The sequence below is a fragment of the Ruditapes philippinarum genome, unplaced genomic scaffold, assembly GCF_026571515.1.
Source record: "Ruditapes philippinarum isolate M1 unplaced genomic scaffold, ASM2657151v2 ctg547_1_1_1_1, whole genome shotgun sequence".
Taxonomy (NCBI): Eukaryota; Metazoa; Mollusca; class Bivalvia; order Venerida; family Veneridae; genus Ruditapes; species Ruditapes philippinarum.
In genome coordinates, this window is record NW_026855428.1 from 387,606 (window position 1) to 531,784 (window position 144,179).

The 144,179-nt window shown below is 33.7% G+C and overlaps 2 protein-coding genes across 4 annotated transcripts in view; both read left to right on the top strand.

Moving 5' to 3' along the window:
* The first annotated feature begins 2,813 nt into the window (after positions 1-2,813).
* On the top strand, positions 2,814-83,496 carry LOC132743309 (GA-binding protein subunit beta-1-like). Of its 3 annotated transcripts, none has more exons than XM_060731848.1 (11): positions 2,814-2,967; positions 8,759-8,884; positions 25,711-25,908; positions 28,049-28,222; positions 31,518-31,707; positions 43,493-43,579; positions 48,635-48,754; positions 60,919-61,016; positions 62,681-62,774; positions 67,855-67,991; positions 83,062-83,496. In XM_060731848.1, exons 2-11 carry the CDS (start codon positions 8,777-8,779, stop codon positions 83,248-83,250), a joined length of 1,395 nt encoding a protein of 464 aa, XP_060587831.1. In that variant the 5' UTR covers positions 2,814-2,967; positions 8,759-8,776; the 3' UTR covers positions 83,251-83,496. The 3 variants fall into 3 exon arrangements, with proteins under 3 accessions (XP_060587831.1, XP_060587833.1, XP_060587832.1); XM_060731850.1 differs by having other exon boundaries at positions 2,946-3,063; XM_060731849.1 differs by lacking the exon at positions 2,814-2,967 and adding an exon at positions 4,546-5,304.
* Positions 83,497-90,150: 6,654 nt separating this feature from the next.
* LOC132743298 (DNA-binding protein RFX6-like) overlaps positions 90,151-144,179 on the top strand; it is a gene marked incomplete at its 3' end in the record, with an annotated part of 61,054 nt that continues 7,025 nt past the window's right edge. The window contains 4 exon segments of the mRNA XM_060731837.1: positions 90,151-91,503; positions 112,345-112,435; positions 141,740-141,863; positions 142,031-142,092. Of these exon segments, the coding sequence (XP_060587820.1) occupies positions 91,230-91,503; positions 112,345-112,435; positions 141,740-141,863; positions 142,031-142,092 (551 nt within the window).

Here is a 144,179-nt window from a genome sequence, read left to right on the forward strand (position 1 = left end):
CCCGTGTCCTATGGACACATTTCTAGTTTTCATATATGTAAAAATTGTTTGAAAACCTTTTTTATCGTTGTAATAGATGTCCCATTCGTGTTTAAATTGATAGAGTGTTTACAGGGGCGTATCACGTTGGGGGGGGGGGGGGGGGGGAGGAGGGCAGGATCTGACCCCCAAGCGTCTGTGTTCTTACATGGTTCAAGTCTTATCTCTGATGATCAGCAGCTGGTGGATGTGGCTGGTACTTAATTATTCTACAACTGCTACGAGTACCTATGGTGTTCCCCTGATGTTCATTTTAGGTCCTATTTTATGTATTATACAGTTGAGTTCACACTTAAGGTTACACAAAGTGCACTAGATGTGCACTACTAGTGCACTTCAAAGTGCACTAGTAGCGCACTTCACCTATTATATGTATCAAGCAGTTAGTTACCTTTTATTTCAATGAATAGCAAATTGACTTTTACAAAAAGATAGATAAATATAGATATCTGTATAATAGTTTTTCATAATAAATTTGAATTTGTGAATATTGGATTTTGTAAAATATGGCTTAAAATATTAGAACAATAATTTTTCAAAGTCATTAATTTTACTAATTTTGTACTTTAAAACTTAATTGCTGGAATAAGTAAATATAAACAATTATAACTTTAATTGATATTTAATATGATTCTATTTTATTATAATCTGGTAATGAAATATGAAACATTGAAATGCTAATTAAACAAAATTCAGTCAATTTTTTTTTTTCGGGAAAGGGGTTTTTTGGGGGGGAAGAGGGGCATATTATACCAATTAGTTATTTTTGATCTTAATTTATGGTTGTTTTAGTTAAAGGTAATGATTTTAAGCATTAATAGCCTTTAATATATTGTAACGACGTTGGTAGAACGTCATAATGAGCATGATAATATGCAAATACTTAAGTTGTTGAATTAACAGAAGGGAATAGTTCCCGTATATAAGGACACAAACCACTCTCGGTGGTGAGCTAGCTTTTCTGAGCTAGCTTTTCACCGACAGGGTTTGTGTGCCTTAAAACGTTACAATATTAAAGAATTAATTTGTTTAGAATTGGCCTAAATTTTGCCAATTTTATCTCATTTATAATCTTTCTTACCTTCTCAAACTGAGAATTACCTAAGATTAATATAAATGATATATAGTATTCTTAAAATAAATATTTATATATAATGGTGGTATGTATGAAATGTGGATTAAGTATTGATATGTGTGGATGAAGTATTGATATGTACCTGTGGGACACCTGTGGGACACTAGTATACTTTAACTGACATGGATATTAACAAAAAGATTAGAAAATCTTTCAATTCCATTTTTGAGAAGACACCAATATTTTTTCTTTTTTTCATGCATTGTAACATAATTATGCTACATGATTATTTTTATAAGTTTTTTGTACTACTTGTAATGAAATTATTTGCACCAACATCCAGAGAATACAGAATTCCCTACATTGCCTACTTATATTTATCATCTGCCTTTTGTTATTTACCCTGAGGGGCTCTCTTATCAGCAGGGTACTATTATTAAAACACCAATACACAGCATGACTTTTGACACTTTAATCTTTGCTAAATGATGAAAGAAAGAAATTTTTGAAACCCTATAATTACAGACGTGCAAATACATTCAAACTAGAACAACTAATTAATACAGAAAACGAGAGCGAATATTTGAAATTATGTAAATTTGTTAAAACAATAATTTTAAGATAATTAAATTAGTATTCACCTCTTATGTGATTACTTACATTCCAAGAATTACTTACATTCCAAGACTATGACACGAATATTTCACAGATTAATCTTTTATTACCCATAGTAAAGTGTTTGTTTATTATAATATTTGTCTAAATAGTTAGTATGTCACTTTTTTCATTTAGCTTTTAAGTATGAGTCTAGAAATGTCATTGTAAAGGTTTAAAATATCATGTCGTACATAATTGTTCATCACTTGTCAGTTGTTTATATTATTATTTCTTTTTCCTTTTTCTTTTTTTGTAACTATTCTCATCGTTTGTCGATAAATAAAAAGAAAGGTAATATATAAAACGAAATTATACCCTTAGAGAGTGTACGTCTAAGTTACGTACGTGACTCTCCACGGTTTTTTGTGATAACATATTTACTAAGAAATTTAACAATTTGTGGTTTTGATACATTGTCAATTGAACGTACTGCAGTTCAGCAAATGATATGAACAAATACTCTTTTTACGAATTATTTTACCACTCAAATTATATATACATTGTACATATGTTTAAAGAGCCTCTACTAACATTGTATTTATTACTAACCACATTTATTCATGTTAACATGAAATGTGTGTAATAAAGGAAATTTTACTTGACTTGACTTGACCAAAAAAGGTAAGTAACGACACGGATTTATATTACTAATAGTAATATAAATCCGTGGTAACGAGTTGACGGGTTTGCTTATAAAATTAAGTCACTTTGTTGTGAACTTTAGTAAATGTTTTATGTTTAACTTTTCTGCCTTTTGTACAAAATTTACGGACGACAAAATAATAAATTAAGAGTAATCTGCGTACTCCTGTTCTAGTATGTAATATTTCTTGTATTTGTTTATTTACTGGTCTCTAGTATTTGCCGGTCAAATAGACCGGTAGAGACCGGACCGAAAATGATATATCCCTAAAATGAACTGCAGCACATTTCCCCCTGATTTTTGTTTGTTTGAATTCCGTAAGAAAAATGCATCATATTAGAGCTTTTCTGGGTTTACATACCGCTCAGCGCAAGTGTCAGAACGCTCCCCACCCACTTTTACTAATACTATTGAATTTGAAATTTAGGGGAATATAATTTAGCGATGCTTAACCTACATCGATGATCCGGGTCCTTAAAAATACTTCCGGTTATGAATTTACTTGAGAAATTGCCTACGTTTTGTCAGTTTTAATAAGGTCACGAAACCTTTGGTGAGTACAGAAAACAAAAACTGGTTAATCAGGATTGATTAAGTTCAAGGAAATAGTATGCTGCTTTGAATTTCCCGGTCCAACATCCGTTTTCCGGTAAACATGTTAACTTCCGCTTCCTTTCAAATGTAAACAAAAATTTAAACAAGTTTGCTTCTTTAAAAAGAAGCATGCGAGAGGTCTTTTTGCTAGATGCTTTTTGCTGCTGCGGAAGATTTGTTTAATTCGAAAATATTTGGGGATATTTTTGCATAAAAGAGATAACGAATGCTGATAAATTACAATTATCTAACAAAATAGAATTAATTATATAGCTCTATATTGAATATAGAATCTAGTATCATAATCAGATAATGAAAGTTCATTTTTTTAATGTTTCGAATGATTATATGCCGGAGAAATGGACTTTTTTCTTGGCACAATATGGATACTTTTTCTAAAAGGAAACAATTTATGTTATGCCATCAAACTAAATTTAAAATAAATGATATACACATGTATATAAACTGTATATAAAGCTGCATGCCTCCAACCACAATATTTGAGCAAAATCTTGAGTAAAATTTGTGCCATTTGCGCAAAAAAATCTCCGTTACGTTATTTAGTCATACCGGTTCAAAACTTTAAGGAGCAGCAAGCTTTCGGGACACAGTTCACTCGGTCATATAAAAGTGAATAGTGATATTGTACCTGTAAAATTTACTGTTACTATTTATCGGAACATGAAATAGTAAAACGCTATTCAGAAAACAATACAGTAATCGATTTATACTATTTAAAAGATTAAAAAGGAAATGAAACATCCACCTAGCGCTAAGTAACATAAATGTTATTTTCGTTTTTTCTTTGTACCGATTTGTTTACTTCGATGTAAATTTTTCGTTTAAGTTAAGTCGTATTTTGAAACGGAGCATGCGGAAAACAAATGGCAAAAATGGATGCCGCCAGCAATCAATCGGAACATTGTGGAGAGGTCTGATGACCTCTCCAATAAACTACATGTAGACTAGTGTACTGGTTGAATTTTGCTTATTTTTAGACTGTTTTCCACACAGATTTTATCGTCTGTAGTTTAAGATATGACTTAAAATTGTTCAGATGATTGACAATGAAATGATAACTTTGTGAAATTATATTCTAAATCAGGGTTTTACATTTCTTTGAAATTTTAGTAGTCCAGTGGATGCACAGCCTAGAAAAGTAGGGGTCCAGGCCTAATTTTTAGGGGTCCAAAATTATATTCACTGAAAAAGACTATGAAGACCACTCAATTTTGCTCAAAATCATTTATTTACCCTGTAAGAAATATGCATGTATATTTTACTGTTTTCATAAATAGTATATGATTTCAATATCTGTTCAGAAATGAACAAATGCAAGCATTTTCATTTTCTGCTCCCTGTATTAGATTTTAAATGGAATTTTGCGAGCTTCGGGAAGAAAGAGATAAAATCATATCGGATCAGAAACAAAAATATCTATTGTCTAGGATTATTTTTGTGCTTACACTTGAACGCAAGTGGATAACTTATATGCGTACATGTCAAAATTTATGCGTAAAACCCTGCTAAATTATAAGTTATAATCATTTAGCAAACATATTTCTACAAAGATTAACAAAGCAAACAGTATTCTAGGTCTTATTAACAGGTCCTTGAGTTTTAAGATGAATGCACCTTTGTGAAACTGTATACAGCTTTGATTCGTCCTCATGTTGAATTTGCAAATGTTGTGTGGAATCCATATTTAATAAAAGACATATCAAGTCTAGAAAAACTTCACCAAAGAGCAATAAAACTAGTTTCATCATGAAAAGATCTGACATATATTGACCATCTTAAAAAGCTTAAACTGCCGAGTCTAATACATCGCAGATTTAGAGGGGAGATGATTCAGACTTTCAAAATTGTTAAAGGCTTAGAATGCTGTATTTTTGAATTTTTTTTTTAGTTGTTCGGCATCAACAAGGGGACATAATTTAAAACTAGAAATGCAACTTGTTGCTTACATCAGTTTTCACGATATGTAATTAAAACATGGAATAATTTGCCAAAAAATATAGTAGACTCATAAAGTGTTCATGAATTTAAAATTAAGCTAGACCAACACTGGACCGGAAAGGCTCTATATAAAGTTTAAAATGTTATTGAAACATTATGCTGTTAAAATTATACAGCAGTGTGAACAGAAATATGTACAGTATAAGTGTATATGATTAAACATAACAGTGAGGAGACCAATATGAAGTAGTAGTGAAAGTTTGTCAAAAGAAGTGGGGCTTAAAAAAGGTTTGGCCCTTCCATCAGAGCCCAGAATCATCCTACAGGTATCCTACAGGTAAAGGTGTTTTGCGTGTTGATTGGTCACTACCCCCGGGCCCCCCTCGACCACTCTACAACCCTCCTACCTCTCAAAACCATGTAAACTGCAGTATATTTCATTTTAAACATGTTTTAATATTTGGTATATGCTTTTTATTCAATTGCCTTCATTTCCCACAAAAAATAAAAAAATGATACATATATATTTAGTAAAGGTATGCAACTCGCCGCTCATTTTTCAGCACTCATCTTAATATGAACTCCATAACTCCAACATTTTTTCACCAATTTTCAATATCTTGGTACCAAATGGTAGGGAATTGATTACTCTTAAAGGAAATAAGCTGTCATTACAATCATTTCAAGTTACATGTATATGAAGATATATATGTAATCTCAGAGTTACCGCAAGTGACCTGACCGCTGGCTTTTTGTCAAAATTACCCGACTAAACGACAATTTATTCGAAATGAATGAATATTGTTTTGTATTGCGCATATAAATATGATAAAATTATATTATTATCTGTAATAACTGTTGGAGTTATGGATGAGTGCTGAAAAATGAGCAGGGAGTTGCATCACCTTTGCTAAATATAATATGTATCAATTTGTGTTCAGCCCATTACTTTGTTATTTGAAGTTGGATTTTACAACTTTTTCACAGAAATGATCACCATATTGAGACGACGTAACGCGTGCAACATTTGGGTTGCTACCTTAAAGGTCAAGGTCACAGCATGACCTTGCAGCTAAATCGTGTCCAGCCCATAATTTCGTTATTTGAAGTCTGAATTTACAACTATTTCGTAGAAATGATCACCATATTGAGACAATGTGTCGTGTACAACATTTGGGTTGTTTTTACACTTTGAACTAACACTACAAGAGGTATACCTTCCTGTGTCCAAAACCTATTCGGGGAGCATCACCCGGTTCAACCGGCTCTTGTTTATTCAGAAATCCTCTTTTAGCCGCCGAAATTTACTTGTCCACGGACAAGTAAACTGCAGAATTTTACTTGCCCGGTACTTCAATTATTCGACTCTGGCAACTCGGACAATTGATTTTGCTGGCCCTGACTCTGGTTAAAGATTAAGTTTATCTCGATTGCTAGAAAGCAAGTTGTCTCAATGTTCTTTTGGAACAAAACTATCAAAATAAGAAACGTTTTAAAGCGCCATTTTGATTCTTTCATTTAGTTTATGTATCTTGAAATGTAAGTATGATGGTAGATTTTCTGTAATTTCCTTGACAGCGAGTTTTTTTCCTTTCTTGTTATGGTCCGGTAAAAGGACCCTTCCCAGATATTTATACCCCCACCACAAAATGTGGTGGGGGGGGGGCTATAATGGATTCTCTTTGTCGCATCCGTCCGTCCGTCTCCATTTTCGTGTCCGCTCTATAAATCCTATACCAATTGAAGGATTTTCTTCAAACTTGGCTCAAATGTTCACTTCAACAAGGGGATGTGCAGAACCAATGTTTACCATGTGTCAGCTCAAGGTCAAGGTCACAATTGAAGGTCAAATCTCAAACAATCAAATATTAGACAGTATGTGGTGTCCGGTCTGTAAGTCCTACACTAATTGAAAGATTTTCTTCAAACTTGGCTCAAATGTCCACCTCAACAAGGGGATGTGCAGAACCCATGTTGCCCATGTGTCAGCTCAAGGTCAAGGTCACAATTGAAGGTCAAAAATCAAACAGTCAAATATTAGACAGTATGTCGTGTCCGCTCTATAAATCCTATGCCAATGGAAGAATTTTCTTCAAACTTTACTCAAATGTTCACCTCAACAAGGTTATGTGCAGAATCCATGTTACTTTTGTGCCGGCTAAAGGTCAAGGTCACACTTGAAGGTCAAAAATTGACTTAAAAAATGTTCTTAAATTTTAACATGTACTTGAATATTTCTGAAACTAGCACAGATATTTGCTTGAAACTTAAAAGATATATCAAAGGTGTCACTAATAAGATAATATTATGCAGGTCAAGTTTCATAACTCTGTATTGCATTTTAACAAAGTTATGCCCCTTTTTAAGTCTTTAAATTTACATATAATCAATATTAGACAATATGTTGTGTCTGCTCTATAAATTCTATACTAATGGAAGGATTTTCTTCAAACTTTACTCAAATGTTCACCCCAACTGGGCAATGTGCAGAACTCATCTTACCCTTGTGCCGGCTTAAGGTCAAGGCCACACTTGAAGGTCAAAAATTGACTTAGAAAATGTTTAGTACATTGGGAAAATGAAAAGTTATTTGTAACTGTTTCGAACATGATTTAACAGTATATATTTATACTATTACCATCACCAGAGATAATTTCTTTTTATGTATATGTATTTGTGCGACTAAAGTTATTCCCTTAACCACCTTTCCATGTCGTCTTCTGTAAAGGACAATGGTGGGGGTATGAATTGCATTCAGCGATAGTTCTAGTTTTTTTACCGAATTCCAAACCTAAAAATCATATGCTTGTGATACATATTTGTGAGTAATGAATTTGGAATCCTTGATTAAAATTTAGAATGCGCCAATAGAATATATCAATGGGCATAATTAAAATATTAAATAATTACAAAAATACAGACACTGCTGGAGGTAAGTGCCTTTCAAACAACATGAAATGACGAAAACTTGATATTTTAATAAGATTACAATTAAAAAAACATAGGGGCATCTGTGGCCAAGTGGTTAATGTCAAACCACTTCCTTCTTACTACTGTAGATTTGAATCGAACCTAAGTAACTTTTTTCATGTGAGGAAGCTCAGAATTCAGATTATAAACTAATGGAATGTTGGTGGTTCTTTCAGGTGCACACTCATGCCTGAAATAATGCATGGAGGGGCACCTGAGGTGTTACTTCACCAGTAAAGCTGGAAAGGCGCCTTTATAATGACCTGAACTGTGTTGGTGCGTATTTAAGCCCCCTAACAGTTTTACAAAATAGGAATCTGAGGTATTCTTGAAATAGAATCCAAATAAATGTTATCATATTTTGAAAAAAAATCAAAGGTTCTTGGCAGTATACTTCCATGTCTGTGATCTACATGTATATCCTGTTTATGTCTGAGTCTGACTTTGTAATTATGATAATAATGTTTCAATGATATGCATTTAGTTTTTGAAATGTTAATTATAAGTTTCTGTATATGCCAAGCTTATCCTTCTGCTATGAAATGTTATATGTTAACCAACTATAAACTTTATGTTGCTTTCAACATAAGAGACTTTAAAGGTCAAAAATTCATATAGTTATGCAACTTCTTCTGAATACAAGACTGCTATAATTATTTATGTGCCAACTTAAATAGAGTAAGTATGAAGCTTTGAAACCCATACCGGGATTAAAACAAATTTTTGAAATTAAAAAAATATACACAGAAGTTAGAGAAAGACTTTGTGAAGATTAACCAATGTAAGTGTTAGGATGATATAAACTATATGTTTGTTTGTAGGTATATAACAGATGAATCATGTCCTTGGTAGATTTAGGCAAGCGTCTATTGGATGCAGCTAAACGTGGTGAAACAGATGAAGTTCGAACATTGATGTCAAATGGTGCACCTTTCACTACAGATTGGGTAATTTCTTCACAGTAACTGATATATCAATATAGATTATAACAACAAGACATATTTTATCATAGTTTGTAGACTTTACATGTAAGAGTTAAATCGTATACCAATACATAAACAGTCAGTGCATGCCTACTAAACAGTGCTCTTTCACATTTTGGTGATCTGTTTAAATGGGAGCCATCAACACTTCCTTTGTAGAGCCATCGACCAAAACAAAGCTGAACAAGATAAACACAGTTTCTAAAAATATCCAATTTAAAAGAACATGCTTGTTTTTCAAATATCGAAGAATGCTTTGCCACAAACAATATTTTTCTCATCATTTTGGATGCAATATTGATATGAAATACCCCAAAATGACGTTGCTAGAACTTTTACCAATTATCAACTTGTGTGTTTTCTTTGGCAAGGAGACACATCTTGAGTGATTCCTCTACCATTAAGTTAATGTTGACTCACATAATATTGGATGTAACATTGTGTGTACCTCACCTTTGGCTCAGCACTAAAAATATTTCAAAGGGATTGGTTAAAAATAAAATATTTACTTTTGTTTAAATATGATCCAGCCATCGACATGGTGCTGAAGCCATCGGCAATGTGAAAGAGCTCTCGCAAAATTGTGACATTGGCACATGACACCGGCGAACACTGATAAAAGAATGCACACACAAGGACCAAGTTTCAAAATCTTGATCAAAGACACCATTGTTTAAAAATTTAACATTCTACACTTAAGAAAACATTAAAAAAGAACATTAACTTTTTTATATTGTTTGTATGCTATAATGTATATTACGGAAAACATATGTCAGGTGCATAACCTTATCAGTCAGTGAAGCTTGTCCAAAAGATATGATCATTTATGTTGGCAGCAAAACATTTTTCTCCATGATGGTCTCATTTGGATCCATGCATCAAAATAGTATTAGTATTATCACAAAAAACTGACTAGCATACATATTTAGTATCAATCAGTGAATAACTGAATTCAAAATTTATAGGTCACCTTTTGGTTGATAATAACATTTAATGACATAAATGGTGACATGTCCGAGGTCCGTGCCTGAAAAGAGCGGATGGACCCTCATTAAGCCTCTTTAGTCAGTCCATGGATATAATTCGGAATAATTCCACAATATTGAAGTTAATTATATGTTTGTATTGGCTATATCACATTTGCGAGGGCTCTTTCAAATTGTCAATGGCGCCAGCACCGTGTCGATGACTTGATCACATTTAACAAATATAAATATTTTATCTTTAACCAAGCTCTTTGAAATATTTTTTTGTGTTGAGCCAAAGGGTAGGTTGGGATCATGTTTCATGCACGATAAATTGGGCAGACATTTATTTTACGGTAAAGAAATCACTAAAATTGTGTCTCAACGTAACAGAAAACACACAAGTTAATATTTGGTAAAAGTTCTAGCAACATTATTTCGGGGTATTTTGAATCGAAATTACATGCAAACTAATGACGAAAATGTTCTACGTGGCATAGCATTCTTTGATTTTGAAAAACTAGCATATTTTAAAAAAACAGATATTTTTACAAACTGTGTTTACCTGTTTCTGCTTTGTTTTGGTTGATGGCTCTACAACAGAAGTGTCGAGGGCTCTCATTTAAATAGATCCCCAAATTGTTAAAGAGCCACTGTTTACAAATGACTTCTTCTCAGAAACCACAGGGCCAAATTTGATGAAATTTTTCTGTACTAAAATTGTTCAAATGATTCTGCTCAATTGAACATCTTGGTCAGGAGGGCTAAAAGTATTTTGTTTGTTAAAATGAAATCTTTAAAAATCTTCTCTGAAAGTGCATGGCCTAGAGCTTAGATATGTGTGTAGTATCATCTCATGAAACTCATGAAAGATTGTTCAAATTATAGCCCTTGGGTCAAAATTGGCCTAACCCCAGGGGTTCATTGATTTTCCGTATATCATATGTATATAGTAAAAACATAAGAAATCTTATTCTCTGAAAATGCAAGGCCTAGACCACTCTTAAAACTATAATTGTTTGCTATTGCTGGCCGACCCGTCGAAAATGCCCCAACTCTAAACTTAAAAAAAATAGTTTTTTTTATTTCTGCTAAATCAGTCAGGGCACTCGACCAAAAAAAGATCCCCTAGAAAACAAAAATAAAATCAGAGTTAATACAAAAACTTTAAGCATGTAAATGTGATATGATAAAGATTGATCATTCATGAGGGCATTCCATGCACGAAATTAGGGACCTGGGTGTTACTATTTAGGACAAATAGATCAAAACCAACACAAATTTACTATTTAAAATATTTATATAAATATATAGCGACCAACCAGGCAGGGGATTTTCCTTTCATCACACAGTTACCTCATGTGCATGGCAATTAATTAATTATAAAGTATATCAAATTGAGGCGTGGAAACTTTATTAAAAATAATGTGGGTTTAATTAATGAATATTTGTTAAGCATTTATATGGATACTAGTTTACCACGTGATAATTTTAATGTGCTTTGGGGTACATGTTTGTTTTTGTTTATGACTGCTGACACAGATTAATTAAGGCTATAAGTAGCCCCTTGATAAATTATTTCTGATAGCAGCGGGGATTTTGTCATAAAATTGACAGACAAAAACATATATGGAAGCTGTGGTCCTTTCATGTGCATTATTGTTTTGATAGTAGACACAGCATAATTGTCAACCACATCAAAATGATGTGTCACATCCAAGAATTACTTCCCTACCTCAAAGGTCAAAGTCACACCACCATTTTGAATTTTCATGTTATCACAGAGTTAATAGGTACATACAATCGTCTCCGGGCTGTAACTTTGTCATGCATCCAAGTATTTTAGAATAACTTGGCATAAATGTCTACCACATCAAGAGGATTTGTCTCCTTCAAGAATCGCGTCCCTACCTCAAAGGTCAAGGTCACACTACCATTTTGAAGTTCACTTTATCACAATTTGAGTTTATACATGTAGGTATACACATTTGTGTCCCGACTGTAACTTTGTAATGCATCAAAGGATTTTAAAATAATTACAAAAAAATGTATAGGCATAAATGTCAACCACATCAGGACGACATGCCTCGTCCAAGACCCATGTCCCTACCTTCAAGGTCTAGGTTACACTTTTAGTTTGCAGGTACTCATTCTCTCGAGAAGAGTTTGAAGATACACATTCATGTCCGGACTGTAACTTTGTCACGCATGGAAAATAACTTGGCACAAATGTCTACCACATCATGGCGATGTGTCCTGGCTAAGGTTCATGATAGTATGTCTGTCCAAGCGTCCCCACTTACACAACAATCATGTCCAGACTGTAACTTTGTCATGAAATTTGAGGGATTTTGAAATGATTTGGCACAAATGTCTATCAGTTCATGACAACGTTGTGTCATGTCCAAGATTCACGTTCCTTCTTCAAAGGTCACACTTATATTTTGAAGGTTCAGGCTACCACAATATTATTAGAGATTATAAGTACACACATTAGTGTCCGGACTATAACTTTGTCATACATTGAAAAGTTTTAAAATAACTTGGCACAAATGTCTACCACATCAAGATGACGTGTTGTGTGTTAGACCCATGTTCCTACCTCCAAGGTCAAGTAAGGGTGTAACGGTTTACCGCCAACTTAAGATAAAAATATCCGACAACTAGTACACTTAAAAGTCAATAAGGGGCCGCATAATTTACATAGGCCCAGATGTGAAAGGTCAAGCGCAACTAGTTTTGTTTATCACATCGTGTGACACTTTACTTTCTATTTAGTCCTTACACTGTTATTAAGTTTCTACTAAGAATATATACATATGTTTCTCCATCTTTACATCAAAACATATACATGACAATACGTATTGCAATATATTGCAATACGCTTTGGCAAAATGGCAATACATTGCAATATGGTTTTTGCCGTATTGTTACACCCCTAAGGTCAAGGTCACTCTAAAAGTTTATAGGTATTTATGCTCATAAGAAGTGTTTGAAGCTGCATATTAGTTTCCAAACTGTCACATTGTCATGCATTTAAGGATTTCAAAATAACTTGGCATAAATGTCTACCACATCAATATGATGTTTTATATCAAAAACCCTTATCCTATAAATAGCACTTCATTTAGAGGTGTCATCGATAAGGATTTTTGTATCAATATATCGGTAATGAATTATCGGCGATACTGTACAGCGATATATCGATTGCCAGGCTAAATTTTAGCTTTCAAGTCTTTTTTAATGTTTCCTTAGAGGACACTGACAAAGCAGTTATATTTAGACAAATGCAAAAAAGATAAACTATGAAAACAGAACAATTTGTTTCTTTTTTATCATATAGCTATAAATGAAAACTAATGACTAGTAACTATAAAGTTTAAAGCCTTTTCCATTTTACTTTAGTTGTTGTTGTTGCTATAACGTAGTTACCGACCATGCTAAATCCCGTCCTTGCCGTTCCAATTAAGCCGTTTTTAATTGGTAAAATATAGTATTTAGAACCTGAATAAGTATTAAAGTTTAACATTTTGTAATCAAAATTTTTACAAAGAAACACTGACAAATTTTTCTTGGCATTTTCCCTTTAAAAATCTGAACTGAGGGGTCTTGACATCCACTTAGCAGACGTGCGAGATTACAACGAAATTCGGCAGCATTCCTTAGAGACACTGGGAGGTAACTTTGGCATTGATTTCCGTTTTCGTTTTAGAAAAAAAATGTTTCTGGCTTCCATAACTTTATATGTCGCTTTTATTTTGACGTTTTGCGACAGTAAACAGGTCTATCACTTCTATAAAACCTGTTGACTGAAGTCTGTTTAGCTAGAAATATATGTGCATTCGATATCCGATATTTAAAAAATGGAATCGATATCGAATCGGATAACAAAGATCGTTGATACACCGATATCCATTAAATCGATGACACCCCTAACTTCATTTCACGAAAACAAAATTAAGCAATTAGTTACTTTCATTCTCTTTTCTTTTCATAATACATGCATGCTTAAGAAACCTTTTCGGGGGCATTTGTCACTTGTGTGACAGCTCTTGTTTTTAGCTCACCTGTCACAAAGTGTTATGGTGAGCTTTTGTGATTGTTTTTTCGTCCGGTGTCCATCCGTCTGGCGTCCATCCGTAAACTTTTACTTTAAACGTCAAATTGTCCTAAATCGCTAAGCCAATTTCATCCAAACTTCACAGGAACTTTGGCAGTCAACTTTAAAAAGTGTTCAAAGAATTTAATTCCATACAGAACTCTGGTTGCCATGGCAACCGAAAGAAAAAAACTTAAAAAAATCAAAAGAGCTTAGAGCTTAAATATTTGGCATGAACCATCATCTAGTGAGTGTCTACCAACTTTGTTCAAATAAGACCCCTGGTGTCAAAATTGGCCCCGCCCGGGGGGTTATTGATTTTCCTTATTTGTATTTGATTTTCCTTATCTGTAAGTAAAAACTTAAAGAAAAGCAAACAGCTAGAGCTTAGAAATTAAGCATGAAACATCTTGTAGTGGGTGTCTACCAAGTTCAAATAAAAGCCCTGAGGTCAAAATTGGCTTCGCCCCAGGGGTCATTGTTTTTCCCTTGATGTATAAAGTAAATACCGTACTTAAAAAATCTTCTTTTAAAAAACCTTAAAAGCTAGAGCTAAGATATTTAGCACGAAATATCTTCTAATGAGTGTCTACTAAGTATGTTCAAAAAAGGGCCCTGGGGTTAAAATCGGCCCGCCCCAGGCTCATTGATTTTCCTTATATGTGTACAGTAAAAACTTATAAAGTCTTCTTTAAAAAACAAACCAAAGAGCTAAAGTTAAGATACTAAGTGTCTACCCGGCTTGAGGTAATGATACTGGTAATGGTAATGCAGTAGGAATGCATTACTTTTCTTGTAATGATACTTCATGCCAATTTGCATTACTTGTAATGGTTATGGAATGCAAAATTCAGGTAATGAAGGTGCATTACTATGCATTACTTTGCATTACTTCACCAAACCTACTACATCATATATGGTATGATAGATGATCCAAAGAAGACAATTAATCAGTCAAATGAAATATAAAATCATCAAAATTCAATGTCCCCTCTCACTTATATGTCTGCACTGTTTTATTACATTAGTATTAATTGAAGCATTTATTGTACTTGCAGGCATGTACATTGTCCAGTGTAGAATGGGGATTAAATGATGATATTTATACACCATTATAACAAAACATAACATAATCTTTATTTGGCATAAAATAGCATGAGCATACATATAGCCAATATAGTTTCAATTACATATAAAAAGGGATAAACGTGTTACAAACATTGTACAATATTTAACAATTTTCAGAAGAATGGTACAAAACAACAATTTAATACTGAACAGTAAATTAATCTCTTAAAAGTTACATATTTTCAGTTTATTAAATTCTAAATACTGAGTAACTCTCTTTTTGAAATGCAAAGTATAGATATTTTGATAAATTAATAATTTCTTTGGGATTTCTACTTGTCATCAGTAACTCGAATTTTTTAATAGTAGGCCACCTACAAAAATATGGTTTTAGATATTTTTTCCTTAAGTTATAATAATTTGGACATATAAGGAGAAAATGAAACTCATTTTCAATTACATTCATGGTACATTTTTTAGCTCACCTGTCACAAAGTGACAGGGTAAGCTTTTGTGATTGCTTTTCGTCCGGCGTCCATCCGTCCATCCCTCGTCCGTAAACTTTTACTTGAAATGACATCTTCTCATAAACCACTAAGCCAATTTCATCCAAACTTCACAGGAATGTTCCTTTGGTGGTCACCTTTGAAAATTGTTCAAAGAATTTAATTCCATGCAGGTAACTCTGGTTGCCAGGCAACCAAAAGAAAAAACTTTAAATATCTTCTTCTAAAAAATCCAAAGAGCTAGAGCTTAGATATTTGGCATGAAACATCTTCTAGTGAGTGTCTACCAAGTTTGTTCAAATAAAAGGCCTGGGGTCAGAATTGGCCCCGCCCCAGGGGGTCATTGATTTTCCCTATATGCATAAAGTAAAAACTTTAAAAATCTTCTTTTAAAGAACCCAAAGAGCTAGAGCTAAGATATTTAGCATGAAACATGTTCTAATGGATGTCTACCAAGTTTGTTCAAATAAGAGCCCTGGGGTCAAAATTGGCCCCGCCCCGGGGGTCATTGATTTTCCTTATATGTGTATAGCAAAAACTTAAAAAATCTTCTTTGAAAAAAAACCAAATAGCTAGAGTTTAGATACTAAGCATGAAACATCTTCTAGTGAGTGTCTACCAAGTTTGTTCAAATAAAAGCCCTGGGGTCAAAATTGGCCCCGCCCCGGGGGTCATTTATTTTCCTTATATGTGTATAGCAAAAACTTAAAAAATCTTCTTTGAAAAAACTCAAATAGCTAGAGTTTAGATATTAAGCATGAAGCATCTTCTAGTGAGTGTCTACAAAGTTTGTTCAAATAAAAGCCCTGGGGTCAAAATTGGCCCCGCCCCGGGGGACATTGATTTTCCTTATATGTGTATAGCAAAAACTTAAAAATCTTCTTTGAAAAAACCCGAATAGCTAGAGTTTAGATATTAAGCATGAAACATTTTCTAGTAAGTGTCTACAAAGATTGTTCAAATAAAAGCCCTTGGGTCAAAACTGGCCCTGCCCCAGGTGTGTCATTGTTTTTAACTATATGTGTAAAGAAAAAACTTGACCAGCTAGACCTTAGATGTTTAGCATGAAACATCTTCTAATGGGTGCTTACCAAGTTTGTTCAAATAAAAGCCCTGGGATTTAAACTGGCCCCGCTCCGGGGGCCTATGTACAGGTGAGCGACTTCAGGGCCATCATGGCCCTCTTGTTGCATTTTCTTTCTTCCCTAGGCCTGTTTCAATGGCAAGATCATGTGCTGACAGTCTTAATTTTGTTAAAGCTATTCTGAATTTATTTGTATTTATAAGTCTTGATTAAATTCATGTATGAAAATACAATAGGAAGATTATAAATCTACTTGAATTATTTATTTTTCTATACCAGTCTTGTTTATATATGTCCAAAATTCTGTTTTTTATAGAAATGAAATTATTTTTATTAGCAGTATGAGTTAACCATAAGTTAGACATCCCTATCTCCTGAAGAATATTTTTGATATGGTAGGCCCAATTTTTCCCTCTATATGAATTTACGTTGTCAGCATCAATTTTTAGTATGTTGTACATTTGCTTAAGTAAACAATTTTCTTCGAGATTTATAATCTTTAGCCAATATTTAACAAGTATAATTTTTCTTTGAATTCTTATTGGATGTCGGCCAAGCTCTCCGTAGAGACACTGTGTTCCCATTTACGCACATACATGTATGTGTGTATTTTACGCATAAGTGTCAAAATTCATGTACAGAAATTTAGGCAAGAGGGTAAAAATACGCACAGAAAGTCGGAGGTTGGCCACTGTTGATTCTGACAATTGGAATGCAACAAATTCATAAATAAACAGATGTAAACCAAATTTGTCATGAAGGAAGAGCAAAAAGCATTAAGACAACTTAGCCAAGATGAAACTATTTATATAATGAAAGCAGACACAGGTTCTGATATTGTTATCATGAATAGAGACGATTATATTTCCGAGCTAACAGACAACTTGAAAACAACATTTACTATAAAAAAACTTGATGAAAACCCACAGGAAAGATTTTATTAAGAAATTTGTTATACTCTTGGAAATTTAGACTATACAAGAGAATCTACATTCTACATCAAAACGGCTAGCTGTAAAAGTGAAAGTAGGACTGAAGCACGAATAGTTTGATTTTATAACTAGTACATAAGCGTAATTTCTACAAAGCTTTATTGAAATTTAAGGAAAAAAATACTAATGTAACGATTTCATTCTGTATTCTGTTGCATACACATAAGGGAAGCAACTCTGTAAAAGTAACTGTTACAGTTGAAATCTACTGTGAAACTACAAGAGGTATCAACAAGAAACTAAGTCGGTAAATAGATCTCATTGAGTTGAAGTGTAGTGCAATTAACAGTAACCCTGCCTTGCCCAATTTTGGAATTATTGCACTTTGAATTTTGTCTGGGACATAACTTTGAAACTACAAGAGGTGTATTTTTTTGTGTCCAATACCTATTAGAGGAGCATCACAGCTCTTGGTTTAATATGTTTGCCCTTATTGTGGTAAATTGACTAATATCTGTTTTAAAAAACATGGTATCAGAATTATATTTTAAATTCATTTGGATTAAAACAATAAATGTCATTTCAATGCTGTTAAATACAAAACATAACAAGACTAAACAGTGTTTCTAAGTTGCTTCATATCCATGTAGACAATAATTGCAAGCACTTGGCTATTCCCATTAAAAAATATACTGCAAAATAAAGAAAAAGTATGTTTTATGTTTAAAAACAATGGCAACAGTAGGGATCGATCGGGACCTTATTTATTAGGCAATCACTTAACCAACTGTGCTACTGCAGATGTGACGACAACCTATGCATTATAATAAGCTAGTGTTACATTTTCAAAACATTAGTTATATTCTCCATATTAATTCTCGTAATATTTAGATGAGTGCTGTAATGTATTCATAACTGACAGGTCAATAAAATTAGACCATATATAACATTTACTTAATTATGTATAACAACGTGATTATCGTCAGTTTCTCAAATCTGTGTGAATGTAGTTTTTGATTTTTAAATGACATTACATTTAATATCTATGAAAGAAATAACCATTTAATTTTAATGCTTTATGATTATTCAAACTGCTATAACTGGAGCTCATAAAAATTGATATTCAGTCATATAAATATGAATCAATAAATGTCCAAACAAAATTTATTAAGTTTTTTTTATGCCACCGCAGCATCTGCGATGCGGTGGCATATAGCGATTCACCTGTGTGTGTGTGCGTGTGTTTGTTTGTGTGTGTGTGTGTTATATAGATTATATAGTGAACTTAAAAAATCTTCTTGTGAAAAACCACTAGTCCAATTTCAACCAAACTTGGCAGGATTGATCCTTGGGTGAAGGGGTTCCAAAGTTGTTCAAAGAATTTCATTCCATGCAGAAATCTGGTTGCCATGGCAACCAAAAGGAATTATAAGAATAAATTTAAAAAATCTTCTTGTAAAGACCCAAAACGCCTAGAGCTTAGATATTTTGCATAAGGCATTGTCTGGTAGACCTCTACCAAGATTGTTCAAATTATAGCCCTGGGGTCAAAATCGGCCCTGCCCCGGGGGTCATTGATTTTCACTATATGTACATATAGTAAAAACTTAAAATACCTTCTTGTAAAGACCGAAAAGGCCTAGAGCTTAGATTTTTTGCATAAGGCATTGTCTGGTAGACTTCTACCAAGATTGTTCAAATTATAGCCCTTGGGTCAAAATCGGCCCCGCCCCGGGGGTCATTGCTTTTCACTATATGTACATATAGTAAAAACTTAAAATACCTTCTTGCAAAGACCCAAAAGGCCTAGAGCTTAGATATTTTGCATAAGGCATTGTCTGGTAGACCTCTACCCAGATTATTCAAATTATAGCCCTTGGGTCAAAATCGGCCCCGCCGGGGGGTCATTAGTTTTCCTTATATGTATCTTCAATATATACTTATAGTAAAAAAATCTTATTGTCTTTATTAGAGCTTTAATATTTTTTAAATGATATCATCTGTAGGAACTCTACCAAAGTTGTGCAAATTTTGCGCCTAGTGTCAAAATTAGCCCCGCCCAGGGGGCCATAGGTTTTCCTTATATGTATATAGTAAAAACTTAAAAAATCATCTTCTTTAAATTTACAAAGACTAGAGTTAAGATATTTTGCATGAAACATTATGTAGTGAACCTCTAGCAAGATTGTACAAATTATAGCCCTGGGGTCAAAATTGGCCCCACCCCCAGGGGTCATTGATTTTTACTATGTACATATAGTAAAAAATTAAAAAATCTTCTTGTCTGAAGGAACATGGCTTAGAGTTTTGATATTTGGTATATAATATCATCTATGGGTCCTCTACTAAAGTTGTTTTAATTATGCCCCTAGTGTTAAAATTGCCCTGCCCCAGAGGAGATAGTTTTCCTTATATGTATAAAGTAAAAACTTGAAAAATCTTCTTCTCTGAATTGAAAAATCTTCTTCTCTGAATTGACAAAGGCTAGAGGTTAAATATATGGCATGAGACTTTGCGAAGTGAACCTTTACCGAGATTGTTCAAATTATAGCCCTGAGGTCAAAATTGGTTCCGCCCAGGGGGTCATTGATTTTCATAATGTACATATAGTAAAAAAATAAAAAAAATATATTTTTATCTGAAGGTACAAGGCATAGAGCTTTGATGTTTGCTATATAATATCATCTTAAGGTCCTCTTCCAAAGTTGTTCAAATTATTCCCCTGGTGTCAAAATTGGCCCTGCCAGGGGGCAGTGATTCTCATTATGTACACATAGTAAAAACAGAAAATAAAACAAATGTTTTCTGAATGGGAGAAAGCTACAGCTTAGATATTTGACTTGGAATGTTGTTCGGTGGACCTGTATCAAGATTGTTTTGAATGAAACCCTTGGGTCCAAAATTTTGCCTTGCCCAAGGGGACAGTGACCTACTTTCTTGTCCTTTGATGTACAGCAATGGAATTTTGACCATGTGCACAGTTTTAGTTGTAAAATTGAATTTTGATATCAGGTGACCTAGATTTTGATGATGTGACCTACTTTCTTGTCCTTTGATGTACAGCTATGAAATTTGAACCATGTGCACAGATTAAGACGTAAAGTGAACTTTGATTTCAGCTGACCTAGATTTTGACAAAGTGTCTTACTGTGTTGTTCTTTGATGTAGGCTGTGTGAAATATGACCTTCACCACCAAATTCACTAGACTCGAGTGCATTGATATATTCCTACTCTGATCTTTTATTGAGTTAACAACAGATTTAACCACTAATCTGATAATAAGAATAAGATAGGTCAGGGATCTATGCATTATGACAATCTTCAAAATTGTATAGAAACAAAAAAATTTGTTCCAACACTACTATTTAGTGTTGTATTAATGCGGTGGCATAGCATTTTTCTCAAATGCAATCTTGTTTTTTCACAAGTTTATTCAGAAGGGCTTATTTGTGCAAACTTATTATACCCCCACAAACGAAGTTTAGGGGGGGTATATAGGAGTCAGCTTGTCGGTTGGTCGGTCGGTCGGTCGGTCCAAATCATGGTTTCCGGACGATAACTAGAGTTTGGAATGAGGTATTGTAATCAAACTTGGTATATAGCAACCTTATGTGGAAACTCCGGTTGGTATTGCATTTGGACCCCCTGGGGTCAAGGTCAAGGTCACCGTTACTAAAAATAGAAAAATGGTTTCCGGACAATAACTTGAGTTAGGAATGAGATATTGTAATCAAACTTGGTGTATAGCAAGCTTATATGAAGACCTGGGTTGGTATTGTATTTGGACCCCCTGGGGTCAAGGTCAAGGTCACCGTTACTAAAAATAGAAAAATGGTTTCCGGACAATAACTAGAGTTAGGAATGAGATATTGTTATGAAACTTGGTGTATAGCAAGCTTATATAAAGACCTGGGTTGGTATTGCATTTGGGCCCCCTGGGGTCAAGGTCAAGTTCACCGTTATTAAAAATAGAAAAATGGTTTCCGGACAATAACTTGAGTTAGGAATGAGATATTGCAATCAAACTTGGTGTATAGCAAGCTTATATGAAGACCTGGGTTGGTATTGTTTTTGGACCCCCTGGGGTCAAGGTCAAGGTCACCGTTACTAAAAATAGAAAAATGGTTTCCTGACAATAACTAGAGTTAGGAATGAGATATTGTTATCAAACTTGGTGTATAGCAAGCTTATATGAAGACCTGGGTTGGTATTGCATTTGGACCCCCTGGGGTCAAGGTCAAGGTCACCATTTCTAAAAATAGAAAAATGGTTTCCGGACAATAACTAGAGTTAGGAATGAGATATTGTAATCAAACTTTGTGAAAAGCAAGCTTATTTGGAGACCCCAGTTGGGATTACAATTAATTGAAATATTTCTTTGTACACAGTTGATAGTTTGTGTTGAAATTTTTCTTCAGACTACTTATTTTTCAAAAAGTTGCTGGTGGGGGTATTAATCACCTTCAGTGATAGGTCTAGTTTTCACTCCAATAGGTGAATATTGATTGGTCTCAAATAACATATTGGGTTTATAGTATGTAATAGGTTCTAGCATACATGCCATAATTTTTAGGCTAATTTCCGGGATACTTTTCATTTTAAGGTGGGGCACTGATCAGGAATCGTATTGGCTTAAGTTTGTGTATGAGCTAGAACCACCTGTCATTCAAAATATACCTTTCTGAGATGTTTTACAAGGTTACTTTTACACGAATGTCGTTAAAAACAAAGTCACTTTTAAATTGTTGCAAGGCACATTATAAATGTTTTGAACATTTAATTTTAGTTAATTTAAACCTCTTTTCATCATTTAATATTCTATTTATCTTAACTTCACAGGGGAGTAATCCTTTCATATTTACGTGAATAAATATGCACTTACAGGTTTTAGCAAAGTACTTATTATTCATGATTATGCCTGTCAAGAATGTGCTGAAGCGACATACAAACACGCTTGTATCATAGTTTGGGGACCTTTCTGTTGAAAATGTGTCAGAGTTAAATCATGTACATATACATGCACAGTGTGATAACTGGACTGCAGGTATCAGTTACCCGCACTCCAGAGCATGCTCATTGATTGGTTCATTTTTGCTGGGGTTTACATATTGTGACGGCAGAGAGAGAGAAAGCGACAGAAATATCACATTCAGATGCTCGTTCATTGGTTACTATTTTCTGGGGTTTCATTTTGTGACAACAGGGAACTTGTTTTTATATTTGACTATAATGATACAAAAAAGAAAGAACATCAAAACACTCGGCAATCTGATTTATACTCGGGGGCTACGTGTTTCGATGCTCTTTCTATTACTTATGCCAATGGAAAAAAAAATATGGTGTATGGACATAATCCCCTTCAGACAAAATCCCCTCCGCATACCCGGACAAGGTGGACATAATCTCCTTTATGTTTTTGCAAGGCTGGACAAAATCCCCTTGTTTCATAGGTTTCTAATGTATTATTATGCTCCATAAAAATTGATGAATAATGAACTTTTGTTTTTTAGCTCACCTGAGCTAGCTCAGGGTGAGCTTTTAGGATCATTGAATGTCCATCGTCCGTCGTCTGTCCACACTTGTTCGTTAACACTCTAGCAGTCACATTTTTGCCTCAATCATCATCAACCTTTGTCAGGATGCTTATCTAGTTGGTAGCTCGGGGACCTTGGGGACGTTATGGCATGTATGGTTCTAGGCTGTTGCACAAGATAATAGTAGCAAAAGGAGATATGAAATTTTTAAAACCTTCTCTTGCTTGAGCTAAGATATTTGGCATCCACTACAAAAAGTTGTATACATGTATGTATACATGTATACATATATATATATCGGCGTCAAAATTGGCTTCACCTTATTAGTAACATAGTTTTACATGGACTTGTGTAAGTTTAATTAAACACATTTAAATTTTCTTGAATAAAGTACAATGGCCAGAACTTTGATGTTTTGCATTAAGCATCAGCTTGAAACTGTTTTGTCATGGCTCTGTGGTCAGAATGGCCCCCTATGGGAGCACATGTCAGAATCAGGCCCCCTATGGGAGCACATGTGTTACATTGACTTGCAAAGGAGACATACATGTGGTTCTCTGCAGAAGTTATGCAAATCATGCCTGCTCTGTGAACAGTTCTTGATTTACATAGACTGAACTTGTAAACACATTATTTTCTACTCTAAAACTTCATGTCTTAGAGCTTTGTGGTATATCTTGGTATTATAACATTAAATATTATTATCCCCCGCCGATAGATCTGGGGATATTGTTTTGACGTTGTCCATCCGTCCTCAATCTGTCCGTCCGCACTCAAAGGACAGTAATTATGTGGCTAGAGGGACAATAGGTAACTGTTCTTTCTCTTTGATGTCATTCATTCCGTAATGCTTTTATGTGGCTATTTTCTTTTGTGTGGCTATAAAGAACAATAGAGAGAACAATAGACTAGCCACATAATACTCTCCAGTGTTAGAACGTCCGTCCATCCGTCCGTCCGAATTTCGTTTCCGGACTAGTTCTCTGCAACTACTGGCTGGAATTCAACGAAACTTTATGGGAATCATCAATATCAAGAGGAGATGCGCATAGCAACAGCTTGTTCTGGTCAGACCCTTTAACTCAGAGTTAAAATTTGGCCCTTGATTAGTTATGCAGTATGCATATAGAGTAAAAATCGTATTCGCGCTACTTCTCTGCTACTACTGGCTGGAATTCAATGAAACTTTATGGGAACCTTCAATACCAAGAGGAGATGCGCATATCGTCGCCTTGTTCCGGTCAGACACTTTAACTCAGAGTTATGGCCCTTGATTAGTTATGCAGTATGCATATAGAGTTAAAAATCGTTTCCACGTTACTTCTCTGCAACTACTGGCTGGAATTCAACAAAACTTTATGGGAACCTTCAATACCAAGAGGAGATGCGCATATTGTCAGCTTGTTCCAGTCAGACAATTTAACTCAGAGTTATGGCCCTTGATTAGTTATGCAGTATGCATATAGAACATAATATTCGTTTCCGCACTACTAATCTCTGCAACTACTGGCTGGAATTCAATGAAATTTTATGGAACCTTAAATACCAAGAGGAGATGGGTATATCATCGCCTTGTTCGGGTCAGACACTTTAACTTAGAGTTATGGCCCTTAATTTTTTATGCAGTATGCAACCAGAGCAATAATTGTTTCTGTGCTACTTCTCTGTAACTACTGGCTGGAATTCAACGAAACTTTATGGGAACCTTCAATACCAAGAGGAGATGTGCATATAGTCGCCTTGTTCCGGTCAGACACTTTAATGCAGAGTTTTGGCCCTTGATTAGTTATGCAGTATGCATATAGAACAATATTCGTTTCCGCGCAACTTCTCTGCAACTACTGGCTTGAATTCAATGAAACTTTATGGGAACATTCAATACCAAGAGGAGATGCTCATATCGTAGCCTTGTTCCGGTCAGACACTTTAACTCAGAGTTATGGCCCCTGATTAGTTATGCAGTATGCATATAGAACAATATTCGTTTCTGCGCTACTTCTCTGCAACTACTGGCTGGAATTCAACAAAAGTTTATGGGAATCATCAATATCAAGAGGAGATGCACATATAGTTGGCTTGTTCTGGTCAATTGTTGAAGTTGTTCAGACCAGACCCTTCATTACAGAGTTGTGGTCCTTGATTAGTTATGTAGTATGCATATAGAGCATTGATATTGCTATTTCTTGCAACTGCTGTATTGATTTCAACAAAACTTTATGGCAACCATAGATACACAAAGGCAATTTACATCTCATTGGCATGTCCAGATATTACTATTATTATGGCTCTGTAATGCCCTGAATATTTAATAAGTACAAAGAATATAACTGTTTATGCCATGATAAATATATATATAAAGCCTTATGTCTTCAGTTGTTGTGTTAGTAATAACTAGTGCCTGGCTGGGGATATAAATTCAATGAATTTGCTTGTTATTTTAGATATATCATTACACTGTAGAATTATCATTATTATAGATAGAATGTGAAATTTACTTTAAAAAGTTGACCTGCTTTTGCATTGAAGATTAATGACCTTTTCTAGCAATGGATCTCAGATGAGTGGTCAAGGGCAATCATGGCATATTATTATGTATTACAGTTGGGAACATCACCTCTGCATTTCTCAGCACAGTATGGTCATGTTGCTACTGCTGAAGTTTTATTGAGAGCTGGAATAAGCCGAGATGCACGCACAAAGGTGGATAGAACACCATTACATGTGGCAGCCCAGGAAGGACATGTAGATATTGTGAATATCTTACTCCAGCATGCTGCTGACATAGATGCAAAAGACATGGTATAGTATTAACTTTTATTAGCTCACCTAAGCTTAGGGTGAGCTTTTAGGATTGTTGAATGTCCGTCGTCTGTCCACATTTGTTCGGACACAACTTTTGATATTTAAGAGGCAATAAGCTCATAAACTACACCTGGACATAAGTCCATAAACTCATAAAAAACAAAAAATAGCTCACAATTTTATGAGCTTTTGTTCTTTATTTAACTACGGAATGAAGCTCATAAATATCAAATGTTTGCTCGTTAACTCTCTAGTGGTCACATTTTTGCCTCAGTCATCATCAAACTGTGTCGAGATGCTTGTCTAGGTGATTTTCGGATGAGTTCGAACATGGGTCATCTCTGATGAAAAACTAGGTCTCAGAGCTTAAAAAAAGGAAAATCTTGCAAACACTCTAGTGGATCCAAATTTCCTGGAAATTGATCTGAAAGTTTGATTTCTAGGTCATGGTCGAATAAAGGTTACCTGGGGTCAAAAACTAGGTCACACTGCCCTAATATGGAAAAACCTTGTTAACACTCTAGCGGTCACGTTTTTGCCTCAATCATCATCAAACTGTGTCAAGATGCTTGTCTAGGTAATTTTCGGAACAGTTCGAAAATAAGTCATCTCTAATGAAAAACTAGGTCACAGGAGCTAAAAATATAAAAATCTTGTTCACACTCTAGTGGCTACTGTTTTGATTCAAATATCCTGTAAATTGGTCTAAAAGTTTGTTTTGATGATTAAGGTCAAATTTCGAAAATAGGTTACCTGGGGTCAAAAACTAGGCCACACCGCCCAAATATAGAAAAACCTTGTTAACACTCTAGGGGTCACATTTTTGCCTCAATCATCAGAAGACTTGGTTAGGATGCTTGTCTAGGTGATAGCTTGGATGAGTTCGAACATGGGTCATCTCAGATGAAAAACTAGGTCACAGGAGCTAAAAATAAAAAAACATTGTTAACACTCTAGCGGTCACATTTTTGCCTCAATAATCATTAAACTTAGTCAGGATGCTTGTCTAGGTGATAGCTCGTATGAGTTCGAACATGGGTCATCTCTGATGAAAAACTATGTCACGGGAGCCAAAAATAGAAAAACCTTGTAAACACTCTAGCAGTCACATTTTGCCTCAATCATCATCAAACTTGGTTAGGATGCTTACCTAGTTGATAGCTCAGATGAGTTCAACATGGGTCATCTCGGATGAAAAACTAAGTCACAGGAGCTAAAAATAGAAAAACCTTGTTAACATCACCAGTTTAATCTTCAATGTCCAATTTTGAATGATCGTAACAATAACATTTTATAAAATTATAAAATAAACTATTATAAGAATACAATATCTAAATTAACAATACTTTGATCTTTTAATTAACAAATATGGGGAAATTAGCTTTATTAATTACTTACTTTGCATAAGAGGTACCATTTTAACAATATAAATAATTATAATGTTTAACTATTACATTGTACCTAACAAATTATATTAATTTACATATCTAAAATAAGTTATATAAACTTTAATGAATTATGAAATGTAATAAAAGTACATACCTGGAATAACAAAGTTAACACTTTATGAATTAAAAATCCAGTTTATTTATTCTTCGATGTCCAATTTTGAATGATACTGGGACAGTTGAAGCTGGAAGTTTTGTTTAAATCTGTTAAACCATATGCAAGTAAACATTAATGTATAGAATGTCCTAAGAAGGTAACATTAGAATGATTTCCTGCAAAAGTAACTATTTTTGTTTGACCATACATTTAAGCAATAAGACATGCATGTCTATACCAGACCTTTACTAGTGAAAATTATAATTTTGGAGACTTCTGTTAAAACTGAAAACAAAACATAATATTATAAATAGTTTTCAAGATGTTCTCTAGTTACTGTGTACCGTTTAGTGTCTGTATATAATCATATAGAATAAATGATAAAATTAATGTGCTCTAGTGTTCTTCTATTTGAAAATAAGCAATTCAGAGTCATGGTGGGATACTTGTTTGGCTTTACTTTATACTTTTAGGAAATAAGATAAAGGATTTAATACAAAAAATCTTATAGAGTATGTTATCTTTGATTCAGCAATGAAGATGGTCTTGTATTGTAGAAAAGGTAACAAGAGTTTATTGTGTATGTTTTCAGCTGAAGATGACCCCTTTGCACTGGGCCACAGAAAAAGGTCACCTTGATGTTATAGAAGTTTTGCTGAAATCTGGGGCAGATATGACTTGTGAAAATAAGTTTGAAAAAACACCTCTTGATATAGCAATAATGAATGGACGACCAGACATTGTACAAACTATACAAATGGCTCAGGTTTATATTCTAAAATAAGTTTCTGATTAATCTAACATATAACAGTCTATTTTAAATCATTGCTGACATTTTTAATCCCCTTCTGCGTAGCAGAAAGGGGATTATAGGAATGGCCTCTGTCTGTCAGTCCGCTCTCACGGGACAGTAATAATGTGGCTAGAGGGACAATAGTTAACTGTTCTTTCTCTTTGATGTCATTCGTTCCGTAATGCTTTTATGTGGCTATTTTCTTTTTGGTGGCAAAAAAGAACAATAGAGAGAACAATAGAGAAGCCACATTATTACTGTCCCATTAGAACATCCGTCTGTCTGTCTGTCCATCCATCTGTCAGACCGTGTGTCAACAATTACTTTAAACACGTTCTCCTCCTAAACCACTTGGCCAAATTTGTTGAAACTTTGCAGGAATGTTCTTTGCATGAAGCTCTACTAAAGTTGTTCAAAGAATTAAATTCCAAAAACAACTCTGGTTGCCATGGCAACCAAATCATTTTTTTTCCAAAAATCTTAAAAAATCGACAGAGCTAGAGCTTAGATATTAGGCATGAAACATCTTCTAGTGGGATTTTCTACCAAGGCTTTTGATTCTTCAACTATTTAAAGACAGCTTGGATAAAATCGGCCTATCACGGGGCTTCATTTCATTTTTTTCCCTGAATATGTGATATAGGTTTATATGTTATCTCCTAATTTTTGGGAGACATATTGTTTCTGCCTTTGCAGTCTGTCAGTCTGTCTGGGCTATTTAGTGGGCCATCTAACTGTAAACAGAACAAAAGAGAACAATAGAGTTAATTCAGTAACAATAGAATAACGGGCCATGGCCCTCTATTAAACAAAAGAAAATATTAAAAGAAATGGCCCTTAAGTCCATTTAAGTGGCACGTCCGTCCGTTGTCCGTCCTTCCGCATGAAGCTTGTCAGCCCTTCACAGGTCAAACTACTGGTTGGATTTCAACCAAACTTTACAGGAGTGATCAGTACCATCCCTTGTTGTGCAAGTCACCGGCATGTTCCGCTTGGCTACACAAAATGGCCGCCAGAGTTAAAAATAGAAAAATCTTGTCCGTCCTTCACAGAACAAACTACTGGTTGGATTTCAACCAAACTTTACAGGAGTGATCGGTACCATTCCTAGTTGTGCACATCAGCGGCACGTTCTGCCTTGCTGCACAAAATGGCCGCCAGAGCTAAAAATAGGAAAATCTTGTCTGGTCTTCACAGGCCAAACTTCTGATGGGATTTCAACCAAACTTTACAGGAGTGATCAGTACCATTCCTAGTTGTGCGTGTCACCAGCACTTTCTGCTTCGCTGCACAAAATGGCCGCCAGGGCGATGAATAGAAAAATCTTGTCCAGCCTTCACAGGTCAAACTACTAGTGGGATTTCAACCAAACTTTACAGGAGTGATCAGTACCATCCCTTGTTGTGCACGTCATCAGCATGTCCCGCTTTGCTGCACAAAATGGCCGTCAGAGCTATAAATAGAAAAATCTTGTCTGGCTTTGACAGGTCAAGCTACTGATGGGATTTCAATGAAACTTCACAAGGGTGACCATACATAGTTTCGGGAGACATATGTTTTTGTGACAAAAACCCTACTACTTTACATTATAGTTTTAAAAAATAGTACATATAAAAATAATATAAAAAATCTTCTTGTGACAATCTAAAACAGGTAGAGCTAAGATATTTGGCATTAAATGTCTTCTAATGAATGGCTACCAAATTTATTCAAATAAAACACAAGGATCAAAATTTACCCCGCCCTATGGGGGCGTCATTGATTTTCCTTATATTTATATATAGTAAAAACTTAAAAAATCTTCTTGTGACAATCTAAAAGTACTATAGATAAGATATTTGGCATGAAGCCTCTATTTGTGCATGTCTACCAAGTTTGTTCAAATAAAAGCCCTAGGGTCAAAATTGGCCCAGCCCCAGGTGGTCATTGACTTTCCTTATATATACTTGTTTGTAGTAAAAACTTAAAAAATCTTCTTGTGTAAATCCAAAAGAGATAGAGTTTAGATATTTGGCATAAAACATCTTCTTGTGGATGTCTATGAAGTTTGTTCAAATGAAAGCCCTGGGGTTAAAATTTGCCCGCCCTAGGGGTCATTGATTTTCCTTATATGTATATAGTAAAAACTTTAAAAAAATCTTCTTGTGAAAATCCCAAAGAGCTAAAGCTTAGATAGTTAGCATGAAACATGTTCTTGTGTATGTCTACCTTGTTTGTTGAAATAAAACCCCTGTGGTCAAAATTGGCCCTGCCATAGGGGATCGAGGTTGACAGTTCGACCCCCAGCCAGGTCAATTGTTCGTTTTCCTTTTCTTTTTCTGTCATCTTTTTATTAGCTCACCTCTCACTTAGTGACATGCTGAACTGTTTAATAAAATGGCTGCCAGAGCTGAAATTAGAAAACAACATCGAAACAACATCTAAACCACTGGTTCATTTTTATGTTCCCCAAAAATTTCTGGGGAGCATATAGTCGCTGGGTTGTACGTCCGTCAGTCCATTCGTCTGTACGTAAGTCCCGAATTCAGGTCCGGCCCATAACTTCATTATTTGAAGTCGGATTTTACAACTATTTCATGGAAATGATTACCATATGGAGATGATGTGTCACGCGCAACATTTGGGTAGCTACCTTGAAGATCAAGGTCACAGCATGACCTTGCAGCAAAATCGTGTCTGACCCATAACATTGTTATTTGAAGTCAGATTTTACAATTATTTCACAGAAATGATCACCATATTGAGATGACGTGCTGCGCGCAACATTTGGGTTGCTACCTTGAAGGTTAAGGTCACAGCATGACCTTGCAGCAAAATCGTGTCCGGCCCATAACTTCATTATTTGAAATTGGATTTTACAACTATTTCACAGAAATGGTCACTATATTGAGATGACGTGTCACATGCAATATTTGGTTCGCTACCTTGAAGGTCACAGCATGACCTTGCAGCACCGGCCCATAACTTCGTTATTTGAAGTTGGATTTTACAACTATTTCACAGAAATGATCACCATATTGAGACAATGTGTGCCAGCAAGTCGGTAGATAAATCTCATTGAGTAGAAGTGCAGTGCAGTCCAAAGAACAGTAACTCTGCCTTGCCTAAGTTTGGAATTATCACACTTTGAACTTTGTCTGAAACATAACTCTGAAACTACAAAAGATATACTTTTCTGTGTACAAAACCTAGTAAGTGGGGGGTATTACTGGTATGTAAAGTGACAAGGAGCATATTTAAATATTATTTTGTTCTTGTTGAACTTCAGCATACAGCAATCACCAATCTTGAACCACAGGAAACTGTCACCATAGAAACATCAGAAGTTGATGGACCAGACACAGTTATAGAAAATGCTGAACAGATATCAATAGATGGTCATACAAGTTTAGCCTCAGACAATGATGACAGTAATATATTACTACAAAATATACGCTCTGTAAAATCAGAAAATGCAGGTAAACGACTGTTAGTAAATATCAATAATTATTTGATATTATATGAGATGAAATGGTAAAGATAATAGCCTGTCAAACATGAGAGCGTCTCAGTGAATCTCTTGTTCATTGGCAATAAAAAAAGACTATACCCCCTTCATCATGAATTTTTCTAAATACTTAAAGTTTTGCATACACAGTTCAATTTTCAAGACTAAACTTAAAAGTGCATTACTCAGCTTTGAGAACCTGTAAATTTCCTACTTCATCTAAGATTTTTTGCTCACCTGTCACAAAGTGACAGGGTGAGCTTTTATGATCGCTTTTTGTCCGGTGTCCGTCCTTCGTCCGTAAACTTTTACTTTAAATGACGTCTCCTCATAAACCACTAAGCCAATTTCATCCAAACTTCACAGGAATGTTCCTGTGGTGGTGACCTTAAAAAATTGTTCTAAGAATTTAATTCCATGCAGAACTCTGGTTGCCATGTCAACCGAAAGAACAAACTTTAAATATCTTCTTTTAAAAAACAAAAAGAGCTAGAGCTTAGATATTTGGCATGAAACTCTACCAAGTTTGTTCAAATAAAAGGCCTGGGGTCAGAATTGGCCCCGCCCCAGGGGGTCATTGATTTACCCTATATGCATGGGTGGAAGTTTTCCGGAATGCTCTGGATTTTCGGTGTCCTCAGAGATCACTTTTCCAAAACACGTAAATCCGTTGAGATTTAGGGGGGGGGGGGGGGGTATAGGCCTACCTCAACCCTGACTTCGACTTTTAAACTGTTGAAACGAAAACAAAAGTAAATTCCAGTAACTCGATCTGTTTTGCGCTTTATTTTTAGTAACGATTTGTCATTGCAAGGTGCTCATTTTCAGGAGATAGCCTGGAGCGCGTTCGGCTATGGCCGTAAATAGACTAGCTGGGTTCCCGACATTACATGTATACAAATGCTGACCCTGATGTACCTGATGCGCATAATAAAGATTGAGCGAAGCTGGGTACCAGCGGGAACTGAGCATGTGTACTTTGAATATACGGATCAGGATTTGTATACATGTACAATGTCGGGAAATTTAAAAAGTTAGTGCAAATAACTACTGAAAGTGCGTACCTACAGACGTTTTTGATTAACTTTGGACCGGTAAGCGATAGTATTATAGCTGCCTTTTCTGTTTCAACTGTTTGCATGCACTGACATTAGTTTGTTATTAAGAAAAAGATCAATTTATGTTCAAAATCGTCTACTTTTGGCTCGGTCAAGCGATGACCGACCTAGACAAAAAGTGCATTTTCGCTTTAAAATTCCATCTTTTGTCATACCAACTGGTCTAATATTGTACATTTATCGAAAGAGAAATCATTTCTGCGTAGATTGCACTTTATTTGGTGAAAATTGGTTGACAATTAACAAAGATCTGGGAGGTAACATAAGGCCTGGTGGTAGATCCGCTGGAGAACCTTTCTACCTTTACTATATTTATAGTATATATGGATGAATTTTTTAAAAACAAATTTCCTTTGTTGATTTATTGAAAATAAGATATCTTAAAAACAATTTGAATGAAAAAATATTTTATTAGTGAAAAAATTTTTTTTATAAAAAATAAGTGGGCGTGGTCATGTACATGGTTTAAACATATTTATTTAAGCTCGATTGCGAAACAAGTTCTTGCAACTTATATTAATCACTTTCGAGTCCGCTTCCTGGAACCAACCAGTACTGGTGTCGTATGAAGAAACATGGTCGTGACCCGAGTAGGGCTCGAACCCATGATCTCTGGGTTGAGAGGCAGACACCTTAACCATTAGGCCACCGCTCCCCTTAAATGTACATGTATACTATCCAAGCCACGCACTGATTGCCTACATGCTCTTAACCTATGATCAATGGTGATATCATGCATTTTTTTTGCATGTGCATAATATATAATGTTAATATCAATTACATGGACACAAGAATAAAAATGTTGCTAAATTTTGAAGGTTATGTTTCATTCTAAATCTACATCAAAGAGTATGTTTAGGGTATATCCATGAACAAGAGCTGTGAACAGAAAATCATGCATTCTCTGCATGATAATAAGTCAGTCTTTGGCAATCATATAACCCTGGAAAAGCGCTGTACAAGCAGTCAAAACCACTTATTCCCAGGAGCTTCCGGGGGGCTTCGTCCCCCTGGACCCCCTACCAGGGCTTTGCCCTGGACTCACCGAAGGCCCTGGCGGCCCCTGGGCCCCCAGCTCAATTTTCAGGATTGACAAGATTTCCAACTTCCACCCATGTATATGCATATAGTAAAAACTTAATAAATCTCAAAGAGCTAGAGCTAAGATATTTAGCATGAAACATGTTCTAATGGATGTCTTCCAAGTTTGTTCAAATATAAGCCCGGGGTTTAAACTGGCCCTGCTCCAGGGGCCTATATACAGGTGAGCGACCTCAGGGCCATCATGGCCCTCTTGTTACTGTTAAGGACAGAAAAAAGACAACTTAAGCTTATAGCTTCCTACATGATATTTAATCTCAGTATATCAAATGGCATATTTCCTTCAATATTTAAAAAAGCAAAAGTTACACCTATACATAAGAAGGGCAACAAGAATGAAGTAAGCAATTACAGACCAATTTCAATACTACCAGTCCTGTCAAAAATTCTAGAAAGACATGTTAGTGATCACCTAAAATCATTTCTTGAAGCTAACTCTCTTTTTCAACCAAATCAATCTGGCTTTCGCACAAATTATTCTTGTGAAACGGCTCTAACTTCAATTGTTGACAACTGGATTAAAGCAATAAATGAAGAGAAACTTATAGGGGACAATATTTCTTGACCTTACAAAAGCATTTGACTTAATCAATCATGAATTGTTATTAAAAAAACTAAAATTGTATAAAATAGATAAAAATTCAATTTCTTGGTTCAGATCATATTTAAGTAATCGTTCACAACAAGTATGTGTGTCAGGAAAATACTCTAATGCTCAAGATGTTACATCTGGTGTACCTCAAGGCTCAGTTTTAGCCCTCTTCTTTTCATTATTTACATAAATGACATGCCTTTGCACTTATCACATTCCATTTCAAATATGTTTGCTGATGACACTTCCATTACAGTATTTGGACAAGCTATCAATTCAATCTGTATAAATCTTCAGTCTGACCTTGACTCTATTCAACAATGGTGTACCAGAAATTCAATGATTCCAAATGCCAAAAAAACAAAAGCAATGATTATTTCCCCTTCACATAATATCTACAATATCATCAATAATTCTAGTGATTTCAACATCACTCTGCAAGATGAAAGCATTCAATTCTCAGAAACAGAAAAAACTTTTAGGAGTCCATGTTGATCATACACTTAATTGGAAAACACATGTCAAGATGACGCTGAATAAATGCAATTCCTTACTATATCTACTTCTGAGAATTAAACCATTTCTAAATCTTCAGGTTAGGAAAAATGTTCTTTAATGCTTACATTCTTCCTCATTTAGACTATTGTTGCACTATTTGGGGGGTAATTGCAGTAAGGAACTCTTAAACGACATGTATAAATTTCAAAAACGTGCAGCAAGAATAATACTTGATAAAGATTTTGATGCGCCTACTGATGAGTTATTTTCTGAATTGAACTGGATGAAATTCTCTGATAGAGTGAATTATAAAAAAGGCCATTTTAGTATACAAGTCCCTAAACAATCTTCTCCCTGATTATATGCAAAATCTTTTTACAAATACAGAAAATAAATCATTAAGATCATATGAACAAAAACTCTTTTAGTCCCCAAACCAAGAATTGAATTCTGCAGAAAAATCCCTATCATATTCAGGCTCAAAATTTTGGAACTCCCTCCCTTTAAACATAAGAAATTCTTCCAACTTACAAACATTCAAAACAAATTATCTTAAATGGTGGTTCTCTGGTGGGCACCAAATAATCTAGCTATGTTTTAATATCACATATATACATGTATGTCTCATAAAATGTACAATTTCATACTTTCAAATGTTTGTATTCATTTTCTTATTGCATTTTTCAATTACTCAACTTTTCTTTGTTGTATAACTTGTATACATTTAGTTTTCTTTCTTTGTTTATATAAGTCTTTGTTTGTAACTGTATATATGTACATTTTTGATAGAGGCTCATAGGGAAGACTGGGCTTGCCTAACTATGTTGCCTCTTTAAATAAAGTCTTTATTATTATTATTATTATTATTAAAATAAATTCTGTATAAACCAAAGCAGACAACCATTCTGTCAGCTAGAATTTAGAATTGTGTGTATCCTAAGCTATTTTAGCTCAACTATTCTAAGAAATTATTCTGGGCATCAGCACCGGTGTTACACTTTAATTAAAGTTTAATTGCAACTTGTACAATGTGACTATGTCATATCTCATTAACCACAAAAATTTTTAACCTTATTCTATTGACAAATGTCTCTTATATTTGGTTACAAGGAACATAAAATTAGGGTTTTTTTCTTCGGGTGGAGTTAGGGGTCATTTGTGTCAAGGTCACCAGTGCTAAAAATAGATTCTTACACTTTTGCCCTAGGGGCGTCCGTGGCTGAGTGGTTAAGGTCGTTGACTTCAAACCACTTGCCCTTCAACGCTGTGGGTTCTAATCCCGACAGGGACTTTGGATTCTTTCATTTGAAGAAGCTATCCAGCTAGCTTACGGAACGGCTGTAGGTTCTACTCAGGTTCTCGTTTGTGCCTGAAATAATGCACAGAAGGGCATTTGAGGTCTTCCTCCACCAGTAAAGCTGGAACGTTGTGATATGACCTATACTGTGACGATGTAACCCCCCCCCCCCCCCCCCCTCAAAAAAACAACAACAACAACAACAAACAAACACTTTTGCCCATACAGGATTTATGAGCTCACTGTCACATAACTTTTTAACAATATCTCAAAAACCGCTAAGCCAATTTCATCCAAACTTTCACAGGAATGTTCCTTTGGTGGTCCCCTTAAGAAATTGTTCAAAGAATTCAATTCCATGCAGAATTCTAGTTGCCATGGCAACCAAAAGAAAAACCTTAAAAAATCTTCTTTTAAAAAACCCAAAGAGCTAGAGCTTAGATATTTGGCATAAAACATCTTCTAGTGAGTGTCTATCAAGTTTGTTCAAATAAAAGCCCTGGGGTCAAAATTGGCTGCGCCATGGGCGGTCATTTATTTTCCTTATATGTACATAGTAAAAACTTAAAAAATGTCTTTTAAAAAAACCCAAAGAGCTAGAGGTTAGATATTAAGCATACATGCCATAACTTCTGGAACGTCCAGAATTGCCTTGGAAATAAGATATCTGTCCTTGAGATGTACTGATAAAAATAAAAATCTAAAATAAGGGGGGGGGGGGGGGGGCATTGAGATTTACCCTTGTCCGTCCGGCCGTACCTACGAATGATACATTGTGTGACTTGGAGATAAATGGGTAACAGTAAATTCTCTTTGATCCTATTCATTCCATTTTTACTTGTATGTCTTTTATAAGCCATGTGTGGCTAAAAAGATCAAAGGAAAAGTCACACAATGTATCATTTGTAAGGATGTCCGTCCTTTCTCATTTTGTGTCGCACATAGCTCTAAAAGTATTTGACCTAGAGTCATGAAACTTTACAGGAATGTTGATTAGCATGTGTAGTTTTGCACCTGGGTATTTTTGTGTGGATATATTCAGTATTTTAGAGTTATTGCCCTTGACTCATTTTCAACGTGTGTCGCATGTAACTCAAAATGTATTTGACCTAGAGTCTTGAAACCTTACTGGAATGTTGCTCAGCATGTGAAGTTGTGAACCTTGGTATTTTCAAGTGGATATATTTAGTATTTTTAGAGTTATTGTCCTTGACTTGGTAAAAATTTACAATTTTCAACTTGTGTCGCATGTAACCCAAAAAGTATTTGACTTAGAGTCATGAAACTTTACAGGAATGTAGCTCAGCATGTAAAGTTGTGCACCTTGGGTTTTGCTTGTGGATTTATTCTGTTTTGCCTTTGACTTAATAAAAATTTGCAATTTTCAACTTGTGTTGCAAGTAGCTCAAAAAGTATTTGACCTAGGGTCATGAAACTTTACAGGAATGTTGATCAGCATGTGTAGATGTCCATCTGGGTATTTTCGATTAGATTTCTTTAGTATTTGTAGAGTTCAATAATTGTCCTTGATTTAGTAAAAATTTGCAATTTTTAACTTGTGTCGTATGTAGCTCAGAAAGAATTTGACATAGGGTCATGAATTTTTACAGGGATGTTGATCAGTATGTGATGTGAAGTTTTGCATCTGGGATTTTGCTTGTGAATTAATATTTTTGTCAGAGTTATTGCCCTTGATTAAGTGAAAATTTTCAATTTTCAATTTGTTTCGTGCGTAGCTCAAAATGTATTTAATCTTAGAGTCATGAAACTTAACAAGAATGTTGGTCAGCATATGTAGTTGTACACCTTGGATTTCCCTTGTGAATTTATCCAGTATTTGTAGAGTTATTGTTCTTGAATTAGTAAAAACAGTTTCATTATGTTAAGTTATTTGTTCCTTGAGTGCTTGAGTTAGAATCAGTCAACTTTGTGTGAATAATAATCAACATCACTGTGAAGCTATGCACCTGGGATTTTGTGTGTGGATTTTTTTCAGTTTTGTTAGAGTTATTGCCCTTGACTTAGTATAAATTTGCAATTTTCAACTTGTTCATGCATAGCTCAAAAAGTATTTAATCTGTAGGCCTGAAAGTTTACAAGAATGATGGTCAGCATGTATATTTATGCATCTTGGGGGTTAGCTTTGTCGATTTATTCAGTATTTTTAGCTCGACTATTCGATAAGAATAAGTAGAGCTATTGCAGTCACCCGAGCGTCGGCGTCGGCGTCTGCGTCGGCGTCGGCGTAACCACTTATGTTAAAGTTTTTGTAATAGTTCAAATATTTTCAAAGTCCATTGACATATGGCTTTGAAACTTTGCACACTTGTTCACCATCATGACCCAACCTGTAGACAGGAGGAGGTAACTCTATCAAGCATTTTGACAGAATTATGCCCCTTTTTCGACTTAGAATTTACGTTAAAGTTTTTGTAATAGTTCTAATATTTTCAAAGTCCATTGACATATGGCTTTGAAACTTTGCACACTTGTTCACCATCATGACCCCAACCTGTAGACAGGAGGAGGTAACTCTATCAAGCATTTTGACAGAATTATGCCCCTTTTTTCGACTTAGAATTTACGTTAAAGTTTTTGTTATAGTTCAAATATTTTCAAAGTCCATAGACATATGGCTTTGAAACTTTGCACACTTGTTCAACATCATGACCCCAACCTGTAGACAGCAGGAGGTAACTCTATTAAGCATTTTGACAGAATTATGCCCCTTTTTCGACTTAGAATTTACGTTAAAGTTTTTGTAATAGTTCAAATATTTTCAAAGTCCATTGACATATGGCTTTGAAACTTTGCACACTTGTTCAACATCATGACCCCAACCTGTAAACAGGAGGAGGTAACTCTATCAAGCATTTTGACAGAATTATGCCCCTTTTTCGACTTAGAATTTACGTTAAAGTTTTTGTAATAGTTCAAATATTTTCAAAGTCCATTGACATATGGCTTTGAAACTTTGCACACTTGTTCACCATCATGACCCCAACCTGTAAACAGGAGGAGGTAACTGTATCAGGCATTTTTTTTACTATCAAGCACTAAGAATAGTCGAGCATGCTGTCCTACCGACAGCTCTTGTTTAAATTCTTGCCCTTGACTTAGTAAAAGATTTTTAGTTTAAAACTTGTGTTTACAGCCCCCCAAAAAATTGACACCGAGTCAATAGATTGACAAAACAGTTGAGTGTGGGGGCAAATGTGTCCTATAGACACATTATTAGTTCATGTTTGAAAGGATGATAACATGCATGGTCTTCTTCCTTTGGATTGTGTTAGGGGACAACCTGTGATCAACCTTTTATACTTTTCCAATACAGCCTTTATTTATAGACAGATGTCTTTCGTATTTGTGATGAAGATATCTTGCATGGTCTTCTTTCTTTGGATTTAGTTATGGGTCAAGATCAGGGGTGCCAAAAATTGATTTCTACACATTTGCTTATACATTATTATGATGTTTTTCATGTTTGGAAGGAACATACTTTAGATGGTCAAGTGTTTAGAGTCACATGGTCAAGGTCATTTGTGCTTATAATAGATTTTGTGCACTTTTTAGCTCACCTGACCATGAAGTGGTCAAGGTGAGGTATAGTGATGGGGCTTTGTCCTTTGTTGTGCGTTGTTCATCTTCGACAATTGGGTTGTTAACACTCTAGCAGTCACAGTTTTGATTAGATCATATTCAAACTTGTCAGAATGTTGACAGGCCAAGTTAAAATATGGGTTATCTCTGGTCAAAAGCTATGTCAGAGGAGCAAAAAAAAATAGTAAAATCTTGTTAACACTCTAGTGGCTGCAGTTTTGATCCAAATATCCTTGAAATTGATCAGGAAGGTTGCTTTGATGATTGGAATATGGATCACCTGGGGTCAAAAACTAGGTCACACTGCCCAAATATTTAAAACCTTGTTAACACTCTAGAGATCACATGTTTGACTATTGTCATCACAAACTTGGTCAGGATGCTTGTCTAAGTAATTGCTCGGATGAGTTTGATGGGTCAGGTGAACGATCTAGGGCCATCTTGGTCCTTTTGTTTAAATAGCCTTTGTGTTTTTTTTCACCAATGTGTCATATTTACAAGGAACATACCTAAGGTGGTCCTTTAAGTTTGGATGGAGTTTGGGGTCACTGAGTTCAAGGTCAAGGTCTTGCATTTATATATATTTTATAAAGTTTTATTTGTAAGTTATATATTTTTCAATTGCATCACAAGTCAAAGCAATGACTTGCCAACTATTTCACAATTACAAAAGGCCATGTAGAATTATATAACTGTGTTTACAATCATTTAGCAGTTTTTGTCCTTAACTAAATGAATGGGTAAACCTCTTTTGAAAAATTGTCACTGACAAGAATCTGAGTCAGGACATTTGTGTTTAATAAACTCATTCTTGTTGCTAGAGCATTCTAAGATATTTGGGCATAACTCACCTTGGGTGACATCCTGATTTTGATGCAGTGATTTTTAGCTCGACTATACGAAGTATATGGAGAGCTGTCCTACTCGCCCCGGCGTCGGCGTCCGCGTCCGCGTCCAGATTTTAGATTAAAGTTTTGGTGCAGTAAAATATTTTTCACTATAACTTTGTCATTTCTTAAGGTATCAACTTCAAACTTCAAATATATGTTCCTTATCATCAACCACATCTTATGTGACAAGGTTCATAACTCTAGCACCAATATTTTCAGATTTATCTCCCCTTGAACTTAGAATTTTCCTTAAAAAAATACTATTTTTTACTGATACTTCTTTATTTCTTAAGGGATCAACCTCATACTTCAAATATATGTACCTTATCATCATCCCCATCTTATGTGACAAGGTTCATAACTTTAGCACCAATATTTTCAGATTTATCTCCCCTTGAACTTAGAAATTTTCCTCAAAAAATACTATTTCTTACTGTTTCTTCTTTATTTCTTAAGGGATCAACCTCATACTTCAAATATATTTACGTTATCACCATCCCCATATTTATGTGACAAGGTTCATAACTCTAGCACCAATATTTTCAGATTTATCTCCCTTTGAACTTAGAATTTTCCATAAAAAATATTATTTTTTACTGTAACTTATTTATATCTGAAGGGATCAACTTCATACTTCAATTATATTTACGTTATCATCATCCACATCTTATGTGACAAGGTTCATAACTCTAGCACCAATATTGCAAGAATTATCTCCCCATAAACTTAGATTTATTTACTAGAAAAATGTTTTATATTTTAATCTAACTTTTTTTTTTTTAAAGGTATCTACCTCAAACTTCAAATACTTATTCCTTATCATCAATTACATTTTATGTGACAATGTTCATAACTCTTGAAGCAATATTTACAGATTTATCTCTCTTTGAACTTAGGATTTTCTTTAAGAAATATAATAACTTCTTTATTTTTTAAGGTATCTACTTCAAACTTCAAATATATATTTCTTATCATTACACAAATGTTGTGTGGCAAGGTCCATAACTCTAGCATGACTATTTCTAGAATTATTCCCCTTGATCTTGGAATTTATGTTAACAAATGTTATTTTTTACTGTAACTTAATACATAATTATACATAATTGATTTTTCTTTCATAGTTTTGTCCTCCTTACTGCGTCCAGTATTTCATTAGTCGAGCTTCGCTGTCTCCTGTGACAGCTCTTGTTTACCAATACCTCTAACCCTTTCCCTCATGAGCATATTGTGCCCTTTCCCTCATGAGCATATTGTGAAAAATGGCCGTTTTCATTGAAAAGCCTCTTGATTCAAGTTCAAACTGCTATGAAACTATGAAAAATGCTTCAATACTAATCAAACTTGGCACAAATGTTGACTGGACCATTGCCTATGTAAAGACATGCTCAGTCTTAAATTTCCTGTTACCATGGCAAAGATGGGACATCTCAAAATTGCAAAAAATCACTATTTTGTGTTGATTTTTCCATCAAAATTGATTTCAAAGTGCTGCATCTTTTCAATTGATTGAGATAGAGTCAAAGGCTTTTGGTTACACATTACCTTCTGATCGACCTGGGGTCATTTTTAGCCTCTCACAAGTCAAAAATTTTCTTGGCTCAAACCCCACAAACAGAAGGGGGCACATCCCCCTTCTGGCAACCCCCTGACCACTGATGTCCCTTTATGATAGGGGACCGGGCCGAAAAGGTGATCATTTTTTTAGCAACATTTTCAAAAACAAACAGTGTAGGGTAATTTTTCACTGTTTGAGGCCTCCAAAAGAGGAGGTGGGGGGGGGGGGGGACACGTCTATATGAAGTAAAGGGTTAAATGACCTCCAAGGTTAGTTTCTAGCTCACCTGTCACAAAGTGAGCTTTAGTGATCAAAATTAGTCTGGCGTCCGGCCGTCCATCCAGCCGTAAACTTTTACTTAAAATGACATCTCCTCAAAAACAGCTAAGCCTATTTCATCTATTTAACATCTTCTAGTAAGTGTCTACCAAGTTTGTTCAAATAAAAGCCCTTGGGTCAAAATTGGCCCAGCTCCAGAGGGTCATTGATTTTCCTTATATGTGTATAGTAAAAACTTAAAAAATCTTCTTTTAAAAGTCCCATATAGCTAGAGATTAGATATTAAGCATGAAACATCTTCTAGTGAGTGTACCAAGTTTGTTCAAATAAAAGCACTGGGGGTCAAAATTGGCCCCACCCAAGGTGGGTCATTGATTTTCTTTACATGTATATTGTAAAAACTTAAAAAATCTTCTTTTAGAAAAAATCCAAAGAGCTAGAGCCTAGATATTTAGCATGAAACATCTTCTAATGAGTGTCTACCAAGTTTGTTTAAATAAAAGCCCTGGGGTCTAAATTGGCCACGCCCTGTGTAATCATTGATTTTCCTTATATGTACACATCTTTTAGAACTGTTGTTTTCCCTTAGCAATAGCAACCAGTTATGTTTTACACATGCACTATTTCAGATACAAATATGATCTTTGTGATATCAGTTTAATATCTGCTTTCTTGTTTATAGTTTACAATATTACTTGTTTCGACCATCATGGTCCTCTTGTTAATAGTTCCTGAAAATATGTTCCTAAATAACATAATTGTGGTGGATTTAGGGTGGACTTTTCAAAGTTTTACTGATACTAATTTGATAATTTGATATTTTTAGATGATTCAACAGAGGAGAGCAATAGTACATCTGTATTAGCAACATTAGCTGCCCTTGCAGAAGCCACTGCTCAAAACACAACAACAAGTAAGCTGACTGGTTTAAAATTGTAGGATTTATGTAACTGTATTTCTCTGATAATGCTATGAAAAAAGTTTTATTATTGATAAAAAATGTATTTATATTCAGAAGGAAACAATTTTAAGTCCTGGAAAAGGGATTTTGCAATATTTTAAAACTAACTTAATAGTTTGATAAAATTAGGTTAACAGATTGATTAAAACAGCTACACAGTAAATTTAAACATTATATTGTTGTTGATAGTTGACAATGTTTTGGTTATACTTTATTTGCCCCGTTTTGAAGAATGCCTGGTATATTGTTTTGCCAATGTTGGTCTGTTGGTAGACCACTTTGTTTATACTCAGTAACTAAGAACCATTATGACAGACATTTTTGAAACACCTTGGGCTGATCACCTCCTATGAGTAAAAGAACCCTACTGTTGTTTGGACATAAATGCATGATGGTCAAGGTCACAAAAGTGGCCATGAAAGTAAAAACTCTTTCTGGACCATGTGCAGAGTTTGAGATTTAAATTGAATTTTAATATTAGCTGACCTAGATTTTGACAAGTGACCTACTTTCTTGTCCTTTGATGTACAGCTATGAAATTTAAACCATGTGCACAGATAAGATGTAAATTTAACTTTGATATCCACTGACCTAAATTTTAACAAAGTGACTTACTGCCTTGTTCTTTGATGTACAGCCATGAAAATTAGGCCATGTGAAATATGACCTTGACCACCAAATTAACTAGACTAAACTGCATTATGGCAAAGTTCAATTGTATAAAAACAAAAACAAAATCTTCTGTTCCTGCACTTCTATCTAGTGTTGTATTAATGTGGTGGCATAGCATTTTTTACAAATGCAATCTTGTTTTAGTACTAATGCTTGATGGTCAAGGTCACAGTGACATTGAATTTGAAAACCATTTCTGCTCAGTCACTAAAGAGCCATTTGACTCACAGCTATTAAATTTGATAGACAACCACTGTCAATGAGTAGAAGAGCCTATTGTTAATGCCAATGTGTGAAGGTCAAAGCCACAGTGACCTTGAATGTGGAAATCATTTCCACTCAGTCACTAGAGAATCATTTGACCCACAGCCTTCTGGTTGCCGTCATTAAGTAGGTAACCTTTATTGATTTCGTGCCAATGCATTATGGTCAAGGTCAGGCCTAAATAAAACTGTGTAAGAGTAACTTGCTCACTAGAAATACATGTAGGTAAGGTAGGTTGTAATTTTTTTTTTTTGGGGGGAGGGGGGATGGGAAGGTCCATATAATATTTTTATATTTTGTCATGCTCTAGGCTGTGTTATGCATTTTTTTTTCATGTTTAAATGACATCTTGTATTAAAAATCATGTTTAGTTCTGAGCATCTAAATCCTTAGAAAATGTTCATGCCCTGTTTTTACAATAGTGTTGGGTGGGGTACGTGAAAATTGGCACATTTTAATAATGATATCTTGTTTTGTAGACTCAAATCAGCCTGATTTATAGTACTTGCTATTCATTTTTAGCTGGACTATTTGCAGAATAATCAAGCTAATGCAGTCACCCATTTGTCAGCGTCCCTGTGGTTAAGTTTTTGCGTGTAAGCTTGTATCTCCATAACTACTGAAGGGAAAGGATTGAAACTTCACACACTTGTTCCATGTGATTATCTTACATGATTGGCACAAGTCCAATAACTCTGATTTGCTTATTTGCTTAATAATGCCCCTTTTTCGACTTGGAAATTCTTGGTTAAGTTTTTGCGTGTAAGCTGGTATCTCCATAACCACTGAAGGGAATGGATTGAAACTTCACATACTTGTTCCCTATGATTATCTTACATGATTGGCACAAGTCCCATAACTCTGATTTGCTTATTTGCATAATTATGCCCCTTTTTTGACTTAGCAATTCTTGGTTAAGTTTTTGCTTGTAAGATGGTATCTCCATAACCACTGAAGAGAATGGATTGATACTTCACACACCTGTTCTCTCTGATTATCAAACATGATTGGCACAAGTCCCATAACTCTTGAATTGCTTTTTTAGCTCACCTCTAGCGGTCACCTTTTTGCCTCAATCATCATCAAACTTTGTCAGGATGTTTATCTAGTTGATAGCTCGGATGAGTTTGAACATGGGTCATCTCGGATAAAAAAGTAGGTCACCGGAGTTTAAAATAGAAAAACCTTGTTTACACACTAGCGGTCACATTTTTGCCTCAATCATCATCAAACTTGGTCAGGATGCTAATCTAGTTAATAGCTCAGATGAGTTCGAACGTGGGTCATCTTGGATAAAAAAACTAGGTCACAGGAGCTAAAAATAGAAAAATCTTGTTAACACTCTAGCAGTCACATTTTTGCCTCAATCATCATTCAACTTGGTTAGGATGCTTGTCAAGGTGATAGCTCAGATGAGTTTGAACATGGGTCATCCCGGATGAAAAACTAGGTCACCAAAGCTAAAAAAAGAAAAACCTTGTTAACACTTTAGCGGTTACATTTTTAGCTCGACTATATGAAGTATATGGAGAGCTGTCCTACTCGCCCCGGCGTCGGCGTCTGCGTCCAGATTTTAGATTAAAGTTTTGGTGCAGTAAAATATTTTTCACTATAACTTTGTCATTTCTTAAGGTATCAACTTCAAACTTCAAATATATGTTCCTTATCATCAACCACATCTTATGTGACAAGGTTCATAACTCTAGCACCAATATTTTCAGATTTATCTCCCCTTGAACTTAGAATTTTCCTTAAAAAATACTATTTTTTACTGTTACTTCTTTATTTCTTAAGGGATCAACCTCATACTTCAAATATATTTACGTTATCATCATCCCCATCTTATGTGACAAGGTTCATAACTCTAGCACCAATATTTTCAGATTTATCTCTCTTTGAACTTAGAATTTTCCTCAAAAAGTACTATTTCTTACTGTTTCTTCTTTATTTCTTAAGGGATCAACCTCATACTTCAAATATATTTACGTTATCATCATCCCCATCTTATGTGACAAGGTTCATAACTCTAGCACCAATATTTTCAGATTTATCTCTCTTTGAACTTAGAATTTTCCATAAAAAATATTATTTTTTACTGTTACTTATTTATTTCTAAAGGGATCAACTTCATACTTTAAATATATTTACGTTATCATCATCCACATCTTATGTGACAAGGTTCATAACTCTAGCACCAATATTGCAAGAATTATCTCCCCATAAACTTAGATTTTTTTACTAGAAAAATGTTATTTTTTATTATAACTTTTTTATTTTTTAAGGTATCTACCTCAAACTTCAAATACTTATTCCTTATGATCAATTACATTTTATGTGACAATGTTCATAACTCTTGAAGCAATATTTACAGATTTATCTCTCTTTGAACTTAGGATTTTCTTAAAGAAATATAATAACTTCTTTACTTTTTAAGGTATCTGCTTCAAACTTCAAATATATATTTCTTATCATTACACAAATGTTGTGTGACAAGGTCCATAACTCTAGCATGACTATTTCTAGATTTATCTCCCCTTGATCTTGGAATTTATGTTAACAAATGATATTTTTTTACTATAACTTAATACATAATTATACATAATTGATTTTTCTTTCATAGTTTTGTCCTCCTTACTGCGTCCAGTATTTTATTAGTCGAGCTTCGCTGTCTCCTGTGACAGCTCTTGTTGACTCAATCATCATCAGACTTGGTCAGGATGCTTGTCTAGGTGATAGCTCAGAAGAAGTCGAACATGGGTCATCTTGGATAAAAAACTAGGTCACAGGAGCTAAAGATAGAAAAACCTTGTTAACACTCTAGCGGTTACATTTTTGACTCAATCATCATCAGACTTGGTCAGGATGCTTGTCTAGGTGATAGCTCAGATGATTTCGAACATGGGTCATCTTGGATAAAAAAAAACTAGGTCACAGGAGCTTAAAATAGAAAAATCTTGTTAACACTCTAGTGGCTACTGTTTTGATCCAAATATCCTGTAAATTGGTCTGAAAGTTTGTTTTGATGATTTCTAGGTCAAGTTCAAATATTGATCACCTGGGGTCAAAAACTAGGTCACACTGCCCAAATATGGAAAAACCTTGTTAACATTCTAGTGGTCACATTTTTGGCTCAATTATCATCAAACTTGGTCAGGATGATGTCTAGGTAATTGCTCAAGCAAAAAATAGAAAAATCTTGTTAACACTCTAGTGGCTACTGTTTTCATCCAAGTATCCTGGTAATTGGTCTTAAAGTTTGTTTTGATGATTTCTAGGAAAGTTCGAATATGGGTCACCTTGGTAAAAAACTAGGTCACACTGCTCAAATATGGATAATCCTTGTTAACACTCTAGTGGTCACATTTTTGACTCGCCTGTCATCAAACTTGGTCAGAATGCTTGTCTAGGTAATTATTCGGATGAGTTTGATGGGTCAGACGGGCAATCTAGGGCCATCATGGCCCTCTTGTTGCATATTTATGTCCCTTTTTCGACTTACAAATTCTTGGTTTAGTTTTTGCGTGTAAGCTGGTATCTCCATAACTACTCAAGGGTTTTTGCCCTTTTTTGTGACAATTTTATGCATTCATTATGAATGACCAAGCAGTGATGTACTCGATAAAACATCTTAATTACAAGCCTTTGTACCTTTTCAGACAATTTTATGTATTCATATAGGTAAGCATTATTATACTCAATGAAACACCCTTGTGACAACTTTTTCGATTAGTTGAGTGTGGCTGTCCTCCGACAGTTCTTGTATTTAATTATTCCTTGTTCTGAAATAGGTGCACCCAGAAAATTTCTCCAAGAAAGAAAGCCTCTCTTTTCTGTTTTTGGGTGTTGATTCATGAAGGTCAAGGTTACAGTGACCTTGCATGTGTTAACAATTTCCACTCAAAATCAAGAGAACCAACTGACCCTTTTGTTTTTGGCCAGGAGACCCTGACTGAAAACGGTCATTTTGACATTTCTTATTGCATTTATCTTTTGCTTTGTGAAGGTCAGGCAGTTCCAAAATGTGGGACTTGTTAAAATGTTTTTGTTTATAACTTCTATTGGTTTTTTCAGGTTCAAGTAATTCTGATGCTATTAATTGGTTAGAAAGTCAGGGAATAACAATGATATCAACATCAGATGGTAATATCATAACATCTGCTGTAGAAAGTGGTCAAACAATAACTCTTACAGGTGAGCCAAAAGTAAACTAGGGTTATTTTACTAAAATTACTATAGTTTTGCTCTTGTTAATTGGTTTGCTTCATATATTAAACTTATTATCATTGCTTTTAAGTATTTTGTAGTGTGTAATTATTCAAATTAATTCCTCTAATTTTCATTGGTTTACATGCTCTTAGAATTCCTTTAAACTTGGCATGTTGTTTTAATATGATAACAGAAACATTTTAAGCGAAAAAAAATTGGGGTCACCGTTCTTGTTTTTGAGTTATCTGCCCTTGAATTGGACTTTTTTGTTAAATTCAAGGGCAGATAATTTACAATGAATGGAAACAATACATTTTATTTCTTATTTTCATGAAGCTTACCTTCGTTTTAGTAGGTATGCAAAATTTCAAGAACAAGGAAATAAAAGGAATTCTATTGAACAGTTTTAATTTTGCCTATATGTCAACTCCCGTAAACGTCCTTTATTATTTCAGATTACACTCCAGGCAGTTTTATCTCATAGTGATATATACATATCTAACATCTTCCAACCAAATATGGCAAAGTGAAAATATTTTCGGTGATATTTTTGCCCGACTTTGCCCTAAACACAGTCCAGCAAAAGTCTTTAAACCCCGTATTATAAATATGGCTTTTATTTTGTACACAAAAATCAACATTTTTATGCCCCCACAGAGTGGGAGCATATAGCGTTGCACTTGTCCATCCGAGTGTCCGTACGTCCGTCCGTCTGTCCGTACGTCCCGAAATCTTGTGAACGCAACTCCTCTTAAACCGGATGGCAGGTTTTGCTTAAACTTCCAGGGATGAACAACCTTAATGTGTAGATGGCAGTAAAGGAAGGAATTTTTGCTGCGACCAAATTTAACAGAATTATGGCCCTTTGTTGATTTTTTCACTATATACTATGTAGAAATTTTGTGAACGCAACTCCTCTTAAACCGGATGGCAGATTTTGCTTAAACTTCCAGGGATGAACAACCTTAATGTGTAGATGGTAGTAAAGGAAGGAATTTTTGCTGCAACCAAATTTAACAGAATTATGGCCCTTTGTTGATTTTTTCACTATATACTATGTAGAAATTTTGTGAACGCAACTCCTCTTAAACCGGATGGCAGATTTTGCTTAAACTTACAGGGATGAACAACCTTAATGTGTAGATGGTAGTAAAGGAAGGAATTTTTGCTGCGACCAAATTTCACAAAATTATGGCTCTTTGTTGATTTTTTCACTATATACTATGTAGAAAGTTTGTGAACGCAACTCCTCTTAAACCGGATGGCAGATTTTGCTTAAACTTCCAGGGATGAACAACCTTAATGTGTAGATGGTAGTAAAGGAAGGAATTTTTGCTGCGACCAAATTTAACAGAATTATGGCCCTTTGTTGATTTCTTTTTTTCAACTTGTGGCACAAGTAGTCCAAAAAATATTTGACCTAGAGACATAAGATTGACAGAACAGTGGCGTGTGGGGGCATCCGTGTCCTATGGACACATTTCTAGTTTTATTTATTTCATTTTAACTTTGGATTGGGAATTTTTGCCTGTGAATTGGGAAAAAAGATACTATTTTCGATTGGTAATAACGGCCAAAAAAAAAAAAACCCTGGAAACAATAAAAAAAATCTTCTGTTCATACACTTCTTTTTAATGTTGTATTATTGCATTGACAAAGCATTTTTATGCCACCACAGCATCTGTGTGTGTGTTTGTATGTATGTATGTGTGTTCTATAGATTATTTAGTGAACTTAAAAAATCTTCTTGTGAAAAACCACTTGTCCAATTTCAACCAAACTTGGCAGGATTGATCCTTGGGTGAAGTGCTTCCAAAGTTGTTCAAAGAATTTCATTCCATGCAGAAATCTGTTTGCCATGGCAACCAAAAGGAATTATAAGAACAAATTTTAAAAATCTTGTAAAGACCCACAAGGCCCAGAGCGTAGATATTTTGCATAAGGCATTGTCTGGTAGACCTCTACCAAGATTGTTCAAATCATAGCCCTGGGGTCAAAATTGGCCCTGCCCTGGGGGTCATTGATTTTCACTATATGTACAAATATTAAAAACCGCCTCCGTGGTCGAGGGGTTAGAGTCGATGACTTCTAATCCAGTTACCTCTCTGGCGTGGGCTCGATCCCCGGGAGATGCTTTGGTAGTTAAGCATGGAGGAAGGTAGTCTAGTACTGGTGTAACTCCAGGAACGATGGTTAGGAAACTGCCCACCTAAATGACTGAAATACTGTTGAGAAAAGGCGTAAAATCAAACAAACAAACATATAGTAAAAACTTAAATTATCTACCGGCTCTTTTGTTAAAAGCGGTCTAGTAAATCACTTACCGACCGCTTAACAGGTCTGCAAATATATATCAACCTGTTTTTGTTCTATTGTTTTCTCCTGCATTACACAATATTCAACGTAAATGCAGAAAATTTGAAAAAATAAGGCTTAATTGTGCAAATTTATATGTTTGGGGGGGGGGGGGTATTGAGCACTTCGATTAGGAAAAAGGGTCAATATATATTTAAAAGTACATTTCATCAAATTAATAGAAATAAATTAATGCATACGGCTGTAAGGACCCTCATAACATATATTCCAGATTATTTGTGAGAAAAATGAACTGGCTGTTCTGGCCTTGAAGTTGGTGTTTCACCGATAAAAATGAGTACAATAACGCACATTTAGCCTTCCTTTATAGTTTGCTTTTTGGTATACCTAACACATTTGCCGAACTATATAGCTTCATAAGATACTAGTTTTCGGCACTTATTTCCACAACCATGTCTGATTAAAATTGCACAATCCTGCATTATTTTAACAATTCTGCATTATATATATATACGATGATTATATTATTGGTGCATATCTAATCAAAGTCAACCTCTGCATCTTTCTTTCCCAAAATATTACTTTCAGTGAGATTATAGTTCATCTTAAGTAATAAATTATTAAGACCTTTTTTTTTATCTTTTTTTCCCCAATTTTTTTACATTACAATTTGGATTTTAAATACCAAATATTTTTAACTCGCCTGTTCTTCGCAGGAATACGACTTCCATTCTAGACTGTGTGCTTACATGCGGTTTTATCAAACATATGAATAATTGATGATGCTAGTTAAGAATGCACCGAAAGAAAATTCTTCCAAACATGAATGAAATTCTAAGAATATTTAATATCAACCATCATAAAAAAAACAACAAAAACCCAACTTACATGACAGTATATCTACATGTATTACTATTATTTATTCATAGAACCCTGTCTTTTACTTTACTTTAAAAAAATCGTATATTTTAATTATATTAGAAATAGCCTGATCATCTATTTATTGAAATTTATTACATATAAAGATAAAGTGTTCCGTTTTTATGATTAGAAAACTTTTTATGCCCCCGCCATGTAATGGCCGGGGCATATAGTGTTACCCTGTTCCGTCATTCCGTCCTTCCGTCCTTCCGTCCTTCCGTCCTTCCATCCTTCCGTCCTTCCGTCATTCTGTCATTCCGTCATCATCAGTTTCCGTTCATTATCTTAAGAACGGTTGGGCACATTCAACTCAAATTTGACATATGGATATGTCATGAGAAAATACAGGTCAAGTTCGAATTTGGTCATGGTTCGATGATTTTTGGCAGAGTTATGCCCCTTTTACTTTGAAAATAATATGAAATTTCAGTTTCCGTTCATTATCTCAAGAACGGTTGGACACATTCAATTCAAACTTGACATATGGATATGTTATGAGAAAATACAGGTCAAGTTCGAATTTGGTTCTGGTTCGATGATTTTTGGCAGAGTTATGCCCCTTTTACTTTGAAAATAATATGAAATTTTCAGTTTCCATTCATTATCTCCCCAACGGTACAACACAATCAACTCAAACTTGACATATGGATATGTCATGAGAAAATACAGGTCAAGTTCGAATTTGGTCATGGTTCGATGATTTTTGGCAGAGTTATGCCCCTTTCACTTTGAAAATAATATTAAATTTTCAGTTTCCGTTCATTATCTCCCTCAAGGTACAACACATTCAACTCAAACGTGACATATTGATGCGTCAAAGGAATGCACAGGTCAAGTTCAAATTTGGTCGTGGTTCGATGATTTTTGGCAGAGTTATGCCCCTTTTAATTTGAAAATAATATGAAATTTTCAGTTTCCGTTCATTATCTCCCTCAAGGTACAACACATTCAACTCAAACGTGACATATGGATGCGTCAATGGAATGCGCAGGTCAAGTTCAAATTTGGTCATGGTTCAATGATTTTTGGCAGAGTTATGCCCCTTTCACTTTGAAAGTAATATGAAATTTTCAGTTTCCGTTTATTATCTCCACAATGGTACAACACATTCAACTCAAATTTGACATATGGATATGTTTTTGGAATGCACAGACCAAGTTCGAATCTGGTCATGGTTCAATGATTTTTGCCAGAGTAATGCCCCTTTCACTTTAAAAATAATATGAAATTTACAGTTTCTGTTCATTATCTACCTAACAGTGTTACATATTCAATTTTAATTTGACATATGGATATGTCAAAGGAATGGGCAGGTCAAGTTGGAATTTGGTCATGGTTTGATGGTTTTTTGGCAGAGTTATGTCCCTTTCACTTTGAAAATAATATAGATACATCTTAGGAATAAGCAGTTTAAGTTTGAATATGGTCATGGTTCAATGATTTTAGACAAACTTATCTTTCCTGAATGTTGGAAAAATTTTGAACTTTCAGTTTCAGCACTCGTCTTTTAGCCATTATTTTGGCTACAAATATGCAATATGCTTTTTCTAAAGGTTAAGACTGAATAATTTCAGTGCCTTGAACGTTGTATGGAAATGGTTTGTGTTAACATTGAAAAGTTTTAAGGGCTTTGAACTTAAAATGAAAAAAAAAAATTAATGCACCATCTGAAATTTTGGCTGCATGCGGGGGCATCCGTGGCATGATGACACATTTCTAGTTTTTATCTTCCTCACTATTTGTATATATTATTAATATGTTATGTATTATATATCAAAATAATGATCTAACCTTTGCCTACTCGACAAGTTCTGTCAACTCAACAAGTACATTACCTGACCTTATTACATAATAAAACCCCACGAAGAAAAACGAGAATATTCAAATAACACTTGATTTGTGAACGAATGAATTACAAGAGCATAGCGGATGGTATCTTTGCATGACTTTGGAATGCTTTCTTAAACATGATAAACTACATAAATGTTTCTTGAGAGTAATATTAATAAATACTGAGTTAAAAAACTGATGTATGGATAGAAAAACAAAAAAGAATGTGGGTAAGATAGTTACCGCACTTGGAACTTTTTTAGATAGTTACCGCACTTGGAACTTTGGATATTTTTATATTGTTGGATTCCTTAAAATTATCTGCAGTAAATTATCAAGTAATTAGAAAGAAATATTCACTAGATAACTGGAAAATGGGTGAAAACTAATCAAAAATAATTGTTTTATATAGAGTAAAAGGATTAACAAGGAATTATAACTTGCATAAACTTGCATTCCTGATAAGATATATCAGATTGTGTTAAGAAGGATAAAAAATTTTCATAGCTTTAAGTGCTAACAACAACAATGGCTAATCAGTCTTCCATTGATATGGACAGCTTTGACGGCTTTTCTCAAAGTGACTTAAGAGGGACAATATCAGAGGACAATATGTTTGACCTATATGTTAGTCCAGCAAGTGATAATGTAACAATCACATTCTTTAAGCTATCAACACATGAAAAAATGAGAGAAATTCTTCAATTAAAATACAATATGGTTGAGACCCCAGACAAAAAGGGATTAACAACAACTTTAACACTGTCTGAGAAAAAAGTTGTGATAACAATTTATCACAATACATTAACAATGATTGTGCAGCGTGCAGGCTGCAGAGATTGGATTAACATTTTCCTAGATGATTGTAAAAGTGAGCTAGAAGCACAAGAAGAATCAAACAAAAAAATGCCAGCGATAGGCAAAAATATCTCCATTACATCCAACGAAAATAAAAGTGAAATATTGTCTTCCAAACAGACCTTTAGAAACAATAAAACTACCTCCCAAAAAGCGATCTCAACTCAAAGTGAACATCCTACCAAAACAGCATCAGCAAATGAAGCCTACAGTGTGAAATTAAATCACCCTAGCTTTGGGGTTTCCTATGAAATTACACCTCTCACCAAACCTAAGAAAAAAAAGAAGAGGCTCTTCAGCTTTAGTTTTGGGAAAACAATAACATCCACTCCCGTAAATAGTCATCTCTATCAGAACAACAAAAAAACTGAGTCTGTCACCAGTACAAACTACCAAAACACACCATACTTCATTAAAAGAAGAGACTGATGTAAAATCCATCATCAGTATAAATGATGAGGAGAAACCATGAAAGAAAGATTGACACAGTCAGTCTGTCTCACTCGGCTATTAGTTTTTGTACAGAATCTGACTACAAAGAAATGGGGACCACAAAAACAACATGTAAGTGCAACGAAAACAACAATTCTCCAGACCTGAATATGAAATACGAAAAAAGCCTAGAGAACATTAATAAGCTCAAAAATGAAAATATGAAACTCAAGTCCTCCAACGAAATTCTACAAAAAAACATCAATGAAAATAGCAAAGCAGTAAACAGTGAACAAAGCGCTAAAATTCTTATACTGGAAGAAGAAATGAAGAAACTTAAGAATACAAACCAGTCTTTAAAACTGGAAAATAAAGCATTGCGGGCAGAAGTTTCTTCAAAACAGACAAATCAAGATATTATAAATACACTTCAGTCTGATGTTATGTCAATGAAGGAACAATTTGAGGAATTTACAAAATCACTAAATCAGGTGAAGGGAAGAACAGAGGATGTGTCATCAAAAACTGACATATTCTTTCTTCAAAATGAAATAAAAACTCTGCGAAAAGAACTAAAAGATGAAAATAATGTTGAAAGTGCATCATCAAAATTGCAAAAAGAAATAAATTCAGTGCAAGATAAAGAATCAAGTAAAAAAACAAATGTGAATGAGCCTGCATCTGAATACAGGCAATATCCGCACAACTCCCCGAACGAAACACAAACACTTGTTAGTCAAAGTACAAGTAAATCCAGGAAACATGAAGTTCTCATCTTAGGGGATTCTGTGACGAAAGGCCTGGTGGGAAGAAAGATGAGCAAAAACAATATAAATGTCAACATCAAATCAAATAGGGGTGCAACTATCTTAGACATCCACAAAGCAACTTCTGAAATGAAAACAAACCTTGCTAAAGAAGCAGATATCATCATAATACAGGCAGGCATAAACAATATCTCAAATGCTGACACCCCAACAACAATATGTGAGGATTTCAAAACCCTGGTAAATTCACTGCAATCTGCAAATCAAAAGGCAAAAATTGCCATATCCTCTATCCTACCAAAAAAGAGAGACATGTTGTCTAAAAGAAATATCCTTCAAACAAACAGCCTTCTTGAAGAACTTTGCAAAAAAGGGGAATTTGTTTTCATCAACAGTGCTAATGCATTCATGACAGACGATAAAGTCAATCAAGGCCTCTTCTATGATGAGGTACATCTAAATAAAGAAGGCTCAGTCTTGCTAGGAAAACAGCTAAATGCAGGAATTAGAGATATCCTCGGCATCACCAACCAAGAACTTGTACACAGAAATTACTCAAGTACCAATAATACTTCCAGAAAGCAAGGAAATTTTCACAACGTCCACAGCAGGCAGAGACATTTTCGGAGAAACCCATATCGCGATGCCTGGAATCCCTGGCCCAGAACACCTTGGATGATGCCACACTGGTAAATAACACTGTACTTGATAATTCAGCTATAGCCAATACTGAACCAAAACAGACTGTGAAAAATGTCACTGATAGAACATCATCACATAACCTTTCTCTGACAGAAGACAATGAAGACAATGATAAAGTAAATACAAGTCCCATTTTAGATGAAATACAATTTGACAAAAAAGGTATTAACTTTATGCACTTAAATATCCACTATCTTTATCCAAAATAGATGAAGTAAAACACCTGGTAGACAAATATCAAGATATAGACATTCTGGGACTACAAGAAACTTTTCTTAGTGATGTTTTTTCTGATTCAGAGATATGTTTAAAAAATTATCAACTGTTTAGACGCGATAGGATATCAAATGGTGGTGGAGTTGTGTTATATGTTAAGTCTACAATACCATGTGAATTAAGATCTGACTTAGAATCAGAGGATATTGAGTCAATATGGCTTGAAATAAAACTTGACAAAACAGAAACCATTTCTGGTGGGTTACATCTATAGGCCACCTTCATCACTGGCATCATGGAATGATAAAATTGAAGAAATCCTTGATAAAATATTTATTGAAAACAAAGAATTAATTCTTTTTTGGAGATTTCAACTATAATTTTGTTACAAATTGCTCAAATAATACAAGGTGGAATAATATTATTAACACATTTAAACCTTTCTCAACTTATAACACATCCTACAAGAGTCACACCATTGACTTCAACCACTATTGACCATATTTACAGTAACCAGCCACATAATGTATCCTACACTGCAGTCCCTATACTCTCTATAAGCGACCATTTATCCTATATTTTTCACACGACGAACAATTAAAACTGTTATCAAAGGTCCAATGCATGCCACTATAAAATATAGGTACTTAAAGAACTTTAATGCAGAAAATTTCGTACATGAATTGTCAGAGCAGCCATGGTCTCTCATTGACATGTTTAGTGATCCAGATGATGCTTTAGATACATTTAACAAATTTTTTTACAAACTTTAGATAAGCATGCTCCATACAAGCAGAAACGAGTAAAAACATAGAAACCAAGCTGATTGGTTTAATGATGATATAGCTGATGCAATACAAAAAAGGAACTATGCAAAAAAGAAAAATAATATTCATGACTTCAAATACTGGAAATCACAAGTAAAAACATTAACACATAAAGCAAAAACAGATTTCTTTGAACAAGAGATAAACTCAAACAAGAAAAACCCTAGAAAATTATGGAAAAACTTAAAAATTCAATCTGGCAAAACAGAAAATCATCAAACAAACTACATAAATGATGAGAATGGTTCACCAATAACTGACCCAAAATCAACAGCAGAAACTTTTAACAACTTTTTTGCAAATATATTTAAAAAGGCTGAAAACATTAATGAATTATCAGATTCTATGAAAACCGCTTTAAATGATTCTCTGAAATCTGACACTCCAAATCATTCTTATAAATTCAAAATACCCTTTGTTGAAATAAGTTATGTCAAACAAAAGTTGGACAGTCTTGATATTACAAAAGCAACTGGTTTAGATGGCATAAGTGCAAAATTCCTAAAAACAGCCTCAGACGTCATTTGTAAACCTCTCTGTTCTGTAATAAATCTAAGTATAGAACATGGAAAATTCCCAACACAGCTTAAACAATCAAAGGTTATACCTGTCTACAAAAAAAGGGTCAAAATCAGACAAAAATAACTATAGACCAATATCAATACTTCCACTTATTTCTAAAAAATATTTGAAAAGCATGTATCAGACCATTTGAAATGCTTTCTAGAAAATAATAATTTACTTTTCACTACACAGTCCGGTTTCAGAACAAGCCACTCCTGTGAAACAGCACTTACAAATATAGTTGATAACTGGATCAATACACTAAAACAATGGCAAACTTGTTGGTACACTTTTTCTGGACCTATCTAAGGCATTTGACTTAGTAAACCATAACCTACTACTTGAAAAACTACCTTTTTATCATCTCTCTTCACAAGCTATAAATTGGATTAAATCTTATCTGTCAGACAGGTATCAAAAAGTAAATGTTTCTGGTGTATTATCTGAACCAGCTGAAGTTGTCTCAGGTGTACCCCAAGGCTCAGTCCTTGGGCCCCTTCTATTCATTATATTCATAAATGATCTACCATTTCATATCAAAACAATCAATTACTGATATGTTTGCAGATGACACTTCTCTGACAACTACTGGCAATACTTTACAAGAAGTAAACAGCAACCTTCAAAAAGATCTTGATAATGTTAACACATGGTGCATGCAAAATGCAATGGTTCTGAATGCTCAGAAATCTAAAGCTATGCATTTATCAATAAAAAGCACAAAAACAGATAATATGCAACCCCTACTTTGTTTCTTAATAATCAAGAAAATAGAATATACAAACACTGAAAAACTACTTGGAATGTATGTAGACAACAATCTTAAATGGAAAACACAGTCCAGTCAACCATAAAAAAAAATGCAACTCACAGCTGTATTTACTTCTTAGACTTAAACAGTTCTTAATCTTCATTCAAGAAAACTTTTTTTTAATGCATACATACTGCCTCACTTGGACTACTGTTGTAGTATTTGGGGAAACTGCAATAACGAATTACTATCTGATGTCATTAAATTTCAAAAAAAGGGCAGCAAGAATACTCCTTGACAAAAATTTTGATACACCATCAAGTGAATTATTCAAAGAATTAAACTGGATGTCTTTTTGACCAAAGAATCATATACAAAAAGTCAATTCTTATGTATAAATCAATTAATGAACCTGACTTTCCAACATATATGAAAAATAAATTCCAGACAGTAAATGAAAGGCACAACTTAAATCTCAGATCAGCACAAAATGCAAAGCTAATTATACCAAAACCTAAAACAGAATTCTTCAGAAAATCATTTGCATACTCTGGTCCAAAAATTTGGAATGACATACCAGTACATATAAGAAATTCCGATACTCTTCGGAAAATTTCAATCAGCTTATATCAAATGGCAGTTTTCACCTTAAACTAGCTGTTAAATTTATTCCTGTTGTATAAATTACTTATATGTATTTTTATTATTACTATATTACTATTGTTATGGTTCCTTTTCTTTTGTCCCATATTTTCCCAATAGGAAAATTTATGATTCAATGATGCCAAATGATGATTTCCTACTCCAATTGAACTTAAATTTATGTATATATATAGATATATTTTAGTAATATTTTAAAATAACTCATGATCAAGCCAATATGTATTAGATAATAATATCACTTACATTATCATTTGAATTTCCATGGTGTATTTTTAAGTATAAATATTGTTTTAAATAGGAACTGAATATTGTTTTAAACAGGTACTATGTTAGTTTTACCTATCTGTACATATTGCTCTTTTTCTCTGTATTGTTGTACAATCATACCATTTTTTGCTTTATCAATCATTACTTCAATTTAATTGATCTATTTTAATAATATTTGTGTATATATGTTGTGTATATGTTGTGTACATGTAAACTGATTGTAATTATGTTATGCTGAGGCCCACATGGAAGATCGGGAAACCGAATGTGTAAGCCTCGTTAAATAAAGTCGTTACTAATAGGTCTGCATAGTATAAACAGACCCGGTGGCCTTTTAAAAACCTCCATCGCTATGTTCTCTCGGTCTTATTTCTCGTATGGTTACTATTACATACCTACTTGTCTGAAGGTAGGAGGCTTAGAGCTTTGATAATTGGTAAATGATATCATCTATAGGTACTCTACCAAAGTTGTTCAAATTTTGCCTCTAGTGTCAAATCAGCCCCACCCCGTGGTTCATAGGTTTTCCTTATATGTATATAGTAAAAAATCATCTTCTCTTAATTGACAAAGGCTAGAGGTTAAATATTTTGCATGAAACATTGTGAAGTGAACCTCTAGCAAGATTGTACAAATTATAGCCCTGGGGTCAAAATTGGCCCACCACTTGTCCATTTATTGCCCTGCCTTTGTGATGCTTATGTTAGTTACTTACAAGTGTTGGCTCTTGTTTAACTATCACTTAGCACTGAGAAAAGTGGCGTGTTCATAAAAAGGTCTTGTTTATCTTCATATGAGCTGTTTGGTATTTTGATATCTTTAATGTGGTAACTGAGTTTGATTTTGAGGTTTGATATTGTTTGATCATAGTTAAGGTGATTGAGGCTAAGAAGATAGTTTTCTTCCTTGTGTCATAATGAGCCCTAGATGAAAGTTATTGCAGTCTTTACTACTGATGAGCAATAAAACATTTTTATAGCCCCATTAATATTTTATGCATCAAGAAATGCAAATTATAATATTTAATATTTTCAGAGGCAGGTAAAATAGCTTTAAACATAATCAAGCAACAAGGATTGAGTCCTGAAGAGGCTGTATTACAAGGTGTCACAACAGTTAAAGATGATGAAGGGGTGGGTATTGAATGACTTTTTTATTAGCTCACCTGTCACAAAGTGACAGGGTGAGCTTTTGTGATCGCTTTTCGTCCGGCGTCCGTCCGGCGTCTGTCCGTCCGTCGTCCGTCATCCATCCGTAAACTTTTACTTTAAATGACATCTCCTCATAAACCACTAAGCCAATTTCATCCAAACTTCACAGGAATGTTTCTTTGGTGGTCACCTTTAAAAATTGTTCAAAGAATTTAATTCCATGCAGAACTCTGGTTGCCATGGCAACCAAAAGAAAAAACTTTTAATATCTTCTTTTAAAAAACCCATAGAGCTAGAGCTTAGATATTTGGCATGAAACATCTTCTAGTGAGTGTCTACCAAATTTGTTCAAATAAAAGCCCTGGGGTCAAAATTGGCCCCGCCCCAGGGGGTCATTGATTTTCCCTATATGCATATAGTAAAAACTTAAAAAATCTTCTTTTAAAGAACCCATAGAGCTAGAGCTAAGATATTTAGCATGAAACATCTTCTAATGGGTGTCTACCAAGTTTGTTCAAATAAAAGCCCTGGGGTCAAAATTGGCCCCGCCCAGGGTGTCATTGATTTTCCCTATATGCATATAGTAAAACTTAAAAAATCTTCTTTTAAAGAACTCAAAGAGCTATGGCTAAGATATTGAGCATCAAACATGTTCTAATAGGTGTCTACCAAGTTTGTTCAAATAAAAGCCCTGGGGTCAAAATTGGCCCCGCCCCAGGGGGTCATTGATTTTCCCTATATGCATATAGTAAAAAACTTAAAATTCTTCTTTTTAAAGAACCAAAAGAGTTAGAGCTAAGATATTTAGCATGAAACATGTTCTAATAAGTGTCTACCAAGTTTGTTCAAATAAAAGCCCTGGGGTCAAAATTGGCCCCGCCCCGGGGGGTCATTGATTTTCCCTATATGCATATAGTAAAAACTTAAAAAATCTTCTTCTAAAGAACTCAAAGAGCTATGGCTAAGATATTTAGCATCAAACATGTTCTAATAAGTGTCTACCAAGTTTGTTCAAATAAAAGCCCTGGGGTCAAAATTGGCCCCGCCCCGGGGGGGTCATTGATTTTCCCTATATGCATATAGTATAAACTTAAAAAATCTTCTTTGAAAAAACCCAAATAGCTAGAGTTAAGATATTAAGCATGAAACATCTTTTAGTGAGTGTCTACAAAGTTTGTTCAAATAAAAGACCTGGGGTCAAAATTGGCCCCGCCCCGGGGGTCATTGATTTTCTTTATATGTGTATAGCAAAAACTTAAAATCTTCTTTGAAAAAACCCAAATAGCTAGAGTTTAGATATTAAGCATGAAACATCTTCTGGTAAGTGTCTACAAAGTTTGTTCAAATAAAAGCCCTGGCCCGGCCCCAGGGGTGTCATTGTTTTTAACTATATGTGTATAGTAAAAACTTTAAAAAAATCTTCTTTTAAAAAGCCCAATGAGCTAGAGCTTAGATGTTTAGCATGAAACATCTTCTTATGTGTGACCTCACAGTTTCTTCTCCATCTATATTTAACTCCATGGTTTTATGAGTTGTCCACTGAATTATTTTCTGGTACAAGTTGATCATTTTCAGTGTTTGATTATTAATTGTTTACTGTATATAAGTGAGACCATTCATCTGAAATGTATGTATTTTTTTTACAGAATGTTACATATGTGACAGAGGCAGGTGAGATAACTACAGATGATGGTCTACAGACGGCATCAACAATGCCAAACTCTGTCATAATACATGAAGGTGAATACTTATACAGAATTTATTTTAGTTTGTACAGGAAGCTATACGTATATAGACAGTGGCACTAAAATTCCTTCCTAGAACCAGCTAGTATTAAGCATTGAGTGTAAAGTTTCTGTGTTAAGGAATACTGTATTGTTCACAGTAATAAGAAAAGAGCTTGAAGGTAAATTGTGTAAGTAAGATAAATACTAACCTTTACATGTGGTCACAGTGTAGAACAAATTTTCATTCAGAAGTTGGTTCCTATCTTTGCGTTGCTCTTGTTTATACACACTAAATCTAGAATTCAGCATGAATTTAGCATAAATGATAGCATATATAAAGAGGCAGCTTGGGATTGCTCCCTTAATGTCTGTGATCAAGGTCATTGTTGCAAAAATAGAAATTCAGTTTCTGCTCAATAACATGAGTTTGCTTTGGTCTTTTGGTGCCAAACTTTGTGTATTGGTAGCTTATATCAAGAGGCAGCTTGGGATTGCTACCTGCTTGTCTTTGATTAAGGTCAAGGTCACTGTTGCTAAAAATAGAAATTCAGTTTCCGCTGATACCTACTTGCATCCTTTGAGCTAGGGTTCAGTTGGGGTTAAAAAAAAATTTTTTTTTATGCCACCGCAGCATCTGCGATGCCGTGGCATATAGCGATTCACCTGTGTTTTTGTATGTATGTGTGTGTATGTTTGTGTGTTATATAAATTATATTGTGAACTTAAAAAAACTTCTTGTGAAAAACCACTAGTCCAATTTCAACCAAACTTGGCAGGATTGATCCTTGGGTGAAGGGCTTCCAAAGTTGTTCAAAGAATTTCATTCCATGCAGAAATCTGGTTGCCATGGCAACCAAAAGGAATTATAAGAATAAATTCAAAAAATCTTCTTGTAAAGACCCACAAGGCGTAGAGCATAAATATTTTGTATAAGGCATTGTCTGGTAGGCCTCTACCAAAATTGTTCAAATTATAGCCCTGGGGTCAAAATTGGCCCTGCCCCTGGGGTCATTGATTTTCACTATATGTACATATAGTAAAAACTAAAATACCTTCTTGTCTGAAGGTAAAAGGCTTAGAGCTTTGATATTTGGTATATGATATAATCTATAGGTACTCTACCAAAGTTGTTCAAATTTTGCCTCTAGCATCAAAATTAGCCCCAACCCGGGGGTCATAGGTTTTCCTTTTATGTATATAGTAAAAACTTAAAAAATCATCTTCTCGAAATTGACAAAGGCTAGAGGTTAGATATTTTGCATGAAACATTGTGTAGTGAACCTCTAGCATGATTGTTCAAATTATAGCCCTGGGGTCAAAATTGGCCCCGCCCCGGGGGTCATTGATTTTCAGTCACTTATAATGTACATATAGTAAAAATTTAAAATCTTTTTGCCTGAAGGTACAAGGCTTAGAGCTTTGATATTTTGTATATAATATCATCTATGGGTCCTCTACCAAAGATGTTTAAATTGTGCCTCTAGTCTTAAAATTGCCCTGCCCCAGAGGCGATAGTTTTCCTTATATGTATATAGTAAAAACTTGAAAAATCTTCTTCTCTGAATTGAAAAAAGCTAGAGGTTAGATATTTGGCATGAGACTTTGTGTAGTGAACCTCTACCAAGATTGTTCAAATTATAGCCCTGGGATCAAAATTGGCCCCTCCCCAGGGAACATTGATTTTCATTATGTACATATAGTAAAAAATTAAAAAATCTTATTGTCTGAAGGTACAAGGCTTAGAGCTTTGATGTTTGCTTTATAATATCATCCATAGGTCCTCTACCAAAGTTGTTCAAATTTTGCCCCTTGTGTCAAAATTGGCCCTGCACGGGAGCATTGATTTTCATTATGTACACATAGTAAAAACAGAAACTTAAACAAATGTTTTCTGAATTTGAGAAAGCTATAGCTTAGATATTTGACATGAAATGTTGTTTGGTGGACCTGTATCAAGATTGTTTGAATTAAACCCTTGGGTCAAAATTTTGCCTTGCCCAAAGGGACAGTGACCTACTTTCTTGTCCTTTAATGTACAGCCATGAAATTTGGACTTTGTGCAAATTTTTATTTGTAAAATTGAACTCTGATATCAGGTGACCTAGATTTTGATGATGTGACCTACTTTTTTGTCCTTTAATGTGTAGCTTCGAGATTGAACCATGTGCACAGATTAAGATGTAAAGTGAAATTTGACATCCGCTGGCCTCGATTTTGACAAAGTGTCTTACTGTATTGGCCTTTGATGTACAGTCATGGAGTTTTGGCCATGTGAAATATGACCTTCACCACCAAATTCACTAGACTCAACTGCATTGATAGATTGCTACTCTGATCTTTTATTTGAATAACAATAGTCTCATTTAACCACTAATCTAATAATAAGAATTAGATAGGTCAGTGATCTATGCATTATGGCAATCTTCTGTTCTTATATTACTATTTAGTGTTGTATTAATGCGGTGGCATATAGGGGCGTCCGTGGCCAAGTGGTTAAGGTCGTTGACTTCAAAGCACTTGCCCCTCACCGCTGTGGGTTCGAATCACGACAGGGACTTTGGATTCTTTCATGTGAGGAAGCTATCCAGCTAGCTTACTGAACGTCGGTGGTTCTACTCAGGTGCCCGTTCGTGCCTGAAATAATGCATGGAAGGGCACCTGAGGTCTTTCCTCCACCAGTAAAGCTGGAATGTCGCGATATGACCTATACTGTGTCGATGTAACGTAAACCCCCCCCCCCCCCCCCCCAAAAAAAAAAAAAAAAAATGCGTTGGCATTGCATTTTTCACAAATGCAATCTTGTTTACTCTTTTGCCCATACAGCAGATGTCTTTCTTATTTGGTAAGAAGATATCGATTATGGTGAATGGGTAAACATTTTTGTGCCCCACTAAAGGGGGCATTTAGATTTACCCTTTGTCCATCCGTCCGTACAAACCCAGAGGCTTGTGTGACTTGGAGAACAATGGGTAACAGTAAATTCTCTTTGATCCTATTCATTCAGTTTTTACTTGTGTGTCTTTTTTTAAGCCTTTTGTGACTGAAAATGGCTGAAAAGATCAAAGGGAAAGTCACATAAATACTATTTCGTAAGTACGTCCGTCAGTCCGTCCACAAAACTGGATCCCGCGATAACTTAAAAAGTACTTGAAATATTTTTATAAAACTTGATATATGGACAGATGGCAGTATGCAGATTATGCATGTCTTTTTTCTTTTTTACCTACGTTGAAAATTCTGGTTGCTATGGCAACTAATAGACTGAATTTCAAGATTTCTGATTCCAATTTTTACGCTTTTTCACTATAACTTCTTTATTTCTTACAGTATTTACTCAAACTTTAAATATTAGTTTCTGGTCATCCACCACATCATATGTGACAGGGTTTACAATTCTAGCACAAAAGTTATCAGAATTGCCTCCCTTAAACTTAAAATTTTCATGAAAAAAATGTTGTTCTTTTTTAATAACTTCCTTATTTCTTAATGTATCTGCTTCAAACTTCATAATTATGCCCCCACAGAGTGGGAGCGTATAGCGTTGCACTTGTCCGTCCGAGTGTCCGTACGTCCGTCCGTCCGTCTGTCCGCACGTCCCGAAACGCAACTCCTCTTAAACCGGATGGCAGATTTTGCTTAAACTTCCAGGGATGAACAACCTTAATGTGTAGATGGTAGTAAAGGAAGGATTTTTTGCTGCGACCAAATTTAACAGAATTATGGCCCTTTGTTGATTTTTTCACTATATGCTATGTAGAAATTTTGTGAACGCAACTCCTCTTAAACCGGATGGCAGATTTTGCTTAAACTTCCAGGGATGAACAACCTTAATGTGTAGATGGTAGTAAAGGAAGGAATTTTTGCTGCGACCAAATTTAACAGAATTATGGCCCTTTGTTGATTTTTTCTTTATATACTATGTAGAAATTTTGTGAACGCAACTCCTCTTTAACCGGATGGCAGATTTTGCTTAAACTTCCAGGGATGAACAACCTTAATGTGTAGATGGTAGTAAAGGAAGGAATTTTTTTGGTGCGACCAAATTTAACAGAATTATGGCCTTTGTTGATTTTTAGTTTTCAACTTGTGGCACATGTAGTCCAAAAAATATTTGACCTAGAGTCATAAGATTGACAGAATAGTGGCGTGTGGGGGCATCCGTGTCCTATGGACACATTTCTAGTTTTTTTATGTATGTTTCTTATTATCACTCAACATATGTGAGAAGGTTCAATACTCTAGCAAGACTATTTTCAGAATTATGCCCCCCTGTAACTTTTTCGAGAAATTGGTATATTTTACTCCCAACTTCTTCATTCCTTGTAGGATTTACTTCAAACTCCCACATCATTATAATATGACAAGGTTTATAAATCTAGAATCCATATTTCCAGAATTATCTCCTTAAACTTTGAATTTTTCTTATTCATTCTTTAATTTTCTTATTTCTTCATGGATTTACTTCAAATTTAAAATAAACATTCATTATCAACACCTACATTATATTTATTTTTTTTTTTAATTTTCATCTTTGTTACTATTCATGTTAATGGTATATTTGAAAATTGTTATTTTTTACTTTTCTTCTTTGTGACTAAATGGTATCATCATGTATGACAATGTTCATAAATCTAGCATCTTTATTTCAAGAGTTATCTCCTCTGTTATATTTAGGTAACAGGGATGTTTAAAAAATAACTTTAGAGTCTCCTACAGTCTGTTTGTCTGTCTGTCTGTTCATAAAAACTGTTTCCTGAGATTTCTTTAAAAGATTTTTTTCAACAAATTACATGCTTCGGTCCTGTCTGCTCTATGCTACAGCAATTAATTATTGTGCAGATAGGAGAGGTGTTACAATAGGTAGAAACCTAAGTTTCAATCAATTCATGGAACTTTTAAATATTTTCAGATTTTTCCAAATTAATAATGAACTAATAATTTTCCTGAATATCATGCAATTTTACAAGCAAAATTTCCCGAACTGGGCAAAATACATTTCAAGAAAATAGCTAGGAATAGGCCTGCAAAATAATTTTGTATAATTATGTTTAGGATATGTTCACTGAAATTGTTGTAATTTATTCACTATATAGTTACATCGCATGAGAATGGTTTTGAATCAAGTGTAAGTGAGACAAATGAAGGAGGAAGTAAACATCCGAGATTAATGGAGGATGAGGAGGAACAAATAGAGACAACAGAGATTGATGTGGATGCCTTGTTACAGAAGGTTACTTATAAATTATCATATAAATTATCATGTAAAGTTGTAATAGATAAAATGGCAGAGAAAAAGAATGAAATGATGCCTTCCTTATTATCCCCTTCAAGAAATGTGGCAGGGGATATAGAAATAGTCTCCTTCCAGTCCAAATTTTTGTACAAAGCATAACTCAGAAAAGTATTTGGATCTCAGTTTGAAACAGGTCTCATTGAGAGTGCAGTACACAAGACTCTCTTCACATTACTCTACATTTCTAACTTAGAAGGGAGAGCTTTCTTAATTCCATCTGTTTGTCAGTCATACTCACTGCTTTTGTAATGGCAGTCTGTCCAACTCTGTTGTCTGTCATCCACAATTTCTTCAAACAACATCTTCTATATAACCTGGTGGATTTGAAACAAATTTCACAGGAATGATCCTTAGGTGGCCCTATAAAAGTTCAATAAATGGTTCCAGTCTTATGCATACACAGGTCACATGAACTGAAATTGACTTAAAAAATGAAATCTTTAAAAGTCATCTTTTTATGCCCCCGAAACAAAGTTTTTTTTGGGGGGGGGGGGGGGATATAGGAGTCACCCGGTGGTCGGTCGGTCGGTCCAGCGGTCTGTTACATTTTCCTTCTCCTGAGCATATCTTGAAGACTAATGGTTGGAATTCAATATATCTTCATACAACCACATTGAGAGGAAGTGCAGTGCACAAGACCCATAACTCCATCTTGACTAATTACAGAGTTACTGCCCTTTGTTACTTTTCCTTGTCTGAAGCATAACTTGAAAACTATTGGTTGGAATTCAAAACAACTTCATACAATGGTCAAGCACAATAAGGTGAAGTGCAGTGCACAAAAACCATAACTCCATCTTGACTTATTACAGAGTTATTGCCCTTTGTTACTTTTCCATTGCTTTTTTTTGTCCAGAGCATAACTTGAAAGCTTCTAGTCAGAATTCAATACTATTTCATACAATGGTCTGGTCAAGTATATTGAGAGGAAGCGCAGTGTACAGAAATCATAACTCTTTCTTGACTCATTTAAAAGCTTTTGCCCTTTGTTACTTTTTATTGTCCAGTGCATAACTTGAAAATTAAGGGTTGGAATTCAATGAAACTTTAAACAATGGTCAAGGGCAGTGAGATGAAGTGCAGTGCACAAGAACTATTACTCTATTTGGACTAATTACAGTTATTGCCCTTTGTTACTTTTTTTGTCCTGTGCATAACTTGAAAATTTGTAGTTGGAAATCAATACATTTCATACAATGGTCAAGTGCAATGAGAGGAAGTGCAGTGTACAATAACCATAACTCCATCTTCAGTATTTATAGAGTTATTGCCCTATTTTCTTTTCCTTGTCTTTCTGGACTTATTGCAGAGTAATTAAATAAAATTTCATCAATGGCCAACCACATTGAAAGGAAATGCAACATACAAGAACCACAACTATCTTTAATTGCCCACAACCATAACTCTATTTCAATTCTTTTACAAGGTATTTTGTTACTAGTAACATCCTCATTTCTGAAGCAGTCTTGCGGGGGTATTAATCATATTTAGTGATAGTTCTAGTTAGAAAATACAGTGTTCAAAGCATAGATATTTGGCATGTAGCATCACATTGTAGTCCTCTACAAAAGTTGGCAGTGGGGTCAAAATTGGCCCTACCCTGGGCTTTTCAAAGTTTATATAGACTTATAAATGAAAACACTTCTAAGACTTCTTGTATGAAACTATCATTTTTGGCATGTATCCTTTCTTTGTGCCCCTGGGGTCAATAAAGGGTCCAGTCTCGGGGTTACTAATAGTTTTAATAGTTTTACTTATTAAAACACTTTATAATCTTTTTGTTTGAAATTTAAAAGGCCCAGGTCACCATAATGAAACAATGTGTCATGCACCACATCCAGTTAACTGCCTCTAAGGTCAAGGTCACACTTGAAGGTCAAGGTATCTCAATGTCAACTGAAGGGTTTGTGCCTTTTTTTGTTCCTTGCCTTTTCTAAGGAAAAAGGGGGATATAGAAATAGGCTCAGTCCGTCTGTCCGTCCATTACACTTTCGTGTTCGGTCCATAACTTTGTCATTTGTGAAAGGAATTTGATATAACGTGGCACAAATGTTTGTTATAATAAGACGATGTGTTATGCGCAACAACCAGACCTCTACCTCCAGGGTTAAGGTTGCACTTGCTCATTCAAGGTCAACATTTGAGGATATATGTTATGTCTGGTCAATAACTTTCTTATCTTTGAAGGGATTTTGTAAATACTTGCCACAATTGTTCACAATAATGAGACAATGTGTCATGCGCAACAACCGGTCACCTACCTCCAATGTTAAGGTCACACTTGGATGTCAAAGATAAACATATTCTGTTATAGGGTATATTTTGTGTCCGGTCCATAACATTTTCATAGATCAAAGGATTTTGTAAATACTTGGCACAAATAGTCACTATTATAAGACGATGTGTCATACAAAACACCTGCATCCCTACCTCCAAGGTCAAGGTCACACTTAGAGGTAAATAACTAACATATTCTGTTATAGGGTTTATTTTTTGTCTGATCTAGAACTTCTTCATGGTTCAAGGGATTCTGAAATAACTTGGCACAAAGAGTCACAATAATAAGAGGATATGTCAAGTACAACACCTGCACCCCTACTTTCAAGGTCAAGGTCACACTTAGAGGTCAAAGATTAACATAGTCTGTTATAGGTTATATTTTGTGTCTGATCTATAACTTCTGCAAAGGATTTTAAAGATACTTGGCACAAATAGTTACAATAATAAAGGTTATGTCATGCACAACACCTGCATCCCTACCTCCAAGGTCAAGGTCACACTTAGAGCTTAACATGATAGATTCACTTTCCAGTTTCATTTTATTTCTTTAATAAATTTATTGTTGCATTTGCAGATCTAGCATTGATCATAATTTTGGACAAAGTCCTGAGATCCATACCTCAATATTTTGAAATAGCACAATTTTATGCTTCATATACAACTTCCCTGAGGCAGGGGATGTTGGTAACTCTGTTACAAATTTTTGTGTTTAATTGAAAAGATGGTATTTAAGTGATAGATATACCATTGCTGCGTAAATTATACCATAATCACGTGACCTTTCTTATGCCTTAAACCTCACGAGACGAAGTCGAGTGAGGTTGCATAAGAAAGGTCACGTGATTATGGTATAATTTACGCAAACCCAGAAATCGCCAACGCACCAATGGTGTATCTGTTTTAACCTATAGCTCCGCCCAGAAACACTTACTCCTTCGATCTTCAAAACTGAAAATTATACCATAGTCTGGGTATGGTATAATTTACGGTTATTGGAAATTATACTTTTACAGAATTTTACATAAGAAGCGCTGAAGAGCTATAGGTTAATAATTTATTCAAAAATAGAAGAATTTTCATTGACAAAAAATAGGTATTAATTGTATAATATAGCTGTATGAAACTTTGAAATGCAAGTACAGTAAATTTTTTATACCATACCCAGACTATGGTATAATTTTCAGTTTTGAAGATCGAAGGAGTAAGCGTTCTGGGCGGAGCTATAGGTTAAAACAGATACACCATTGGTGCGTTGGCGATTTCTGGGTTTGCGTAAATTATACCATAATCACGTGACCTTGCTCGACTTCGGCTCGTGAGGTTAAGGCATAAGAAAGGTCACGTGATTATGGTATAATTTACGCAGCAATGGTATATCTATTACTTACACTATGGCCTTTGTATCTTAACATTAGACACAGCTGCATATGTGTCTAATGATTTGACATGCTGAAATATGACCTTCAGTGATTTTTTTAACTCTGCATCCTGAGTCCAGGCCCGGCTTTCACTAACATTCTCAAACTGAGATAAATCTCAACTTAAGTTTGTCTCAATATTGAACGAGATTCTTACTTACCTGAGAAAAATCTCAAGTTGGCTTTCACTAAACTTTTTCTCAACATTTGAGAATTTTCTCAACTGAGACTGGTTTTTTTTCTCAACTGAGACTGTGTTTTTTCTCAACAGATAAGCGGCTATCTTAAAGTGTGTTGTTGATGGGCTTGAACCCCTTCTATGAGTAAAATATGGAGTTTTCCTTTTTGTTACATAGTATATAGTTGCTATTTAGATGTGAGATGACGCAACAGGGAAATGTTTTGTAGATTCTATATAATTTATTTTATTAAGTGGATGTTTTATTTAAAAAAATACGGAAAAAAAACCCAGACTAAGAAGCAATTGAAAATGTGTGAATATTTGAATGCTAATGGAAATAATTTATCAAGAATGAATGTAGATCTACATAATTTTTAGCAGTGTTTTAAAAGAAAAGGAAACAATATTGAATAAATTGTTTTTGTATGGTTATTGTGACGTCATAATTTCATTACGTCATGAATTAGAGCGCATGATGTCACCAACAATAATCAGTCAATGTATTGCTTAATATATGAAATTAATAGGAACTTTATTTGCCAAAAAGGTCAAATAATGTTTATTTATCAAAATAACCATGCAAAAAGTAAAAATACCCCCGAGAATAATAATTTTGCTTCACTGAGACATAATCTGAGACAGCCAAACCTTGTCTCAATATATCTGAGAAAAATCTCAAATCTTAAGTTGAGATTTTTCTCAATATTTTTTAGTGAAAGCCAAACTGAGAAAAATCTCAATCTCAATTTCTGAGTTGAGAAAAATCTCAGATTTTGGCTGAGATTTTGACTTTGAGAACATTAGTGAAAGCCGGGCCAGGACTCATTGAATTTGCTGTGGATGCAAAGTTTCAAATAATGTGCATCTTTTGGATGCATACTTTTTCTGAGTAGGGAGTCCTGTCTGACAGGAATTTGGTAATATTAATTAATACCAAATTGTGTTCAAGTTATGTCAATCATATTCTAGGTCTGCAAATCTTCTACAGATAAGAAATAATGTGCTATACTATAGATAAGCAAAAAAAATATTAAGGAAAATGAAGTTTGATTAATCTCAAACTAAATTAATGGAAATAAACTTATCAAATTTATTAATTTAGACAGTTTTGAATAATTTCAGTATCAGATGCATTGTAATTAATGTAGAAATCAAATTAATTTTCTCTTCATTCCATTATTAATATACCTTTCATATCACTAAAGCAATATTAAGCCTTGTAACTTGGATTTGTCGGCTAAATTTTGGGACACATAGATTTATAGCCCAGCGAGTCCTAGGACCCACACTGATGAGTTTGTAAAAAAATCACTGGACCTTGACCTCCAAATTCACTAGACACTACTGCTTTATGGCAAATTTCAATTGTAAAGTAACAAAAAAAAATCTACTTCTGTTATATTAAGGCAGTGGCCTAGCATTTTTTCACAAATGCATTCTTGTCTTAAAAATCATTCCCATTGCTATAAAAATGTTAAATAACAAAAGGGAAACAACTCATTTTGGAATGCTTTTATGCCTCCGCAGTATCTGTGACCCCCAAAGGCCTTGAGCTTGGCAGGATTATTCCTTAGGTGAAGGGCTTCCAAAGTTGTTCAAAGAATTTGATTCCATGCAGAAATCTGGTTGCCATGCCAATTATAAGGACAAATTTTAAAAAAATCTTCTTTTAAAGATCCACAAGGCCTAGAACTTTGCATAATATAAGCATTGTCAATTGGACCTCTCCCAAGTTTGTTTAAATTATAGCCCTGGGGTCAAAATCGGCAATGTCACGTGATCATTGATTTTTCATTTTGTACATATATAGTAAAAACTTTTAAAAAATGTGGGATCATAGTTTTCCTTATATAATGTATATAGTAAAAGCTTAAAGAATCTTCCCTGATTTGACAATGTTTGTAGGTTAGATATTTTGCATGAAACATTGTGAAGTTGACCTATTGACCAAGATTGTTCAAATTACAGCTCTGGCTTCAAAATTGGGCCTGCCAATTTTTTTTGTACATAAAGAGTTTTTTTTTTATGCTCCCCGAAAAATTTCGGGGGAGCATATAGTCGGCGCCTTGTCCGTCTGTCCGTCCGTCTGTCCGTCCGTTGTCTTGTCCGGAGCATAACTTGAAAACCTTTGGAGATAATTTGTTGAAACTTCATACAGTGCCAAATATTTAATCTTTAGCCTTTGTCAATTCAGAGAAGAAATAGATTTTTTACCATATATATAATTTACAAAGAAAACCTATGACCCCCAGGGCAAATTGTGAACAATTTTGGTAGAGTACCTATAGATGATATTATAATTATACCAAATATCAAAGTTCTAAGCCTTGTACCTTCAGAGAAGAAGCTTTAAAAAACAAGAGCCCGGTTTGAGCCGGGTGATGCTCCCCGAATAGGTTTTGGACACAGGAAAGTACACCTCTTGTAGTTTCAGAGTTATGTCCGTGGAAAAAGTTCAAAGTGCAATAATTCCAAAATTAGGCAAGGCAGAGTTACAGTTCTTTGCACTGCACTTCTAATCAATGTGATCTATCAACCTACAAAGTTTCTTGATGATATCTCTTATGATTTCCGAGTTATGTCCTGGACAATTCAAAAAGTAAAAATAAACAAAGGGCAATAACTCCAGAATTAGGCAAGGTAGAGTTATGACTCTTGTGCACTGCACATCTACCCATTGAGTATGACTCTTGTGCACTGCACATCTACCCATTGAGATTTATCTACCTACAAAGTTTCATGTTGATATTTACGGTTATTGGAAATTATACTTTTACAGAATTTTACATAAGAAGCGCTGAAGAGCTATAGGTTAATAATTTATTCAAAAATAGAAGAATTTTCATTGACAAAAAATAGGTATTAATTGTATAATATAGCTGTATGAAACTTTGAAATGCAAGTACAGTACATTTTTTATACCATACCCAGACTATGGTATAATTTTCAGTTTTGAAGATCGAAGGAGTAAGCGTTGTGGGCGGAGCTATAGGTTAAAACAGATACACCATTGGTGCGTTGGCGATTTCTGGGTTTGCGTAAATTATACCATAATCACGTGACCTTGCTTATGCAACCTCACTCGACTTCGGCTCGTGAGGTTAAGGCATAAGAAAGGTCACGTGATTATGGTATAATTTACGCAGCAATGGTATATCTATTACTTACACTATGGCCTTTGTATCTTAACATTAGACACATCTGCATATGTGTCTAATGATTTGACATGCTGAAATATGACCTTCAGTGATTTTTTTACCTCTGCATCCTGAGTCCAGGACTCATTGAATTTGCTGTGGATGCAAAGTTTCAAATAATGTGCATCTTTTGGATGCATACTTTTTCTGAGTAGGGAGTCCTGTCTGACAGGAATTTGGTAATATTAATTAATACCAAATTGTGTTCAAGTTATGTCAATCATATTCTAGGTCTGCAAATCTTCTACAGATAAGAAATAATAATGTGCTATAATATAGATAAGCATAAAAATATTAAGGAAAATGAAGTTTTGATTAATCTCACACTAAATTAATGGAAATAAACTTATCAAATTTATTAGACAGTTTTGAATAATTTCAGTATCAGATGCATTGTAATTAATGTAGAAATCAAATTCATTTTCTCTTCATTCAATTGTTAATATACCTTTCATATCACTAAAGCAATATTAAGCCTTGTAACTTGGATTTGTCGGCTAAATTTTGGGACTCATAGATTTATAGCCCAGCGAGTCCTAGGACCCACACTGATGAGTTTGTAAAAAAATCACTGGACCTTGACCTCCAAATTCACTAGACACTACTGCTTTATGGCAAATTTCAATTGTAAAGTAACAAAAAAAAATCTACTTCTGTTATATTAAGGCAGTGGCCTAGCATTTTTTCACAAATGCATTCTTGTCTTAAAATCATTCCCATTGCTATAAAAATGTTAAATAACAAAAGGGAAACAACTCATTTTGGAATGCTTTTATGCCTCCGCAGTATCTGTGACCCCCAAAGGCCTTGAGCTTGGCAGGATTATTCCTTAGGTGAAGGGCTTCCAAAGTTGTTCAAAGAATTTGATTCCATGCAGAAATCTGGTTGCCATGCCAATTATAAGGACAAATTTTAAAAAAATCTTCTTTTAAAGATCCACAAGGCCTAGAACTTTGCATAATATAAGGCATTGTCAATTGGACCTCTCCCAAGTTTGTTTAAATTATAGCCCTGGGGTCAAAATCGGCAATGTCACGTGGATCATTGATTTTCATTTTGTACATATATAGTAAAAACTTTTAAAAATGTGGGATCATAGGTTTTCCTTATAATGTATATAGTAAAAGCTTAAAGAATCTTCCCTGATTTGACAATGTTTGTAGGTTAGATATTTTGCATGAAACATTGTGAAGTTGACCTATTGACCAAGATTGTTCAAATTACAGCTCTGGCTTCAAAATTGGGCCTGCCAATTTTTTTTGTACATAAAGAGTTTTTTTTTTATGCTCCCCGAAAAATTTCGGGGGAGCATATAGTCGGCGCCTTGTCCGTCTGTCCGTCCGAGCAAACATTTTTGGTTTAGGGGCTATATAACAGTAAAGAGAACAAAAGAGAACAATAGGTTCATTCCGTGATCAAAGGGTTTATGGGCTAGTAGCCCTTAAGAAAACAAAGAAAATAACAAAGAAAATAGCCCCTAAACCCAAAATGTTGGAACGTCCGTCTGTCCGTCCGTTGTCTTGTCCGGAGCATAACTTGAAAACCTTTGGAGATAATTTGTTGAAACTTCATACAGTGGTAGAGGGCATCGAGGGGGAGTGCAGTGTCAAAGAACCATAACTCTATTTTGCCCGGTTTTTTAATTATCTCCCCTTATAGAAAAATCTTGTCCGGGGCATAACTCTAAAACTATAAGAGATATCAACATGAAACTTTGTAGGTGAATAGATCTCAATGAGTAGATGTGCAGTGCATAAGAACAATAACTCTTTTCATCCTAATTTTGGAGTTATTGCCCTTTGTTAATTTTAATACTTTGAACTTTGTCCGGAACATAACTTGAAAACCCTTGGAGATAATTTGTTGAAACTTCATACAGTGGTAGAGGGCATCGAGGGGGAGTGCAGTGTCAAAGAACCATAACTCTATTTTGCCCGGTTTTTGAATTATCTCCTCTTATAGAAAAATCTTGGCCGGGGCATAACTCTAAAACTGTAAGAGATATCAACATGAAACTTTGTAGGTGAATAGATCTCAATGCGTAGATGTGCAGTGCATAAGAACAATAACTCTTTTTGTCCTAATTTTGGAGTTATTGCCCTTTGTTAATTTTAATACTTTGAACTTGAACTTTGTCCGGAACATAACTTGTAAACCCTTAGAGATAATTTGTTGAAACTTCATACAGTGGTAGAGGGCATCGAGGGGGAGTGCAGTGTCAAAGAACCATAACTCTATTTTGCCTGGTTTTTGAATTATCTCCCCTTATAGAAAAATCTTGTCCGGGGCATAACTCTAAAACTATAAGAGATATCAACATGAAACATTGTAGGTAGATAGATCTCATTGAGTAGAGGTGCAGTGCAAAAGAACCATAACTCTGTTAAGCCTTATTTTTGAATAATCTCCCCTTTTAGAAAAATCTTGTCCAGGACATAGCTGTAAAACTATAAGAGATATCAACATGAAACTTTGTAGGTAGATAAATCTCAATGGGTAGATGTGCAGTGCACAAGAGTCATACTCAATGGGTAGATGTGCAGTGCACAAGAGTCATAACTCTACCTTGCCTAATTCTGGAGTTATTGCCCTTTGTTTATTTTTACTTTTTGAATTGTCCAGGACATAACGCGGAAATCATAAGAGATATCATCAAGAAACTTTGTAGGTTGATAGATCACATTGATTAGAAGTGCAGTGCAAAGAACTGTAACTCTGCCTTGCCTAATTTTGGAATTATTGCACTTTGAACTTTTTCCACGGACATAACTCTGAAACTACAAGAGGTGTACTTTCCTGTGTCCAAAACCTATTCGGGGAGCATCACCCGGCTCAAACCGGGCTCTTGTTTTTTAAAGCTTCTTCTCTGAAGGTACAAGGCTTAGAACTTTGATATTTGGTATAATTATAATATCATCTATAGGTACTCTACCAAAATTGTTCACAATTTGCCCTGGGGGTCATAGGTTTTCTTTGTAAATTATATATATGGTAAAAAATCTATTTCTTCTCTGAATTGACAAAGGCTAAAGATTAAATATTTGGCATGCAACATTGTGTAGTGGACCTATACCAAGATTGTTCAAACTATAGTCCTTGGGTCAAAATTTGCCCGGCCCTGGCATCTTTGATTTTTATTATGTACATATAGTAAAAACATAAGACATCTTCTTGTCTGAAGGGAAACAACTTATATTGGAATGTCTTTGATACATGTTCGTCTGTCTCAAAACTGTCCGAACTACTCCTAATAAACTAATGGTGCAATTTCATCCAAACTTTACAGAAATGATCAGTACCAAGTCTAGTTGTACATATTGTCAGCATTTTCTGGTTCAATGATTTTTATTAGAGTTGTGGCCCTTTAATAATTTTATTTTTAAAGTTTTTCCGAACTACCACTAATGCAATTTCAATAAAACTTTACTGGATTGATCTGTAGCTCAAGACCTTGTGCATATTGCACAAGTTATACGGTTCAATGAATGAGTTTTGGCTGAATTATGGTGTGTTTTTTTGTGTCTTGCCAGATACACAAAAGCGTGTCCAGACTATTTCTCGAAAACTACTGGTGCAAATTCATCCAAACTTTACAGGAATGATCAGTACCAAGTCTAGTTGTGCATATCATTGGCTTTTTTGTGATTCAATGGATTTTGTCAGATTAATGGCCCTTTTATTATTTTTATTTTTAAAGTTTGTCCACACTACTCCTGTTATACCACTGATGCATTTTCAATTAAACTTTACAGGATTGCTTGGTAGGTCATAAACTTACATATTACACGGGTTTTCTGTTTGAATAATAATCTTTTACTTAGTAAAGGGCAAGAACTTTACAAATACTGAATAAATCCACAAGCAAACCTTAAGGTGCATTAGTACATGTGCTGACCAACATTCTTGTAAACTTACTTTTTGAGCTATGCATGAACAAGTTGAAAATTGCAAATTTATACTAAGCCAAGGGCAATAACTCGGACAAAACAGAATAAATCTACAATCTCACATACTGATTAGTATTCCTTTAAAGTTCCATGACCCTTGGTAAAATACTTTTTGAGCTATGTGTGACACAAGTTAAAAAATGCAATTTTTAATCAAATAAATTCACAAGCAAAACCCCAGGTGTACAACTACACATGGTGAGCAACATTCCTGTAAAGTTTCATGACTCTTGGTCAAAAAGTTTTTGAGCTTTGTGTAACACAAGTTGAAAATTGCAAATTTTTACTTAGTAAAGGGCAATATCTCTGACAAAACAGAATTGATCCACAAGTTAAACCCCAGGTTCACAACTACACATGCTGATCAACATTCTGTAAATTTTAATGACCCTAGGTCAAATACTTTTTGAGCTAAGTGACACAAGTCATGGGCAATAACTCTACCCACACAAAAATACCTAGGTGCACAACTACAATTGCTGATCAACATTTCTGTGAAGTTTCATGACCCTAGGTCAAATACTTTTTGAGCTACATACGACATTAGTTGAAAATTGCAAATTTAAACTAAGTCAAGGGCAATAACTCAACAAATACTAAATAAATCCTAATGAAAAATACCCAGGTGCACAACTACACATGCTGAGCAACATTCCTGTGAAATTTCATGACTCTAGGTCAAATATATTTTGAACTAAGTGCAACACAAGTTAAGGGCAATAACTCTACAAATACTAAATAAATCCACACAAAAATACCTAGGTGCACAACTACAATTGCTGATCAACATTTCTGTGAAGTTTCATGACCCTAGGTCAAATACTTTTTGAGCTACATACGACATTAGTTGAAAATTGCAAATTTAAACTAAGTCAAGGGCAATAACTCAACAAATACTAAATAAATCCTAATGAAAAATACCCAGGTGCACAACTACACATGCTGAGCAACATTCCTGTGAAATTTCATGACTCTAGGTCAAATATATTTTGAACTAAGTGCAACACAAGTTAAGGGCAATAACTCTACAAATACTAAATAAATCCACACAAAAACACCTAGGTGCACAACTACAATTGCTGATCAACATTTCTGTAAAGTTTCATGACCCTATAGCTACATACGACACAAGTTGAAAATTGCAAATTTAAACTAAGTCAAGGGCAATAACTCAACAAATACTAAATAAATCCTAATGAAGATACCAAGGTGCACAACTACACATGCTGATCAACATTCCTGTAAAGTTTCATGACTTTAGGTCAAATACTTTTTGAGTTACGTGTGACACAAAATGAGAACAGATGGACGGACGAACACACAAGGGTAAATCTAAATACCGCCCCCCCCCCCATAAAGTTGGGAGCTCAAAAAATGTTTATTGTATTGCCAGCTACAGAGAGGTTTGACTGGACTATTCCTCTGAAACCTCTGGTGCAATTTCATCAAAATTTTAGGGGAATGATCAGTACCGTGTCGTGTTGTGCATTAGGTTCATTGATTTTTCAACTTATGTTGCATGTAACTCAAAAAGCATTTGTCCTAGAGTAATGAAACTTTATAGAAATGTTGATAAGCAAGCACAGTTGTGCACCTGGGTGTTTGCATGTGGATTTATTCAAAGCTTTGTCATTGACTTCGTAAAAAAACTTTCAGTTTTCAACTTGTATCGCGTGTAGCCCAAAAACATATGACCTAAATACAGTAGATTGACAAAACAGTGGAGTGTGGGGCACCTGTGTCCTATGGACACATTTCTAGTTTTTATGTTTTTTTGAAATTAATAATGCTTAATTGAAAAGACATTATTTAAGAAAAATAACTGTACCTGCATTCACCTATGTTATACAGTAAATACTTATTCAGTAATTTGTTTTTCTTTCTTTTTTTGTCCCCTACCGGTTTAACCGGAGGGGACTTTAGGTTTACTGTCCGTCCGTCCATCCGTCTGTCCGTCCGTCAGTCTGTCCGTCCACAAAACTGGATCCCGCGATAACGCAAAAAGTACTAAAAATATTTTTATGAAACTTGATATATGGATAGATGGCAGTAATGGAGATTATGCACGTCTTTTTCTTTTGTTCCTATGTTGAAAATTCTGGTTGCTATGGCAACAAATAGTCTGAAAATATGGCAAATTTAACACATAAACTGGATCCAGTGATAACTCAAAAAGTACTGAAAATATGTTTTTATGAAACTTGAAATATTGGTAGAGATGGCAGTCTGGAGATTATGCACTTCTTTTTCTTTTCTTCCTATGTTGAAAATTCTGGTTGCTATGGCAACAAATAGCCTGAATTTCAAGATTTCTGATTTAAATTTTTCAGCTTTTTCACTATAAGTTCTTTATTTCTTAAAGTGTTTACTTCAAACTTTAAATATAAGTTTCTGATCATCAACCACATTATATGTAACAAGGTTTACAACAGCAGGTGTCAAGTGCTGTGTGGCAGCTGTAAAAAGTTGCCCCGTACTTCACTTCAGTGTTGTTATATTTTTCTGGTCCGTCGGGATCATTGATGCCAGCACTATTAAGTGTTGAGAATTGAGTACCGCTCAAGCCGGTGCTAGGGGGCGTGAGGGATGTTGCACTTATTCATTATCCCTCATGTACAGACTCAATCAAACCGAGTCTGCAATTCTTACGTAATTTTGTTGTGATTAATGCTTCCGAGGGATCACTTTGTTTCCAGATTTTTATACTTCACAACAGCAGGTGTCAAGTGCTGTGTGGCAGCTGTAAAAAGTTGCCCCGTACTTCACTTCAGTGTTGTTATATTTTTCTGGTCCTTCGGGATCATTGATGCCAGCACTATTAAGTGTTGAGAATTGAGTACCGCTCAAGCCGGTGCTAGGGGGCGTGAGGGATGTTGCACTTATTCATTATCCCTCATGTACAGACTCAATCAAACCGAGTCTGCAATTCTTACGTAATTTTGTTGTGATAAATGCTTCCGAGGGATCACTTTGTTTCCAGATTTTTATACTTCACAACAGCAGGTGTCAAGTGCTGTGTGGCAGCTGTAAAAAGTTGCCCCGTACTTCACTTCAGTGTTGTTATATTTTTCTGGTCCGTCGGGATCATTGATGCCAGCACTATTAAGTGTTGAGAATGGAGTACCGCTCAAGCCGGTGCTAGGGGGCGTGAGGGATGTTGCACTTATTCATTATCCCTCATGTACAGACTCAATCAAACCGAGTCTGCAGTTCTTACGTAATTTTGTTGTGATTAATGCTTCCGAGGGATCACTTTGTTTCCAGATTTTTACAACTCTAGCACAAAAATTATCAGTATTACCGCCCTTGAAGTTAGAATTTTTATGAAAAAAAAATGTTGTCTTTTTTAAATAACTTCTTTATTTCCTAATGTATCTACTTCAGACTTCATAATTTTTATATATGTTTCTTATTATCACTCAACATTTCTGAGAATGTTAAATACTCTAGCAAGACTATTTCCAGAATTATGTCCCCCTTGAACTTAGATTTTTTTCGAGAAATTGGTATTTTTTACTCCAACTTCTTCATTCCTTATAGGATTTACTTTAAAATCCCACATCGTAATAATATGACAAGGTTGTATAAACATAATTTCTTTAATAGGCAGGGAAACTAAAGTAACAAACTTAGAACTCAAAAGATTTTAGTTCATTCATGTCATTCATTCACTGGTAAAATTGAATGGCCAATGGCCCATCAGAATGTCGCTGGGGTTCTTACTGGTAGGGGACTTATGGATTGTTTGCAATACTATGATAATTGCTTGTTTAATCAATTATTGGACTTTGTATGTTATTATAAGTCACAAGCCATCTGCACTTTGTCATTCATTTGACATGCTGAAATATGGCCTTGACCCCAAAATTCACTTCACACTACTGCATTGTGGCAGAGTTTGAATGTATAGAAACAAAAAAAATTACTTCTGTAATATTTATGCGGTGGCATACTATTTTTTTCACAAGTGCAGTCTTGTTTCAGAATGGCTCAGGTGATGCAACAGAGCTGATTGACGAGGAAACAGATCAAGATAAATTGAAACGAGAGCTAGAAGAGATAAAAAAACAAGCAGAAGCTTTTAAAGAACAATTGAAACAAAAAGATAAAGATTTAGAAGAATACAAGAAAGCATTAGGAGAAATATCAGACAAATCAGACAGTGAAAAATAAAGAAAAAGTATATGATGTGTAGTGAAATTGGTACTTTGCTTACGTTTGTCCTGTTTTAGATTTGGTAAAGAATGAAAGATTGTGTATATTGATTTGGTACAGTGATAGATTAAGTACAATACTTTATTTTGTATGTAATGATGTGAAGGGTTGTAGATAGAGAAAAGTTGACGTGCCTTATACCAGTGATTATTCGTGTAAATGAAAGAATGATGAGTGCAAATAAAATCATGTAGTAAATTGAAATGGAGGTAGAATTAGTGTTCTTGCCATTGTATTCTGCAAACTTAACATTTGCGATTTTTTTATAGCTTAACTTTTAAAAAAAATAAAAATAGAGGTATTGTTATAGTGCTGGCAGCGTTGACGTTGCCTGCCGCATACCGGTACTTGTACCTGGATCATAACTTTTTTAGTTCTTGGTGTATTGTCTTCATACCTGGCCACAACAACCCTTGGGACAAGACCTTTCAGTAGACCACACTAGCCTTGACCTCATCACCTTAAAGGTCAAATTCCAAATTTTGCTTGTTCTTGCTATTATTGGCTGTAACTTTGTTATTTTTGCATCGATTGTCTTAAAACTTGAGCATAATAATCTTCAAGGATATCCCTTGAAATAACCAGACAGACCTTTACCTATTAATGACCTTGACTTTGAAGGTCAAATTATTGAAATTTTCATTTTTTAGCTTGACTTTTTTTTTTGAAAAAAAAGTAGAGGTATTGTTACAGTTGCTACGGCATTGCCGTTGCCGTCTGCAAACTTGTACCTGGATCATAACTTTTTTTATTTCTTGGTGTATTGTCTTCATACTTGGCCACAACAACCCTTGGGACAAGACCTTTCAGTAGACCACACTAACCTTGGCCTTCATCCATAAATGACCTTGACCTTCAAGGTTAAAAGTCCAAATTTTGCTTGTTCTTGCTATTATTGGCTGTAACTTTGTTATTTTTGAATGGATTGTCTTCAAACTTGGACATAATAATTTTCAAGGATAGCCCTTAAAAATAACCAGACAGACCTTGACTTTCACTCGTAAATGACCTTGACTTTGAAGGTCAAATTATTGAAATTTTCATTTTTTTTGGCTGTAACTTGCTGTAACTTTGCTTTTATTGAATGGATTGACTTCATATTATAAGATAACATTCTAAAGGACAAGACCTTCATATTTATCAAACTCAAATTGACTTGGGCTCTTAAATGAACTTGATATATATAAATGCATATGTATATGTATACAAAATATATAGACAAAACTAATGTGACAAGACAGACCAATTAAATTTATAAAAGGAAACATTAACATTTGTTTAAACATTTCTTTGTTTGCTTTTAGAAAAAGTGAAAAGTTGAGCGTTGCCCCCGCCTGGTTGTGGCTCTTGTTGTACTTGCAGTCATATACATTGTTCAGTGTAGAATGATGAGTTTAAGTTCACCAATTTTACAGTTAATGACCTTTGGAAAGCCTTGCTATCAACTAAAACCCTTCATTCAAGATAAAATTACCATTTGACACGTGTCTTTTTTTGACCATTGGGGAGCATTAGCACCTTTTTGGAGTTTTCATTCCGGACTTATTATCACGAAATGCATTGTCACTATTACTGACTTAAAATACAATTTTAAGTAAAAACTTTAAATACAATTTTATGTAAATTCAGTTTGGTTGTATTTTATATTTAAAGGTAAAACACAGAGATGAATATCTTGAATGATCTATTAAGAAGGCAGATAATCAAGGAAAAAATACATCTGAAAACTCTTTGAAAGTGTCTCATATATAAGAAATTTAATATACAAATGTATATGATTAGTTTGATTTTTTGTAAATATAACCTTCAAAACATCTTAGCTTGGCAAAAAGAAATTGTCTTATGCTCAAAAGTAATGGTAATTTATTGCATTACTTGGTCCAAGTAATGGTAATGTTTCCCAAAATCAAGTAATGGTACTGATACTGCACTAAATTCCAAAGTAATGGTAATGGAATGCATTCCTTTTGCAAAGTTATGGCCCCCAAGCCTGACTTAAACTGAAATTTATAAGTTTCGATCATGGTAAAGGATTGTGGAAGCATAATAATTCACTTTTAAAAGATTTAGATTATCTGAAGGAAATCAATAAGGTAAAACTATCATTCAACATGCTGTTCCGATATATATAAATATGAAAATATTTTAGATATAGATCCGTCAGACTTGTAATAAACAGTAAATGATCAGCTATTAGTGATACCTAATTAATGGAAATTAGAGGAAAATCTATTTCATATAGTTCATATAAAAAGAAAGAATCAAATAAATAAACAGAAAATAGACATTTAAGAACAGATTGAAAATTCTGAAAATTCATTTTCTGCTGATAAAGTTGAGCAATTAAATAACTTAAAGAAAGGAACTAAATAAAATACAGAATGAAAACAAAAAAAAAAAGGTTTTATGATCAGATCAAAAGTTGATTGGATTTTTGATGGTGAAAAATCAAGACAATTGTTCTGTTATTTAGAAAGAAATAATTATACAACAAAAACAATTTTCAGTTTAATTAATGATGATGGAATAGAAATTTCAAATCAGACTGACATTCTATAAGAAATCTCTGCATTTTATTCCAAATTATTTTTTACAAACAACATAGAAAATTATAATGATACTTTAAATATTTTATTAAAAACTTAACTTTTCCAACATTATCCAATAACACTAAATGAGGTGTAAAATATGTAAAAAAAAAAAACATGGCTACAATAAAAGTCCAGGCACTTCTGGCTTTAATGCAGACTTTTATAAAGTTTCTTGGAACCGTATTGGTATGTTTGTATGTAGAGCTTTAAATCATGCTTTTTCATCAGGATCATTGTCACTAAAGCAAACTCAAGGAATCATTACATGAAAATATTTAAAAAACTGGCGACCAAAAACTCTGGATATATATAGGATCAGGCTGCATTGCAAATCGTTTAAAGAAATTTTTAGATAAACTAGTTAGTAAAGATCAAACAGGCTTTATAGTCAAAAATACTAGATTAATCTATGATATCATGAACTACACAGAAAAAAAGATATTCCTGGTTTACTCCTCATAGACTTTGAAAAAGCTTTTGACTCATTATCTTGGATTTTTGTGCTACAAACTTTAACCTAATCTAAATTTGGAAACAATATTAGAAGATGGTTCAATATATTGTATAAAGATAGTGTATCAACAATAAGTCAATGTTGTTTTCTTTCTGACTTTTTTTATGCCACCGCAGCATCTGCGATGCGGTGGCATATAGCGATTCACCTGTGTGTGTGTGTGTTTGTTTGTGTGTGTGTGTGTGTGTTATATAGATTATATAGTGAACTTAAAAAATCTTCTTGTGAAAAACCAGTAGTCCAATTTCAACCAAACTTGGCAGGATTGATCCTTGGGTGAAGGGCTTCCAAAGTTGTTCAAAGAATTTCATTCCATGCAGAAATCTGGTTGCCATGGCAACCAAAAGGAATTATAAGAACAAATTTAAAAAATCTTCTTGTAAAGACCCAAAAGGCCTAGAGCTTAGATATTTTGCATAAGGCATTGTCTGGTAGACCTCTACCAAGATTGTTCAAATTATAGCCCTGGGGTCAAAATCGGCCCCGCCCCGGGGTCATTGATTTTCACTATATGTACATATAGTAAAAACTTAAAATACCTTATTGTAAAGACCAAATAGCCTAGAGCTTAGATATTTTGCATAAGGCATTGTCTGGTAGACCTCTACCAACATTGTTCAAATTATAGCCCTGGGGTCAAAATAGGCCCCGCCCCGGGTCATTGTTATATAGATTATATAGTGAACGTAAAAAATCTTCTTGTGAAAAACCAATAGTCCAATTTCAACCAAACTTGGCAGGATTGATCCTTGGGTGAAGGGCTTCCAAAGTTGTTCAAAGAATTTCATTCCATGCAGAAATCTGGTTGCCATGGCAACCAAAAGGAATTATAAAAATAAATTTAAAAAATCTTCTTGTAAAGACCCAAAAGGCCTAGAGCTTAGATATTTTGCATATGGCATTGTCTGGTAGACCTCTACCAAGATTGTTCAAATTATAGCCCTGGGGTCAAAATCGGCCCTGCCCCGGGGTCATTGATTTTCACTATATGTAATATAGTAAAAACTTAAAATACCTTATTGTAAAGACCCAAATAGCCTAGAGCTTAGATATTTTGCATAAGGCATTGCCTGGTAGACCTCTACCAAGATTGTTCAAATTATAGCCCTAGGGTCAAAATCGGCCCCGCCCCGGGGGTCATTGATTTTCACTATATGTACATATAGTAAAAACTTTAAATACCTACTTGTAAAGACCCAAAAGGCCTAGAGCATAAGGCATTGTGTTGTAGACCTCTACCCAGATTGTTCAAATTATAGCCCTGGGGTCAAAATCGGCCCTGCCCCGGGGGTCATTGGTTTTCGTTATATGTATATAGTAAAAACTTTAAGTAAATTTCTTCTAGCAATTGACAAATGCTAGAGGTTAGATATTTTGCATGAAACATTGTGTAGTGAACCTCTAGCAAGATTGTTCAAATTATAGCCCTGGGGTCAAAATTGCCCCCGCCCCGGGGGTCATTGATTTTCAATATTTACATATAGTAAAAAATAAAAAAATCTTATTGTCTGTAGGTACAAGGTACAAGGCTTCAAAAACTTAAAATACCTTCTTGTAAATGCCCAAAAGGCCTAGAGCTTAGGTATTAATGCGGTGGCATAGCATTTTTCTCAAATGCAATCTTGTTTTTAAATTCAAAGGGGCTGTCGTTAAGTTGTTACATCTTTATATGCCCGAAAGAATTTCGGGCATATTATGTTATACCTCCTGGCGTCCATCCGTCTGTCTGTCCGTTAGCAATTTGGTTTCCGGAGCATAACTTAAGTTCCATGTGGCCAACAATATTCAAACTTCATAGGATGATTGTCCATATTGGGTAGAAGACCCCTATTGATTTTGGGGTCACAAGGTCAAGGTCACTATTGCCTTTAAACTGAAAACAGTTTCTGGAGCATAACTTAAGTTCCTCTTAGCCCACAGTGTTCAAATTTCATAGGATGATTGTCCATATTGGGGAGAAGACCCCTATTGATTTTGGGATCACAAGGTCAAATGTCATTATTACTTTCAAACTGAAAACAGTTTCAGAGCATAACTTAAGTTCCATGTGGCCCACAATATTCAAACTTCATAGGATGATTGTCTACATTGGGTAGAAGACCCCTATTGATTGATCATATACCCAAATTTCGGTTAACGTTTAGATACTTGCCAAATTTCAAATAATGTTCGTGTATCCATTATTTTTATGAAATAACCCATACCTTTATATTTAATATATTCTTGTATTACATTTTTTTTCTTCAGCAGAAAAGTTATAGCTTACTATTTTCCTTACTTTAAGTACTTATATTCAGATTGAGACTTTTTGCAGGATAAGTAAAATGCCATATTCACAACAACAACAACAGTAACTGTTATCAATTTATATGGAGAGAAGAAAGAGTATTGTTTGATTCCATTACACATTACAATGCATGTTAGTAATAAAATAGACAAAAACAGAACCCTGAAAGAAAGTCCAACACAGAAAAATGAAAATGTTGCCGGCTCGATTTGATTGAGTCTGTCCATGGGCGGTAGAGGTAACTGCAAGCTACAATCCACGCCTCCTAGCACCGGCTTTTAAAAGCAGACTTCAACATTTAACATGAACTGGTACACTTTAGATTTTTTTAACATCTGTAGATGTGTTCATATGGCGATTATCATGGAACCTTCAATGTGACACGTTACTGCCATTCCATGAAAAGCGACATATTATCCCCCAGGTTTAAAATTGCATGTGCTCTAAACGAGAATACAATGGGTGAAACTAAATACAATGGAATTTTAAAAGGGGATCGGAGGTTATGAAGCCTGCATATCACAGATAAGTTGTCAAAAGACACAATTAAAAAGCAGGCAACATATACCCTAAGGGTGATTAGTATTCAAGTTAGAAATACTGCAACCTTAAAACTTATTTTAAGTTGGAATTTACATCTATAATAATGTATTTTGTATCTTAGAGTTTGTTACTTTTGGTTTTCTTGGATTTTAAGTTTCACTGACATTGAGGTCATGTGAAAACATTCCTGCTCTGCTGTAAAGAAAGACACCAGATACCCTTTGTGAAACATTTCAGATATGAGCGGGCACCTGACTAAAACCACCGACCTCACGTAAACTAGCTTGATAGATTCCTCACAAACAATTATTCCAGCGCCATGACAGGATTTCAACCACAGCAGTAAAGGAAAGATTATTTAAAGTCGGCGACCTTATCCCGACTCTGCCACTAATATGTACCTTCACAAGGCTCTATGGAAAAGATAGTGTAATTGTCTGACCTTAATATCTTTCAATATTATTTTCCTTTACAGAAACATGATAACTTTTTACATCCTGTCTGAAATAAAAAATAATAATAAAAAACTACTTTTAATTTAATAATGACAAAATAATCCTCACTTCAACAAAGACTTAACATTCAAAATGACGCCAGGGTCACGATCTGATTTGAATGCTTTTTGGTTCGAGAGAAGAAACATTGCCTTTTTAAAAATCTACATTTTTGGTTTTCGTATCCCAGATTGCAACCGAAACCATTTGAACAACTTTGGTAGAAATTCATGTAAATTTCATCAACTTTTGGTCAAGTAGTTACTGAGTGGATGAGATTTGACTCATATGTGTACGACAGACGGACGAATAGACATCGGATCAATAAGCTGACAAGTTGAGTCTATGTATCATTCATACATTTTACAAGTATATATAGAAAATATCGAGGTCTAAGCAACAAAATCGAATAAATATCGCTAGATCTATGCTGTAACCCTGCACAATTCACCTCGTTCTATACTGTAACATTGTTTATTTTTTCAAACGCATTTGACGAAGAGGAAAATAGATTAAACTGGTCGTTTACTTTTACTAACGTTTCTAAACACAAAGGACTGACGTTTTGTAGGTTTACTTTTTGTAGGCATACTTTTAAAAATAATGTCGGAATACCAGAAAAATGCGTTGGTCTCTCGATTCGAATTTTCAAATAATCCTCCTTGAAAATTCTATACTGTAACCGGAAAGCGCGATACTGTAACACGTTCCCTACGGTGAGTATGAACCGGAACAAAAAATCATAACTGTCTTCCCCACAAAATCATCCTCAATCTTGAAAATTCTATACTGTAACCGGAAAACGCGATACTGTAACACGTTCCCTATGGTGTATTACAGCCATGATGAGATAGATGTTAATATAATAAATATATACAGTGTTTACTTAAACAGCTGAATTAAAATTTCCAAACATTTATGATAACATCAATCATACAGATAATGGGAAAATGTGGGTTGAAAGTTGCTTCAGTACTATCTGTTTAATTCTGTTTTGGATTTTAACAAATGTTAAATGTTGTTCTTCTAAATTTAAGCGTCACAGGTAGTGTGTGTCTCGTGAAAGTAAAGCTCCGCCCTCTTGAATTTCCATTGGTTGATTGATTTATTTTGTAATGAAATATGGATGTGTCTCTCGCTATCTTCTGTTTGTTTTAGATAGTTTAATGCTTGTTTCCTCATTTCTGTGTGACATTGTTCGCCGACGTTGCGTATTTTTGCGATAAGGCCGCCAACACTTCCCACTTAGCGCTAAATCAAATATTAGTTTAATCATTTAAACTAAAGTTTGCTTTGTTTTTAATCTTAATGGTCTAGGTGACATTTACATAATAGAAAATTCGTTTACATTTGTGCATGCCGACATCTTTAAGAAAGGAACTATACTGGATCTATACATTGACAACAGGTCTTAATGAATGTACATAGAAAAATATTTTGGTAGTTTTTAGACTTTAAATTATTTAGAAAAAGAGTTTGTTATTAAATTTAGGAGTAAAAGTGTATATATGGAGGGAATAAATCTCCATCTACCTTCTGTCATTCCGGATTCATACTACGATATTTCAACCCATAATGCTGCGTATCACCCATGCATAAATGCAACAAATTCTTCATGGACTTCTCGAGAAGATAGAGTGCGTGCTTACCAACCACTAAACAACGAGTTTGAACCTGAGACACGGTATCCGACTGGTAACACGGGACGACATGGTTGTCAGCTGGAATCTGTCGATCAAGTCAATCATGGGGACGATAGAAATCCGAATACTCTTCAAGAAGGTAAACGTTTCGTTTCTAAGTTGCTTGTCTCGAGTTTGTTAGAATAAATATAATACCGAGATCATTAATGTAATAAGATGATATAATAGGTATACCACGGTGCATATCCATATCGGTACCCTCTTTGCGAAATCTGCTGAAACGGTACCCTCTCTGAACATGCACAGGTCATTCTCTGCTAAAAACAAACCAGCGATGGATACCAATCCAGTAAAATTTCATTGTAATAAGGAAAGGAGGTATATGTCACGTAGAAAATATGTATACCACGGAACACTAGGATGTTTTATTTATGTACTGATTTGTCATGTGCCCGATTTCATGTACTGCAACTTCATAATAAGCTACAAAAATCGACATGTCTTGCTTCGCCCATCACCTCGACATATTTTTCGGGCTGAAATGAACCTGTGGCTTGATTATATATGCATCATACATATTTAATATGTTCATATACATATCATCTTCGGACAAATGGCAGTATATTGTCAAAAATAAATGTAAAATTCATAAAAACACCATACTTTCGGTTTTGCAGCGGCACGGGCTACCTCTCTTCATTTGAATTTTTATATCACAGGTATCCAAGGCATACTTATGCCGATTGCTAAATAACGATTGATTGATTGATATAATTTACAATTCAACATTCCGCTAAGCAAATTTATTGATGTCGACATTCTAAATACCCTTTGATTGAATTTTCCTTAATTTACTTCGTAAAAAAATACTTTAAGCTTAAATATGTACACTGTAAGTGGCTTTCGGTGAGAAAGCTGGGTATATATGATACCGGCAATGAAAGTTAGACAAAATATTCGTATTTCATTGAACTTACAAAATATGGCAAAAAAGTAAAACACATTAACAAAATATAATTATTTACAACAGCTAAAGTACAAAGTCGCTAGTAATTGGAGATATACATAATACAAAAATATATTAGTTAATTTCCAGTGTAAGTAATCTTGGTATTTCACTGTTCATACTGATAATGGTCAGAAAATAACTGAACTGTTAATTATGAGATTTTGCTGTTTTTGTTTTTATCTCGAGCACATTTATACAGCAAAATATTTGTTTAAAACATGCATAGTTTAAGTGAATCTTTTATCATGTTTTGTTTGCAATAAAACTGTTGCAATAAAATTTATTATACATGTACAATATACATATTGTATTGTTTTCTAACTAGAAATTTTTCGAGGCACTTCTCCTTAAATGCATGAATCACTAATACAATACCTTTCAATATAAGAATATATTGTACAGTGAAGAAAAAGAACAGTTTAAAAACTAGGCATTAACAAGTAACCATTCAGATCCCTTAAATATGCCTGAAAATTAAGGGCCAATTTGGGTCCCAATTTTCTTTTGGGGATCCCTTCAAAAGTGTTTATTTATTTTTTATTTACATGATACTGAATGCTAAAATAATGTTTTACCTTTTTTTGGCAGATCTCTACCGGAACCATATATTGCTTTGCATATCCTCATGTTGTATCTATTATACCTTGAGTGGAAATAAAGTTATCTGTCTATCTGTCTGTCATTTACATAGATTTATTTATTTATTTATTTATTTATTTATCTATTTATTTATTTATTTATTCATTCATTTATTCATTTTGAGATCCATTTATCACAATAGTGTGACAGAGAAGGACAGTGTAGTTTGAATCAATTATTAGACAGGACTGACTTTGAGAATTTGGCTCCCTATAAGATGCTAGAGGCATTTTGTAGTACAAAATTCTAGCGAAACAATTGAGGGAAACCATAACTTTTGCTTTATGTGGAAATAAATTCGAATATAGTTACTTTTCTATATAAACAAATAGAAGATTTCTTAATTGACTAGACTAGTTTATTAAGTTTTCATAAAAAGTTAGATGGTTATTTGACAGCAGTAATTACAGAAAATCGGATAGCTTTCAACATCCGGATACTGGTACACTTTGTAAAAACAATCATTCTGTGCAATAGATTAACGTAATATTAAGGTATGCTGAATCCGGTAAAAGTGGATACCAAATTGAAAAACTTGATCTTGACCATTGAAATGGCCATTTGAAATGACCACTAAAATGGGCGCCAAATTTCTTTAACATGAAATGGATGATATATCAAATGGATGGCCGAATAATCCAAGTTGGTGGACATTTTTCTATAGGCCAATATAATACTAATATAGAAGTAATATTAAAGATAGTACTGAAAAATTTAAGGCATTTAAACATAAGAGACCTGTATTTAGGGTTTACGCCGCGAACATTTCACTCTTCCCTGCCCTATCTGCTTGATATAGGGCTTTCATGTATTTTATCTGGCACTCTATGCAAGCATATAACTTGACTACTCAGATTCCTACTGCGTATGTGTGAGGAGGTTAAACATGTGCATGCAAAATATACATTAATTAAACCCAGATAGCAGACAGTAGTTGGCCCAACGTTGGGCCAATTACATTTGCTTTGTTGGCCCAACACATAATGCCAACGTTGGCCCAATGTCAATTTGCTAATTGGGGCAACGTTGGGCCAACGATTGGTATATGGTTGGCCCAACGACTGCTTTCCTACTCTTATCATTGGCCCTCCATTGGCCCAATGACTGGTTTTCCTTCCTATCGTTGGCCCTCTGTTGCCCCAACAACTAATTTCCCTTCTTATTGTTGGCCCCACGTTGGCCCACTGACTGGTTTCCTATAATAAACATTGGCCCTTCGTTGGCCCAATGCCTTATTTTCTACTATCTAAGTTGGCTCTCAGTTGGCCTATCACTTTGTTTCCTACTCTTATTGTTGCCCTCCATTGGCCCAATTACTTGTTTCTTACTACTAACGCTGGCCCTTCAGATGACAATACCAGAACAGCAGATGTCTCCTAGAATTCAGAGAGACCGTAAAATAAAAGAACATAAAATATTCTAATAACTACAATTTATTTCTAAATGTTGTTCATATATCATTTTCATTTTCTTCTCTTTGTTGTTGCAACTTTTTAGCCAGTCTCTTCCTCCGCCCGCCTCCCCTATCCTTGGCATATCTTAGCCACTCCTTCATTGTCTTCTCGATTTCATTATGAGTAGACCCCTGTCTACTTCCTCTTACAGCATCTGAAATTTATACAGTTTACTGATTTTATTTAACATACACTACTAATTAGAATTTACTAGTTTAAAGACAAATAAAACTGAAAAACTGCAAACAGAGCTAAGGGATAAGACTTTGATAGTAAGGAAATATTTTAAATTACAAGTCAATAGATTTAATAGTTATAGAGATATTTGACATAATTAAACATTTTAACCTAAAATTTTCAAGTTAAAAAGAGGAATAATTCTGTCAAAATGATGATCATTTACAACACAAGAGGCATATCTTACACCACCAACGGTGAAATCAACTTTGAAAAAGTAAAAATACAAACCTAATATGACTGTTTTAAGTCTAAGTTTTTCGAGCCTTTTCCAACCCAGTTGTATTCTAGGGCAACTTCCTGAGACAAAGTGTGAGACATAACACGGCGAACATTGCTCTCCACACTATCTCTCCAACTGGGACATACCAGCCTCCAATTAGACATAAATTTGCTGTATTGAAATGAAATAAAAACAATTTTGCAGTCGGGTAAAGTAATTTTGTGTTTTATGCGAAGTTACACTTTAAATTAAATTTACACACAAAATTTCGTATACCACTACCAAACATATTAATATAAATTACCTATTTATTACTCAGAGCAGATTGTATGAGCTTAACAGTGCTTAATTGTTAGTTTGTCAGTTTGTACTAACTTGCAACTTATCAAAGATTTTTTTGCAGTTATCACAATAAATTTAGATGTAAAATTATGCACATATCATATTTTAAGCTGATTAACACTCAGATATATTAAATGGTTTTAATTTCATTACAAAAATCAAATTCATTCCTGAAAACATCAAAGTATTTTCCATTACCAATCGCCATTTCGTATTAATCACATGACCTGGTCACGTGGATAGTATAACAGGTTTTAAAACACTTATTCCGTGCAGGTTTAAATACATTAATATATTAGAAGGGTTTATTTTAAAGATTAAAGTAAAAATAACTCTAGATCTACTTACATTTTTCAGTGTTGAGAAATTGCAGTCTAATTCAAATTTATTTAATATATCTGTAAACACGTCACGCAGCTCGAAATCAAGGGAGGGGAACGGATGGGTAGTGCCAAAATGATCCTATTTCCATTCATTGATTGCATAACCAGAGGGTTAATTAGAGTTTAGAGTGGAAGATTCCGGAGGTTTATTGTAAACATTTAGGATGGTTAAATCTATTTCAGAACATGTATAATTGCTTTTTAGATTATACATCAGATCTTCAAGATTTCTATAGATCTATATAGATACATCCCCTACTACTGCATAGCCTGGGCTTTGGTCATTTCTAGACTCACAAAGTAATTATTTCTTACGTACATTTCTGATTTAATTTATATGAGTATTTCTTGAATGTGACAATATTGAAACATGGCTTCAAAAAAAACTTTATAAACTTTAGTCTTTATATACTCATTGTAGTGTACTGTTTATATACAGTAAAATATCTACATGCATATATGTGTTTAAAAAAATAAATTTTGGGTCAGGTGCAGTAATATATTTGACGAAAATGTATCGTTGGTCAAACGTTGGCCCAACATCTGTTTTAAAGTACATATTTATCGTTATTGGGCCAATGCAGAAATGTCGCTGGTGTTAACTTATGGTTGGTTCGACGTTGGGCCAACAACTGCATTTATAGTACATGTTAATTAGTGTTGGGCCAACCATGGCCCAACCACATTTCCTTTGACGATTTTCCCCGGGGTTGGCCCAACCCACGCATTTTAAAGGAAGGCCCCTTTCTCTAGTATTTGGGTTTTTTGATGCTCTTTTTTTGTTACGGTCGTCGTTTTTTGTTTTTCTGTATCGGCCTGGTTTCTATACTTTTGTTGTCAATTTTGTTTTCGGTTCATCTCTTTTTTCGGTCGCCGCTTTTTCTTCTTTTAGGGTTTTCTCTTTTCGTTCTTTCCGTTCACTTCATCTTTTCCCAAACTCTATTTTCTGTAATCGCCCTGGTTCCGTTTTTTTGTTGTAATTCTTTGTTATTGGTCCCGCTCTTTTTTTTCTTTTATCAATCCCTCTCCGTTTTTGTTTTTCTATTTGGGCCCCTTTTTCTTCTGTCATGGGTCCGACTTTTCCCCCTTTTTGTTGTCAGTTCTGCTGTTTTTATCGGTCCCTGTCTCTGTTCTTCTGTTATTGGTCGATTGTTGTCAGTTCTTGTGTTCACGGTCCGTGTCTCTCTTCTTCTGTTTTCAGTCCTCGTCTCTGTCCTTCTGTTATCGGTCCTCGTCTCCGTTCGCTTGTTGTCAGTTTTTCTGTTATCGGTCCCTGTCTCTGTTCTTCTGTTATTGGTCGACGTCTCTGTTCGCTTGTTGTCAGTTCTTGTGTTCACGGTCCTGTCTCTCTTCTTCTGTTTTCAGTCCTCGTCTCTGTCCTTCTGTTATCGGCCCTCGTCTCCGTTCGCTTGTTGTCAGTTTTTCTGTTATCGGTCCCTGTCTCTCTTCTTCTATTATTGGTCGACGTCTCTGTTCGCTTGTTGTCAGTTATTGTGTTCACGGTCCATGTGTCTCTTCTTCTGTTTTCAGTCCTCGTCTCTGACCTTCTGTTATCGGCCCTCGTCTCCGTTCGCTTGTTGTCAGTTTTTCTGTTATCGGTCCCTTTCGCTCTTCTTCTATTATTGGTCGACGTCTCTGTTCGCTTGTTGTCAGTTATTGTGTTCACGGTCCCTGTCTCTCTTCTTCTGTTTTCAGTCCTCGTCTCTGTTCTTCTGTTATCGATCCTCGTCTCCGTTCGCTTGTTGTCAGTTTTTCTGTTATCGGTCCCTGTCTCTCTTCTTCTATTATTGGTCGACGTCTCTGTTCGCTTGTTGTCAGTTATTGTGTTCACGGTCCATGTGTCTCTTCTTCTGTTTTCAGTCCTCGTCTCTGTTCTTCTGTTATTCGTCCTCGTCCTCTGTTCGCTTGTTGTCAGTTCTTGTCTCCGTGCTTCCTTCTGTTATCGGTCGTCGTCTTCGGTCTTGTACTTTTGGTACTTGTTTCCTGTTCCGTTAAGGTCTTCTCTTGTATACTATGGTTGCCGTCATTCTGTGTCAATGTCCTGGTTTTGTCAGTCTTGTAGTCATTTATTCGTTCAGTGGAGTAGCGGGGGATCGAACTCACGACCCCTTGATGTGTAGGCAGACAGTGTTACCACTGCACCATAGCGCCCGCTCTGAATAATAACCATTTTTGAAAGTCCTTTATACATAAAATACTATTTCAATGGCTAACAAAAGGTGTATTACAATTATATTTTAACACCTCTACTATGTAGCCAACCCACGTGACTTTTATATATGGTCAAAGTAAATATTACTCGATTTATTACAAGTAATATTTTTATAGATAACTTTGCTGTTACTTTAAGATATCCTGGATTTATTGGAGGGTACCCGGAATTCTAATGTATATCAAAATTAATGATGTGATAATCTTTTTGTAGAATTTTCTCAAAACCGTGACTGAATTCCAAAATTTTCGAGAGCTGCCATGGTAAAGCAAGCACACATAGCAATCATCCGGTTTCAGACAATGTATGACTCGATGAAAATATGGTGTTGTTATTGTTGTTGTTGTTTTTAACTTTAACTTTAAATTTCAAATTAAATAGTCACTTATTTTTAAACAAGATTGTAAACATTTGGTGTTTTCTGTATATTTTGTTAAGAATGTGATGAAGTATACACTTCTAAGTTTAAGATGACTTTTTATCCATCGTATACCTTAATGCAGTTATAATTGAATCTAAAAAATGAATTATGCAGACATTATTTTCAGCAGAAAACAACAAATACAAACAAAACCACACACAAAAAACTTAAATGCAGCATACATGTGTAATGTTCACAATGTGCTGAAAAACGGCTCTTTATTAATTTCAATATTTCAGCAAGTTACACATTTTATAAATGAATGGACAGAAATGTTGTTGTAACCATTTAAAAAGTAGGATTTGTAAAAAATTTTTAAGTTGGCTATTTTTACCTAATTTGCTCAACACTCAATTAACACATTTTTATAGATAAACCTGAGGTAGAAAACAACTTTCACAGATTGAGATAGAGCCATAATGTCATAGATATTTGGGTTACAACAGGAGTTTTTGATCCTGATAATGTTTTAAGTAGGATAAACATATTCTTAAAATTTTGTACTGCCTTAATTCATTTTTTTTTAAATACGTGCAGTTATGTTATTATTATGTCTTTAGTTAATAGTTTCTAGAGAAAAGCCTTAACAAAGGTGGTATCTTTTATTTTATATATAAATTTTATAATGTGTCACATGTCGCCTTTAAAAAGATTTTTGTGGTGATTTTGCGCATACTTAATCCCGCTTTTGCATGTTGGAACAACATTTTTTTTATTTGTTTGTATACACAGGCTAATTGCTTATTTTGTATAATCTTATTTTATTGACCTGTAAATTATGAATACATTACAGCACTCATTGAAATATTAGATTCCACTTCGATTTCGTTAGTAAAGTTTACGCGAATTAATAGAGGATATTTGTTTGTTTGTGTGTAAGATGAAATTTTATTTCATCGAGTGGGCTTTAAAAACAGTATTCCCACGAGTGGCGTAGCCACGAGTGAGAATACTGTTCTTAAAGTTCACGAGTATAGTAAACTATAAAACTAATGTAAGTGAAAGTCATATCTGCTAAAAATGTAAACGTTATCGTTACTACCGCAGTAGCATTGCCTGTTAAGTGATTGACTGATGTGTGAGAGGTCTATGGTTCGATTCCTACTGTTTCCCTTTTTTAAGACCTACTGTTGGTTTTTTTGTTTGTTTGTTTTTTGTTGTTTTTTTTTTTTTTGGGGGGGGGGGGAGTAGGGGTTGGGTGGGTTGCAGTATATTTTATATAGTTTATTTCAAAATAATTAAATTAGATATTAGTTCTAAACCATAAATACTTTTATAAGTGCAAAATAAATGAAAACAAAATGAACAACTTAAAAAAAATCATAACTACAAATAATGTTGAAAATTACGGAACACCTGAGTGACATTTTCCACACTTCTCCCGGAATTTAAATCGTTTTTACGAGATAATAATTCCCAATTGAAATATTATTTCGTTTTAACGAAACATAAAATCTTAATTACGAAATATTGATTCCTTTTACGAAATATAATTTCGTAATAACGAAATATTAGTTCGTTATTACGAAATATTATTTCGTAGTTACAAATATTAATTTGTTATTTTGAAATATTCATTCTTTGGTAAATTTTATAAAGAAGGATTTGAAACTAAGTTTATTGTTTAAAAATATAAGAAAAGTAAACAAAACATAATAAGTGATTTTTTTCAATCTTAGTCTTATACCTTAACGCGCTAGTAAAACAGTACTGTATATTACTGTTTATTGAGCCATTGGGCTTATTATCGTTATATTTGGTGGCTAATCTCATTAAAATCTGATCATATTGAATAATCATTTGATTTTGACAAGAATAATTAATTGCATCATATTGTTTCATAGTTTTAATGACCTATTTTAGTATTTTTAAGCGGCCATTTTGAATTGACCTTTTGAAGGTCAAGGTCAATTTTATTATCTTGGTATCCACCCTCATCGTCTTCAGCATACCCATATTAGGTTAAAACTCTCAAGATATTACTTGTACTATAAAATGCCTCTAGCATTCATATTTTCTTAAAATCAGTCCTGTCTATATGGTATTTTACCACAATTTAACATAAAATGGACCGTTGTTTTATCCGATTCTTAAGTTTCCCTTTTTTCCTCGCCTTATGCCCTGTCACCATTCCCCTAAAAGTGAAAACAACGCATATACTCCATTAACCTGTCAATTGCATACTGATTATACGGTCAATGCACAATCTATTAATATTCCAGAAATGTTCGGTAAATTTCGTGAGATGTACGCAGTAAGATGTGATTAAATTTAAAACCTGACCATTATAGCGAAATAGGGTAAACTACGGGTTTATAATTTTAAAATGGCCTACATGTTGTAAGATCGAAACCGCATATGTACATTTTTTTTCCTTCTTACTTACTATTTTCAACATTATTGAGCTATAATTGATTTTGGTTTAAACAATATTTACAGACAAAATTACAATATATAAATTGCATTCAGAATTGAGTAGAAATCTTAAATCTTATATTAAAATATCTCCTGTAACTTGATTCCATGTTGTTCTATTTGTTTTTAATATGTTTTGCACTTATTTTGGTGAAGACTCTATTCTTTTTAGACAACATAGTTTTAGAATTAATATTTAACATATACATTCGGATTAAAATCAATAAAGGTCATTTCAGTGCCGTAAAATACGATACAAAACGAGACAAATCAGTGTTTCTAAGTTGTTTATATCCGTGTAGACAATTTGCAAGCACTTGGCCATTTTCATTAAAATAAACTTCAAAAATAAAGAATCTGTCTAAAACAATGGCAAAGAAGGGATCGAACCACAGACCTCTCTTATATTAGCTTATCACTTAACAGAACAGAACAGAACATACGTTTTATTTAGACTTGTACATAGTACATCGTCATGCAAATAGATAAATAAAACAATTATCACGTCACGTGATCATGGTAACACAAAGTACAATATGATACTTAGAATATATAATAGAATGTACATTGTTTACAAAAATAATGTTATGAGTAATAAGTAAATATTTTCTCAATCATAGCAGTAATAGAAATTCTTCTGGCAACCTCACAGGATATTGTATACCATATTTTACCCAGTGAGTCTAACCATCCCACTGAAAGTAAAACTCCCTCCCGATAAGGAGAAGGGTAGATGTTAACAAGCAGCAATACTAAATACTTATTGAGCAGTTTCTTTCTAGATAGAGAACAGTATCATTAAAAGTTATACATGCTAACACAAAAATATCATATGATAATGTATCAAATAAGAGAAAATACCTTTATTATTTAAGATCAATAACAAACATGTTGTTATGATATATAAGAATTGTAAAAACAATAAAAAATTTCCAAGAGGATGTTTAAAAAATCAAATATTTAAGAGAGTATTCTTTAATGTATCTTGCTAAATACATCAATAAAAGCTTGTTTGAAGTTTCCAATAACTGAGTAAATTTGAACATCGATGGTCTAACATAAAAATATTTTTATATATGTCTTACGAATATTATTATAACAAGGACAACCAACTGTGCTATTGCGGATAAGACGATAACCTATACATTAAGCTTGTGTTACTTTTTTTTTGTTTTTTTTTTGTTTTTCAATGCGTTTATTTAAGGTCGCCGCCGGAAAGCCCATATGGGCGACCGTACACTCAAGTCGGGCCATCCTAGAGCGTCCCGCCGAGATTTTTTCGTCGATTTTTTCCAGCTTTATTGGTGGAGGAAGACCCCAAGTGCCCCTTCGGGCATTATTTCAGGCACGAGCGGGCACCTGGGTAGAACCACCGACCTTCCGTAAGCCAGCTGGATGGCTTCCTCACATGAAAGATTTCGACCCGAGTGAGGATCGAACCTACAGCGGTGAGGGACCTGTGATCTCAAGTCAACGACCTTAACCACTCGGCCACGGAGGCCCCCTTACTTTTCCAAACGTTAGTTATATACCCATATTAAAGGAATGAGTGCTATATAGTTAATTGACAGGTCAATAAAATCAGACTATACGAGGATGATAGTAATAAATTCAGTCATATTTGGTTATATAGTAGTGAAGCGGTAATATTTTTTATACATTTACCAGTTAAACATTTTGTAAGCTTATCCAACCGCGAGCAGTGCTTATCATGATACATTGTATTTAATTTGATAAAAAAAAATCTTAAACATATCATATTCAAACTTTGAAAACAAAACAAAACAGAAAACCCATCAACATAAACTGCGTGAGCAGCTCGAGTGTTTATGGTGTTGTTTTCTTTCTTTCTTTCTTCCTTTCTTTTTTCAAAATTTTAAATATTTGAAATATGTTTAAGAAAACTTTTTTTATCAAATGAAGTCATTTAAGGTTAAAGTTCATGTTATTTACATAAATTATATTATCTATAACCTGGCAAAGTATGTAGAAACTCCGTTAAAATCCAATTTAAACTCGATTTTTGCTGTATTTTGCACTTAACTTGCCAGTTATTGTTTGGTTTTGGAATAATTTTGCATTTGTTGAGTAAGTTACCCATGTTTCTAAAAATTGATCTGAATTTCCGTAAATCAACAAATGATAGCTGTATGTGACCAATCTGATCTGAATTTCCGTAAATCAACAAATGATAGCTGTATGTGACCAATCTAAAAAAATTCCCACTCTTTTACATTATATGAAACGGGTATTACCAACTTATTATGAATACAAACTAAAAATAACCATTGTATGATCATTTGCCAGTTAATAACCCTTTAACCCTTTGATGGGAGGGGGCGATGTACCGGAGGTGTCATAAAATACTAAAATATTTACTGCCAGCCATTGTGACATTTTATATTGTATAATTATCCTGGCACATACTTTTTGCTACTATTTTCTTTTATGAAATAAGAATACGGGGATAACAAATTAACTCCTGTCATATCTACAAGTGATTTTACACATGATATTTTTATTATACATAAACTAAATTTTCTTTTCAGTAAATCAAACATATTTTAAATATACACGTGAAAATCGTTAAAATTATGCGGACAGCGTTATCTTGCTCGATGACCACCCGGCGTGGTATAGATCAGATTTAATCTTAACATGACACGTTTCTGTATGACACATCATCTAAACATTTTACCTTTATCATTTATTATGCACCTAAATCCACCACCCATCAAATTATCAATCATTATCAAACAAACGTAATAAAATAAATACATTATGGATTTAAGAATTAAACGAATAGTCTGCAGCAAAATAAAACGAAAAAAATCACGTATTATTGTCGTATCTTTTAATGAAGAAACGGTGCACGATATTTGTTTAAGTATTTTCTTACACAAAATTATTAACAACGAGTATAATTTAATCGTAGCAAAAGGTTACTATTAAACATTAAAACGTGAAAGTCAAAATGAAAATATATGATATATGTAAGATGAGATAAGATAAGAAATTTATATATTATAGAGACATGAGTAAAATCAATGATATGATACATGTGAATTAAGGTACCGGCCCAATACACCCATTTATAGTCACCCTATATTAACAAATATCCAAGTATTGTATAACAAAACTTTATGTTAAACAATTACTGCGCAAATGGAATAATAGTTATTGTTAAAGTAAATTTTAAAATTACCATGCGACACTCACAATTATCATATCTTAAACTTGGAATTGCCATGAAATGTTAAAATCTGGAAAGTAAAACATATCAAACTACCTGTATATTCAGCAAGTGATTGCCATAACGTCTTTATAATTACAAATTGTAATTTGAATTTGCCGAAAATATGTACAGACATATGTTAAAATACTGCTTAACGATATAGAGAACTAATGCTTTAACGAAATATTTGTCATGTAATTGCATGAACTTTAAAACGTCTAATTCATCTCTTCTCACCGATTTATATACATGTATAGTAATGAATGAAAAATGAAAGCATCGTCAATAAAAAAAAAAGAAAAAAAAGAGAAAATATTTGTCTATTTTGTGATCATGATTTCTGTTTCCGATCAATTTAATTTTGTAAATACATACTAATCAATTTTAACCGTCTTAGTGTTTTAAATTATTTTTATAAAAGTCAATTTACTACACAGATTAACAGTTTGCTTATTTACTATTGTAAATGTGTTACGATTCATTTGAAATACTGCAATCCTATTGGACAAAACATAATTTCAAACACTAAGAGATATTATCTTCGTTTTACACAATAGCACAGTAAGTAAGACCGCTTATTAATATGAAAGTGAATTAAGCTAGTGGGCTCGAAACCTGGTGGAAACAGTTCCATTTTTGTTCAAGTTTTAATTTTTACTGTCTGACAAAATAAGTAATAGAAAGAGCACCGAAACACGAGGCTATCTGATTTGTACGAGGGGGCGTAGCCCCCGAGTATAAATCAGATTGCCGAGTGTTTTGGTGTTCTTTCTCTTTTGTATCATAGTCAAACATAAAAGCACGTTCCCTGTTGTCACAAAATGAAACCCCGGCAAAAATGAACCAATGAACGAACATCTGAATATGACATTTCTGTCGCTTTCCCTTTCTCTGCCGTCACAATATGTAAACCCCAGCAAAAATGAGCCAATCAATGGGCATGCTCTGGAGTGCGGGTAACTAATACCCGCGCTCCAGTTAACGCACTGTGCATGTATATATATATGATTTAACCCTGACACATTTTCAACAGAAAGGTCTCCGAACTATGATACAAATATATGATTACGCATATGAACTTAAAGGTATTTTTGTCTCTCTTAAAATGTGTTAAAATATTCATACATTTATAATAGGAAATGGAAATATGAGATAGTGGAATAAATGAGATGAAGATACACCGATTAAAAAGTAACATAAATAAATAAATCAATTAAATGAAAGAACATTATCATTTTGTTGTTTCGTATATGAAGGAGGAAAATATAAAAAAAACTACAAAAAAACTTTTTTTTTGAGTAGGTTCCTTTTTAACTTTGTGCTCTACCGATTAATAGATCCCTACTATAACCTTTCATTTGAATAACAATAGATATAACCACAAACAGTCTTTTTTTTTTTAATTTGTAACCTTATTTTTTGATTTCACATACAAATATTATAACATATCTTGAAATTCACAAAGACATACAATAGTATATAAATTCATATAAGTTCACAAAGACATAACATTATTGTATTCAACAAACCATTTGACATTTTCAGAAACTTATTTATAATTTATAGTTAATATTTGAGCTATTCTCTATTTTAACATATAGGAATATAGTTTTTTTTGAGCTCTTACAATAAAAAATAAACATTAATTTTCCTGTAAACAAACCATTTTCTGAAATTGTTATAATCCAAGTCTAAGTTCAAAAGAGTTATCTAAAATATGAAAAACGTATGAATTAAAGGGGTCTATTTAAATCTTAGAATTATCTACATGAACTTAAGCAGACAGATACTATTCAGTCTTTTGTTGGTGAAATTGTTATTGTGTCCACTAATCTGATATAATTAGAAAGGTCAAGGATCTTTGCATTGAGCTATTGAGACATGTATTACTTTCTTTTACAATAATCAGTCAAACCTACAACCATTAAGATGCGCAACATTTCATTTACCTTTATAGTATTAAGATGGACTGTTCCGTACTATAAGTACGAGGGTGCATCAATAAATTCGTAAACTAATTCAATAGCGGGGAAATTATTTAATTCAAGTACCTAAAATGATTACTCCCTCTCAAAGTGTCCCATGCACGATTTGCTCTTGTCCCATCTCTCGACCCATGGCTCGAACACGTGCTGTAGCCCGTCACGTGACATCTCCCTCAGCTGTCTGTCCACGGCTTACCTCAGTTCCTCTCTTGACTCAAATTTCGTACCACGAAAAATGTTTTTTTAAAGTTGGAAACAGCCAGAAGTCGTAGATATGAAGAAACTTCTGTTTATTGTGCTCGGATAGCAATCGGATACCAATGAAAATAAGTTTTGTAATATAGTAATCACAGCCGGAATTGAAAACTTCCCATGGAATAGCCCTTGGGGGAACCATTCTTTGCCTTCATTGTAATCATGGTGATCTCTTCCAGTGATAGGTTTCTGTTCATAATTAAATTACCGTATATAGCGGATCAAGTAACAATTCCCCTCACGTTATTTTAGCAGAGCGGACAATTCCCCTCCCGCTGTTGTCAGAGCGGACAATTTCCCTCCCGTGGCTGTTGAACATATATATGTTATAATATGTTTTATTTTATCTTTGAATGAATCCTATTTATAGAAGGCAGATAATTCAAGACAAAAATTACAACTGGAAAAACTCATTTAAAATGTCTCTTATATATCCGGACAATGCGCCTCCGGACGATTTCCTCCCAGTAAATTTGAATTTTTTTTTCACAACCCGACATTTCCCCTCCCGTTATTTTTTTACGGCGGTACAATTCCCTCCCGTTAATTTTATACAGGGCGGGACAATTCTCCTCACGTTATTTTAGCAGAGCGGACAATTCCCCTCCCGCTGTTGTCAGAGCGGACAATTTCCCTCCCGTGGCTGTTGAACATATATGTTATAATATTGTTTATTTTAAAGGCACGACATGAAAAAAACGGGAGGGGAATTGTCCGCTCTGCTAAAATAACGGGAGGGGAATTGTCCGTCCTGTAAAATTAACGGGAGGGGAAAAGTCCACCCTATTAAAATAACGAGAGGGGAAATGTCCGGGTTGTGAAAATAATATGGAAGGGGAATCGTCCGGGAGGGGGATTGTCTGGGATTCTAAATTTAATAATATATGTATACAAATGTATATGATTAGTTTGATTTTTTTTTGTAAATATAACCAACAAAAGATCTTAGCTTGGCAAAAAGAAATTGTCTTATGCTCAAAAGTAATGGTAATGATACTGCATTACTTTCCCAAAATCAAGAAATGGTACTGGTACTGATACTGCACTAAATTCCAAAGTAATGGTAATGGAATGCATTCCTTTTGCAAAGTACATGTAATGGCCCCAAGCCTGGACTACAGTCTACTAGACAGGCTTTATAAGGGCCATCGTCGGATACCCACGGCCGAACCATTATCATTCATCATTGATTGCATGTTATGTGACATGTTTATCAATCGTGGGTATCCGACGATGTATAAGGGCTATCAACTTAACTATCTAGATAACTGCATATTAGGGCGTTCATTTGCCGGAATACAGTACCTTTCTATGGTTCTTTTATTTAGATATTGATAATGAAAGCTGCAATAATAAATGTTAGATATTAGCCGATGAGCATCTCAAAGTGCTTAAACATGTACATTTGATAGCCTAGCATAGGTTAAAGTCTGAAAATTTCTAGAAAAAATAATAAACTTTGTACTTTAAAAATTGCATCTGGAAATGCACCAGAAGTCATCATTTGATAAGAAGATTCTTTTTTCCCAAGGGGAGGACCACAGACCCCTCTCTTCTAAAAGGTATTTACACCCCATCCCCCACCTCCGAAAATGCTTTTCTATGGGCTTAATGAGGTTAAAAGTACAATTGTTTGGTATACGTTTTGAGGTAAGGTTGCCTGCTATCAGTTGGGTCAGTATCCACAAGGATTATATTGCTAGAACTTTAATAGCTTCATGAAATAAAATTATTTTACTAAAATGGTGTACTATTATCCAAAGGACTCCAAGTGCAAATGTTTTATGGTATATTCTAATACAGTGACACCAAACTATTAAATACTAATACAGTGAGTGACACATAGCTAACGTATTCTTATACCGTGACACAAAACTGGTACATTCTTATACAATGACACACAACTACATTGTAGTATATTCCAACAAAATGATACTGACTAGTATATTCCAATACAATGACACGGACTTGTATATTCCAATACAATGACACGGACTTGTATATTCCAATACAATGGCGCAGACTAGTGTATTCCAATACAATGACACCATTAAGTATATTTCAATACAATGGCACAAAACAAGTATATTCCAATACAATGACACAAACTGGTAAATTCTTATACAATGACACAAAACAAGTATATTCCAACAAAATGACACTGACTAGTTTATTCCAATACAATGACACGGACTTGTATATTCCAATACAATGGCGCAGACTAGTGTATTCCAATACAATGACACGGACTTGTATATTCCAATACAATGACACCAATAAGTATATTTCAATACAATGGCACAAAACAAGTATATTCCAATACAATGACACAAGCTGGTAAATTCTTATACAATGACACAAAACAAGTATATTCCAACAAAATGACACTGACTAGTTTATTCCAATACAATGACACAGACTTGTATCTTCCATTATAATGACACAGACTAGTACATTATACAATGACACAAAACAAGTATTTTCCAATACGGGCAATATGCAGGTTTACGGACTGGTTGGTCAGACCTCGGAAGGTATTTTATTTGACCAACCAGTCCGTAAACTTGCATTTTGCCCGAAAGGCCATGTTTTATTTGTTATATTATTCCGAATCTAAATCATTTCATCCCTTTCGTTGCTGTCATTTTTACTATAATTTGCTTTCAAATAATAATTTATTTGTTCACTGTGTGAAATATCTCAAACCCTAGTCGGATTATTTATTATTATTTTCAAGCGATACAGAAAAAATAAAACATGCTCTTCTGCTCTTCTTTTGTTATATTCAATTTTTGTTAATCAAATTAAACAGGAAAAAAAACGAACTTTAAGATTTTCACAAACTGTATGAATAAAATTTATAATCAATTTAAAGACAAATCATGACTTTTGATCAACATGTACTAAATTTATGTGAAACAAAACAATAAATTCATTTAAAAGATTCATCTAACAACCAAATAAAATATTATACCTCATTTGCATACGCCCTTCTATATTTAATATGACGTCATCCAGTCCATATAAGAATTATGGACCGCCCCCGGTTTGTATGCGGTTTATTGACCGGATGACGTCATATTAAATATAGAAGGGCGTATGCAAATGATGTAAAATATATTCCAATACAGTGACGCAGATTAGTATATTCCAATACAATGACACAGATTAGTATATTCCAATACAATGACAGAGACTAGTATATTCCAATACAATGACACAGATTAGTATATATCATAATACAATGACACAGATTAGTATATTCCAATACAATGACACAGATTAGTATATTCCAATACAATGACACAGATTAGTATATTCCAATACAATGACACAAATTAGTATATTCCAATACAATGACACAGATTAGTATATTCCAATACAATGACACAGATTAGTATATTCCAATACAATGACACAGATTAGTATATTCCAATACAGTGACGCAGATTAGTATAGTCCAATACAATGACACAGACTAGTATATTCCAATACAATGACAGAGACTAGTATATTCCAATACAATGACACAGATTAGTATATTCCAATACAATGACACAGATTAGTATATTCCAATACAGTGACACAGATTAGTATATTCCAATACAATGACACAGATTAGTATATTCCTATACAATGACACAATTAGTATATTCCAATACAGTGACACAGATTAGATTCCAATACAATGACAAAGACTAGTATATTCCAATACAATGACACAGATTAGTATATTCCAATACAATGACACAGATTAGTATATTCCAATACAATGACACAGATAGTATATTCCAATACAATGACACAAATTAGTATATTCCAATACAATGACACAGACTAGTATATTCCAATACAATGACAGAGACTTGTATATTCCAATACAATGACACAGACTAGTATTATTCCAATACAATGACACAGATTAGTATATTCCAATACAATGACACAGATTAGTATATTCCAATACAGTGACGCAGATTAGTATATTCCAATACAATGACACAGATTAGTATATTCCAATACAATGACACAGATTAGTATATTCCAATACAATGACACAAATTAGTATATTCCAATACAATGACACAGATTAGTATATTTCCAATACAATGACAGAGACTAGTATATTCCAATACAATGACACAGACTAGTATATTCCAATACAATGACACAGATTAGTATATTCCAATACAATGACACAGACTAGTATATTCCAATACAATGACACAGATTAGTATATTCCAATACAGTGATGCAGATTAGTATATTCCAATACAATGACACAGATTAGTATATTCCAATACAATGACACAGACTAGTATAATCCAATACAATGACACAGATTAGTATATTCCAATACAATGAAACAGATTAATATATTCCAATACAATGAAACAGATTAGTATATTCCAATACAATGAAACAGATTAGTATATTCCAATACAATGACACAGATTAGTATATTCCAATACAATGACACAGATTAGTATATTCCAATACAATTATACAGACTAGTATATTCCAATATTATGATACAGACTAGTATATTCTAATACAATGATACAGACTAGTATATTCCAATACAATGACACAGACTTAAATATTCTAATACAATGACACAGACTAGTTTGTTCCAATACAATGACACAAACTAGTATATTCCAATAAAATGAAACAAACTAGTATATTCCAATACAATGACACGGAATTGTATATTCCAATACAATGACACAGACTAGTATAGTCCAATACAATGACAGAGACTAGTATATTCCAATACAATGACACAGACTAGTATAGTCCAATACAATGACACAGACTAGTATAGTCCAATACAATGACACAGACTAGTATAGTCCAATACAATGACACAGACTAGTATATTCCAATACAATGACAGAGACTAGTATAGTCCAATACAATGACACAGACTAGTATATTCCAATACAATGACACAGACTAGTATATTCCAATACAATGACACAGACTAGTATAGTCCAATACAATGACACAGACTAGTATAGTCCAGTACAATGACGCAGACTAGTATATTTCAATACAATGACACAAAACTAGTATATTCTAATACAATAACACCAAACTGATGTGTTCTCAAACATGTATCAATGATGACCTTTGTTCGAATTATTGAATTTGTTTTTACAAAAAAGGTTTTCGGAATTTCGTTTTTGTTTAAACATTAAATTATTATTTTTGTTTTATTTAGGTTAGAAATGCAAGTATGGATATTTACAACAATATACCGTATACAGCATATGAAAATATTAAATACATTCTTTTAAATACATCATGTAAGGCTCACAAACACAAAGGATGACACAAAAATGAGTAATTATTTTTTAATTCCATTGGTATCCTTATTTTGATTGCACGACAGCTAAATTATTAAAGATTGAAATGCATTTAGACATTGAACTGATATGAGATTATAAATTATTACACAAAGCATATAAATATCAGTATTTCGATTAACACCCATGCAAGCACATTACACATTATTATTATGCTAATAATAACTATTTTAAACTGAATATAAATACCTTAAATAAACATGGTTTATGTCAAAACGAAAATTAAACTGAGGAATAAGAACACTATTTGAAAACGATATGAAAAAATAAATCGGTGATAAAATTCTAGGAAATCGATTAAACAGTGCTTAAATATCTAGAAGAAGTATAAAACAATGATAAACACTTGAAAGGCATTAAACTTTATATTTTTCTTTAACGATCCTTTTGATAAAAAAACATCTTGTAAGAACAGGTAACATAAGAAGTCGTGAAATATTTACAATCCACTAATGTAGCTAAGAACAGCTAACTGTTCAAAACGTGAAATATTTAAAATCGTCTATGTAGCTAAGAACAGCTCAACAGACTGGCTCAATTTCACACATAATTAAAAATGATTTATGAAAAGCAGGTAGATTTAAAATGTCGTGTTTGTGATGATAAATTTGTTCAATGATTTATATCTTTACGGCCGCCTTTACTTAATGACGTTGAATAAAGCGTTTCAAGAGAATAATAATTTTGATTATGTTTGTTGAATGTATATCGTGACATGAAAGATTGATATCTGAAATTATTTCACATTTAAGAATATTTTATCAATGCAATTGTTTAAAACACGTGTTGTCATTGTAGATTGGCATGAAGAAGAAAGAAAAGACGATGATGAAAAAGTTACAGAGAAATCTGCACCTCGCCAGTCGCAGGTTGCCGTTACATTACAATGGTAATAATATACTTAACACACGTTTTCTTCCTGTACTCTTAGAGTTCATGTATTTATGAATCGTAAGTAAGTCGTAAAAAGTTTCACTTTTCACCCGTGATATCCACTATGTAACGAACCACGTATAATTCTCAAAACATATTCAATTATTATTTATAAAGAGAAAAACGTTGACAATATTAATAAACGAAGCATGTTAAGTAAAATAAATATCGAAATACCGGGTTAAGGTGGGTCAACAACGATCAAAAAATAGGCTGCAAATATGTTTATATCAGATAATAGTCAGCAAACCCCATGTCATAAATACGGACAAAGGTGGTCCTGTGGTTAATATAAGCAAATGGCTCGAAAAAAATAAAAATAAACATGTCAGTAAGGAATATAAAAAAGTGCGCATATCTCAAGATAAAAACGTACATGTGTGTGACGTATCAATTCGATTCCGACCCTGTACAACGGACCAAAATCGAATTTTGTTTAGTGTAGCTAACAAACAAAACATAATAGAATCATATTTTTTTAGATTCTACCTTTTTGCGACGGACGCGCCCTCATGCGCGTTCAGACCTATGTCAACTACACATAGGATTACGACGTCTACAATCAAAAAGTGGCCCTAACCAAATAACATCTGCAAAACCCCACACCTCAAAATTTTATAGAGTGGACAAAACATCACACATGAACTTTCGAGAATGTACAAAACCCCACACTTTTAATTTTATAGAGTGGACATAACCCCACACTTTCTTATTATCTATTATAAAACATTAAATTTCATTTGAATTTCATCTTGTAACAAACAAAAAACAATTTATGTTTGGTATAATTATTAATAATGAAAGAAAAGAAATACTTGCAGTCACGTCATCTTGCTATGTAATTAGTTATTTTTACATGTAATTGTATATATCATGAATGCTTGTATATGACTCTTTTGAGAGTTATTTTGCAAAATAAAGATTCTTCTTCAACAATACAATATGAGTGAATGTTCAATAAAAATCAAAGAATAAACATCAAATAATCTTAATTAACACTGATTATTCTAAGTGTCAACATAATGTCAGTTATATTATTGTCAATCAAAGGTCTATACAAATAAGTACTAAAAATTGTGGTGTTATGTCCATTGGGGTTTTGTCCACTCTATAGGATTTTTAGGTGTGGGGTTTTGACGTGTAGAACAAGTTTTAATCATATAAAGGACATACATGATGTCGGAATATGTTGAAATAAATATACGAGACAACATTACTTTGTCCTACTTCGTCCCAAACGCAAACGAAGTACAGCCAAACTCGGTTTTTATGACAGACCGCCGTAAGCAACGACAAATTATATATAAAATCGGAATAATATTTTCTAATTCAGAGAAAAAAATGCCAGTTATAAGGAAATAACTTTTATGCGGAAAACATGTGGAAAAATATTTTTTTGTGGTGACTGAAATAATTATCAAAATAACGATTCCTAGTCGTAGAAGCACTTTTTAGTCCCCTACCGGTTTACCGGAGGGAACTTTAGGTTTACCCTCTGTCCGTCTGTCTGTCTGTCCGCACTCACAGGAGAGTAATTATGTGGCTAGAGGGACAATAGGTAACTGTTCTTTCTCTTTGATGTCATTCATTCCGTAATGCTTTTATGTGGCTATTTTCTTTTGTGTGGCTAAAAAGAACAATAGAGAGAACAATAGAGTAGCCACATAATTACTGTCCTGTGAGAACGTCCGTCTGTCTGTCCGTCGTCCGTCTGTCTGTCAGTCCGTCCGTCCACAAAACTGGATCCCGCGATAACTTGAAAAGTACTGAAAATATTTTTATGAAACTTGATATATGGATAGATGGCAGTATGGAGATTATGCACGTCTTTTTCTTTTCTTCCTATATTGAAAATTCTGGTTGCTATGGCAACAAATAGGAAGAAAATATGGCAAATTTTACACATAAACTGGATCCAGTGATAACGCAAAAAGTACTGGAAATATTTTTTATGAAACTTCAAATATGGGTAGATGGCAGTCTGGAGATTATGCACGTCTTTTTCTTTTCTTCCTATGTTGAAAATTATGGTTGCTATGGCAACAAATAGACTGAAAATATGGCAAATTTTACACATAAACTGAATCCAGTGTTAACGCAAAAAGTAATAGAAATATTTTTATGAGTCTTGTAATATGGGTAGATGATCATGGTAGTCTGGAGATTATGCACGTCTTTTTATTTTCTTCCTATGTTGAAAATTCTGGTTGCTATGGCAACACATAGACTGAAAATATGGCAAATTTTACACATAAACTGAATCCAGTGATAACTAAAATAGTACTGGAAATATTTTTATGAAACTTGACATATGGGTAGATGGCAGTCTGGAGATTATGCATGTCTTATTTGTTCTTCCTATTTTGAAAAAATATTGGTTGCCTTGGCAACAAATAGGCTTAAAACATGGCAAATATAACAATATTTGTGATTAATCAAAAAGAGCTGAACATTTTTATGAAAATGCATCTTTAATTCAAGAGTTATCTCCTCTCTAAGAATTTTGCTTTTAAAAATGTTATATTTTGGTAACAGTGATGTTTCAAATATTAGTTTTAGAGTGTCATTCAGTCCGTCTGTCTGTCTGTTCATAAAAACTGTTTCCTGTGATCACTTTAAAAGAACTTTTTCCAACAAATTTACTTAAAATATAGAAAAATTGAAACATTAGTGAATGGCCAATGGCCCTTCAGAATGTTGATGGGTTCTAACCGGTAGGGGACTTATGGATTGCTTGCAATACTATGATAATTGCTTGTTTATCAATGAGATTGTAGCGATTTACAGAGACAGTTCACCCCTCAGACACTGCACTTGCACACAGTACACCCTCTTTTTAAGAAATTTGTTTGAGACACTCCCCCACACTTTTTTATATTGTATTGAACAATAATTAATGTAGGAAATATTATATGTATTCAATATTGAAGTGTCTTGATGTGTGGAGTATATTCAAAATTTTATACGAGTCTTATATTGAACATTTTAATAGAAATAATTAATAAGAAATAAAATTGAATCGACAATTTATTTGTGTGTTTTTTCCATATCAAATAGACCAATATGATAATAACAGGCACGGATCCATCGGGGGGGGGGGGGGTTAAGGGGCTGAAGTCCCCCCCCCACCCTGGCCTGATTCTTTTTTCTAGTCCTTGTTCATTGGAATCTGGACCCCAGGTGAGCTTCCTGTAATAAAATTCATTTAGTCCAATTTGCGATTTGTCGACATAATTAATGGTTTAGACTATACATGCATGCAGACACTACTTACATGTAGATTACCTTTGGTCTGTGTAGAGGCAGTTTAAGCGTCCACATAATACTGAATAAATTAGCATAAGAAAAGAGCCATTTGCTCTTAGTACATCTAAATACATGTACATGTACTTGTAAATTATAAATAGGGGCTATTTATATGAATGTGATGACATTTAATCTACATAAATACGGAAGCGCAAGTGATGTAAATTTTAATTAAAAAGCAGTTTAAACATACCGCTTTTTTTAGGTTGTATGCAAAGCAGAACCATTTTTTCCCATAGATTTAGTTTTTTTCTTCCACTTTTGCAAAAAGTTTCACTTCAGTGTAAAAATGTATATATAATATGTATGAACTGTTCTACCTAATGTATTTTAAATGCCCCTGTTTCGTGAGGAAAATATTACTTTCTAATAAAATAATTTATGTGTGACCAAAAATGGAGCAAATTAAATTTAGAATATTGCAAGGTTTCATGTTACTTGTATAAAAAAGACTGGAACCTGATGAACAAATTAGCCCATTAATTCGAAGAATAGTGGTACAATTCTTCTCATCTTAGCGTCAGTGTCCGCGTTTGAATACCACTTCAGAAAGCATTTGCTTTAGTTTCTGTTTTTACTATGTGTACATAATGAAAATCAATGCCCCCGGGCAGGGCTAATTTGACACAAGGGGCAAAATTTGAACAACTTTGGTAGAGGACCTATAGATGATATCATATAGCAAACATCAAAGCTCTAAGCCTTGAACCTTCAAACAAGCAGATTTTTTTAATTTTTTACTGTATGTAAAAATAGCAAAAATCAATGACCCCCGGGGCGGAGCCAATTTTAACCCAGGGCTATAATTTGAACAATCTTGGTAGAGATTCACTACGCAAAGTCTCATACTAAATATCTAACCTCTGGTCTTTGTCAATTCAGAGAAGAAGATTTTTATGTTTTTACTATATACATATATGGAAAACTATCGCCTCTGGGGCAGGGCAATTTTAACACTAGGGGCATAATTTAAACATTTTTGGTAGAGGGCCCATAGATGATATTATATAACAATATCAAAGCTCTAAGCCTTGTACCTTCAGACAAGAAGTTTAAAGAATTTTTTACTATATGTACATAGTGAAAATCAATGACCCCCAGGGTGGGGCCAATTTTGACCCCAGGGCCATAATTTGAACAATCTTGCTAGAGGTTCACTGCACAATGTTTCATGCAAAATATCTAACCTCTTAAACCTTTGTGAATTTAGAGAAGATGATTTTTTAAGTTTTTACTATATACATATGAGAAAAATCTATGACCCCCGGGGCGGGGCTGATTTTGACACTAGAGGCAAAATTTAAACAACTTTAGTAGAGTGCCTATAGATGATATCATATACCAAATATCAAAGCTCTAAGCCTTGTACCTTCAGACAAGAAGGTATTTTAAGTTTTTACTATATGTACATATTGTGCAAATAAATGACCCCTGGGGCGGGACCAATTTTGACCACAGGGCTTTAATTTGAACAATCTTGGTACAGGTCTACCAGACAATGCCTTATGCAAAATATCTATGCTCTATGCCTTGTGGGTTTTTACAAGAAGATTTTTAAAATTTATTCTTATAAATCCTTTTGGTTGCCATGGCAACCAGATTTCTGCATGGAATAAAATTCTTTGAATAACTTTGGAAGCCCTTCACCCAAGGATCAATCCTGCCAAGTTTGGTTGAAATTGGACTTGTGGCTTTTCACAAGAAGATTTTTTAAGTTCACTATATAATCTATAGAACACACACACACACACACGCACGCACGCACGCGCACACACGCGCGCACACACACACACACACACACACATAGGTGAATCGCTATATGCCACCTCATCGTAGATGCTGCGGTGGCATAATTATACGGTAATAACAAATCTAGCAAAGTATATTCCAGCACAAGCCGCTACATACGTAAGACTTTCACTGATAAGTAACTGATATTCACGTACATTGTTCTTCCTCTCTATACTGTTTAATCTTAATTGATATGAACTTATATGATTACAAGAAAATGTTCTTCAGATTAAGAATACTATAACATTTTTATCATTTGTTTGTTAAATTGTTTTCTCGACCTATGCACATGACTTAATTAAATAATATGATTGCATGTATATGTTTATTGTATATAATATAAGTTCGGAGGAATTTTTTAATCATTTTAAAGACATTTTTTCGGATGATTTAGATTTTTCGAATGATGATGTTGAGAATATTTTGACCAATAATAGCAACGTAACTAATGTAGAGCTGCTCGATAAATCATTTACTATAGAAGAGGTTCTTAAAGCAATGTCGACATTAAAGCGGGGAAAAAGCGGGGGTATTGATTGTTTAATTCCTGAAATGTTTATTGACAGTAAAGATTTGTTAGCCCCATTATTATGTAAACTTTTTAATCATATGTATGTAAATTGTATATATCCAGTTAGTTGGGCAAAGGGCGTGATTGTCCCTGTTCCAAAAAAAGGTGACCAAAACGATGTTAACAATTATAGAGGTATTACTCTCACTAGTATTTTCTCAAAAATATTTTCAGTTTTGCTAGATACAAGGCTTCGCTCATGGGCAGAATCAAATGAATTATTATCTGATTTTCAATATGGTTTTAGAAAAAACAAAAGCACAATTGATTGCATTTTGTTCTAACTTCGATTATAGATAGAGTTATCTCCCTCGAAAAAAGAAAGTTATACTGTGCTTTTGTTGATTTTAAGAAAGCTTTCGATGTTGTATATAGAAATGGTTTATGGTTAAAGTTATTAGAATCAGGTGCTTCGACAAAATTTGTTAAAATGTTGCAAAAAAATGTATGAAATGTGAAAAGTTGTGTACGTGTTAATGGTATGTGTTCTGAAAGTTTTGATAGTGTAAAAGGTGTTAAACAAGGCGAGCCTTTATCGCCTTTATTATTTCTGTTTTTCATAAAATGATATGTATCAATGTATTCTTGATGACACAATAGATTCGTTTTGTTTAGAGGAACTGAAAGTTTTCTTATTACTTTTTTGCGGACGACACTGTGTTAATGTCATATTCTTCTGAAGGACTTCAACGATTGTTAAATAATTTACTTGTGTATTGTAACAAATGGGGTATAACAGTTAACATTGATAAAACAGTTGCTATGGTTTTTAAAAAGGGAAATTATCCAGAACATTTTGAAGTATTTTATAACAATTGTAAGCTCAATATTGTACGTACTTTTACATATTTGGGTTTGTAACGTTATCTTCTAACGGATGTTTTTATCAAGCTCAGAAATCATTATCACAACAAGCACAAAGAGCATTGTATTCTCTTAATTCATTATTCGATGTTGTATCTTTTAATATTTCTGAAAAGATTAAACTCTTTGATTCGATGGTTTGCTCTATTTTGAATTATGGTTGTGAAGTGTGGGTTTTCATAAGGCACCAGATATTGAAAAGGTTCACATGAAATTTTTAAAACAAACTTTACAAGTACGAACACAAACATCAAATGTTACATTATATGGTGAATTTGGAAGACTTCCACTATATTTTATGCGTAAGATAAGAATGATTAAATATTGGTTTAAGATAATGTCAAACACAGATTCTCTTATGTATAAAGTATTTATGAAGCATGATTTTAATGGTAATCCAGTAAATAAATGGTCTAAAAATGTTAAGAACATTCTAGATGAAACAGGTTTTTCCTACCTATGGAATAATTCATTTGTAACAAATTTACAGATTCAATGTGTTATTAGATCAATCTATGATCAGTTTATTCAACAGTTTTATTCTGAACTTCGTAACTCACCAAAACTAGAAACATATTGTTTAATAAAAACAGATTTTTGTACAGAGAAATATTTTTCAAGTATCACTAATACGAATCACAGAATTGCATTATCTAGGCTAAGATGTTCCGCTCACAATCTACTTATTGAAGAGGGAAGGCATAGAAATATTGACAGAAGACTTAGAATATGTACAAAATGTAATATGAGTAGTATTAAAAACGAATAATCATTTTTTACTAGTTTTGCCCTTTTTATAGAGAAATAAGAAACGCATGTTTGCCGAAATATTATTGTCATTGGCCTAATTTGAACAAATTTAAAACTTTATTATCTAGTACTCAGAGTAGCATTTAAACAAAACCTCAAGATATATATATTTAGCTAATGTTAAAAGAAATATGTAATGACCATACTGCATTTTTTCATCATTTTTTAAAATGAGTTTGTAATTATTGTTATAGCTTGTTAACAACTTCCTGCATTGTGTTGATATTGTAAAAATAATACAAAAGAATTAAATAACTTAAAGACTAATGTCATTTATTGACTAATCAATTATTTAAATGTATGTATTATCTACAAATGTATTGTATTATCTACAACTGTAACTTTATAATAACATACTTTTCTCAATTGTACATTATATCCGCCATACAGTTGTGTATTGGCGATGAACATTGTATATGTTTATGCCAAATAAATATTGAAATTGAAATTGTATGATGATATACTTTTGCACAAATCTCAAATACAATTCCTGCTTAGTTCTACTTAGTTTGTATTATTGTACAATCAATATATTTTTCATGTGTAAACATAACCATGTGACACGATATATTGTATATATTTGCACGACGATGTAATATGTACAAGTATACAAATCTCAAATAAAATGTCTGCTCCGTTCTGTTTTAACAGATTTGTGTGAAAAACACTTTTTAATATTTCTTTAATAGATTCAATTGTCATGCGATTTATAAAGTTTTATAAAGTAGATAAATGATTTACATTTGATGGAATCTTTTTTAAAAGTTTATTTTCGTGTAAAAGATTGTAAATGAAAAATAAAATATTTCACCTGTACTGCACAATCACAAAATTGTCACAACAAAAAAAAATCTTCCTTATAAGCTATATTTATAAATATTTTTCTTTTTTAATATTTTAAAGCAAGTGACAACAAACTAATTAATATTTAGTGCATTTGTAATTAAAAGGTCAACCTAGATACACTTAAAGGTAACTGTGACCATCCTTTGCATTAGAATTCATCATGAGAGGCGAAAAACAAATAAAGACCTAAGCGTTTCTAACCGATAAACCGACAATATTTAGTTAAGCTTTGCGTTAAAGTTAGTTCTCTAGGTATGTTATCAATTGTAAGCCTTTAATTTACTCCTAAATTTCATAATACTGATAAATGATATTCCTTAAGAAATAAGGCAAACACCAAACATCGATTATTACAGTGTTTCTATAGAGACACAATTGTTGTGAATTATCGCATGAGAAATTATTTTTAAACACACTAGATTTCTCCTCTTAAAAACTACTTGGGGTGTAAAAACAGCATAAATTTGACATTCATTCCTTTATTTAATTAAATTCCATCTACTAATTTACAAGTAACGGCTTTCTACACATTTTACCAGTTTCTTTCTCAATCAATCAATCAATCAATCAATCAATCAATCAGTCAGTCAGTCAGTCAGTCAGTCAGTCAATCAATCAATCAATCAATCAATCATAGGGCATCCGTGGCCGAGTGGTTAAGATCGTTGACTTCAAGCCACTTGGACTTTGGAATCTTTTATGTGAATCGATGTGATTACCATTATTTCAATTAATAGCTTAAATTTTTTTTAGAAAGTAATAAAGTTCTCTGTGAAACGCAAGGTGGCTTTAGGAACAGTATAGCACCACTATTTGTTGTACATATAAGAGTGAAATATATTTCATTCGTGAACACCAGCTATTCTATTTTCATTCGTGGCTACGTCACTCGTGAAAATATTGCATTTGGTGTTCACTAGGTGAAATATATTTTAATCTTACATGCAATACAAACAAATATCCTCTAAATGATATTCACATTTTCAATTCCCCACACTTCGCTACCATATAACAATATAGGTGCTACCATGCCTTTTCTTATAAATGATTCTTTGTTTTAGCACATTTACCGTCATAAGAGAATTTAACATCCAGATATGAAAAATCATCAACCAATCTTTAACGAATTACTTTCAAAACTAAAAAAAAAAATCGTCTTATTAGGATTAACATTGAATGCCATAATTGACAAAAAATTTGACATTGGATCTTGTTTTTCAGCAGATTCAGCAAATATAACCGTGTCGTTAGCATATAAAAGAATGTACAACTTAAAATACATTTCAACATCAGAATCACTCAGGGTATCATTTACAATGTTTGATAGTAGATCCATTAAAATGTTGTGACAGACAATAGTTTAAATCGTGTAAAAATGTAGAAAGCAATATGGGAGATACATTGTCAACCCGACGAACACCTGTATGACTTGTAAAAAAAATTCTGATTTATGACTAAAATAATTGATTTTAACACAAGATTTAGCTTGTAAATACATGATATAAATAATCTTTATACATCTACCATCAACATTATTGCTAATTAGTTTCTGCCAAAGTGCAGTTCTATCGATGCTATAAAAAGCCTTTCTATAATCAATATAATCTTTTACCTTTAATAGACAGAAATAAGTCAATCGGAATTTTCAGAGAAAATATATGATCAGTGGTGCTAAACTTTTTTCTAAATCCACCTTGTTCTTCATAGAGAAATAATATAACTATCTAACAATATTGAGTCTAGGGGTACATTTGTGAAAAGTTTCCCGTATAGTGATTCCTCTGATCTGGATCGTGTGTGTGTGTGTTTGCGTTTGTTTACCCTCGCCACCGGAAAGAGACCATATGGGCGAGCATTAAGTGGATCGTCTATGTTACCCTTGTTTTATATATTGGTAAAATAATCCCTTTACTCCAAACTTCAGGAAAAAATCCAGAATCTAAAATAATATTAAACAAATAACAAAACAAATCAAACTTGCAATCAGGTACATTTTTTTAAATAGTCATTCAGTACATGATCAAAAAAGATGATGTTTTATTAGTTTTCAGTGACTGTGAAGTAATAGCTTTACAGTTTACGGTTTATCAAAAGCATAGTTATTTGACGGGATCAAAGTCATCAATGTCATCCTGAGTAACAAGTGTATTAAATGGAATTATTTCAAACTCACATTGGAGTAGATTTTGGGTACTTATCATTTTGTAAGATGAATGTTATATTTTGTTTCTTACCAAAAATTATTGGGACTTTTTTTTCATAGATTTTAGATTTTACGTACATATATACGGAACATAATATCAAGGTCATTAAACATAGATAACATTCATACATACGGAACATAAAACATTTATCAAGGTCATTTAACATAGATAACATATATTTAACATTTACTGTATATTTGAGACATAAGATTGGTTTAATATGAACAGAATAATTACAGCAAGTACAACTTTGATGACATATTTTGTACTGCTTGACTGTGGCCATTACTCAATTTCGTACGGTTAAGTTTGTTTAAATTTTGCATAAAGGTGTCCTTTAAGGTATATATCTGCACTATATTGTCAATTTTTTACTTCCTTATGTCCTTTAGGATGGTCATACCTTAAATTTTGACAATACGATCCTTTGAATAGAATGGCACTAACGTGTATCAAGATTACCGCTAAATATGAACACCACTGCGGATATTTCTAAATTCAAAAGTTCACCATTTTCTTGTTTGATATAGAATTTTGCTAAAGCTAGTACTAGGGGGAGTAAACGGTTGCTTGCATTAATTACTACCGTCCATGAACAGGATCAATTAAACCGTTTGGGTGGTATTTAAAGATTCCAGCCTCCAATATAGGACTATTTTGGATGGTCGCGGGATACAATTTAAAAACAATTACTGGATGTTAATCATTAATACAGAATTATCCGATCAACAACCAGGTCATCTATAAATAGTTTAAATAGTAGAAGCATTAATTAAAACAAGAGGGCCCTTTGGCCCTGGGTCGCTCACCTGAGGCATGGATATATGCCTGTATTTAGAGTTTGTGAAGGCACACATTCTAGTTTCAAATGAACTGGGTAAAAGGTGATCACAGCATTACAAAGGTTTCCCCAAAATCTGATCGATTGTCTAATAGTTTCTGAACCCCAATATGACTTAGTTTCTGCAATCTGCACTTAGTCTTGTTGAGATATATACTCGTATGTTAATATATCTTTTGGAATCGGATTAAAAGCATCAATAACATTTCAAAAATGTATGTCACAATATTTTGTGGCCAATGTGTAAAACTTTAACAGAATAGTAACAAAGACTACAAGTAAATGAACATTTTTGTATTTATACGAAGACTTGAAATTACACTGTTTAGTTGAATACAGTCTTGAGTGACAAAGATATCTGAAAGATAAATCAGTTAAAAAGAAACGAACAGGGAGCTGAAGTGATTAACAAGTAACATGGCAATGCCACGAAACCAGGTTTTCAATTTTCATCATTGTTTGGTTGTCATTGGAAACTAAATACATACAACATACAATATAATTTTATGCATTCAAACAGTAAAACAGCCGAAACAGACGGACGACAGACAACACGGTGTCATAAAAGTTCACATTGTCACTAAAAATAGATAAGCCCCCAGAGGGGCCCCTTTTCATCCTAGGGACATTATTTGAACAATCTTTGTAGAGGACCACTAGATCATGTTACATACCAAATATCCAGACTCTACGCATTGTGGATTTTGACAAAAAGATTTTTTTTAAGATTTTGCTATATAACTTTTATATAAAACCGAGGAGCCCCCTGGCAAGGCCCCCTTTGACCATAGGGTCAAAATAGCACCATCTTTTACAAGAGCCATCGCCGGGTGGGGCCAACGCGCGATTTATCTTTTTTTTACTTTTTCTAAAAGCAAACGCATAAATGATTTTATTAAATCTTTAAAAAGAAAATTAAATGATAAAAAACATTTTTTTATATAAGTCTGTCTAGTCACACTTTTTGTTTACTCCAAGTAAGAATCTTTTCGATAAATAAATGATAAAGTTAAGAAAATATAAGCAGAATTCAATCAAATCACGGTCAAAGTCAATTAGACGTCAATTTCATATTCAACATGTGCGTTTGGTTACAAATGTTTTTTATCCACGTATAAATCAAATCCGTATATTAATAGCAACATAAACCAAATTTAATAATTTGACATTGACGGTCAATGTCATTTAAAGGTCAAGGTCAGTTAAACCATTTAGAAGGTCTCGTCCAAGGTTGTTTTGTCCAAGTATGAAGATAATCCATAGATATAATTACAAAGTTATAGCCAAGTATAGCAACAAGTTTAATGTAGATGTGAACAGTCACAGGTAATGTACAAAATCAGCCTTGACAATTGTTCTCTATCAAAGTTGAAATTCCAAAGTACTAATCAATTTTTCTTGGTATGGGCTCGTTGTTTAATAAGTTGAATATTTTTTATGAAAAAGTAGAACCTAATGGATAAATTCACAAAATATTGCCATGTCTGAAATTCTGAAATGTTTGTCTGTAGCGACAAAGATTGGGCAAAATAAATTGGATAACAAGTAAAACTGAAATAAGTGGTATACTTAAGACAAAGACAGAGGTAAATAAAAAAAATTCCGTTGCGCCGAGAATATGTCCATTTTGCCTGCAAATATAATCCTTCAAAACATAAAAAAAATATTCCTATTGAATTTTAAAAAACGAATTTCCTTTAAATTATTTCTTTATGGGGAATAAAAAAAAAAAATTTTTTTTTAGTTTTAAAAATTTAAATTTTATAAACTTTTAAATTTGTGCTCTTTATAAAAAAATTTTTTCTCCTTTTGCGTTTAGACCCCATGTCAGGGGCCCTTTGAACGGGTAAAACCCTTTCCAAAACATTAAAATAAAATAAAAATCCTATTGAAATGACAACAAACTTTTATGTTGATACTACATTTAATACATGTATATTATAATCTATTTTAGTTTGAGTATTGTTATTTATAACCATTCATTGTTCCCTTTATAGAAAATTATCTCCGTTGCACCATGAATGAATCGCAACTTTTCGACCTCCAGCACAACAGTATGACTACACAGAACGGATACGGTATTTCGGTCTAAACTAAACATGTACACAAATAGTAAATGCTGGGACTTTTTGAAAAATTTATTTTCAATATATCAAGTAAAAGTCCACTTAAAATAAGTGAATTTATAGAAACAAAAGCAAACAATACATCATTTACATATTACTTTTTATGGTTGTAGAAACCGAAAGTACAAAATGCTAACCTGTTTACATTTAATCTGATTTGTTTAAAAGTGTACATCGGTTGGCATATTTAAATTAAAAATGGTTGTCACATATTTTTTTCCCTATCAAAAATTAAAACAGAACGATTTTTTCCTTTGGTTTCCCTTTTTACTTTTACGAATTTTACACTCTCTTTTTCTTTTTAAAAAATTTGAAATAAAATTTGGTAGAAAAACTTTTAACAAACCCTCCGGGGGTAATTTTTAGATATCCGAGGACATTCCGATTGACCAAGAATATGACTTTGCCAGGATACAACCTGTTGCAAATATTTGTGATACATTTTAAAACAAACTTACTTTTTCACTCAGCTAATCTCTTTTATTTCTTAAATGTTAATTATTTCCATGAATAAGCATACGTTGTGCCTATTTTGCAAAAAATACATGTATATGTCCGTGGCGCCCGTTGGGCCTAAGAAAAATCTCCGTTACGTAATTTAGTCATACCCCTGATTCCCAATAGCATCTTTTCTGCCATTTTCGTCAGTCTTCGTGGGTAATGCATTACCTCCACTTTGAAGAGTATTCAAATAGGCTAGAATCGCTTGTAAACTACATTGAAATTGAGGGGCGTGGGTTCAAACCCCGGAAGGGGCAACTTTTTTTTTCTTTCTTTTTTTTTCTTTAAAACATTATTTATGTATCTCTCTGATCCCTTATGGTAGAAAAAAGGTTTGATTTAAATTATATAATTATTTTAGGTATTTTTTTTGCTAAATAATGCCAAAATTTATAGCAAATATGATACCAGATATTTTCAAAGTTCGATAAAATAAAAACTGCACGGTAAAAGTATTTTATATTTCGCATGATCAACTAATATACCTTTGAAAAAATTTAGACAAACTTTGAAAACAGACCCTCATTTCGATAAATTTTAGGGATATTTTGAATAAGGCATTTTAGATAGGGAAATGGTAAAATAAGTGTTAAAAGTGAGTGGGGGTAGGGTAACATTTTTATACATATTAAGAACATTTTGTTTAGAAACAAACATTTTGCTTGTGTAATGTGTTACCTGAATGTTATTATTTGTTTCTTAACAATGAGCAATAGAAAAACATTTTTATAATGATGATATTACAGATTATTTACAGTTTCCTTATTTCTGAAATAAGCCCTTCTAATGGCAAAGTCTTAGTTCAGAAATATATCCATAACTCATAAACCACACGGTAAATTTTATTTAAATTTTGCATACAGGTGACCTTGAAGACATATAACTGTCCTATGTTGTCAATTTTACAGTTCCTTATGGTGCCCATTACCCATGGTCTACCTTAAGGACCTTGAATACACATAATGAATACGGGATTTCGGTCTAAATTACGCTAAGAAACTAAACATGTAAACAAATAGTAATTTTATGCTGGGAGTTGTTGACAAGTTTATATCCTATATACATGTAAAAAGTAAATTCATAGATGAAAAAGAAAGCAATACATCATTTACTTGTATCATAGTTTGGGGACCTTTCTGTTGAAAAAGTGTCAGAGTTAAATCGTATACATATACATGCACAGTGCGGTAACTGGAGTGCAGGTATCAATTACCCGCACTCCAGATAATGCCCGTGGATTGGTTCATTTTTGCCGGGGTTTACATATTGTGACGGCAGAGAAAGGGAAAGGGGTAGAACTATCATATTCAAATGCTCGTTCATTGGTTAATTTTTTCTGGGGTTTCATATTATGACAACAGGGAACGTGCTGTCATGTTTGACTATGATACAAAAGAGAAAGAACACCAAAACACTCGGCAATCTGATTTATACTCGGGGGCTACGCCCCCTCGTACAAATCAGATAGACTCGTGTTTCGGTGCTCTTTCTATTACTTATTTTAATGGTAGAAGAAACCGAAATCCTGTTGACATTAAGTCTGATTTGTTCAAAATTGTACAACAGTGGTTATATTTTAATTAAAAATGGTTGTCAAACTTATTTGTACCGAAACATTCGTTTTACATTATCGAAGAATACACTCTGTTTCTGTTTACATCTGCAACCACGTGGCAGAACTACTTTCAATCCGTATTATTTCCGAGGTTATAATGAAAAATAGCCGGTCCAATTGCCTGGTTCCCTGTCAAAATTTGGTTCCCTTTATAAGACTATAGACTGGCTCATTGATACGTTATTTATTAGGTAAATAAAAAAAATAGAATATGATATTCAAAAATGGCACTATCACTTAAGTTAAACGTTTATTTTAATTCCTTAAAGCTTGGTGACATGGTGTACATGTACATCAGAAAAGCTATTTTTATAAGAGAATCTGGAAACAGTGTTATTTTGTTAAAACAAAAATTAATATACAAAAGCAAGACTAAAATTATCCCGTTTTTTATTGGACGAATGCATATCTACAAGCCGCCACATGCACGCGGCGTCTAATCATCAGTAAAAATACAATAATTTAACCTTCAAAGTCAATGTCATACATGATTCAATGTCAATTTGAGTTTGATATGCATAAAGTTCCTGACCTAAATACGGTGTCCTTATCGTGCCATTTAGAATGTCGTCCGTCGCGTCTAAGGGTAGACACACGACAATGCGAAGTGACATCGCGACAATGCGAAGCGACGCTCGACAACGCGAAGCGATATGCGACAATGCGAAGCGACGCTCGACAGTGTCAAACGATATGTCGCACTGTCGCCTAGAAATGTCGCGGTAAAAAAGGGCGACATTTAAGAAATGTCGCTTCGCGTTGTCGAGTGTCGCTTCGCATTGTCGAGCGTCGCTTCGCGTTGTCGCGATGTCACTTCGCGTTGTCGCGATGTCACTTCGCGTTGTCGCATTGTCACTTCGCATTGTCGAGTGTCGAGGTTGGTAGAAGTGCATACCACGACACTCGACAATGCGAAACGACAACGCGACAATGCGATACGACGCTCGACAATGCGAAGTGACACTCGACATCGCGAAGCGACATTTTTAAGATGTCGAGTAAATGTCGCGTTATATTTATGATTTTTACACCGCGACGCTCAACATTGCGAAGCGACACTCGACAATGCGAAGCGACACTCGACAACGCGAAGCGATACTCGACAACGCGAAGCGACACTCGACAATGCGAAGCGACATTTGGAATAATATCGTATCGCATTGTCGTGCGTCTACCGGTGCTTGGTCAGAATTTACTAACTCACCGACAAACGGTGCGATCATGGAAGGGTCGCACTAAACTGCTGACGAATTAGCTGACGATATAGATATATAGGAAACTGCTGACCAGTTAAATAAAGAAGGATTATCGGAAAATGCTGACCAGTTACACAAAGAAGGGAAACATTGAAGGTGTGAAGTTATATAAACACGCCGTAGGGGGTAATAAAAAGATGGGAAATTACTTTTATTCTTTTAATTATATTTTAAATTTTTGCATTTATATGACTATGTTTATAAACTAAATTAATATATACATTTAAAGTACCATAATATCATACATTTTAACACGGATTTACATTACTACATGTAATATAAATCCGTGATTTTAAAAGGATATATTAAACAGCTTTTTATACCTCTAAAGATATAAAAAAATTTGAATTAATGTTTTATAAAGAATTATGATGTTATGAGTTTTATCAAAATCTCTTGTTAGTGATATTTCAATAGAAAAATCTTGTAACGGAAAAAAAAATGTATTTTCAAAAGCAATAATTGCAATTTGAATTAATATTAAATAAGTCAGCAGTGTTTTAACTTAATTAAATGTCGACAAAATTTTATACAATATATTGAATTTCGTACATTATAAAATGAATTAAAATTTCACGACAAAATATTTTTTTTTTCTATATTTCTAACTGGTCAGCAGTTTCCCTATATATCTAACTGGTCAGCAGATTCTACTACATGTGTATATGTTTAACTGGTCAGCATTTTCTCGCCTGAATGTAAAGAGCGTTAAATTTGCTAACCATATAGAATAAGAAGAGTTTTACGGCTTAAATCAATTTGAAATAACATTAAATTGATCAGCAGTGTTTTTACTTAATTAAATGTCGACATAATTTTATAAAATAAATTGAATTTGCATACATAATAAAAATGAATTACAATTTCACGGCAAAATATATTTTCTCTATATATCTAACTGGTCAGCAGTTTCCCTATATACGAGGGCTGTCCGGAAAGTTCGTAGACAAGGCTATAAAATTATTTTAAGCAGACATATCAATATGATGATTTAATACTTTACTTAAATATTTATCTGCTACATATTTCTAAATTAAAAAACATGATAAAAGTAATATTCGCAAAGCGCCGATCACCATGGCAACATGATCAACGAACCAAGGAGCACTTTGATTTCATGATGATAGCTACTCGAATAAAAAGTTGCTAAAAGATGTAATTTTAATGCAATCTCTCGTTTTAATTTTGTGACATCATAGGATAGTATAACATGATATTCAGTGTAAATTATGATGTCATACGTAAATAAACAGCTTGTTTACGGCGATTATTACGGAATGCCGTTAGGGCCATCGCCTATGAAATGTGTTGATCTGAAACTCGATAGTCGATAGTACGATGGTGAAAACACGAAATCACGAAACTACGATGGTTGAAAACACGATAGTACGATGATGAAAACGCAATAGTACGATGATGGAAAATGCGATAGTACGACGATGAAAACACGACGGTACGATGTTGAAAACGCGATAGTACGATGATGAAAACACGACAGTACGATGATGAAAACGCGATAGTACGATGGTGAAAACGCAATAGTACGATGATGAAAACACGACAGTACGATGATGAAAACGCGAAATGACGAAACTACGATGGTGAAAACGCGACAATACGATGGTGAAAACACGATAGTTTATCGCGTTTTCATCATCGTAGTATCATACTGTCGCGTTTTCATCATCGTACTTTCGCGTTTTCATCATCGTACTTTCGCGTTTTCACCATCGTAGTTTCGTGATTTCGCGTTTTCACCATCGTACTATCGACTATCGCGTTTCAGATCAACACATTCATAGGCAATGGCCCTAACGGCATTCCGTAGATTATAGGCAATGAAGGTGCGTACATTTTGTGTTGCAAAAATGACGTCAAATTAACGGACGGAGCAACGTAATGATATTTAACTTCATAGCAACGCTAATATGGCGCCAACTGAGATTATAATCTTTACCTTTAAAACAAAATTAACCATGAAATGTTAAAGGCAACTTGTGTTTAAATGAATGAATGTCAAACAAGATAAAGAAGCGGTGATGACAGGATATTGTATAAGAAACGCTCCAGAAGTGACCAAAAGTAGCATGGCTGAAATATCGTAGATTGCGTTACAACATTTTTTGAAAAAGGCAGACATCTTACACACAGTATGGGAACCAGTGAAATCTTTATTTTTAAATAATAATTTTAAATATGAAATGTATGAAGCAATAACATGTATTAAGTATACGTCAGACAGGTACCATGATAGCTTTTGAAATCGGAAGAAATTAAATAGTTGGTAAACATGAATTTAATTTGACTCCGTTGACGTTGTCAAAGTGCTCCATGATTATGTATATATGTTGTATGTAAATACTTTTAAAATACAAACGTTAGTCACAGTTCAGTAATTTTTGATAAATGTGTTCGCTAGATATGTATTTTTATGCTGACAAAATTTGTACAGCGTATGTATTGTTTTACAATAAAAAAAATGAAGATGTATATGAACTTTCCGGACATCCCTCGTATCTAACTGGTCAGCAGATTCTACTATATATGTTTAACTGGTCAGCATTTTCTCGCCTGAATGTAAAGAGCGTTAAATTTGCTGACCATATAGAATAAGAGAGTTTTACGGCTTAAATCAATTTGAATTAACATTAAATTGGTCAGCAGTGTTTTTACTTAATTAAATGTCGACAAAATTTTATACAATATATTGAATTTCGTACATTATAAAATGAATTAAAATTTCACGACCAAATATCTTTTTCTCTATATATCTAACTGGTCAGCAGTTTCCCTATATATCTAACTGGTCAGCAGATTCTACTGTATGTTTAACTGGTCAGCATTTTCTCGCCTGAATGTAAAGAGCGTTAAATTTGCTGACCATATAGAATAAGAAGAGTTTTACGGCTTAAATCAATTTGAATTAACATTAAATTGGTCAGCAGTGTTTTTACTTAATAAATTGTCGACATAATTTTATATAATATATAAAATTTGCATACATTATAAAATGAGTAACAATTTCACGGCAAAATATATTTTTCTCTATATATCTAACTGGTCAGCAGTTTCCCTATATATCTAACTACAACTACAACTACAAATATTTTATTGCATTAAAACAACATGTTCCATAGCAATACAATTTTTTATACAAAGACATGGTTTACAGAAGAGCACAATAATATAATATATATATGTATCTGCATTAAAGATGACTAGTTATTTCGCAAGTTTGCATAGTATATATATTTTGCTAAATTATTAATTATTGCTTTTGATTTTGCACATATGAGATTAACAAATTTCTGTTTAGTAGGCCACGTATAATAATATCTCTTTATATATTTTGATCTTAAGTCATGGAATTTAGAACATATTAATACAAAATGATACTCATTTTCTATAAGACCGGCATTACAATTACTACACAATCTTTCATTTCTTGGTATATTCTATGCCGTCCACGTTCAATAGCCAAACTATGAGAAGATGAACGAAATTTGGATAAAGCTACCCTAAACTTCGGTTCAACGATAAAATCCAAATAGTTTTCAAATTCGAATGAATGTTTAAATAAACAATATGTATCTAATCTAGACGAGTTATTAATTGAGGAATACCAACTTTGATAGAATATGTCTAAAATTCGTTGTTTAATAATACTAAAATCTATATGTATAGTAAACTGATTTTCCCACATATAAAACAAGCCAGTCTGCTCTAAAATAGTCTTAACAGTATATGCCCAGTTTTTACCACTATAAGTTACACCATTGTCGGCATCTGTTTTTTAACATAATAAAAATTTTATACAATATAGTTCTTTCATTAAGTTTAAGAAGTTTTAACCAGTATTTGATCAATATTAGTTTTCTATGAATGGACATTGGTGTACGACCAAGTTCACCATATAACACATCTACATTGGTTGATTGTTTCACACATAACAATCTTCTACAAAACTTTGTATGTATAATTTCTATGTTCGGACCAGCATGATGCCCCCACACTTCTGCAGCATAATTTAATGTTGGTAAAACAATACTATCAAATAAACTTATCATTTGGGAAACTGGAAGTTCCAACTGGTTACATACAATAAATAGATTGTGTAGTGAATATGACGCATGTTGCGCAATATATTTTTGAGTTCTGTTCCAGTTCCCATTTTTAAAAAGATACACACCTAAATATTTAAAAGATTCTACAATTTCAATTCTAGTGTTATACAAAAAGAAATCATAAGATGTATGTCTACCATTTTCAAAAATCATTACTTTTGTTTTAGATACATTTAATTTCAGATTCCACATATTGCAATAATGTTCTATATCATTCAAGATAGATTGTAATGAATTTGGATCATGTGTGAAAACTACAGCGTCGTCTGCAAATAACAACAAAAATACCTGTATATCATCAATGTTAACAATACCAGGAATGTTCCTATTTATATTATTTAATATATCATTGAGAAAAAATAAACACAATATGCTACTTGCTGGATCTCCTTGTTTTACTCCAATCTTAGAATTAATTAGATCAGAATGCATGTTTTTATATTTAACAAAAGATTTAACAATACCATACATTGACTTGATTGCAGTAACAAATTTTGTACTTATATTTTCATTCAGTAACTTTCTCCATAATAAAACCCTATCAATACGGTCAAACATTTTCTCCCAATCTAGAAATGCTACATAGAGTTTCTTCTTACTCGACAAAGTCTTTGTTATTATAGCATGTAGAACAAAAATACAGTCAATAGTTGACTTATTCCTTTGAAAACCATATTGATTATCAATAAATTTTTCATGTTTATCAGCCCATTTAATAAGTCTATCAACTAATAATTTTGAGTATATTTTGGACAAAATATTATTTAAGGTAATTCCGCGAAAGTTTTTTGCTTCATGAGCTCCACCTTTAAAAATTGGTACTATAATACCTTCTCCCCAGCATTCAGGAAATACGCCATCATTAAATATTTTATTATAAAAGCGTGTGAGAAATGGACAAATTATATCAATTGAATTTTTAAATACTTCTGCAATCAGATGGTCAGTACCTGGGCATTTGGAATTGTTTTGCGAAAATATTGCATTTTTTATCTCCATCGATGTAAATTCAACATCTAAATCATTATCATATATGTAATCATTATGTACATCATTATTTTCATGATCATACAGTGGTGTAGAACCGTACAAACTATTAAAATGTATATACATATCATCAATACTTATGTTTCTATTTTCTATAGTAGGTTGCCTGTATTGTGTTCTCACATTTCTCCAAAAAGACTTTGGGTTACATTTTGCTAATTTTGACACTCGTTTCCCCTCTGTCTTTTTGAATAAACGTTTACATCTAAGTTTTATATTCTTATATACCTTTCTTTTATTTATGAAAATGCTTTTATTCTCGTTCGTTCTATTTCTCAAAAATACATTTCTTGCTCTATTTAATGCTTTTCTGGCCTCATAGCATTCTTTATCAAACCATTTTTTCTTAGTTTTTAAATTTGTTTCTCGATTAGTATTTTTGCATTTGCCAAATACTTTAAATGCATTATCTTGCATGTATGTCGTAAAAGATTTTATTGTTTCATTTACAGAAACATTATTTAAATTATTGCTTATCTGTGTAAGCCGTTCTATATCGACTGATAAATAATTTCGGAATATATCAACTTTTGAGTCATCCCACGCTAAAAATAGTTCATGGGTTGAACTTGGGTCACGTGGATTTTGTTGTGGGCGTATTCTCTCAATACAAAAATGAAGAGCATTGTGATCAGATAAATCATTTGGTTTACATATTTCAAATTCTTTAATATATTGAAAATCTTCATTACTTAATAAGAGATAATCAACTACGCTCATTCCATTATGACCAATAAATGTGTATTCACCTATAGATTTATCAAGGTGTAAACGACCGTTTGCTATTAATAGATTTGTCGCCTTACAAAAATCAATTAAACGTGTCCCATGTGCGTCAAGCACGTGGTCTTTGTTTACCCTTGTACAATTGTAATCATTCGCTAATAATAATACATTACTATCTAAATAACGATCAAATTCAATAAAATCTAATGCCAATGCCGTGCGACTATTCATGTCACCTGTAACAAGGACTTTTCCTAACATTTTATACTTTTCTATATCTATTTCTAATTGATTAAACATATCAATATCAAATCTGTTCAATACTTGTGAGTCACGTGGAGGGATATATGTGCAACAAAGATAAACGTCTGTATCACAAGTAATAATAGATTTACAAATTTTTAACCAGCATATACCACTTTGATTTTTGCTAATAATACTAATTTTGTCTTTCAAACTACATTTATAATAAATAGAAATCCCACCAGAGTGTCTTCCTTTTCTAGAATTTATAGATTTGTTTCCATATAAGTGTTCCGTACAATAGCCATCGATATTTAAATTATAATGGGAGTTTTTTGACAGCCACGTTTCTGTTAATAAAATAATGTCATTTTCCTTTATTATTTCTATAAAGTCAGGATCACAAAGTTTTCGAACCAGTCCATTTATATTCCAAGATAAAATGTGCAATTGCTCTTCTTGACACCTCTAAGAAGCGCTATGACTGGAACCACCTGTGTACTCCGTGTTATTCACGTATAATTTCTCCCCAACGAATCGGACATATTTTCCTTTCTTTTTTTCACTCTGGTAGACTGTACTAAGTTCTTTCCTCGCATCTCGCCACTCTTTGGGTATTTGTACTCCAACACCATATCTATGTTGCTTAAGGACATCCTTCATATGGAAAGCTGTATTCCTTACTATTTCTCTGTGACTATACTTGTGAAATTTCACAACAATCGGTCTTGGATTTTCGGGTTTGGTTAGTGTACCAAGGCGATGGGCTCTATCAAACTCTATCTCAGTACTGATTTTTAATGTATTTTTAATAAATTCTTTTACAATAGAGGCACATGAATTAGGGTCTGTTGCTGTATCATATGTTTGTGGCGAAACATTAATATTTTGGTCAGTGTTACTTGTAGAGGAACTTGTTAATAACATGGATGCTTCCGGTGATGTGGTATGTACTTCCGGTAAGCCATAAAATATTAGATTGTCCTTCATATTTCTAAATTCGTTGTCCAAGATGCGTGTTCTAAGTTCTTCCTGGGTTTTACTTAATGTTTCGATTGTAGAATTTAACGTGTCACATGATTTTGCATGGTCTTTACACTATCTTTAGTTGACGCTAATTCTGTTGTTTGCTTATCATACTTTTCACTGATAAATGTACTGTTGTTTTCTACATCGCAAACTCGCGACTCTATACTTTTTACCTTAATATTTAGATCATTGAGTTTCAAGCACATTGAGTTTACTACTTTTTCAATATTGTCAATTTTATCAAGTCGGGAGTCGATCTTATCAAGAGTTCATAGTTTCCATCATAGCTATAGCCCATGGTGGAGTTTGGTTTGTACCTTGATTCATCATTGGTGTACCTGGCGGTAGTGGACCAAGATATTGTTGATTATACTGATACGGAGGTGACTGCAATAATTGTCCAGTAAATGATTGTTGAAAAGTTCCATTAGTACTCATTTCACTATTTATTTTACTTACTGTTGGTGTATCGTATACAAATATGTCACTACTGTCCTAGGATGATAACTTGAGTCTTTGTTTACATAACAAAGACCAATAACAATGCGAAAAATAGGTTAGGCAGATCAATGCCACAATCTATAAAAATGAAAATAAAACTACATGTTATCATATGTCTTGTTAGCGCAGTAGGTAGAGCAACCGTGTCAGTAATGAGTTTATCCGTACAGACAGAAGTTCGACTACTGGTACATTTTTTTTTACCTCAGAACAGTCAATTGTTTGACCGGTTTTATGCATACATGAATATGAGATCGAATATTTTATTTCACTGTGATCAAAAAATAAAAAAAGAAAAAAGAATAGAAATAAAAAATAAATATATACTATAAAATATATATCATAAGAAGAAAACAAAAAGGAAAACGAAAATAAATGAATAATTATAATGATAAAAAACAGAGCAAGAAGAAAAACCTGTGGTTATAAAATGGCACTACTTGGGGTTCGAACCTATGAGAACAAAACTCTAAAAGTTACAAATAATTTCGATCTACCGACAGAACCATAACGGTAATACGCAAACGATACTGTAAGAATAATGCTATATAGTATTTGTAAGTGTTTACTTTTACGATATCGGATAATAATCCAGATAACCCCGTTTTTGGACTTTCCCATGTACCGTTAAGACCAAATTATCATCCTAGGACAGTACGTTGTTTCTTTCGTTTGTTTTGATTGTTTACGTCATCACTATCTCTGTTACTGTCCTAGGATGATAATTTGTTTTAATATCTAACTTTTCAGCAGATTCTACAATATGGTCAGCATTTTAATAACATATTTTTGACTGTTTATTGTATTTTGTCATAGATAAATCAAGAATGACACGTCGCGTGTGAAATCGATTTTAATATGACCTTGGGGCATATCGATCTCGATAAATTATCAGTTTAATGGATATCTGTGGAAACATGTTGTTTATAATGTAATAAAAGCTTATTAACTATAAAAATTAGCACATTATTAATTTTTGTTCAATATTACTTATACAATTATACGAACAACAAATAAGGAAACAGAAATCACTTTATTTCATATTTGCACTAAATACGACATAATAATTATATTTTGTTAAAATATACATTACGTATATGTACATGTATATATTTCAACCTATGATGCATAGTTTAATACATACTTGAAACAAATTATGATTTTTCGTACATCATATTTTGACTACATTTTTAAAATTTTAACCAATATATAACACATAGAAGAAAATTCATTAAGGTACTTAAATAAAATATTATATCAAAATAAATTGAGAAATATACAGTATATATCAATTGAATTTTTTTATAATTAATATGTATCATTTGTAATATTGACATCTTGAAAAAACATTTTATCAAGTATTTCTCGACCTCGCCTGTAATATCACCAACGGCAATTTGACACCTTCAATGTTTCCCTTCTTTGTGTAACTGGTCAGCAGTTTTCGATAATCCTTCTTTGTTTAACTGGTCAGCAGTTTCCTATATATTCTATATCGTCAGCTAATTCGTCAGCAGTTTAGTGCGACCCCTTCCATGATCGCACCGTTTGTCGGTGAGTTAGTAAATTCTGACCAAGCACCGGTAGACGCACGACAATGCGATACGGATATTATTCCAAATGTCGCTTCGCATTGTCGAGTGTCGCTTCGCGTTGTCGAGTATCGCTTCGCGTTGTCGAGTGTCGCTTCGCATTGTCGAGTGTCGCTTCGCAATGTTGAGCGTCGCGGTGTAAAAATCATAAAAATAACGCGACATTTACTCGACATTTTAAAAATGTCGCTTCGCGATGTCGAGTGTCACTTCGCATTGTCGAGCGTCGTATCGCATTGTCGCGTTGTCGTTTCGCATTGTCGAGTGTCGTGGTATGCACTTCTACCAACCTCGACACTCGACAATGCGAAGTGACAATGCGACAACGCGAAGTGACATCGCGACAACGCGAAGTGACATCGCGACGACGCGAAGCGACGCTCGACAATGCGAAGCGACACTCGACAACGCGAAGCGACATTTCTTAAATGTCGCCCTTTTTTACCGCGACATTTCTAGGCGACAGTGCGACATATCGTTTGACACTGTCGAGCGTCGCTTCGCATTGTCGCATATCGCTTCGCGTTGTCGAGCGTCGCTTCGCATTGTCGCGATGTCACTTCGCATTGTCGTGTGTCTACCCTTAGACGCGACGGACGACATTCTAAATGGCACGATAAGGACACCGTACCTAAAAGATGTTTGTAAATTATGATAATTTAACCAAACTTCAATAATTTGACCTTGACGGTATAGCAAATATCAGTTAAATTCCAATAACGTAACTTTCAAGGACAAGGTATTAAAAGTATCAATTTGACTTTTATCTACATGAAGGTACATGAAGGTCTTTTTGATTTTGATATACATGAAATTTTTATCCTAAAGAATGTTGTGTCTTAATATGAAGTCAATCGATTCATTAATAACAAAGTTATAGCCAGTTACAGCAAAAAGATGAAAATTTCAATACTTTGACATTCAAGGTCATGGTCATTTAAGAGTGATAATTAAGGACTGTCTGGTTAACTCGATGGTTTATCCAAAATATTATTATGTTGAAGTTTGAAGACAATCCATTCAAAAATAAAAACTTATGTTCAAAATTTGGAAATTCAACCTTGAAGGTCAAGGTCATTTATGAATGTCAAGTTTATTCTGGTTTTCTTGAAGGTCTTGTCCTAAGGGTTGTTGCGGACAATATACTAAGGTACTTAAAAGGGTATGATCAAGGTGAAAGTTTGCATACGGCAACGGCTACAGGAACTCCGCAATGACAATACCCCTATTTTTTATTATTTTTTTCCAAATAAAAAGCCGAGCTAAAAACGTCATTACCATTTATCAAAATCACCACTTTATAACTCTGTATATAAGGCAGATTTGGCGTTCTATATTTAAGTGTATATTTTTGTACATTGACTTATGTAGCTTTGCTGATCGTATATTCTACTTGTTGTTATACTAATGGAATACATGTTTAGAAATACGAAGCGATATGTACAGAACATTTTATATATATATGCGAAGAGATATAAAGAAAGAAGAAGTTTTCGTCTCAAAATAAAAAGATATATATAATCTAATTATGAAGAAATATATAGAAATGTAAACATTAAAGAGTGTTCTCGAGCTTATGATGCATTTATTCAAATTCATTTTCTTAAATCTGAGTACACATTATCAAACTAGGATTGAGCATGTTACAATAGGTATACCCCGAGCTTGTCACAGCTTTATTAATCAAATAAAAAATATTTAAAAAAAATACTATAGTTACGTTTGAATAGGCACTTTAGTGACATCGGAATCTAATAAGCTGAAAATGTTTTTACAGATATAATTATATTGTTATCGACGTTTTAGGACTTTTACAAATAATATTCGAAATAATGATTAAAACTGTGAGCTCAGTTCGCATTTAAACGAAAGGTCAACTCCTCTTTATTCAGTTTATTTTAATGAATTAAGGTGTTTTATATTTCCCCATTCCTGCCTATCTGCACGACCTCTGTTAAAGTTTGACATGTCGACGATATAAATGATAATGTTTATATGTTTAGAAATCTCTTCATACGGATATTATCACCTGCTACCACTGAGGTTTGTTTATGAGTGATACTGTGGAATGCTCACTATGTGGCAAAGAGAAGAATAAACAATAAATGACATGGAAAGAGTTAAGTTACAGCAATGAGTAATTATGTACACTAATATAAACCGTGTGGTACAACATTTCGTGACGCTATGCTATAGATATCATGCAACTATATCATCAATATCTATCAACATAAAACAAGTTAAATGTTGATGCTGCACATCAAAGACGCCGCCAAATGATGTGAATTGAAAATAGTTCTCTATTACAGTTGAATATCCGATGCACAAATCAATTTTTTCTCCATGTTCTTGGTATGTGCTCGTTGTTTAATAATTAAGTTGCATATTTTTGTGAAAAAGAAGAACCTAATGCATAAATTCACAAAGTAATACCATGTCTGAAATTCTGAAATGTTTGCCTGTTGCGACAAAGATTGAAACGTCTGGTCGAAGCAAAATAAATTGGATAACATGTAAAATTGTAATGATTGGTATACTTAAAATAAATTCAAGACAATATGTGCCTAGAATATGTCCATTTAAATATTTGTACGAATTGCATATTGTTCGAATGTTCTGCAGTGATCTCCCACGTAACCGGTGCAGTTTGGCGTACTTTCTTCACGGTTGAGGGAGAACCGCCTCTCTGATAGTGGGTGTGATTTAGGCTTTGTAACTTGCAATTTAATGATTCGACATGTGATATTGATCAAAGTTGTCCTGGTTCCCTTCCTCTCCGTCAACGAAGACTAAAAGCTAGAATATCATATTAAATTTGGCGACAATTTAAGGCGGATCCGAACTTCAACAGAGGCGGAGCAAATGAAGTGCGTGACACTGCCTCAGTCGTTACCTCTCTCAACGGTTAATTTTTAGAACGATCGACTATAGACTGGTTCATTGGCACGTTATTTATTTTGTAGATAAAATTAGATTATGATAAAAAAAATATGAGATTCAAACATGGCACTGTCACTTCAGTTAAACGTTTATTCTAATCCCTTAAAGCTCTGTGACATGTTGTACATCAGAAAAGCTATTTTTATTAGAAAATTTGAAAACAGTGTGATTTTGTTAAAACATAAAAATACACAAAATCAAGTCTAAATTTCCCCCATTGCTGTATAGAAAAATGCATATCTAATAACACCAAATATGTTTTTATAAATCATGAAAATAAATATTTTGTGTCTTTTAGTTCAAGTCGATTTCTTCTATATATCCTAGGTTGTCGGAAAATTATGAGAAAGCTGATGGCGTCTGTTTGCCAAGATGTGTTTTATACCAACATTATCTAGATTTCTGTAAAAAAATGAAATTTACTCCAGCGGGTGCAGCTACGTTCGGAAAGGTTTGTTCTTATTACTTTAAATCTTTACAATAAGACATAATGTTTTCAAGCAATAAATATTCTTATAAATACATAAATATAAAAACATTATATACATGTATTAATGTTGTTTACTTTTTCATCAAAAAGTAAATAACTGAAGTGTAATGTTTAAATATACATTTCAGATCATACGTCAGAGATTTCCAAAGCTGACAACAAGACGTCTAGGAACACGTGGGCAATCAAAGTATGTCAAAATAACTAGATTTATTTCCAATTTCTTTTCACAACCGTAGTTCAAGTAATTCGTATAGGTATAATAGCATGTAAGGTCAATATAAATATTGTTTAGTACAATACTATGGAAAGCCATGGCTGTCTGATACAGTAAACTCCGCTTATAACGAACTCACTGGGACATTCAAAACCTGTTCCTTATATCCGGAGTTCCTTGTAAGCATATAGCGAATTAGTTCGTTGTATCAGGAGTTTTTATAGCGAACAGATTTACATATAACGAACTGATTGTTTACCATTGTCCGCCATTTTTGAAGAGAATTTGATTAAGAAATAGAAATATTAGTCATTTATTTATATTTTAGACACACTACCCGAGAGCGTACTTTTTGGAATTTGATTGCTATTTCAGTTTTAGTTTTACTCCTTATCTCAATTTCACATAAAATATAATATTTTGTTTCTAAACTATTTTCGTTTTCTTTCCATGATTGAGAATAAACAAGATTTTCGATTTTTCCTTCCTTTTATATTGAATATCTTCTATTATAATTTAAGGGTGACTTTACTAATGAAAGATATAGATTTCTTTTCATTTAATTCAAGAGTACTTTGCAGTTTGCAATGGATCATGCTTGCAAGCATGAATGATTTTGTTGAAAACCGATTATAAATTATTATAATTATTTTACTCGAGCAAAACTATTGAAGAAAATAAATAAATTGGTGAAAAGAGCTCATGCTAAAAATAGCCAAAATAGAAAACTATACAAATTCATTTGAATAGATGTATTGAAGTACATCCAACGATAAACGGTACATTCGCTTGAGTTTTAATCCGTGAGTTGAAAATGCGGGATCTATTTACGGATAGCCAATATTTTGGAGTTCGTTATAAAAGTGTAATTTTCTGTACTATTAACTAAATTGGGACTAAGAAATGAGTTCCTTATAAGCGATAACTCCTTATAACCGTGTTCGCTATAACCATATATTTTTATATTAAATAAAGAAGGCCAAAATTCGGGCCAAAATAAATTGTTCACTATAACCGGAAGTTCGCTATAACCGTGTTCGCTATAAGTCAAGTTTACTGTATTGTTCTTTTTCAATTTATGTAACCATTTGGATAATATATGAGTTCACTTCGACTATATATGAATTGAAAACACCTTCTTATTTAACCGGAATCCATTATATTAATCCACAGTTACAATATATGAAACCATACCGTCAGTGTATGAAACCGAGTTAGCAATATATAAGTTGATTTTCTCAATATATGATTCCAATTCTTCAATATATGGTACCAAAGTAGCCATGTATGGAACCAGATGTCCTGATATGAAACCGAATTATCAATATATTAATTCATTTTTACAATATATGAAACCAATTTATCAATGTATGGAACCAAAGTAGCAATATATGAGTTGGTTATCACTTTATATGATACCAGTTCTTCAATATATGGTACCAAAATAGCCATATATCATATGGAACCAGATGTCTTTATGTGAAACCGAATTATCAATATATTAATTCATTTTTACAATATATGAAACCAATTTATCAATGTATGGAACCAAAGTAGCAATATATGAGTTGGTTATTACATTATATGATACCAATTCTTCAATATATGGTACCAAAATAGCCATATATGGAACCAGATGTCCTTATATGAAACCGAATTATCAATATATTAATTCATTTTTACAATATATGAAACCAATTTATCAATGTATGGAACCAAAGTAGCAATATATGACTTGATTATCACTTTATATGATACCAGTTCTTCAATATATGGTACCAAAGAAGCCATATATGGAACCAGATGCCCTTATATGAAACCGAATTATCAATATATTAAGTCATTTTTACAATATATGAAACCATTTTATTAATGTATGGAACCAAAGTAGCAGCTAGTATATAAGTTGATGTTACATTCTATGATAGCAATTTTCATTATATGGAACCAAAATAGCCTATTTTGAAGTAAACTCTTTAAAGGCCGAGGTCACTGGGTTCCACTTTTTCATGAAATCAATTATTATTTGACTGATTATTTTTTAAACTTTGTGAGTAGAT

Excerpts from the sequence above, each read along its gene's own strand:
- LOC132743309 (XM_060731848.1), top strand. The coding sequence starts at position 8,777 with ATGTCCTTGGTAGATTTAGGCAAGCGTCTATTGGATGCAGCTAAACGT. Across the intron at positions 43,580-48,634 it reads TGCTCAAAACACAACAACAA|GTTCAAGTAATTCTGATGCT; the intron begins GTAAGCTGACTG and ends TGGTTTTTTCAG. Across the intron at positions 62,775-67,854 it reads CTCTGTCATAATACATGAAG|TTACATCGCATGAGAATGGT; the intron begins GTGAATACTTAT and ends TTCACTATATAG.